The sequence below is a fragment of the Scleropages formosus genome, chromosome 11 (assembly GCF_900964775.1).
Source record: "Scleropages formosus chromosome 11, fSclFor1.1, whole genome shotgun sequence".
NCBI classification, from domain to species: domain Eukaryota; kingdom Metazoa; phylum Chordata; class Actinopteri; order Osteoglossiformes; family Osteoglossidae; genus Scleropages; species Scleropages formosus.
Window position 1 is genome coordinate 16,448,129 of NC_041816.1, and position 142,886 is coordinate 16,591,014.

The window sequence follows — 142,886 nt, forward strand, 5'->3', positions numbered from 1 at the left end:
CATGTATATGTATATGAGCACATATATGACAATGCCTAAAATGTTTTTGACTGTACATGTTCCACAAAAACAACATATCAGAAATGTCATGTTTTGTAATAAGAATGTTTCAAGCATTGTCCCACTCTGGACCCCGAGGTCAAAATATTTTTCTATTTTAAGGATCTCCTGTACTTTCTATTCCACCATTTGTTATCTTTGCAAGACAGGACACAAAGTAGTACTTCCTCTTACTGCTATCTGACAGCAGTCAAAGTGTTCAGTTTTTCGGTGTTTGGCAGGAACATTTCACAACACATACTGCTGTTTGTTGTTATGACTTCCTTCCGAGCTCACCAGTACCTTCTGCTCCTCTCATGTGGATGGTATACGAAGTCCCCTCCCTCAGTGTATGTAGCCTCTTGTAGGTTTGGGTTAGGAGACCTGATGCGTGGCATGTCTGTAGTTATTATGACGTCGAAACATCGTCCCACACTGTCTCGCATGCAACAAGAGATTTGAAACATTAGTCTGCTTCCATATGCGAAACGTGGAATGAGTGTTTTATATAAGTCACAATGTTGATGGTGTAAAAAAGGTTTGGTCATACAGTGTACTGATAACGTGTGTGGTTTTAAAATCTATATTTTGAACAAGAGCACTATCTAGTGGTAAAGCAATGTATTTAACATCAAGTCACACCCTGTATTGTTACAGGTACCATTATCTGGCATTTGTTGTAGTTTGTCAACAACTGTACATCCATCTGTTACCAACAACCGCTTGTCTCAAGTGGGTTCGCGGCAAGCCGGAGCCTTACTTGGCAACACAGGGCACAAGGCCGAAGGGGACACACCCAGGATAGGACACCAGTCCATAGCAAGGCATCCTAAGCAGGGTTCGAACCCCAGACCTGCCACACAGCAGGCATCAGCTGAACCCACCACGAACTCCTGTGAACAGCTGTGAAACGTCAAATTTCTTTTATGAAAATACACATTTGTTTTCAACTGGCTCTGCTCTTTCCAGCTTAGATAGGTCTTAGAGGCCTCATGTCCTGTCACTGTTCAACTCTGATAAGCTCAAAACTCACTTCTGTCAAGAATTTGTACATGTTCCAGATATACGCTACATTCAGAGATTCTTTGCTGGTAAAAATGTCCCTGTGGTATGCAAAATATATATTTTATCATTTAAAGATTGCTGTTTTTACTATTAATATTTATGGTTCCCCAGACTAATGGTTTTAACAATGTTAACAGTAGAGAGCACAATATACTGTAAATTGTACTGCAACACAATCTGCTTAAAGCAGTATGTCATTATTTTGGGTAAATAAACTGCTAGCCAAAACAATGTCATATACTTTACCGTATATTTATTATCATATGGACAAATTTCAAGAAAGTAAGTGGGAAGACTTCTGTAATGGTACCGATCAAATAGAATTCCAATTCAAAGGAGTCTTAATTTACCTTTTTTATTTATTCAAAATCTGCAGTTGTTATTTAATCTTTGTAATAACAAAAGATGCATGCATTTAACACTAACCATACCTTGAACAGCTGAAGAGAATACTGCAGTATGATTTCCGATCATATTACATTTAGCTGAGGCTTTTTCTCCAAAGCAATTTGCAATGTTAATCTACTTACAGTTATTTAGCCACTTATACAACCAGGTAATATTACTGGAGGCATTTATTACAAGTGCCTCAGTCAATGGTACTACATCTGGAGGTGATATTCAAGAACTCTAACCACTACACTACCAGCTCTTTCCCCCTATTATAAATGTGTATTCACACAAGATGAACTTGTAATAAAGAATATACAAAGAAATGAATCATTATTAAATATAACAGTTTGAGTATTATAATGCAAAGTGAAATAATTCTCCTTGTGTGTCATCTGAGGAATGTGAGCCCCTACTTTGAAAGTGTAGGGTCATGTTCTGGAAGGTTTTTCTTGAGTAGCTAGTATTGCAGCGTGCCTCCTAATAGGTAAAAATACCATATCGAAAATTTCAACTTTGTTTTTTTTTTTTTTAACTGGAAAGCAGGAAAAGGTAAGTAGTGGGACTGTGTCATATTTTAGCTGGACATATTCACATTTGAGGCCATCATGGACATCTTTACTGACTGGATGAACACCAACAGAATTATACAATCACGATGAATGAATAGAGGAATAAAATGGAACCACACTAATTTAAATTTTTTCACAAGTCTTTCAGAAGAGTTTTTCCTCATTGTAAAACAACCACACGTTTTGTTTATTACACTACAGCATCGTTCGAAACAGTACGTAAATGAAACATGGGGAAATAACGTTGTGTATCATGACCAAAAACGTGAATGAGAGTTGTGCCGGAATGGGAATCTGAATGAAAACAAGTGTCACGGCGTTTCCACTGAAACATCTGTCTTTGAGCGGAAACTACAGCAACTGAAAACGAAGCGAAAAAGCGCCTTTCTCCTCAGGGCTCCCCCCTCGCGCGTCGCCGCGTCGCCGCTTCGCCCGTGCCCGCGCCTCGCGCACACAGCGACAGTCGGCTGCGACACCCGGACCGCACCGAGCGGGGGCGGGTCGCGCACCGAGGGGCGGGTCTGTAGCGACTGCCATCTGGACGTCCGCTCGCTTTCGTTTCACTGCGAGGTGGAAGGAGCACCGAGTGCGGGGGAGGGTCTGGGTTACTCCTCCTTCACGCAGCTGCTGCCTGTTCCTCAGCGTCGGAAGGACGGAGTGCTGCAGGCTACCCCAGCCAGGCGGATCCACGCTACCGGCGAGCTGAGAGTAGCGCCGAACGGTTGGAATGCCAGCCGGAGCTGCAGCCTCGCTGTGAGTGAGGCGCGAAGAGAGGCACCTGGGAGGCCTCCGGCGGTTCGCGGTGAGTCCTGCTGCTGCTCCCCCCGCGCCGGTCTCGGCTCCCTCAGCGTAGGCCTAACGTGCCCCGGCCGGGCTTCTCGTGAGGGAATGGCGCTCGGCTGCGCCTGTTTTGTTTTGTTTTTTTTTTTACGTGTCGGGCTAAATTCGTGACTAATACAACGAAGGGGAGTGTTGTTTTTACACGAGTAAACTGGATGACTAACGAACCGTCTCGAAGCGGGGCGACTCTGCGAGCACAGTCAGTCACGATAGATAGATAGAAGACATGAAGAAGCAGCTGTGTCATCGCCTAAAACGCCCCCCCGGAGCCAGCCAGTTAGTCAACTAGTTAGCGGAGTTAAATTGAGTTGATCGTGTAGCTAAGCTGACTAGCTGTTTTGTGGTGTTTATTCGGGTGGCTGGCTCTCCCCGTGCAGCTGTGACACATGATTGCTAGCTAACGTTAGCTCCCCACTGTATCCATGGGGACTGACTAGCTAGTACTAGCGCACTGCTGCCTGCTGCTGTGTGTCGAATAAAATAAATTAACACAGCTCACTTTGACAGTTTTGGTTCCGACGTTTACATCGTTTGCGGCTAACTTAATTTTGTATGTGTCATTGTAAATGGAGAAAAATCGGCATTCTCTCGACGTAGGCAGGGTAGGTACCTCGCTCGGGAGTATTATTAATAACACAGTAGCTATGCAGCTCAGCTGGGGGTGGGATCCAGCCAGCTTTACACCTTCGACAAATCGAGACCCATCCATGGTGACTGACTAGAAGCCATCTGACAGCTCTCCTTTCTTCCTAATCAATGATTCTATGGGAATATACCGTCAATCAGTATTTTGTCATTTGTGTGTGACATGCACATTATGTAACTGAGTGTTGTAAATACATGATACACGCTGCAGCTCATTGGCACATACTGTACATACTATTGTATGTACCCTAACAATGTACAATACAGATTGGTGTGTGCATGCAATATTATATAAGCCATGCTTTGCACTGCTGTAGTATAACAGTATGACATAGAGATGAGTCCATTCTATAATTGTCCGTTGCATGGTTTATGACAGTACAAATTGGCCATATTCCATCTATATAACATAACAGTGCTTTGTATGGTTTGTGTTATCAGTATAACAATACAGATTGTCCGTATGCATGCTATACCTCATAAGTGTAATGCATGATTTATAAAGCATGCATTTTAATTATAACAATGCAGTATAACATCACAGATGGGTCACAGGCATTCTAGATTAATGAGCGTTGCAATGAGCGGTATGCATTATAGCAGTGTAACAATTCAGATTGTCCATGACAGTGAAATGCAGGCCTTATGACAGTCCATGCTATTTACCATGAGTGCAATTATATACTGTAACAGTGCAATGCATGGTTCTTATTATAATAGTACAACAAGGCAGATTTGCTGTATGCATGCTTATATGCAGCAGTAGTGCAATGCATGGTTTATGTTGTGGCAGGATATCGATGCAGGTTGGCCTTATGCCTGCTGTACGCTACAACAGTACAATGCATGTTTGCTGAAAGCATAACAGGTTGGTTGTATGTGTGCTGAGACAATGCATACATGCTGCAAACTTGCCCCACGCATGCTTTACTGTATATGGTAACAATGCAGACAATACAGGAGCTGGCCATGATCAGCCAGGAGCAGCCAAAATGCATCTGAAGCGCAAAGCACATGCTGTGTGTCTGCCTTTCATCCTCGCAGGTGGCCCCTGTCTCAGTGGTACTGTGAAAGAAAGGCAGAAAAGAATGTGTTCACTCTATTATAGAATATCACAGTGCTGACATAGAGTAACCTTGTTCTGGTATGCAAGGAAATATATATGTTAATGTAGTACAGTACACAGTTAAAAATCAAGATGTTAATGAACTGTTCTGTGTAATATAAATTTGTATGCTTGAAAAGTGCAGTGCTTTCATTTAGAGAATTCTGAAAAATCTCATCTTTTATGTGACAAATTGCCAAGTGAGAAATCTGCTTATCTAAAAAGGTCAACTAGGTAAGTTACTAATAATTGCTGGCATTATACCTGTTAAAGTGTAACTAATATACATGCATTTGATATTTTTATTCCAATACAGATTATTCCCATTTAACCTCGTACATGTTTGGCAAATTACAGCTCTGACTTGCTCTATTTTCCCCACTGAAGGCTCATAAAACAAATTATTTCCATTCCACCATATTTACATTCTTCAGGCAACAGGTATTGTAGTGATTAGCTCTGTTGCCCTACAGTGTGAAGGTTCCCAGTTTGAATCCCCACTCCTACTGTAATACCCTTGAGTTTGTTGCTCACCCTGCATAGCTTCAGTAACAATGCTCTGTTGTGTAGATGGGTAAATCATAATAAAACTAATTGACATAAGTCACTCTGGAAAAGGTACAGCTAAAAAATAGTGTAATTATAAAATCAAATTCATGTTGTTGCATTTTATTTAATACTGTACACTTGCTGCTATCAGTCATAAGAAAAATTATTCCCGGCGTCACATTTGAGCATCAGTCCACTCCTCACTCTTGGTGACATCTGTTTATAGGTTTAGTCTTGTCAGTCTTTCATGGAGGAGTGTGGTATGGAAAACAGATCATATTTATGTACTTGGTAAATATGGCCTCTGTGTGACTAAGTACAGCACAGATAGGTCATTTAACTCTGTTTTTTGCATAGTACATATTCTTTACTTGAAGGCAGAATTTTTTTTTTTTTTGGTTTTATGAACATCACTTTGTTACAGCAACATGTAGGCAGAGACAATATGTCAAGAAATTGCCAATATGTCTGCATATGTAGATCAAAGATTACAATGTTTCACAGGTATGATCATGTAGCACAATCTCTAGCTCCAGGAGGGTTTCCACACATTTCAGAATTCTGTTGAATTGCCATATAAATCAAAATTTAATTTTTCAAGTGGAAGAAAATTAAACACATTAGTTATTTACAAGGGGGGGCGGTGGTGCAGCAGGTTTGGCCAGGTCCTGCTCTCTGCTGGGTCTGGGGTTCGAGTTCCGCTTGGGGTGCCTTGCAGTGGACTAACACCCTGTCCTAGGTGTGCCCCCCTCCAGCCTTATGCCCTGTGTTGCCGGGTTAAGGTATGGTTCACCATGACCCCACTTGGGAAAAGCGGTTTCAGCAAATGTGTGTGTATGTGTGTTTTAGTTATTTACATATTTGCAGAGGGCATTTCAGGTATAGACCACAGCATTAAAATACATTTCCTTGCCAGGTGTGTGAGTGATTAGCCTGTGTTCTGTAACTTCAGCAAAAATTAAATTTTGGTCTGTTGTTTAACAAGAAAGTGGATATGGATAAACCTTTAACAAAAACTGTGATTTATTGAATGCTTGAGTGAACCCCCGTCCAGTAAACTTGTCATTTATCCAAGAATGTGATAAAATACAAGTGCCAGGAATGACTACACATGTAAAACACAGCTGAGATGTCTCTGGTAACATGCCATGAAGACATGCTACAGTGGGGTACATTCTGTGAATGAGCTTGAAGTTTTGCTCCTGTATGCTGAGGGAGGAACAGGCACTGAAGGGAAGGACTTCAGCACCTCTAGATGAACATTCATAATCTCTAAAAGACAAGTCAAGGTCCTGTTTGCATGTCTTCTGCAATACATTGACAGAACAGCACCAGCACTTGTTAAAATTGCGCATAATGTGAGATTGTGGCACTGCAGCTGTTCCATGCAGGGAACTGTTTTTCAGCTTCAGTTAATGCTCTTTGTGATCTATTTGCCTTTTCTAGAGCTGTAATAAAATGACTGTTGTAGGTATTTCTATAAATCTCTATTGGGTAAGCCAAAATGATTTATTAGGTGTGTGAAAGTTACCATTGTCTGATCTAAAAATAAATGATATATCCAACAACCCTTTCGAAAACCATTTCCAGAGCCCAACTTGATTGTGTTGGGGGGACATTTGAGGCGAGAACAACAGTAAACCATAATTATAGTGCATTTGGGATTCTTCAGTGTTTCTTAGTGTCTCTCCAAACTAGAAGAATGCTTAGTACAGCAACGTTTTTGGTTAAAGATGGAATCTGATGAAATGTCTGAACAAAATGCCAAGATCTTAAGTGTTAGGTAGTATGAAGCTCACTCCTTATCAACCCACAGAGAGTCAAGCTTTACCTACAACCAACTAATCATTTGTTGAATTTGTGCAGCCCAATACAGGTGTCCTGGACTTGATGTGTGCGATATGACAGCCATCCCATTAATCTTTTTATATATTATTTCAGAGTCCAAAAATTTAACAACGCCTAACCATTACCACTCCATCTGCTGTAAAATAGCCAAGTCTGGCTACACTACCACAGCACAGCCTTATTTTGTCATAGATTCAGTCAGTGTGTCATTCAGTGATTGTATTTTGTTTACAAAAATGCAGTTTTAGTTGCAGAACATTTTGTATTTACAACGCTGCTTGAAACTATGTGAATGCCCTAGGGGTGGTTATTGTTCTCGTTTAAAATATTGAAATAAACTTGTAATATCTAAATCTCAAATCATAAAATCAATAAACGATTTACACACCTGATTCTACTTACCTACTTGGTTTAACCAGTGCAACTTGTGGTTCACTTATTTTTGCACCTGCGCTTCTGCTTTTCTGCCGTGCAGACAATTTCCTCTAAACCGACATATGGACTTGGTCATTACATACCTGTCACATGAAAAAGACTGGTTCTGATTAAATGATTTTTGTGATGAAACTAAGGGATGCAAGGGGTTCACGATCTTTCAAGCCGCACTGATATTCTCTTGTGTGTGTATGTATAAATACTATGTATTTAAATTAGTGTTTTAATATGAATAATGGGTGAAATTAGAGGAAAAACTATAGCAAGGTTCTATTACACACCATAGCATTCAGACACATTGTTTAAATGTCCTTATGGTTCATATAATGCAGTATAAGGGGATTTGTGACTTACAAGCAAAGGAACCCTGTTGAGGACCGCCTGTAGTAAAATTTCAGAATCCCTACCGTTCTCTTTTGATAGGCGAGTTTCAAGAGTTTGACTATTGAAGGCAGACTTAATGTACCGTGATGCACTGGCATCCTGAGTGATCATTTGCATACCATGAAGCAGCAGTTCTCTTAACGCAGCAGTTTTTCTTTTTTTTTTTTGGGGGGGGGGGCAGTTGAAAGTCAAACACAGGGATGAGTTATCTTTCTGTCTTGTGCTTTTGTGTAAACTAAATGCAGCATTATTTTTCCATGAGATTAAGCAATAGGTTCACTAGTGGCATAGCTGGGCTGTGCTCACAGATCTTGCATCACTTCATCTCAAGGTCAGTACAGCCAAGTTAGTTACACAATTCCAATTTGCGTTCTGGAACTCTTGTCAGTTATAAATGGACATTAGGTCTTTGTTTTTTGCATTCAATAACCTTTATACTTTTTCATGCATTTTAATGACATTTGCCTAAATGTATTTGTAGTCAAGGTTGCTATATTACAATGTGCAACATGTTCAAAAGGAAGAACTTGCATTTACATCGAAATGGTCCATAGCCAGTGAATATAGAGTTTGGTTTATTTGTCTGCTATTGTGTTAAATTTAATATTTTTTTCTGAAGTAATAAAATTTCATGTTTAAATTATTACGTTTGTATTTCCTTATATATTTCGTTCTTTTAGGGTAGAAATGTTGCATTTCAGATGAATAAATTTGTGGTAATTGAAGTGTATATTTTAAAAAGTACAACATTAATTTGTTGTGTCCTGTTTCACTGTTGGTTCTGTCATCTTTGATCAAAAGGACTTTACCTTACCATTTGATATTTATTTAGCAGACAGGTGTTTTGCAAGTTTCAGGATTTTGTCCCATTGTCCTTTGGATCGGCAGTGATTAATTTCTTGGGGGCAGCTGGTAGTGTAGTGGTTGGAGCTGCTGCCTTTATACCCAAAGGTGGCAGGTTTGAATCCCACATCCAGCTATAGTACCCTTGATGAAGGTGCTTGCCCTAAAACTGGTCAAGCAAAATTACAAAGCTGTATAAAATCAGCTAAATGAATGGATGTAAACTGTTTAATTTTACTTTAATTTGTAGCAGGCTTGTGTGAAACATGTTATTTTGCTGGTAGTAGTGCATTTCAGTTCTGTGATGAAAGGCTGTAGTGTTTTAGTCCTTTTCTTCTGTCCCAGGACTGATGACACCTGACTGACAGGTCATGGCCCTGATGATTCCTCCAGTGAAGCTCAAATGGCTGGAGCACCTCAACAGCTCATGGATCACGGAGGACAGCGAGTCCATTGCTACCAGGGAGGGAGTCTCCGTGCTCTACTCCAAGTTGGTGGCCAACAAAGAAGTGGTGCTCCTACCTCAGCAGGTGCTTTGCCTCAAGGGCCCCCAGCTGCCTGTCTTTGAACGCGAGTCCCTTTCCAGCGATGAGCAGGAACATTACTTGGACGCCCTCCTCAGTAGCCAGCTGGCCCTGGCCAAGACTGTGTGCTCAGACTCGCCCTTTGCAGCAGCCCTACGCAAGCGGTTGTTAGTGCTGCAGCGCATCTTCTATGCGCTCTCCAATAAGTACCACGACAAAGGCAAGGTGAAGCAACAGCAGCACTCGCCAGAGAACAGCTCAGGCTCAGCAGACCCACACTCAGTGAGTGAACGACCACGGTCCAGCACTGATGCGCTCATCGAGATGGGTGTGCGCACGGGCCTCAGCCTCCTCTTTGCGCTCCTACGTCAAAGTTGGATGACTCCACCCCCTGGGCCTGGCCTCAACCTTTGCAACGATGTCATACATACTGCCATAGATGTCGTCAGCTCCTTGCCACCACTGTCACTAGCCAATGAGAGCAAGATCCCTCCTATGGGTCTGGACTGTCTGGCCCAAGTGACCACCTTCCTGAAAGGTGTAACCATGCCAAATTCGGGGGCGGATATCTTGGGCCGTAGGCTGGCTTCAGAGTTGCTGCTGGGACTGGCTGCTCAGAGGGGCTCACTGCGGTACCTGCTGGAGTGGATAGAAATGGCACTGGCGGCCTCCGCTCTAGTCAGCACCATGGAGAAAAGCAAAGTGTCTCTGAACCAGGAGGGGCTTATTGGATATGACTGCTTCATGAATATCTTGCTGCAGATGCGACGTTCTTTGGTAACTGTACAGATCATTCAGCCGTTTTCATTTTTTGTTTGTTGTTATGATGGACTGGTGTGTCTTAATGTATGCATAAAATATTAAACACAGCCCCTATTGGACTGTATGTGACTTAGAATAGAACATATCTTAATTGTCCTGCTGTCCCACATCAGGGGTCATCAGCAGACCGCAGTCATTGGAGGGAGCCCACACGGACATCAGATGGGCTGTGCTCTCTGTATGAAGCTGCACTGTGTCTGTTTGAAGAGGTAAAACACTGCAGAATTCATGATACAAACAATGCATGTGTTATATAGGCCTGCAATAACAGAAATACGGAAGTGGTCATTTTAATTAGACCAGATAAACTATTCCTGCTGATCAGAAGTTTTTGATCCAAACACTAAGGTGTGCAGAATGGCATCGGATTACTCCAGAACTTGTGCGAGTCCAGACAGCATCCAGACTGGAGAAGCGCCCATCGTGTCAGAAACATGCGAGGTGTATGTGTGGGGCAGTAACAGCAGCCATCAGCTGGTGGAGGGCACTCAGGAAAAAATACTGCAGCCCAAACTGGCTCCCAGCTTCGCAGATGCACAGACGGTGAGAGAGAGTGGCTTACTCTGGTCAGTGGGTCACTGCAGTATAATGCTAGTTTATATACCCATGAGATAAGTAGGAAAGGTGTCCAGGACTTTTTCCTGTTTGCTTAACATAAGGTAAAAGCTTGATAGTATTATAGTAATTTTAGCATATAAGGGTAACTCTCTTCAAAAACTAGATGTAGGATCACATTTTTAGAAAGTCATTTGTCCCCTGGAATGTGGTATCTTTAGTTACTAAAACAGGCTAATCTAACTTGAAGTTTATTTTTCACCAGGGCAGGGTGTGATCAATATTTCCTGATTTTCTGTTTTTTGTAACTGAAACAGGAAAGTGCTTAGCATAACTTTTCATAACAAATTATTGTATTGAATGTGTCTTGTTTAATGGTATTAAAAGGGGCCATGATTGATTCATCGCAGTACTGTTTAGAAGGCTCACAGCACATCTGTTGCCTGTCAGATCGAAGCTGGGCAGTACTGCACATTCGTCATCTCCTCCGATGGGTCAGTGCGAGCCTGCGGGAAAGGGAGTTACGGTCGGCTGGGACTGGGGGACTCCAACAACCAGTCCACACTGAAGAAGCTGACCTTTGAACCTCACCGCGCCATTAAGAAGGTGTCCTCCTCCAAGGGCTCGGATGGCCACACCCTGGCCTTCACCACCGAGGGTGAGGTGTTCAGTTGGGGTGATGGAGACTATGGAAAACTGGGCCATGGGAACAGCTCCACACAGAAGTACCCCAAACTCATCCAGGGCCCACTTCAGGGAAAGGTGCGTCTCTGAGGGCCACCATATGCCACTGGTCCTCATGTGCGCTATTTGAAAGTACATTAAACATTTTCAGAGAGCAAAACAATTACAGAATAAATCAGTACTATGTCATGTGTTTTTGAATAATGCAAATATAATTTTCATGTAGCATTTCTGTCTTTGTTCACAACGACACAAATTTCTCTTAAGCTGTATTGCATTTGACATGCTGCAGGGGTCTTAAGTGTTTCAGCTTTATTTGTTGTGATCGCTGAAGTAAATTTGGGAGTAATGTGTCAGACTGGATTGCCTTTAATAAAAGTGACTTACTTGCTGTGCTGAGCAGGTGGTGGTCTGTGTTTCTGCTGGATACCGACACAGCGCAGCCGTCAGCGAGGATGGAGAGCTCTACACCTGGGGGGAAGGAGATTTTGGGAGGCTAGGTATATTCTAATACTGAATTTGTGGTTATTCTCTTTTGTATCTTTCACATGCAAGTATTTTTACATCACTGTGAAGCACATCATAAGCTACCTAGACAACTTTAAAGTTACACGTGGCATAAGGGAGTCAATTTACAGGAAATTGCAGGTGACATTCTCTTTTCTGCCTGGGTGTCTTTAGGTCATGGTGACAGCAACAGCAGGAACATTCCTACCCTGGTGAAAGACATCAGCAATGTCGGTGAGGTGTCATGTGGAAGTTCCCACACAATAGCTTTGTCTAAAGATGGCCGCACAGTTTGGTCTTTTGGAGGAGGAGACAATGGTGAGGAAACCTTTGAAAGTTAGTGCTGTCACTGTTGCACTGTTTGCCCTGCACTGCTTTGCTAACTTGCCATCGTGTATTTTTTTTTTTCTTCAGGAAAGCTGGGACATGGGGATACAAATAGGGTGTACAAACCCAAAGTTGTAGAGGCGTTGCAGGGCATGTTCATACGGAAAGTTTGCGCAGGAAGCCAATCATCTCTGGCCCTCACATCCACGGGACAGGTAAGCTGAACAAAGGTGGAAACTACTATGAAACAATGCCATACAAAGGTCAGACTAGAGTGTAATGTATGTCTAATTAGTCACTAATTTCACACCCCATGTGTTTAAGAGAATTTAGTGTATGTAATGGTTTTTTATTTATGAATTGATGAGGTTTTTTTTAAAAAAAAAAAAAAAACACTCAAACGTCTCTGCTTTTATTAACGTTTTTCTTCCGGTTACTTCCGTGTCACACTGCAAACTTTGTGGTTCCTCAGAAGCTAAGCTGCAGGTTTTGGCTTGATCTTTGTTAGGAGCCAGTCTGCTTCGTCAGATCTCTGCTGCTCATTATATTGTAGGATCACGTTGCACTGTGTGAGGTGCATGAGAAGTTGCAAAGAGGTGCCTGATACTTGAGTATTACCTTTTCTGCAGGTCTATGCATGGGGCTGCGGGGCCTGTCTGGGCTGTGGCTCCTCTGAGGCCACTGCTCTCAGACCAAAGCTGATAGAGGAGCTGGCCACAACGAGAGTGGTGGACATCTCCATTGGGGACAGCCACTGTCTTGCCTTGTCTCATGGTAAAGCATCACACATAAGCAGATAAATGTGTAGGGCAGGTTTCGTGACCCTTTTTGTAATGCATTATCATACAATCATTTTTCCCCCCAATTACAATATATACAACTTTCTTTAAAGTATAGGGAATCAAATCAACTTTCTTGTAAGTGCATTACAAATGATGTGACCTATCAGTGTTGCTGTGGTGTCCCACTCACTCTTGTCTTTCTTATTCCTGTATAGACAATGAGGTGTATGCCTGGGGTAATAACTCAATGGGCCAGTGTGGGCAGGGCAATTCCACTGGCCCCATTACAAAACCTAAGAAGGTCATTGGCCTGGATGGTGTGGCAATCCAGCAAATCTCTGCTGGCACATCCCACAGCCTGGCCTGGACTGCTTTACCCAGAGACAGGTGAGTTGTGGATATAATTTTTATGACTCAAATCCTTTCTTGGATACTTTTATAGTACCCTTTATTGCAGTTGCTCTTTTGTATTTCAGAGCTATGAAAGGTTCACAATGACTGTAAGATGTAAGCAGGTGTAGCTGATTACAGTTTTAAGTCATTTTTAGTAGAGCTGGAAATCAGTGTTGCAGTCGTATATTGGAAGATCATACAGTCTTACTGTGTTTCTTCTAACCTGAAGGCAAGTTGTCGCTTGGCACCGGCCTTATTGTGTGGATTTGGAAGAAAGCACTTTCTCACATCTGCGTTCTTTTCTGGAGCGGTACTGTGACGGGATCAACAGTGAAGTGCCACCCTTACCTTTCCCTTCATCACGGTGTGTGTGTCTCTAGACCTTTGTTTAATTTTATGCAGTGGGCTGATGGATGGTGTAAACTGCTGAAAATCATATGAGTCATGAATCATATGGGTCACTTTAATGGTTTCTTCTTTGAAGACCCAAATTCCCATTTTGCTGATGCACCATACAATAATGTCCCTGTTTCATGTGCTGTTTTGTATGAATTGCAAAGGTGTATGCTGTTGATTAATGCCCTGCTTTCTTCGGTGGCATATTTCCTTCTGTAGCGAGCATCACAACTTCCTCAAATTGTGTCTCAAGCTCTTGTCCAACCACTTGGCTCTGGCACTTGCGGGTGGTGTAGCCACCAGCATTCTAGGCCGCCAAGCCCGGCCGCTGAGGAACCTTTTATTTCGCCTGATGGACTCTTCTGTGCCTGATGAAATCCAGGAGGTGTGTGTGCCAGAGCAAATGCTGCAGGAAGCATGCTACTCTTTTCCCTTACTTTAGATTGTAGTGCTTTATGCTAGTCCTTACCTTCTTTTGGCACTGGTAGGTCATCTAACAGATTCCTACCTGTTTATGCTCTTTCAGACTGTGATAGAGACTCTGTCGGTGGGAGCGACAATGCTGCTGCCCCCACTTCGGGAACGCATGGAGCTGCTGCATTCGCTTCTTCCCCAGGGGCCTGACCGATGGGAGAGCTTGTCCAAAGGACAGGTCTTGTGCTTTATACTTACCTTGCCGATACAGGTAGACAGAAGTGAAATATTGCTGTAAATACAGAGAAGAGTGAGGTTTTCAAGCCTGTCACACCTATGGGGTCAGTGAGACAGCAAGGGTAGGGAACTCAGGATTCATTTGCATGTGAAAAGAAAGTGGGGGGTGAATGGTGATGCTGTGTCATTTGTTGGAGAGGAAGCAGTAGCCAAGTGTTGGTAGCACAAGCAGTTTTGTTCCCATGTTTTTATTATCCAAGCTCCAAGTGTCTGCCAGCACCATTTTGCCAGTTGTAATTTGTTGGCTTGAAAGATGCAAAAAAGCAGGAAAAAGTCCTCTCAACAGCTCAAATCTTAGTGCAAATGCAGGTATGAAATGGTAGAATCAGGAAGAACATTGCTGCTAAAGTGGTTTGTCATCTGCCCAAAAAGTAATTATCTTGTGTGCTTGAGCCCTAAATATTGTAAGAAATTTTTGTTTTTGAATGTTTTCCTTCTAGTTGTCTCATTTTTTTAACAAACTACTGCACAGATATAAATGTAAGGAGTTTGGTCAGTTTCTTGTGTTGTGGAAAAGGACATTGCTAGTCAGCAAAAAACTGTCTCCCTCTAGTTTTTAAAAGTTAAAAGCATTAAATTTATTTTGAAGTTGCTGGGCTGTCAGCAGTTTCTTCCCCTGCCCCCTTTTTTCTTTTTAAAGCCTTAAGTCTTTTTCCATTTAGTTTACGATCCCACAACTTCCAACTGTTCAGGAGCGTATGTGAATTAGTCGTTTCCAGAGAAGGTGTTACTGTTGTCACGCTTGCAAATAGATTTAAAGCTTTCAACTCTGTGTAACAAGCTGGTTAAGGTCTTGACGCATAATGTTATGTGTTTCACAGAGGATGCAGTTGGACATTATCCTGACCAGTTTGCAAGACCACACCCACGTGGCATCGCTGCTGGGTTACAGCTCGCCCCAGGATGCCCCAGAAGCGACCTCCTCGGGCTTGACTTTCGGCCTGACTGTAGACCCCTCCTATGGCTCATCTGGTAGCCACCCTGACACGCACCTGGCAGAGATTCTAATGAAGACTCTGCTGAGGAATCTGGGCTTCTATACGGTGAGAGGACACCAGCTCTGCTCACTCCTCCACAGATATAACTCTTTCAATGAGTGTGAGCTATGGATAATCCAGTCCATGTTGACTGCTGCTGTGCTCTCTATGGCGAGCCAGCATGTGCTCTTTTCTGTGACATTTCATTGGTTAAGCACCAAATGGTTTTTGTGCCTGCAGCAAGGATAGTGTAAACCAATTTGTAAAAAAGATGCAGTGAATACTCAAGAATAACTTTCCTTTTTAAAAAAAGGAGTTCTGTTTTGGTTAAGTGACATTTAAGTTTATAATACTCACTAATGTCATTATTTAATTTTTAAACTAATATTTTGTACATCAGCTTGCATCTTTCCATAACTTATTTTGTGCAGCTAAGTGAGGAACTATACAAACTCCCATATTACAGCAATAAAGTTAAGCGCCTTTTTTTTTTCTTTTTTTCAAGCATAGGTGGTCCTTGAGTTATGACATGCAACTTAGAACCACCTGGACTTCCCTGGATGTCCCATTAACCTTATTGTTTTTCGTCTCAATGTTTGGTCAGAAGGGGGCGCGGTGGCGCAGTGGGTTGGGCCGCAGTCCTGCTCTCTGGTGGGTCTGGGGTTCGAGTCCCGCTTGGGGTGCCTTGCGGCGGACTGGCGTCCCGTCCTGGGTGTGTCCCCCTCCCCCTCCGGCCTTACGCCCTGTGTTGCCGGGTAGGCTCCGGTTCCCCGTGACCCTGTATAGGACAAGCGGTTCTGAAAGTGTGTGTGTGTGTGTGTGTGTGTGTTTGGTCAGAACATCTGATGACCACCACTCCATCTGCTCTATGATAACATTTGGCTGACTATGCTGCCACAAAGCAGCCTGTTATTTACTGTTTGAGTCTAAGTTGCTGTTTGGATGTCTAGCAGTAATTGTCTTTTGTTTTCAGAACTTCTCCTTTATGACTCCCTTTAAGTTTTTATTTAAAATGGTTAACAAACAGACAAGCGGGTGCTCTGTTGCTGAAAAGAAAAAGTTGAAGACAATAGATTTCTAATGAAAGTGAAAATAATGCAGCGTAAAAATATAATAGTCTGTTATAATTATTATGATTCTGTGACTTCTTGTTACGCATCCAGGTTCTTAACCACCTTTTATTGTCTCTGTCTGTTAGGATCAGGCATTTGGAGAACTGGAGAAGAACAGTGACAAGCTACTGCAAGGCACCTCCTCGTCAGACAGCAGCCAACCGGCCCACCTGCACCAGCTGCTGTGCTCCCTGCAGAAACAGCTTCTGGCGTACTGTCACATGAACAGTGTCTCCGAAGTGAGTCCTCAAGACCCCATGTGACTCGTACAAACGCAACTGTGTAACAGCTCATTTCGTAGAAAGACACAGACCCCTCACTGAATGAAAACACTGCCAAACCTGCATTCTTTCTGTATCTTACATCTTTATGCTCTGCTTTTTTGTTGTTCATCTATAGATTTCTTATTCTCTGGCTTTTCTGCCATCTTGTTCCTCAGAACTCCAGCAGTGTGTCACTGCTGCACAAACACCTGCAGCTGCTGCTCCCTCACGCAACAGATATCTTCTCTCGCTCAGCCACCCTGCTAAAGGAGAGCTCCTGGAATGGCAGTGTGAGGGAAAAGCTGAGGGGTATGTGACCTTCCTGGGTTTTAATTGTGATTGTAAAGTCCAACCCAACATCTAGAAGAAGCAGAATGTCTGTCTGTCTGTCTGCTTTCTGATCATTTGCTTCTGGAAGGAACATGAGATCACCCAGTGATTGATTTATCCCCCACGATTATCATTTTCTTCAGATATACAGTTCTCTAAAATCCAAAATGGAGTAGCAGCCTTTGGCCTTTAACCACTTAGTGTTTCCTTTCCATATTCTTGTGCTCTGTATTCCCTGGTGACCTGTATATGCTCAGTATTTTCAGTCTGCCTTCTTATACTCAGCATTACCTAGCAACCTATTCATGCCCACTATTGACTAGCAGTCTGTAAATGCACAGTATTTCCTAGCAACCTGTACATGCTTGATATTCCCTAATGGCTCGTATGTATACCAAGTTTTCTCTAGAGGCATGTGATCTCCCTATTCCCTATTAACCTGTTTGTTCGCAGTCATCCCTAATGACCTGTGAATGTTTGGTATTCCTTGGCAGCATGAATACTGGACTGTTTCTTACCAGCCTGGGCTTTCGGAATCCTCTGAAATTGTGCACGTCTAATTCCCTAATAGCCTGTAATCCAGTGTTTCCTAACGCCATGTAAACATTCTAATTCACCTTGGGAAAAGGTATCAACTAAATAATGGTTAATAACAATTCCCTTTCAGCAGGTATGCTCTAAGTATTCTCTAGTGACTCTACATAGTATCCGTTGTAAGTCGCTTGGGACAAAAGCGTCTGCTAAGTGAATAAATATAATGTAAAATGGTTTATTAATGGTGCTGCTGTTACAGATGTCATCTATGTGTCAGCGGCGGGCAGTATGCTGTGTCAGATCATCAACTCACTGCTGCTCCTGCCCGTGTCTGTGGCGCGTCCTCTGCTGAGCTACCTGCTGGATCTCCTGCCGCCACTGGACCGACTGAACAGGCTTCTCCCCGCCGCTGCCCTGCTGGAGGACCAGGAGCTCCAGTGGCCTCTGCATGGTGGGAGATGGACCCTTTCTCCAAATCATTATTGCTCCCTGAAAGACAGGGAACAGTGTAGCTGCAGGCTTCCTTCTTTGAGCTCCTTACTCATACAGATTTTTTTCTTATTAGTTATTTGTGCTTCTCTTTACACTGATTTTTAAAGCTCAGTATTTTTACTTAAGAAATTTAAGTTGATGAAGAGTGGAACACCAATTCTTTATAGGAGTGGAACCAGTAACCTTGGTTAAATAATTGAAAAATCGTAGTGGAGTGGTGCTGTTGAGCTGAAGGACCCATGTTCTTTCTCCAGGCACCCACGACTCGGTGGACCCTGCAGGTATGCCCCTGCCACAGCCAGCCCAATCCTGGGTATGGCTAGTGGACCTGGAGCGTACAGTGGCCTTGCTGGTGGGTCGCTGTCTGGGTGGCATGCTGCAGGGAGCCGCCACATCTCTGGAGGAGCAGGACATGGCCTACTGGCTAAAAACGCCACTCTTTAGCAATGGCCTTGAAATGGATGTCCCCCAACTGGGTATGACATGAAATCCAGATGTGCACACCCCCTCCCCCAAACTCTACATTCCCAGTGAATTAATTTGTAGGCATCAGCATTAATCACATAATATATTTCTCCTTTTGTCCAGATAACTGCATCAGCTCTCTGCTAGAAGTGGCGCTGTCTGGGAATGAGGAGCAGAAACCATTTGAATGTGCCTTGTGTCCTGACATGGCCATGCTTGTAGACTTGGCCTTGGGCTCTACCAAAGAACCAACCAATAGCTTGTGGATCAACATGCAGGATTATGCCATTAGCAAAGGTTAGAATGTGCTACATTTTCATACCCATTAATTCAACAGCTCGGTAGATTTTTTTTAATACTTGGTTAAATGGCTTTTTTTCAGACTGGGATAACACCAACCTCAGCAATGAGTCCCTCCTAGACATGGTTTCGAGATTTGTCCTGGCAGCTCTGCTGAAGCACACTGGCTTACTGAGCCAGGCTTGTGGCGAGGGAAGGTAAAGTACTGTAGTATTTGTGGAGATTCTGTAGCTTTTACATTATCATCTTCCGCTGGAATAAGATGTGGCTACAGCATTGCCTTCAAAACGTAAACGGATATTTGCAACAAAGGTAACACTGCTGCCTCACAGTGCCTGGGCTTTTTGGGTGTCAGATCGAATACGACTCAGTCAAAACGTGTTTCGGGAGGATTGGTGACTGTTTCACTTAGTGTGTGACTGTGCAGGACAGCGACGCATGCAGTGTCATTCGCAATGTGCTGGCATCCTGCTCAGTGTGAACCCAACTAGCCTTGTGCCCTGTGCTTCTGAGATGCCCTCTGGACCATTATGACCCAGACATGGGCAAGTGGGTAATGATAGTGAGAGTATGAGAGAAATTTTGCATAAATTTACAGTATAATTTTCAGATTTGTTTTAAAATGGTTTCTGGACTTCTGGTTTTGTGTGTATATATATATTTAAATGTATAGTTTTCATTCTCATTGTCCACTACTACTCTTTCCACCGTTAACTTTTTTCTGTCATTTTACCTGTTATGTATTCTTGGAGTTTTTCTCTCTCTCCTTCTTTCACAGAAACTAGTCATTTAACAGTTGTTAGCCAAAGCCTGAGCTCAGTTTTCTTACTTTTCATAGATACCAGCCCTGTAAGGCTCTGGCTGAGGTGTACCGGAGCGTGTACAAGGTCCGCAACCGATTGCTGGCATGTAAAAACATGGAGCTCATCCAGACACAGGCATCTTCTCGGGACAGGCGGGTAGGTTTGCTGAAGTAACAATGAAGCCCACCTTGGCCTTGAACATGCACAGAACACTGACCGAGGCTCCCTGGTTCTCCTCAGATCTCTGACAACCAGGACTCCCTGGAGATGGACCCGCAGGAGCATTCCTTCACACGCACCATTGATGAGGAGGCAGAGCTGGAGGAGCAGGCAGACCGGGAGCGTGAAGAGGGACATCAGGAACAGGATGATGAGGAGGATGAGCGGGAACATGAGGTCATGACAGCTGGGAGTAAGTATCTGTACTGGTCTGGGTCCCAGTATTGTGTGGAACTGACTGAGCTGAAAGAGGGGGGGAAAAGCTCATCTAACTTGAATGTGGAAATGTTTTATATTTGGATGAATGTAGTGCAGTTTTCTGTGCCTGGTTCTGGTGTGTTCATGTGTTTACAAGTTTTTTGGCAGTTCAGGTTTTAATTTGGTTAGTGCAAAGAATTACAGCTTACAAATCACATTGAATCGAACACTTCAGCATATCACTGCATTACTAATTTTGTGAAAACAAATTGTTTTCTAAAGAAAGCTGTTAGAGTAGCAACACATTCAAGCTACAGCTCAACCAAGAATAACTCAGAGCTGAGCTTGGGCAAATTTTAATATACAGATAAGGTCCTAAGGACAACTGGAAAACCCATTAAGTACTGTAATTTAAAAATTAGTTGACATTCATGTCTGAACTGAATTGTTACTATAAACCTGATTTTACTCAATGCAGTTTGACTGCTATATTGGTTGCTCGATCATTAAAACCAGTAGGATCTTGCCAAATGAGAACGACATGGCCGAAGTAAATGGTCATGTTCCGCACCAGTGAGCTCCTATGCTTATTAGGCTTGTTAAATGTAACTTAAAAATCAGGTGAGAATCCACTTTTCCTACTTGTATTCTTTAAAATTTTGCCTGCAGGTATTAATGGCATACCAGTGTTCCTGTTGAGAATGGTCTTTTTTTTTTCCTTTTTTTTTTTTTCCCTCCCCCTTCCTGTGACTTCTGTGGCCTATTTTTTTCTATTAGATTACACTTACCTGTTGAAAAAGAAAGCTGCATGTATAGCATTGTACTAACAACTAACAGGACTGTTTTGAAGTGTCTGTGTGGAAGTGTTTACTTTGTGTTGGTTCCAGTGGCAGGGCTGGTGAGAGGTCTGCAGGCTTGTCATTCTGTTTGGATCCAGGAACTGTGCGCTTCAGCTGCCTGCCAGCGGTTTGTCTAACCACTGCTCTGTATCTCTTGTGTCGCACGGTACAGAAATCTTTCAATGTTTCCTCTCAGCGCGGGAAGCGGCACGCAGCCGCGAGCGGGAGCGGGCCAGCAGCGGGGGAGGCCTGGTCTTGGCATCTGCCCCCCGGGGAGAAGAGGACCGCCCCCAGCCACAGCAGGAGCGCTGCAACAGCACAGGCCTCCCTGAAGGTCAGGACCTGTACACAGCAGCCTGCAACTCGGTGATCCACCGCTGTGCCCTGCTGGTTTTGGGAGTGAGCCCTGCACTGTGTGACCAGAAGGAGGGTCCTGTCCCAACACCCGGAGGCACCTCCCAGGAGGCGGCTGGCTTCATGACCAGGTGACTGAACCTCATTTAAACTGTGTACACCCATCACTCAAAAAGTGGTTGAGCATTTCAAGTTCATGTATTTTCACAATTCTTCAATACCCTTCTGCCAGTGTAGCTTAATGTCACTAAAGAGCCAGGCTCTCCTCCTCTGCCTTTACATAATAACTGCAGAGCCAGTTTGTGAGCGTGCGGGCTTACTTAGGAGGAGTCTCTTGATTGTGTGTCCATAGGGGTTTCTCTTTCCAGTGTTGACTGGAATTTTAGATTTCCTGGAATACCTGTTTATATGCGGGCTGGATCAGGTTTCATTGGCAAGCTGATATATTTTCAGCTCTTTCCTTTTGAAGTGGAAATTCAGTATCAGAATATGAACAGGAAAGCTTTCTGATTGCTAATAATACAAAAAAGAATCTTTTACTCATATTCAAAATAAATGTAGCAACTTTCCAGCATAGCATGCTTTATGTATGTTTTTGCAGGAGTGAGAGCTTGACTGCTGAGAGCCGGTCTGTGCAGGCTAGTCCAAGCTTCAGGCTGATAAAATCCAGAAGTGAGTCCGACCTGTCACAGCCTGAGTCTGATGAGGAAGGTTATACTCTGGTGAGTTACTCTCTCTTGTGGTGAGGTCCATGAACTACACATAGTCCAGAGGTCTGCAGTGACACCAAACATGAAATTAGTGAATGCTATGAGTCATCATTCCTCCTCCTATGTATAGAAACCTTTTTTTAATATAAATATCTTTGCAGAGTGGAAGAAGAAATGTTGACTCGGACTTGACCTTTTCTCACAAAAAGAGAGGTGAGTTTCTGTAACAGAATGGAATCATAACGCTGCAGAGGTGCAATTTGAATTAGAACGTGATTCAAGCTGAAGGTTTAAAAAACATGTGACTCGCAGAGAGAACACAGGTGTTTTTGACAGTCACCAAAGATAGTGTTAAGTGCATAAATACGTAGTCTGCTGATCTTTCATAATACTTAATATAAGGTGTTTATATGTGATTGGCCAAATTTGATTAAAAAGTATATAGGAGGTTATACAGATGATCCTCGACTTACGATGGTTCGACTTACGATGGTGAACTGGCGATAAATTTCTACTGAATGTCTTTCTTCCCCCGGGCAAGTGATATGCAGTGCGATACTCTCGTGTGATGCTGGGCAGTGCATCTCCCAGTCTGCCACACAGTCACTATACAGATACCCCCTTGTATCTATGCTGTGTTCTGTGCATCCGTAATGTTACAGAAACACCCATCTGTGTCTCCTGCTACTAGTGGGAAGAAGAGGTGGGCAATTCCTCTTGAGGAGAAACTCAAGATAATTGTCCAGCATGAAGGCAGCAAGCTTGTAATGGCCATCACATGTATGCTAGGCTATGATGTTCTGTAGGTTAGGTGTATTAAATGCATTTTTGACTTAGGATATTTTCAACTTACAATGGGTTCCGTGGAACGTAACCCCATCGTAAGTCGGGGACCACCTGTACAGTCATTTGTCAGTCAGGTTATTTTTATTGTATATTTAGTAAGCTTTACACTTGGTCCCAAATTTCTAACATTTTTGCAAATTACTTGGGCTGCCATATAAATTCAGATCGTGAGCCAAAGCATTATTCAGTGTGCTCACAGTGTTCACAAATGGTAAGCATTAAGGTTTTTGAAAGAGCGGAGAAGGTGGAAAAGAAACAAAGAGAAGGCAAACAAGCTGTAGATGATTCCATGGCTTTTACGTCTACCACCTGTGGGTGAAGTGTCTTTGAACACTAGGAGGAAGCTGGGACGCCCAGAGCGAAATCTACGCAAACACTAGGAGATGCGGCAACGGATGTATTTCATTAATTTGCTGGCAGGCTTTTATTTGTATGTTTATCCAGTGTATATTGTTTTTACAGGGGTTTTTTTACATTTACAGGGAGTAGCATAAGTTCTGCACCAGTCAAATATTTTTTTTGTGTATTTATGAAATTGTATTTCAGATCAAAATATGGATTTGAAGCTAAAATGCAGAATGTCAGCTTTTATTTCTGGGAAATGTTTTTCATACAGGTTAAACCCTGGTGGAACCATGTTATTTTTTGTGTTCAGTCTGTCCAATTTCAGTTGAGCAGAAATATTGGGACAAATAGACAATTTTAATTTGCTTTAAATGTAAAGTTAGTATTTGGTCACACATCCCTTACATGCAAAAACTGCCTCAGGTCTGTGATCCATTGCCATTACCGGACTCTTCGAGTCTTCCTTTGAGGTGCTCTACCAGGCCTTAATAGCAGTCTCTTTCCTTTGCTTCTTGTTGTTGGGTTTTTCTGACTCCAGTTTCCTCTTCAGCAAGTGAAATGCTTTCTCAGGTGAATTTAGAGCAGGAGATTAACTTGGACTGTTTCAAACTGCCTACTTTTTCCTTCCAACAAACTCCTTGTGCTATAGGTTTTGGATAATTGTCTTGTTGCATTTTGAATGTCTGCCCAATGAGTTTTGGGCTGTCTGTGTAAAAGTCATTGGAAGTGAAATACTGCATCTTAAATGTCTAAATTCAAAAAAAGTGAAATGCAACAGTATTAACTGCTTTAACAAGACAATATTTTATAGAAGTCCAACAAAAGAAATTGTTTAACAGTTCCTTCAAGTTGAATGCATGCTGAAAATCAACACACTCCAGTAGTAACACTTTCATGGACCTGGATCCTGTCCAGGGTGTACCCTACTTAGCCTTGCACCCTCTGCTTCAAGGTTAGGCTTCAGACCACCACAACCCTGACTTATACAAGCGGTTAAAGATGGTGAATGAATAATAAGAATGTGAACCTGTCAATACAGTGAGCCTAGTCATCCTTAAGTTTATTTTATTAACATATGTCCTGAAAAAACATAGTTTATCAACTCACTCATAATAATCTTAAGAAACTCACTGTCCCAAAACAGTCTCAATTTCTTCCAATATACAACTCCAGCTCTGTCTACCTCTCTCAGATTGTTTTATGTTTATTGGAAGCTTTTGTCTTGCGTGATTTGGAAGCCATTTCCAGCATGGAAGTTAAAATAAATTTAAATATTAATAAAGAGCTGCACTGGACTGGCATCCAGTCTGGGATGTACCCATCTTACCCTAGTGCCCAATCATTCTAGAGTGGGCTCTGGCCTGGTTTGACCTTAACAAGGACAAGTGGTTTAGGAGAGTAAGTGAATGTGATTAACCAAGAGTAATAATTCACCGTGAAAGAGTTGTGTTTTTAAAAAAAAAAAAAAAAAAAAAAATCACATCATATGGGTGGGGGTAGGGGAGCTGCACCAAACAGAAATACAGCTACTAAACAATGAACTTCAACAGAGCCCCAGCTAGTGACAGCAGGTATACTGTCATGATCATTAAAATACTATTGAAATTCATTTAATTAGTGGACCCTTTTCTCCAAAGCAACATACAACTCCTTTTTTTTATTTTTTAAATAAAAACACATCAACAAGTGATGTTACGCATGTAGACAAGGTGTTCTTGAAGTATAGTCACTTAGTCCAATGCCACCATTTTTGCCAGTATATAACAAGAGTAGCAGCATATAGAATTAATGAACCTTTGGTAAATATGAGCTGAAACAGTAAGTATGGTGCTTTCAAATGATTCTTAGTATAACACTGTGACTTTGACCAAAGGCATCAGGTAAATAAGGATTCTGAAGGTGCTATATCCATCGATATCTAGCTATAGATATAAATATCTATATCTGATGGTGTGTCTGTGTGTATATATATATATCTGTCTATAAATTTTTTTTTTGGAGGGGGTTCCCTGAGGTGTCCTCCTTGTGTAGTCAGTATGTAGTTGGCTCCCGTGAAATGTTTCATTCTGTCTTCTCATTCCCGTGTGGTAGTGTATTTACTCCCTTTTGGCCAGTTGAGCCCCAGAAACAAGAAGAGCTCCAAGCAAGTAAACGATGGCATGTTTAACCGCCTCCTTCCAAGAAACCATGCAATGTTCATGACTGTAATGCCGCATTCATTCCCCCAGCAAAAGTAGCTCACCCTCTGTGATAGCTGCTCCATTCCCAATGCATTGTTAAAACAGTTGGCTCTTTTTTGATATCTTGAAGCAGTGAATGCTCTCAACTTTGTAGTTTACACATGTCAGTGATCATATAGGGGTTGATTGGCATCTGGACTTGGGTGTCTTGCAGTTTATTCTGAATGATACATGCAATTTGTTTACTGGTCAAAATGGAGCAGGACTTCATGTGATTTAGTTTACTGTTTCCATTTGTTATGACTGCCAAAAAGTGCAATAACTACAGTAGTACAGAGATTTTGTACAAGAAATTAATTTTTTTTCAGTTGTTGTTTTTCCTTATCTAATCAGGAGTATTTTAATCTCTTTGCAACTGAGTTAAATTAGTGTATTTCTTAGTCTTTAAAATATAGTTTCCTACTGTATTGAAAAGAGACATTGTATGCCATATCCAAAAATTACAAGCAAACTTTGACAGAATACTGATGGCAGTAACACATTGCAGAAATATTTGGAACAGTTGTTCAGAACTTTGCATTTGGGAACTGAGCAAAATTCAGTAGTCGTTGCTAAACTGGCCATAAACCAAACCATGTGCATCTTTGCCAGTGACAGCTGTATATTTTTCCCTTTCATTTTTTTTTTTTTTGTTGCGTAGCAATGCTTTGACAGAAACGGTTTAATATGATGGACTGTGCTGCTTCTTTGGGAAGGGTACACAGTGCAAAGAGTTCCACAGGTTCTTTTCAGATGCTTGATTCCATAAGTCATGCCCTTTAGCTTCTGCTAGCTTCTCATCAGTAGACATGCCAGACTCTGTATGGTCTCTGCTTATTGTTTTTGTCCTCTTAGCAGCACCTTTTTTGTTTTGATCATGTAAATGCTATTTTTAAAGTTCTTTTCTTAATTTATTTTTATATTAAGATTTATTGAGTTTTAACTAAGGGAGCCATAGCGCATGGGCTTTTAGAGTCACCCATAGGGCGCACACAGTTTTGAAACAGTGGTGCTCTGGCTCTTCTGAAAACTGCATGGCCTTCTCCTTCCAGGATTGCTGCACAGCTCTCCTGATGCCCTAGCTGACTCCTGGGTCCGGATCAAGCACAGCAGAGACCGCCTTTATACCCCTGCCAGCTCCTATGAGGATTCAGACCTTGACCTGAGCAAGTCACTGGGAGTCCATGCCCTGATAGAGAACATTGTGAATTTTGTGAGCGGCGACATCGGCAGCACGCCTGCCTTCAAGGAGCCCGAGGAGAGCAGGTCTACTAGCCCACAGGGCACCGTTGTTGCCATGGAGCAGCAGCAGGGAAGGGCTGAGGTAATTGCTGAAGGATAATGTTGAGATGACACTTCTCAGGCCATTCTCATGTTTGGGAAAATATGACACTTCAGTAATGCGTATTTATTGCACAGTTTACTAATTTAATATTTACAAATATTTTGATATCCTTTGTTGTAACTTAGTAAAAGAGATATATAGTTACATTTGTGACACATTAAGCATGTATCAGTCCACGTTGGCATACAAGTGACAGAAATGTGAGAATGTGGAGTACTGGATGGAACTGAAGTCTTCTGTATCTGCCTACAGTTGCGTCTGGAGGCCTTGCATCAAATTGTGGTGCTTATATCCGGCATGGAGGAGAAGGGCAGCCAGCCCACTGGTGCTAGCTGTCTCAGTGCACCTTTCCACTCCTCCTCTCTACTCACCTCCGTCAGATTGCAGTTCCTGGCTGGCTGCTTTGGCCTCGGCAGCGTGGGAACTGGTGGCACCAAAGGGGAGAGCGTCCAGCTCCATCACTACCAGGTAGAGTTCAGCTGATGAAACTCCCCAAGCGTGTGCTATGTGACCATGTTGAGAATGCATCCTCACCCTCCACTAGAGATGATGGTCCCATTGCCAGTGACAGTGCTCGCAGTGCAGAGTGATGACACTTAACCAAAGAACCACCAGCAGTGTATCCATCAAATTCAATGCTTATGATTTAAAGGAGTAAATGAAGAATTTGGTTTTATAGAATCTGTGTTGTCTAGGATGGCATAAGAGCTGCAAAGAGGAACATCCAAATGGACATCCAAACAGCAGTGCACAAGATCTACCAACAGTTGTCTCTCACGTTAGAGAGAGCTCTACAGGCCAACAAACACCACATAGGTAAGTAAATTCACAGGAAACACTTTTCCCACATTGTGTATTTGTATTCATACCAGTGAAGTTAGGCCACTAGGCTGCATGTAACTTGTCTGCAAAGGTACCGATTTTCATTGATCCAGTTTAGCCTCTGGAATTTGATAATGCATCTCCCCCCCCATGTTTCTTTTGTCATATTTAATTTTGTAGAATCCCAACAGCGCCTCCTCCTGGTGACAGTGTTTGCACTGAGTGTGCGCTACCAGCCGGTGGATGTGTCCCTGGCCATCTCCAGCGGGCTCCTCAATGTGCTCTCCCAGCTGTGTGGCACAGAGACCATGCTGGGTCAGCCACTGCAGCTTCTTCAGAAGCCTGGAGTGTCTCAGCTCAGTACAGCCCTCAAAGTGGCCAGCACCCGCCTGCTGCAGATTCTGGCCATCAGTACCGGGTCAGTTCTGTTTAGTGAGACAAAGCCTGCTCATCTCTACTCGCCCTGTATACTATTAGACAAGCTTGTGCTCCTCATCTTTCCCACTACCATCTCTGACAAATCAGTTCAGCTGAAGTTCTGTACCTTTTTTTTTTTTAACAGTTTATTTGTGTTTCATAAAATTCTATAAGATGTATCAGTGCTAAGGGGGGCACGGTGGCGCAGTGGGTTGGACCGGGTCCTGCTCTCCAGTGGGTCTGGGGTTCGAGTCCCGCTTGGGGTGCCTTGCGACGGACTGGCGTCCCGTCCTGGGTGTGTCCTCTCCCCTTACAGCCTTTTGCCCTGTGTTGCCGGGTTAGGCTCCGGCTCCCTGCAACCCCCTATGGGACAAGTGGTTCAGAAAGTAAGTTTTTTTTTTTTTTTTTTTTGTGTGTGTGTATCAGTGCTAAGACTGTTGTCCGGGAACAACGCAGAGCATGCCAGTGTTGAGAGCAGTGTCAAGCACTCCTATTTACTGTGCTGTACTTGATGCAGGACGTATGCTGACAAGCTGAGCCCCAAAGTAGTGCAGTCCCTCCTGGACCTGCTCTGCAGCCAACTGAAGAACCTGCTCTCTCGGGCTGGTGTGAGCCTGCTGCCTGGGGACAAGGACCAGGAAGAGAAGAAGTCTGAGGAAAGTTCTGATTCTGAAAAGAAAGACTTTAGAGGTATAGCCTGGACTTGGTCATTCTCCTTTGGATTCCTTTTGTTTTACATTTGTTGTTGTCTATAAGATCATGGTCTTACTAAAGTAGAAATGGTTTACAAGAGCTTATGGTATATCAGTTAGAGCTGCTGCCTTTGGACTTAAAGGACATACGCTTAAATCCCACCTTCTAGTGCAGTACCCTTGAGGAAGGTACTTGTTATAAATTACTCCAGTAAAAATTACTCAGTTGAATAAATGTGTATGTAACTGTATGCGGCTTAATCCTGTGAGTTTCTTTGAAGAAAAGCGTTAGATGAATCAGCAACAGAATAATTGTAAATGTGAGAATGTGTAAGGAAGGGTTTGGTATGAGATTTCTATTGAGTGTCTGTGTATGTATATCTGTGTGAGACAGAAAGTAAAATGTTGCTGTGGTCATGTTGAGTTCTCATGTTTCACTTCCTTTGGTAGCTCTGCTCCGCAAACAGCACACAGCAGAGCTGCACCTGGGAGACTTCCTCGTGTTTCTGCGACGAGTTGTTTCTTCCAAAGCCATACAGTCCAAAATGGCTTCGCCAAAGTGGACTGAAGTGCTGCTCAACATTGCGGCACAGAAGTACTGTTCAGGTTTGACAACACTAAGAGAGTGCACTAATGCTGATGTACAGTCCAGGCCTGGTCAGAGTTTGATCTTGCTGTGTACTTGCTGTCAGGTGTCCCTCTGGTGGGCAACTTGAGGACAAGACTGCTCGCTCTTCATGTGCTGGAAGCAGTGCTTCCTGCCTGCGAGTCTAGTGTTGAGGATGACCAGATGGCACAGGTTGGCCTTTGTTTGGTTTTTTTAAAGTTTGTTGTCTTTTCTTTCCTAGTTAGTTATCCAAATGAGGTTTCACAGCAGTTTCAGAATTGCTCAGTAAACATGAACGAACAAAGTTTTTGTTTCAGGTTGTGGAGCGATTATTCTCCTTGCTCTCTGACTGCATGTGGGAAGCACCAATTGCTCAAGCAAAACATGCCCTCCAAGTAAAAGAGAAAGAACAAGAACTGAAACTGCAGGTACCAACTGATACATCTACAGCCATGGAAATGGTCTACTTGTATATCAAGTATGCAGATTGTTACTAGGGATGATTCATACTCAATGTATAGAGATCTAGCAATCACTTGGTAAAATCTGTAGTCTAGCAGCACACATCCATGCATCCATCCATTAGCATTAACTGCTCATCCAGTGCGGGGCTGCTGTGGTCTGGAGCATTTTCCACATCTGTAGAGTGCGAAGCGGATACATCCTGGATGGATTGCAGTCCATTGTAAGGCAGGCAGCTCAGTTTATCCCACTAAAACTGCTAGTTGCACAGAATCCCTCACACAAACACATTGGGTAGTTATACCTGCAGTTTACTTAATTTTTGCTGTGCGACGTGTGGCTCCTTCTTGCAGGGCGAAGTAGAGGAGGATGACGAGAACTTGCCCATCCAGGAAGTGTCTTTTGACCCAGAGAAAGCACAGTGCTGCGTAGTGGAGAATGGCCAAGGCCTGACGCATGGCAGTGGGGGCAAGGGCTACGGCCTGGCCTCCACCGGAATTTCCTCGGGTTGCTACCAATGGAAGGTACAGCAGGCCTGCCTTTGTCTTTCCTGCCACTCCCACCGTGTGTGTTCCTGCTGTTTGAGACTGAATGTCTGTCATACAGGTTTGTAAGCTGTGAAACAATATGCTTGACTTGATTGAACAGCCTTTGTAATGAAACAGAATACTGACTTGGATATGCTGAAATGGTTTAATCATGTGATTAAGACCCCAGTACCAGCACTGGGTTCCTGTGCCTTACAGGATTCAATTACTAGGCCTCTTACACAGTCAGAGCTACTGCATAGCTGGTGAAATACATGTGAAAATTTGGGTTCACCTGATGTAGTGTATGCCCATTTGCTATTGTGGAATACTGTGAAATAGCAATGTGTTGTTTAGTTACTGCAGTCTTGAAGTGCAGCCACCTGGTGGAGGAGGCATTAGAGGAGGAGTGAAGATTCCTAAACATGTGGCTACCAGCCATGGTGCACCAGTTGTGACCCTTAAAGAATGCATAACGTGTATCGTAGCAGTACAGTGCTGCAGTGTGGCAGCTTTCGTTGGCAACTCTAGATTGAACAAAATACCTTAGTATGAACCCTAGTTTGAGCACCTTAGTGTTTAACTAGAAGGAAAACTTCCATGTACACAATGTCCTGTCAGGACTGCTTAGAGAACTGTTCCTCCAGCAGGCCAGGTATACAGCAGTAGAGGTACTCTGAAGCTCCACATCGTCAGGCTTCGTGAAGGGTTCATGTGAGGAACTTGCCTCACCACCAGTTGTGCTTCCTTGCCTAGTGTCATAACTGCAGAATGTCGTGACTTCCAGTTCGTTCTGCTCTTGGCAGTTCTACATTGTGAAGGAGAACAGAGGGAATGAGGGCACCTGCGTAGGGGTGTCCCGCTGGCCTGTGCACGACTTCAACCACCGCACCACGTCCGACATGTGGTTGTACCGAGCTTACAGCGGGAACCTGTACCACAACGGTGAGCACATACTCACGCTGTCCAGCTTCACACAGGGAGACCACATCACCTGCGTGCTTGACATGGAGGCCAGGACCATCTCCTTCGGCAAGAACGGAGAGGTGAGAGAGGGACAGGTGGTGGTCAGCACTTGGTTGTCTGTGTGTGTGTGCGTGTGTGGATCAGGCTTCAGTTAACTGTTTGGTGTGGTCTGTTACACCTTCTGTACCACAAGTGTCTGTGACCGTAGTATTGTCACTGTATTAAACTACAGAAGCTCGTACAGCTACGGAACACATTGCGGATGAAAGGAAGATAACTGCTATAAGAGTGTGAATTCAATGGAGTTCAGTAGATGTCTGATTAAAGCGGGAAAAAATAATTTTGGAACTTAAAAAAAAAAAAAAAAAGGGAAAAATGTTTCCGAAAAAAACATTAATAAATCAGTCAATTTCCTCTCCTGTCCAGGAGAGGGTTGCTGTAGTACATAATTAATGTTGCATGATTCATCATTCATGACAAGTGGCATTGCACTAACCTTTCATCATATACCTTCAGAGCTGTTGGTTTAAACAAAATACTTTATTATGTTATTCAGAAGTCTGTGTCTCCTTGGTTGTGTTAATTGAAAAGTACATCTGGAAATTCATGTTGAAATCATTAGTCTCTGTCTGGGTTATAGACTTTTGTGATGCACATATTTTCTTCTTGACAATACCATTATTGTGGGAGACTTTATTTTTCTTCTAATGCATGGCCATTCACAGGAGCCCAAATTAGCTTTTGAAGACGTGGACGCCACAGAGCTGTACCCATGTGTAATGTTCTACAGCAGCAATCCAGGTGAAAAGGTAAAGGACCAGTCTTCAGAGGTAGACTTGCTGTTCGTTACTCAGACACCAAGCAATTCTTATTGTTGACTGGAACTTGAAGCTCAAGGAGGAACTGTGTATACTGCAAAGATTGTTTGCCACCTAGTGGTTGCTTTTCTGTCTAACTTGATTTGCTGCTCAGGATTTCAACATTGCTTTTTTCTTCTGCTAGAAAAAGGTCAAATTTAAACTGTATAATTTATACAAATGCTGGAGTCTTGATTGTAGACTTCATGACAGAAGGTAGTGGATCATATTTTTTGTCATGTTGCTGTGACCCAGTGTTGCTACTGTTGCAGAAAAAAGGCTTTTTACTCACAGAATGTATTCCACTTTAAGTTTTTTTTTTTTTTTTTTTTTTTTACTTATTGATAGTCTTATTCCTAATTAAAACACTGAACTGAGACATTCTTGTGTAGACTTACTGTCTTGGTGTACTTGGAGCTGTCTGGAAAAAGACACTTTGTACATTTCCTGTGCAGGTAAAGATCTGTGACATGCAGATGCGAGGTATCCCCCGAGACCTGCTTCCTGGGGACCCCATCTGCAGCCCAGTGGCCACGGTGCTCGCGGAGGCCACCACCCAATTGATCCGCATCCTGCACCGCACCGAACGCTGGACCCACCACATTAACAAAAACATGATGCAGCGACTGCATAAGATCAAGCCCTGCTTCCGTGATGCTGGCAGTGGACAGAGGCTAAAGAAGAGCCGTTCCGTGCAGAGCCGCGAAGAGCATGATGCCCGTGAGGAGCCGCGAGATGAAGACCGGGGACGCCATGCCAGGCATGGCCTTGGGGACCTCTCAGAGGCACAGCTCAGGACGCTGTGCACTGATGTGTGGCCAGTGCTGGCAGTGATTGGTGGGGCTGACACTGGCTTGCGTGTTGGGGGTCGCTGCGTCCACAAGCAGACGGGTCGCCATGCCACACTGCTAGGTGTGGTAAAGGAGGGCAGCACATCAGCCAAGGTGCAGTGGGATGAGGCAGAGGTCACCATCAGGTACAGCCCCACACAAAGAAACCTCAGCTGCTAAGTAAAGGTCACAAATGACCATCCTGATCATCCTTGTCTTTTGAGAATGTTGATTCCTCATATGATCTTGGGCACTGAAACTTTTGCACCTTAATGCTTTAACTAACATTTTCCATTTGTTTGTATGTATCCTTATGCTGCCTCATATTGTATGTGATATACTTAAAACTGTTTATGCAGCTTGACTTCAAATCTGCCTCACCAGTGGTGCAGAATGATTAAATATCACAATAGGCATCGTGTTTTATATAGTTAGATTTTGTATTTTGCCTAAGTCTTTTAAAAGGAAAATGTATGTTATTAACCAAATCTCTTTTGTTCCACTCTACATTTATTGTTACACTACTGATATTAGTTGCTTTTACATTCCTTCATCTGTATCCTTCCATGACATTATTCATCACTTTCTTTTCATGTGCTCAACTTCTCTATCAGCCATCACTATTTTTAAGTTGTATCCTTGTTATTATCTGTTTTCCCGTACCTCTCCTCCTCTCTGTCCCTCACTTTATGTTTCCTCTGTCGCTCTGGTCTTTATTAAAGCTTCCCAACTTTTTGGTCGCCTAGTGACACCCCGCTACACAATTTGGAGCCATGCGAGCCGCTGCCCTTTGACGTGTCGCGCTTCCGGGGCCTGACAGCCTCCCTGCTGCTGGACCTCACCTACCTCGCCAGCATCCACGAGGACACAGGCAAGCAGAGCACACGCCGCCATGAGAAGAGGCACCGCCATGAGTCAGAGGACAAGGCAGAGGCCGAGACAGAACGGCCCAGGGAGGCCTGCGACCTCCGTATCTCGCACAGCCTGGACGAGGTAAAGGCCCACATGGCCACCACCTCCAAGTCTGAGGGTGAAGTCGCCTCCTTGGGGCTGGAGGCCCAGCAGAGCTCTGCAGAGGGCAAACGGAAGGTGCACGAACACAGCAGCCGCAGTCATGAATTGGCACAGTCAGAGATGCATGCTGTGCAGCTCTCCTACCTCTACCTGGGAGCCATGAAGACACTGAGTGCCTTACTCAGCTGCAGCAAATATGCCGAGCTGCTGCTCATTCCTAAGGTGCTGACGGAGAGTGGCCACAATGCCGACTGCGCCAGCTCACCTGTCTTCCAGGAGGAGGTAGAGATGAGAGCCGCCCTGCAGTTCCTCATGCGCCACATGGTAAAGCGGGCTGTCATGCGCTCACCCATCAAGCGAGCACTGGGGCTCGCAGATCTGGAGAGAGCCCAGGCTGTGATCTACAAGCTGGTGGTCAGTAGCCTCCTGGAAGACCAGTTTGGCGGAAAAGTCAAGCCTGGTAAGTGTGTCCTGTGGAGTTAACATTGGACAGCATGAGTTGTAACAACACTAGGATGAACATGAAAGTATGAATCTTTTTATACAGATTTTACTTGTCCTCTATCTACATAGGCAATCCTTTTTCTATTTAATTTGCAACAGTTTTCCTTGTCTTTTGTATGAAGCTGTTTGATGCACATTCTTGTCATTAGAGGGTACTGTGCTTGACAGCCAGAGTTAGATGTGTGTACAGTGGGTCCCCAACTTGCACATGTCACTTGGTTTGTTACTCAGAGCTCTAATGTGACAGACTAGGTCATTAGGTCAATTTCATAAATCTGCTCTGTTCTAATTCTATATGTAAGTGCTAGTACAATGAGAGTCAGCATAAACGGTGGTTTTGGACTAAGTGACTACCTCGACAATCACGTGTCTGTAACTGTCTCTCTTGGCGGAGTGCACATTTGTTTGGAGAAAAGTGTTACGTAAATGTCAACAATGTTTCAGACGGGAACACAGCAGTGGACTCCTCCTGTCTCTCTCTCTCTCTCTCTGCTCTATCTCTACTATTTGTGATCACTGTCTATCAATCAGGTGAATCTTTGGCATGCAGTTTGATTTGTATGCTAGTCCTATTTATGAAAATATAAATACTGAATGTTTGTAATGGTGAAAAGTGTTTTTTTTTTTTTTTTTTCTCTTTCTCTCTCTTTTCAAAGTTAGTAAGTTTGAGACCCATTGTACTTGATGGCACACTCAAGCAGAGATGGATTTACAATCTATCATTGCCAATAGTTACTCTAAGACTCTGGTCTGACTCAGACCTTTGCAGCCTCCTTACACTTACTGTGTGTTTTCATCTGTGGTTTTCACATTAGAAGTGGACACTGAAGCAGAGGAGGCGGAGGGTGGACAGCAAGCCCAGACCCCTGTGACCACCAGCCCCTCAGCATCCAGCACCACGTCCTTCATGAGCAGCTCTCTAGAGGACACCACCACAGCCACCACGCCTGTCACTGACACAGAGACTGTGCCTGCTTCAGAGTCACCTGGTGTCATGCCCCTCAGCTTGCTCAGGTTAGCTCTTACACTGCTATGTTCCCCAGGGCAACCCCCATCCCAGGGCCAACACCTTCCAGACATCATTTCATGTAACGCTGTAATTTTCAGACACATTGTAAAAGGTCTAAAGTAACACTTATATGTTTCCTCGTTTGTCTGTGTGTTTCAGGTATTCCAGTTTACATTTAAGTTGTGTGATACAGAACTTTAATATGTGAATGTAATATGTCCAGCTAATTCATTATACAGTAAAATGTGTTAATTTATATACATTTTTTAAACAGGCAAATGTTCTCCAGTTACCCTACTACCACGCTGCTGCCAACACGTCGGGCACAAACCCCACCTGTGTCCTCTCTCCCAACATCCCCCTCTGATGAGGTGGGCCGAAGACAGAGCCTGACATCTCCAGATTCCCAGCCTACAAGGCCTACCAATCGCACAGGTATGTGTACGTAACCCACACGGGCTCTGCTGTGCCGTATTTTCACTTTTGCTACAGTGATCACCTTACGCATGTTCTGCCACTCGACCACTGCTGTGTGCTCTATTCCAAACTCTAGCAGGTATCTGTCTAACGATGAAATTAACATTCATAATGGTTAATGGAATAATCGGTAACACAAAGTGTTTATTTAAAATGTTGAAAGTTGACATTCATGCAAAATGCAATGCTGCAACTGTTCTGGCTGTGTTTAAGAAGACCTGATTTGTATACAGCTTTAAGTAAGAGAGGTTCCCTCCAGGTCCTGTCTTTATAGTTGTGTTTGCGCGCACACATTTGCATTTGTCTTTGGGCAATCTTATGACACATGTTCATGCCTCATAACTGCTCTTTGTACTCCAGCCCTGTCAGACCCCAGCAGCAGGCTGTCCACTTCTCCTCCCCCACCTGCCATTGCTGTTCCACTGCTGGAAATGGGCTTCTCATTGCGTCAGATCACCAAGGCCCTTGAGGCCACAGGTAGGATGTTAAGTGCTGTCTACCTTGCTTCTGGTGTGGAAAATGGGCACATTCACTTGCAGTGCTGAATCTGCTCACCTCGCACTCTTTCCCAGGAGCCCGAGGAGAAGCCGACGCCCAAAACATCACTGTGCTGGCCATGTGGATGATTGAACACCCAGGTGCAGAGGATGAGGAGGAGTCACGCTCCGGTGGGGGAGCAGAATCTTGTCCCGGGGCCACAGCTTCTTCTGGAGGGGGCAAGTCCTTGGAGAGGAACTATCCCCCATCTCCTGGTGACATCCCCAATGCAGATGCTGCAGAGATGGAGGAGGGCTTCAGTGAGAGGTACAGTTCTTCTTGTTTCAGCACCCCTTCAAAATATTGGTTTCTCAGACTTCAAGGACATATTTTGGCATGATTAATTTTTCCTGGGTAAGTGTGTTTTGTGTTAAAGGATTGCATGTTTCCTGCTTCAGTCCTGATTGCTTAGACCAGGAGAGTGCCTCTGCCTCCAGTGGCCCTGCCCCCAGGGGGCGGTCCAACGTCAGCAGGAAGCACCGCTTTGACCTGGCTGCACGGACTCTGCTGGCGCGGGCTGGTGAGACTTTTGTGACATTACATACTGAGAACCCAATATGTAACAACACACTTCAAATGGAAAACACTTCAGCTGAAAGAAGGAATTTGATGGTTGTCTCTAACTGACCCTAAGCTGTGTATAGTTTTGGCTGTTAAACTTCTTAGTAAACCACTACTGTAATACCATAATAGTGTATAAAGCAAAAATGTATTATCTCAATGAAAATTTCAAGTTATTTGTTATTTCAGCTTGCAGGGAATTGTGTTGATACCTGCCAGTATGTCTTTTTTAAATGTAGTCTCCTCTCTCCCATTATTGTAACTGTACAGAAGTTAAAGCAGACATTAGAAACCTGTGTTGTTTATTGATCATTTGGCTGATTGCCTAGTGTTTTGCTGAGTATGTTCTCTTTCTGTGTTATAACACATTGCAAGTGCCACAGATGTATTTTACATGTCCTGGCCAGTCCAAAAATACCCAATATCTGAAATGGAATGGAATTAGTGGTGATGACCTGAAGTTTATATTGAGTAAATGATGTTGGTTAATGAGGTAATCGGTGTTTTCTGTGTTGGATCACACTGGGTGCACATCATGTTTCAGGACATCTTTTAATTAAGATTTAAGATTAATAATATCTGACTCTGAATACTTGTTCTAGATGGTGCTAACCAGCAAGTGCTTTTCAGCATGAATTGATTTTAACTGTTAGTATGAAAACCCTCACTGCATGGTACTTACAGTTCATTGATGGCCCTGTCTTCCAACAGCAGGGCTGTATCGCTCGGTCCAGGCACACCGCAACCAGAGTAGGCGTGATGGCACCACCCTTCAGCAGGACCCCGGTACACTCTATGACTTCAACCTGGATGAAGAGTTGGAGATTGACCTAGATGAAGAGACCATGGAGGCCATGTTTGGCCAGGACCTGGCCAGCGATACAGACATTCTGGGAATGTGGATCCCGGAGGTATTGGACTGGCCAACATGGGTGTGTGTGCCTGCAGCAGGGGCTGCTTTTGCTTCCTACTCATTTTCTGCCTTGTTAAGCCATCCTTTCAGGAAATTGACGTTAGCATTGTTGCTGTGTGTCCTGACGCAGCCTGTAGAGCCAGGAAATGCTTGCCACTAACTCAAATGCTGGAGTGAAAAGCAAGGGCTTAAGGCCAGCTTATTAATAAACAGGAATGTAAGTGGTGGCATGCTTTGCTGTAAATCAGCTTTTTTTTTTTTTCTTCCCCCCCCGGGGGACCACCGAAGCTTTGGGCTTTTCAATGAACTCATGGGAGTTGAGAAGTGCTATGCATAGAGGTAATGAAGCATCCTGCTGCGTGTTGCTATCCCCTGTTACATTTCAGCACGTGTGTGAAAGTGAGGACCGTGACGAAGTGGTGTGTGAGCTGTGTGAGGCCAGCGTGGCCAACTTCAACCATCACATGAAGAAGAACCACCCAGGCTGCGGGCGCAGTGCCAACCGTCAGGGCTATCGCAGCAATGGCTCCTACGTGGACGGCTGGTTTGGTGGAGAGTGTGGCAGCGGTAGCCCCTACTACCTACTTTGTGGCAGCTGCAGGGAGAAATACTTGACTGTTAAGAGCAAGTCAAAGGTACCTGTGTTGGAGAGGTTAGTGTCACTGGGACGCCAGGTCTCCATGATGGCTTCACAGGATATGTAAAGTTTGTCTGTGTTTGGGGCTCCAGGTAGAATAGTGGTTAGAGCTGATGCCTTCCATTCGAAGGACCCATCGCCTGTTGTAGTCCCCTTGAGTAAGGCACTAAAGCAATTTTTCCAATAAAAAAAATCTAGCTGTGTAAATGAGTAAATCCTTATAAGAAGCTTAGTGGGATAAGTCATTTTGGAGAAAAACATGAGCTAAACAAGTCCTTAACGTGCAACTTAAAGCAGCTATCCCATTACCAGTATTGTACTTGAGTCCCAGCGTTTTATAGTAATTGCTTATGAAACTGCTCCATTAGAATATCAGCTGGCTGCACTGCTGCTAGGTACCCATATTTCTTATTCACTCAGTGTGTCTGTTAGCAGTTCCCTCCTTTACTTTGTTGAACTTGCTTAAAATGCCTAGCAAGCAAAATCATGAGTATTCTGGTGGTGCAGGAAATGCAAAAGAAAGCAGGTTTAGAAATGAAAGTGAAAATAATTGTGCAGCATGAAAAATATACTATACTGTACATTTATTGTTCCCTATTAGTATTTTAATGTGAATACTGTGTGAAAATTTGTGGAAAAAATATAATGAAGCATTTATGCTTCTTAATTGCTTATATATCCTTATCGTTTATATAATACAGTATAACAGGGTTTGCAGTTTATGCCATAGTCGACTTATAAAGAGGTTGTGAGAACTGAACCCCATCCTAAGTCAAGGACTACCTGTAGCTGACTCTTGCAAAGGGCAGATTCATCTGTAAAGATCCCAGTTTTTTGTTTTTCCTCTAAGAAATCTATTCCTTTTAGTTTAAATGTCATGGCTGGGTTTTTTGTTTGTTTCATTCAGGTACAAAGGACAAGCCCCAGACCTTCTTGGGAAGCAGGACAGTGTTTATGAAGGTACAGTAGTACTCCTGCCTTGCTAAATGCAGCAGCGTGGGCCAAGATGGGCGACACGGTGGCACAGCGAATAGTGCTGCTGTCTCACAGCGCCTAAGTGGTGCAAGAGAATGTGGGTTTGATCCCCGCTCAGTCTGTGTGGAGTTTGCATGTTCTCCCTGTGTCTTCATGGGTTTCCTCCGAGTTCTCCAGTTTCCTCCCACAGTCCAAAGGCATGCTGTTCAGGTTCCCCCATAGTGTGTGAATGACACAGAGAGAGAGTGTTTCACTGATGTATGGATGAGTGACCCATTGTAAGTAGTCTAGTCTATCTAGCAGTGTAAGTCACCTTGGTGAATAAGGTGTATGGGCTGGTAACACTACATAATATCCATTGTAAGTTGCTTCGGAGAAAAGCGTCTGCTAGTGAATAAATGTAAAACCTAAGGAATGACTTGGCTGTTTGGGCTTTGTGTTGCTGCAGAGGATTGGGACATGCTGGATGTGGACGAGGATGAGAAGCTCACAGGGGAGGAGGAGTTTGAACTGTTGGCTGGACCACTGGGCTTGAGTGAGCGCCGGGTGGTACCGGAACCTGTGGATTTCTTAGACAATGACCCGCTTGGGGCCTCCGTTGCCATGGTTACTGCCACCAACAGTATGGAGGAGACCCTGCTGCAGATAGGTGTGTATCTGAAACAGTCAGGACTCATAAGTGTTCATGTCCTCCAAAAAAAAAGAAACCAAATCAGTACCACAGTTATTTCTGTATTGGCCAAAAAAAGTTTAATTAAGTAGGAAATAATTTGTTTGTCTTGTACAGTAAGTTCAGTAGTAAAAATAAGTGGCTTGTCACCAGTGAGAGGTTCAGCAGTGGCTCACAAGCAGCCCATGTGTGCATCAGGCTGCCATGGCTCGGTAGAGAAGAGCTCGTCTGGCAGAGTGACACTGGGGGAGCAGGCGGCAACACTGCTGACCCCCCATGACCGTGTGATGGCCCTCAGACGAGTGACAGCTGCAGCACAGGTGCTGCTGGCCAGGACCATGGTGATGAGGGCCCTATCTCTGCTTTCTGTCAGGTTAACACCCCTTTGCATTAAACCTTTCTTACTTAAAAATTCCCGTTTCAGGAAATTTGATTTTATATATATTTTTTTCACCCCCTAGCCTACTCCTGGCTATCGTTTAATGTCTGCCCCTCACCATATTGTCCTCTCCTGTTCAGTGGGTCTAGTTGCAGTCTGGCAGCTGGTCTGGAGTCACTGGGTCTGACTGACATCAGGACCCTAGTGCGCCTCATGTGCTTGGCTGCTGCTGGGAGAGCTGGCCTCTCCACCAGCCCATCTGCTGGCCCAGGGTCTGTAGAGCGACCACGTGGTGCCACCAAGGCCAGCAAGCCCATCTCCTGTCTTGCTTACCTCAGCACCGCTGTGGGCTGCCTGGCCTCCAACAGCCCAAATGCAGCCAAGCTGCTTGTCCAGCTTTGTACACAGGTGACCAATTTTTATCGATACTCATAGAATTACAGATTTCCAAGTAATTTCTTTGTGTTAAACACAAAGTACAATGAAATAAGAATTTTTTTTCTTACCTCTGTTCCACATGGAAACATTCTGGGTCTATAGAGTAACGACAAGATATTTGAAAACACTTAATTCGTGACACATCTGGTATATATAAATAAAATTTTTTAATCATAATTTCATAAGGTAAACTTATTGGGGTGGTGTGTAGGGACTGGCTTGAATAAGATGATGGCTGAGAGTGTGGTTACAGTTTTCACAATACACTGCATCTCCGTTTCCCTCAGTTTTCATTTTCTCAGTTTATTATGCCGGATTATTTGTTGTGGGTCCAAATCGGATCTGGCTGACCATCCAAATGGCAATCTGGACTGATTAATGATTTGTTCTAAATAATCTCAAAACGGTAATGGGGGGGGATCGGGAGACTGAATTACGGGGGGAATTTAGTGTATTTTAAAGTACTACTTTATAAAAAGTGATTGTAACACACTGGGGAGAGATACATTTGAGGAGTGACCAACATTGGGCATTCATGTCTGAAGTTCCAGCTACTATGAAGAAAGTAGCTGGAATTTCAGCCATGAATGTCCAATGCAGACATGTAGACAAACTCAAATTTTACAAATGAGACAAATCAAAACAAACTCAATTCTAACTCCTATTTGTAACACAACATACCATCCTGTTGTCAAACAACTTCTCACAATTCAAATGAACACACCAAAAACTGTCCCATCCCAATTTAAACAGTTGTTGGTGTGTTCCAACTGGGTATACCTGGTGCTTATTTTCTAATGAACCAAGTCCAGGTGTGGGTCTCCATCTGGATGGGTCATGGACAAAGCCCGGCTGGGGCTTACCACAGTGACCTATAGCCTTTAAATATTACGGCACATTACTGGAGCTGACACCTTTCTTTTCCCATAGAATCTGATTTCTGCTGCGACTGGTATGAACCTCACCACAGTTGATGATCCCATTCAAAGGAAGTTTTTGCCCAGTTTCCTCCGAGGAGTTGCAGAGGAGAACAAACTGGTGAACTCCCCCAACTTCGTCGTCACCCAGGCCCTGGTAGCTCTGCTGGCAGACAAGGGCACAAAGCTCAGACCCAACTGTGACAAGGCTGACATGGAGAAAAGAGGTTGGTCTTTGAAAATGCAAAAATACATGCACTTTCCTGCTTTTTCATATTTCTCAAATTCCTGACACAATCCACGCAGCTAATTTTGCAGTTCATTCTTCCAAATTTGTGTTCAGATTCTAAAGATTAGTTTGGAATTGGTTATGAGTGAGGAACCACAGCTTTAGTGCATGCAGCCACTTTCTGTTGGAGGGAATAATCTTTTTTTTTTTTTTTTTTTTAATTTAAATAAACAGACTATGCTTATAAGATTGCTCTTATTGTATCTGTTCTGTGTGCTGTTTCTGCTGTACACTCACCGGGTCACCATGTCATTGTTTCGTCCAAGCAGGTGTTTTTGCGACTTTGTATGCTCCTGCTTCATGTCGCCCTTCCGCTGTAGGGCCGCTGGAGCTGGCCAACGCACTGGCGGCATGCTGCTTGTCTTCACGGCTCTCCTCTCAGCACCGGCAGTGGGCTGCACAGCAGCTTGTACGCACGCTCGCCGCACACGACCGCGACAACCAGAGCCGGCCACAGACCTTTGCCGACATGGCGGGGGATCTGCGCAAATGCTCCTTCGTCAAACTGGAGGCTCATCAGGGCAGGGTAGGTTCCACCCTTTTATTTACATAACACCTTGGAGGCTCATCAGAGCATAACAGGTTGTACCCTGTTATTTACACGATAAATTGGAGGCTTATCGGGGCGGGGCAGACTGCCTCCTTAATTATACGTCAGAAAGCGCGAGATAACCAATCTTTGCTTTCTCTGCAAAGAACTATCAAACTTTAGAGAGACACTAATACAAGACTAACAGAAAGAAGCATGACATCAGAATGGTATATGTGGTTATGATGGATACACAGATATTTACAACAGATAAGAGTATGTTGTTGGGTTTTTTCTGTAAAAGTGTATAACAGTATGCCTTTAATTATTGAGCAGATGTTTTTCTCAAAATCAACATGCATCTCAGAAAAATAAAAAGGGTGCATTACATCAACAGAAGAAGACTTGGATTCAGACATGTGATTCTGAAGTACAATTAATTTGTCACATTCCACCATATGAACCAGTATACATCCCATGAGTAGCTGCATAAAGGTTTATCCATTATTATACAGTTCTAAACAGAGAATTATTAAATATGAATAATGTTTAATATTAGTATCAAATAATATAGATAAGGATGCAATACTCAAGTCCAAAACATTTTCTGGGGAGCCGGGTATAAAACAAAAGACTGACAGTCAAAGCAATGAATAATATATGTGGCTTTCACAATTTGTTTCGCAATCCTTTTGATCCCACCCCCCTCCCCCCCAAAATTTCAAAATGTTATACTTTGGTTATTTGACCACTTACTCCCCCCCCTGAGTATTCTGATGTTTATTAAAGTTCAGCAGCAACAGTAAATATATTGCCAAAACCGTTTCAGAGGGAAATTTTTGGTGTCTTATTTATTATCGATACACACAGACTGAAACCGCTTGTCCCAAGTGGGGTCACGGCAAACCGAAGCCTAACCCGGCAACACAAGGCGTAGAGCTGGAGGGGAAGGGGACATACCCAGGACGGGATGCTAGTCCATCACAAAGCCCCCCAAGCGGGACTTGAACTCCAGACCTGCTGGAGAGCAGAACCCGGTCAAACTCGCTGCACCAACACGCCCCCTAATTATCATCAACAAGGATGGCCAATTCCCACTTCCACAGTACAGCTACATTCTTAAGAAGTCCTGTGATTGTGTAAATCCCCACCTTTTGCTGTAAATCTATTCTTTGTTTTCTGCGCCGAAAGAGCAGTTACTATTTTCTATGTGTTGTATGTCAAAGTACTGAGATGAAGATCAAGACACAGATTTCCCAGCCCTTTAAAAATTTTCTATTATCCTTGACTCAAGTTTGTTTAATATTTCCGCTTTATTGCTGGGTGCTTCAGTATTATCATAAAAGCTTCACTTGCATTGCTGAGCTTGGATCAGCAGGATATGTTGTATTTTGTTTGAAGTGGGAAGATTGCGAACCTCCCATGCTGCTATTTTAATGTATCTACAGTTTTAGCGAAAGACAGTGCTGAGTCTCAACTCCAAGGGGAAGGAGCTGTTCCGACAGCCAGCACATTTTCACAGCTTCGGTCCTCGTAATGTCCCTGACAGTTCCTCTCTGTCCATCTGTCTGAGACTGCCATGATTAGAATTCAGCAATAATGGATCCCACTTTCCCAAAGCATCATTCCCATAGCATCAGCTGCACAATGTGTCTTTTCTCCCTCTCCCCCATCCATCTGTTACATCCCAAATTTTTACACATTGCCTGCTGGCAGGTCCCACTAGGTTTCAGCACATGCAAAGTTATTAGACTGTCCTTCAAACAAGAGAGCACATTTACATTACTCTGAGAATCTGTTCACTTAGTAACTTTCCATGCAGTGTGAAAGCATTTTCCACAGGGTATGAATAACTCCCCCCACCAGCTCTTCTGTATTGGTCCTTACTTGGCAAGTTCATTCAAACCTGAGCCTGCTTCCTGTACAGCTGATGTGACTTGGTGATTGAGCTCTGTGACTTTTTTTTTTTTTGTTTTTCAGGTTATAACTCTGGGCTGGTGTGGTAAGAAAGGTTTGCTGGCCACCAGTGGTAATGATGGCACTGTACGAGTCTGGAATGTAACGAAAAACCAGTACACCCTTCAACAAACCTGTGTCTTCAATAAAGCGTGAGCTGCTGCTTCTTTCCTCAGTCATGTGGCCTTACGTAACTCTTCCACTATTCACTGGAGTATGTTAAAGAGCACATTAATCAATTTGGTTTTTAAACTTTAATTTTCTAAACTGACCACAATGTTATGTTAATATGTAATGTTATTTTTTAAATGCTTGGCAGCAGTAGGATTTGAATGTTAACGTGTAATCGCCTGTAACAGGTATAGTTTTATTGACATATCAGGAAAAAACCTTGCGACATATCTTTTGACATTCCTAGGATAAATAAAAGTTATCACTTTGTTAAATTAATAGTCTTTATTTTGTGATATTCAAAATCATGCTTGTAGTGATGCATATGTGTTTGTGTGCCAGTGATTTTCTATTTTTTTTATTATTTTTTTTTTTCTTCCCCTCCCAGGGACAGCTTGCCAGAGGAGGGTCTGAGTAGCCTGGGCTCTCCAGGGGACCCAAGCTTGTCCCCTGTCACGTGGAGTGTCACAGGGAAGTACCTGGCCGCTGCTATGGAGAAGATGGTCAACATCTGGCAAGTCAATGGTGAGATATAGAGTATATTCTTTACTAGCATTTTACCAGCTGTTTGAAGACATGGTGCGCATGTTCATCTGGTTTACTCCTTAATGTTTTAATTGGTTAATCTATGATGATTTAATGGTGCTCATCTCCATGCCGCTGGCAGGGGAACAGAGGCCGGTTAGTGGAGAGTCATAGAAAGTCTATAGAAAGTCATACCCTGACCAGAACAAACCTGTCCCTCTGAGGTCTGCCAGGACTTTGCTTTAAGATCATCAGATGTCATTGTAAAGTATTATTGCTGCATTCTGATTCATAGATCTCAGTCTACACTCAAGACCAGAGACTTCTCTTCACTTTTTAGATTCCCCCGTAAGTCATACAGCTGGTTACTTAATGGTCACCAACAAGTGTTCTTTGTTTATCCTCTTCCAAATCAAACAAAGTATAGTTTCAGCACTGTTTTAAAATTTCTAGCAAAGTATTTATCAAAACTCAGCTTTTTTTCCTGAACAGTTCATGATATTTGTCAGTGCAATTTGTCAACAACAATGCAGCACTACCTGCAATATTGTTCATATTCACACAGCCAGTGGTGTGCCCTGCAGTACTGGAAGTGACTGCCTGCTGACAAACTCATCACAATTTGACAATTAATTTGACATTTTTATTTTCAGTTGTTTGCTGTGTGTGTATTTTCTTAACATGGTCAAGACTGAATGATAAAGTTTGTATCAAATCAACTTTTAAGATGCAAAAACATATCTGCAGAACCTTAAAATAGTGACTGATCACATTAAGGAAACATGAGGTAATTTGTATATTTTTAAGTAGCACTGGGGTGCATTTGAATTTAAAGTGAAGATCTGTATGCCTGTCGTCTGGCCTGGGGCTTGTGAGCCAGGGACAGTTTTGTGAGACCGTCATTAAGATTTCACAAGCCTGAGGTCTGTAAGGCCTTGTTTGCCAGATTCCGCTTTGTGTCTTGAGCCTTGCAGCCAAGACTAATAGTCTACTGAGGTTTTTTGTCTTCAATGACAGCTTCAAGTCAGTTAATTAGGTCATAAGGGAATGTAGTCAAATGTAATCCTAATTTAAATGATCGTGTTTGCCTGAAGTATGGATTTAAAAATTTTGGTACTGAACAGAATGTACTCAGCTGAAACTTGGCACTGCTTTTTAGTTTTCTAGGCCCATCTGTCCCATTTTTGAGCCATTCTGAATTTTTGACTGAAGCAAATCTCTATGTGGCATAAACATGTGATCTGTATGCAGGAGTAGTGGTGTCTCCACCATTGTTCTGGTACAAACATACATTGATGTCTGCATTGGGTGTTGCCAGGAGGAAAGGGCCTGCTGGATATCCAGCCCCACTGGGTGTCGGCAATGACCTGGCCTGAGAAAGAGTCCAGCTGGTCTGGAGAACCTCTGGAGGTCCTGCTGGTGGGCCGCATGGATGGCTCTCTTGGCCTTATTGAGGTGGTGGATGCCTCAACCATGCAACGGGTGGAACTGGAGCATTGCTATAGGAAAGATGGTAAGTGCCTTTGCTGCAGCTGGCATCAGTAAGAGAGCCTGTGTTTGTATGTGTATGCATGAGTGAGTGACTGTATAACCTTGTGTGATGCAGACTCCCTTTGCTTCTTTTACAGTGGCTGTCATGCACATTGCTTGGTATAGTGAGGACAAGCCTTTTGCTGTTGGCTATGCTGATGGGAAACTTCTGATTGGATCCAAAGAGCCTCTGGAGAAAGGAGCCGTTGTGGTTATTGATGCACATAAAGTAAGCAGGATTTAGTTTTACTTTTCACAACAGGGTTTAGTTTCTTAGTTTCTCCCCTAATTACTGGTGTCTTTTGACTTTCCTAATGACTGTTTGACACCAGTTTTGACATGTCTCTCTACAGGAGTCCATCACGTGTATGAGGTGGGACCCCAGCGGTCAGATACTGCTGACTTGTGCCAGGGAGGAGACTGTGAAGATGTGGGTGTGTTCTGTGCCAGGAGGGACCTGGTTGTGTCTGCAAGCTCTGATGCATCCCGCGGTGGTCAATAGCATTGCCTGGTGTCCATTGCCAGGACAGAGCCCCAGGGCCCTTAACATGCTGGCCACGTAGGTGTCTTCCTGTCACGCGGAGAGAATGTGAAAGGCGGAGAGAATGTGAAAGGCAGAGCTCATGTAAAACATCAGCACCTCAGCATCACAGATTAGAGAGATGGTTGCCAACCGCTTGATAATTTTGCACTCTGTACTACCTTTTTTGAAAAATCATGTTTTTAAAATCTTCTTGACCATTCTAGTGGTGGAGCTACATGTTTTTATTATGAGAATATTTGAATTACTGTCCCATTCCCAGGTTTCTATAAATACATGTACATTCTTTTAGAAATACACAGCTAAAATTGGGAAACTGACATTAAAACCTGGTGTGTATGCTTTTTCCAGATGCTGCCAAAATGGCTTGGTGTGTGTGTGGACTCTTCCTGTGGACAGTATCCCTGAGCCAAGCTCCAGTGGCTCTGATGGGTTCTGGGACATGGACCCAAAATCAAAGCTGAAGGTATGGGAGGTGTGTGAAGCCTGTCTGTCTGTTTCTTCAGTATGTCGCATTGCTCCTTTTGAGTGTCGCTTTACTCAGTGTTCTGTGTTCTTGCAGCACTGTTGCAGAAGATTGGATGGTGCTACATGCGTCTTTCAGCTCAAGGGGCACATCACATCAGTTCGGACTGTGGCGTTCAGTCCTGATGGGCTGGCTTTGGTTTCGGGGGGCACTGGGGGCCTCCTGAACATCTGGTCCTTGCGGGTGAGTCCAGAAGGACAAAACTTCTGTTTAATTTGCTGCTGAAGATTCCCTTAAATAAATGTGGGCATCCTGCTCCTTCCAGGATGGCTCTGTGCTGCAGACTGTGGTGGCTGGCTCTGGTGCCATTCAAAACATTATTTGGATACCAGATGTGGGGGTGGCTGTGTGCTCCAACAGATCAAAGGTAGGACCCTCTGAGGTTAGAGCTGCTGCCTTTGGCCTCAAAGGATGCAGATTCGAATGTCATCTCCGGCTATAGTACCCTTCAGCAAGATGCTTACCCTAAATTGCTCCAGTAAAGTTACCCAGCTGTATAAATGGGTAAATAAGTATAGATAGATTAACAATGTAAGTCACTTTGGAGAAAAGCATCAGTTAAATGAATAAATTGAAATGTGCCTACGTAAAATCCTCTTTTCATTGTTTTTGTGTAGCATAGTCATAGAATTGATTCCCTTGTATTTTCCTGTAGGATGTGCTTGTTGTGAACTGTACATCAGAGTTCATGTCCACAAACCATATCCTAGCGACATGCAGAACAGCCCTTAAGAAGCAGGGGGTTGTGGGACTGAACATGGCACCCTGCATGAGAGCTTTCCTGGAGAGACTCCCAGTAATGCTGCAAGAACAGTATGCTTATGAGAAGGTAGGAGAGAGTTTCCTACTCTCAAACTTTATTACTTGTAAACTTTATAAATACTTAACCATGTCACCCAATTTCAGTTAAATTAATTTTTATTGTTTATCAGTCATGATTGTCTCAAAGCACTTCTTCACCATACATTTCTCAGAGGGGATGAAAAACTATTTCTTGACCCCTTTTTAAACAGTTAATTTCAGAGAAAGTTCTGGAACTTTCTAAATTCATTTTATTAAAGAAAAGCTCAGTACATTGTTCATTTGGTTTACATATAGAAAAATGGAATATGTTGAAGATGCAAATGAGAATGTGGAGGAACCATTCATATATTTGTACAGATGTATCAGTACTTCATCAGTAACTCCCTCCGCAAATATGTAGTGGCCTAGAGTCTCTTTCGCTGTAAAAGTTAACATTTGCCCTGTATCATTGTAATGAATTCCTGAAGATTTGGCCATCATTTTAGAAATTCATTGGAAGTTCATTGTGCTATGTGACTGCATCATCTTAAGCTTGTAATTTTTTGCCCTTGTATTGTACGTACTTGTATCTGAATGGATTTGTGTTTTCGTAATATGCTGATTCTATTTTTGTGACCCAGATCTGTTGTGTTGTGTGTTAAAATTTGTTTTAAAAAGAGCAAGCACTGATAATGGGCACCGATCTGAACCACATGTCTGTCTTTGTGATAGTCTTAAATGCTAATCTCTCCTTTTCCCTGCAGCCTGAGGTGGTCTGTGGTGAGCAGCTTGTCCATACTCCCTACATGCAATGCCTAGCATCCTTGGCGGTGGGCCTCCAGCTGGACCAGCTCCTATGCAAACCCCCACTTCCACCCCATCTGTCCCACTGCCCAGTAGACCAAGGCACCTGGAATCCCAGTGAGTGGGCCTGGCTTGACTGCTTCTCCACCACAGTCAAAGCTGCAGAGGCCCTAGCCCGTGGCACTGTCTTCCCAGAGTCCTTTGCAGTGCCAGACCTGGAGCCAGTACCAAGGGAAGAGCTTGCATTGCTCATGGTGAGGAACTGGAGAAGGCCTAGTGTGGTGATGGAACAGGTCTGCTATATTTATAGAGGGGAGCCAGGGAGGGCTTGCGGTAATTGATTATCTTATGGTTTGGGAAAGAGGATGACTGGATCTCAAGAAGCTGTAAGTACTGCTTACAGTGAGCAATGTAGGGAGAGTTTGACTTAATTGGTGGTGTTTCCATTGCTGATGAACTGCTATTGTTGTAGAAACTCATGGGAGGTAAATATTTTTTTACAGGACAATAGTAAATGGATGTCAGGAATGGATGAGCAGATTATGTCTTGGGCCATCTCCAGACCTGAGGTAGGACTGTAAATTAGAGTGCTGACAAACATGGTTAAGACTGGAGATCGGTAACTGTGTTCATAAATCCAAAGTCAATTTGATCACTAAGTATAATCGGTAAAAGCTTAATACAACTGTCCCTCGATTTATTTTCTGGTTAGATTCTGTAAAATCCTAAAATAAAGAAAATGAAGAAATGTAAAGCTTTTTCTGTACAACTTTTATGATTTTATTAATTCAGACAGCATTAAAATTAAAACTAATTTAAAATAACTAAAAATAGTCTGTCACTCCCTCCAACCCTTTGAATCGTCATAACGATTCATCCCATAAGGATGTTCGATGTTCATCCTCATCTGGCCACTTTCAGCATTTTTCTTGCTAGCTACACAGTCAAAACACTACTAATACAGGAGTTCCTTTTTTATTTTATTTTATTTTATTTTATTTAAACAAATTGTCATGTACCAATCTCAGATACCAGGACAAGCAGTTAATGAAAATGGCTGGAACAAATGTCACATTTGAATAACTTTTGGCTACATTAAATTTAAAATTTCACACATTTCAAAACCGCTTGTCCCATACGGGGTCGCGGGGAACCGGAGCCAACCCGGCAACACAGGGCGTAAGGCCGGAGGGGGAGGGGACACACCAAGGACGGGACGCCAGTCCGTCGCAAGGCACCCCAAGCAGGATTCGAACCCCAGGCCCACCAGAGAGCAGGACTGTGGTCCAACCCACTGCGCCACCACACCCCCGCTAAATTTAAAATGAATTCTGAATTATTGTTAATAAAAATATGTTGTCTCTGCATTGGTTACGTTGATCCCTTAAATGGGCAACATAGTGTTGTGTAAACTAGAATCAAAGTTGAATCGGGATGACACCACACTCCTGTTTGAATGCATTTCACTCCCAACTAATCGCTAACCAAGGGTTCTGTTGTCTTATAGAAAACAGATAAGTGGAGGAAATTCAAATAAATAATCTGGAAGAGTTCAAATCATTGAAAACTTATAACATTTCTAACAAATGACTTGAAGTAGTTTATGATAGTTTTATTACATCAGGGCTTTTACTGTTGGTTTTTTGTGGCAGGATTGGCACCTGGGAGGGAAGTGCGATGTGTACCTGTGGGGTGCAGGTCGCCATGGGCAGCTTGCTGAGGCTGGGAGGAACATCCTGGTGCCAACCATAGCTGCGTCCTTCTCACAGGCCCAGCAGGTAACACTAGCTTTTTTTCCTTCTATGTGGAAGTTGTTAATGGGTGATTGGTTTAGGAATTGTTTGACCCTGAAACACCTTAAAAGAAGCCACTTAAAAATTATCTGTGTAAATTACATCAGCATTGCAACTGAGAGAGAACTAGGCCACAGAGATATTGATGAACCTGAGTAGCATTTCCCTGGTTTGCTTCCTTTGGCACCAGACCTGTAGGTCATTAATTATGCATGTCAGCTGCTCAATTTATCTAGATGATCATTTGGCCATATTTTAGCATGATGATCACTTTCTGGAAATTAGCTTCTTGAGGTCCTTTTCATTATTCATATCAGCCATGGCTGTGTGCTAGAGCTGTGTGCTCCTATTCTTAGAAAGATACTTTATATATGTGTCAGTGCAGGTCACACCATGTGGTATTTGTCACTATGTGAGGCCTGCTGTCTCTCCTGCTGCAGGTGGTCTGTGGGCAGAACTGCACCTTTGTGATCCAGGCCAACGGCACAGTGCTGGCCTGTGGAGAGGGCAGCTATGGCCGCCTGGGCCAGGGTAACTCTGACGACCTGCACGTGCTCACGGTCATCTCTGCCTTGCAAGGTAAGAGCTTGGCCAGTATGGGAAGATACGAGTCAGTCCTTCCTAGTATCTCTGCAGGCCAGTGTGTTATCTGCACAAGATAGCGTTGCTCAACTTCTGCAGACATGTAACAATGTCCATCTTTCAAGTACAGCATTTTGTTTACTCTATGTGATAAATTGCTAGGCTACTAGTTACTGATGATCTTTTATACATATAAAATGGCCTTCGAAGTTTGAGCACTATGAATCAGGATTACTGGAGCACTCTGGTGCGGCAGTGATCAAGCTTTACTGTTGTTTCCACTCTGTTCTAACCCAGTATTTGAGTTGAATGGCTTGTGATGATTTTGAGAAACTAGTTTGCTGGAAATAAAAAGCACAAGTCAGATGTGGTCATTTTGAGGAAAGTATAATTATTTCAACAAGATTATAATTGGCTCTGTCTCTGTTTCAGAATTTGTTTCAAACTAAATCGGTTTATTTCATCCTTTAATCAATCGTGAAACAGTAGGAATTTATTACAAAAGTGTAACAAGACGAGTTTGAACAATTTGACACTGAAGTGGTGCAGTAAGCTGAACTGACAGCTATAAAATTTGAAAGGTTATTTTCTGCTCATAATAAATAATACGTAAGTAGCTGACATTGTCTACCAATCAATCCATAAACAAAATAGTGTAGCTGAGGACCAGAATCACAACCGTTTTGTGCACATAGTGAATAACATTATTTTCTTGGTAATAAACCGTGTAAGTGTAAAATGTTATTGACCATTAAACTTAGAGCAACATTTCTGCTTTCTGAAATTTTATATATTTGCACTGAATTAGCTGACTAAATTTTAGGTTTCTGAAAGGCGTTTGCAAATTGTCATGAAAAAATTGTCTTCCCTCTTTCACATAATGTATTGGCATTTGTCTGGCATTGCTCTCCGCATATGCACACCTGTCTGCATCAGGCTTTGTGGTGACTCAGCTAGTGACCTCGTGTGGCTCAGACGGTCACTCCATGGCACTGACAGAGAGTGGCGAGGTGTTCAGCTGGGGCGACGGGGACTACGGCAAGCTGGGCCATGGGAACAGTGACCGCCAGCGCCGTCCGCGGCAAATAGAGGCCCTGCAGGGGGAGGAGGTGGTTCAGGTAAAGAGCAGAGTGTCTATTATTCTTTGTCTGTTCATCGCTTTGCTTCCTGCGGAACTGTAGGATTTGATAGAAAACTTACAAATGACTTTGTATTTTTAGATGTCATGTGGATTCAAGCATTCCGCAGTGGTTACCGCAGATGGGAAACTTTTCTCTTTCGGCAATGGAGACTATGGGCGTCTGGGCTTGGGGAATACGTCCAACAAGAAATATCCAGAGAGGGTTATGGCACTTGAGGGTTACCAAGTTGGACAGGTATGGCAGAACCACAGGATCATACACTCTCAACTTGCCCACATTTTTCTTATTTATCTAATTCAGCTGCTAAGTTGAAGAAGCGGTTGTACTGTTTTCACCACAATAGAAATGAATTGTCTCAGCGAATCAAAATTTGCAATTCCTTTGAGTTTCTATGTCATTATAACTTTGTGAGATAATTACTGTATCAGGGGTAAATATTTGTTGGCTAGAACTCTTAAATGTTTCCATATATGAATTTTCAGGTGGCCTGTGGTCTGAATCACACCCTAGCTGTTTCTGCTGATGGGATGATGGTGTGGGCCTTTGGGGATGGAGACTATGGGAAACTTGGATTGGGAAATTCAACAGCAAAGTCATCCCCGCAGGTATATTATGCATGGCTCATGGTGGGTAGCTGCTGTAAAATGATAGGGGATACACATCTTTAATTGTTGCATGTTTTGTGGGTTATAGAAAGTGGATGTCCTCTGTGGTATTGGGATTAAAAAGGTCTGCTGTGGCACCCAGTTCTCCGTTGCTCTGACAAAGGATGGAAACGTTTACACATTTGGACAAGGTATGACACCTAAGTGTAGTGACAAAGCTTCTTACTGCACATGTCTGTTTTTGATCTGTGCATATTTATTATCCCTTCATAATGGTCAGCAATCTCAATGGCTATTTTCAGACCGCTTGATTGGCCTACCTGAAGGAAGGGCACGAAATCACAACAGACCCCAGCAGGTTCCTGCCCTCTCGGGGGTCTTCATCGAAGACATTGCAGTTGGGGCAGAGCACACGCTAGCTCTGTCCTCCACTGGGGATGTTTATTCCTGGGGTAGCAACTCTGAGGGTCAGGTGAGGTGCCACTGTGGTACTGTATACCTTTCCAGCTGTCACGTCATCCAGCTGTCCAACTGTTAATTCCATATCTCACACAGTCTACATCTGATTTCTTTTTTTACTTAATCTGGCTGCTCTTCAACCTCTGTCACTTCATCTGCCTCTTGTTTGATTTTTCCATCTGCCTTTTTCCTCTGCCTCTTCATCTGTTTCCATTTGTTACTTTACCTACCTCTTACTTCCTCTGCCCCTTCTTCTTCCTCTGTCACTTCATCTGTCTCTCCTTTGTTTTTTTTTCTACGTTGTTCTACTGTACCATCAACCTCTTCTATTGCCTCGCTTGGGAACATCTACATCTTGCTTTCCATTTACACATCACCACATACCAGAGTTTGTAATGGTCCAGCTGTATAATGGTCAACCTTATCCAACACCAAATTGCTACAAAACCAACAGAATGACTGGAATAAATTGAGCATTTTAAGTCACAATGAATTCCACTTTGGAAGCTTTGTATGGGACCAAAAGTAGTGCTGAGAACACAAAAGAGGGATGTAATGAGACTGGAGGACTTGGAGAGAGTTGTGATGTAAAAGGTTTAATTGTCCTGATCACCCAGTGTCTCAGTGAAGAGAAAAGGAGAGATTTTTGTTCTACAGAAGAAAAAGTCCACAGGTCCCTCAATTAACAGCAGTGCCAGGTCTCTTATAACAAATGATGTCATTATCTCTCTAATGTGTCGATGAATTACTTGCTGAAAGTCAGTGGTAATGAGTTATTGTCTAAGTAAGCTGCCTAATATTCCAAATTATTTCTGATGTTGAAAAAGTCAGGTAAAGGTTAGTAAATTTTTTTCCAGGTAAGCCACAAGTGTTTCATAATCATATGGTTTTAATGTTATTGCAGGGTTATTAACTGTTGTAAATGTGTTTTAATCAGCGCCATTCCAAAGATAAAGCACAAAAGGCACTTAATTGCACTACTGTCTTCTTTTTTTATATAGCTGCATTTGGTCTTGAATTTTTTTTTTTTTTTATTTATTAATGTAGAGCAGCTATGTTTACAAATGAGAGCTATTTGTTTTTGTACTCCAGGATTTTGGTATATAAAAAAACCAGAATGCTGGAAATCTTAACATAATGTTCAGCAGTAAGTGAAGGGGTGGTATTTCCAGCTTGACCTGTGTTTTCTTCATGTGTGCTCAGTGGTAATGAAGTTACTTTTTGTGTTTCACAGCTAGGACTGGGTCATACCAACCATGTGCGTGAGCCCACTCTGGTGACTTCACTGCAGGGAAAGAACATCCACCAGATCTCCGCTGGCCGCTGTCACAGTGCAGCCTGGACTGCCCCGTCTGTCCCACCAAGAGCCCCTGGTATCTTTCACCTTCACAAACACTTATGTTTCATAGGGCTGGGAGTGCAGCCAGAATTATTGTATACACTTTCTTTCACAGGCACTCCCACACAGGGCAGCAGCTCAGAAACTGAGATCCTGGTCAATAGTTCAAAATGATCAGCTGGGAACCTAAATCGAAGCTTTCTATTGGCAAATGTTTCTGATTACTGGATAAACCATTTTTTTCCTTACATTGTTATAAACTTAAAAGCTGGTTTTATCAGCATCCATCTTGAAGTATTAAAGAGCAATCCCCTTGTAACAATAAACTGGATTTCTGATTATTTGTTTGGCAGATGTTTCTAACAACACAGTACAGTGGTGGCAGTTAGACTGAGTCTCATTGAACTGTTTGAATGTTGTGAGGAAGGAGAATGGGTGCATGAGTAACACTAGTGGGGTGCACCGTTTCCATGCCCCCCAGGCTCCTCTGTGCCCCTACAGCTGGGTCTGCCCGTGGCTGTGCCCCCCCAGTACAGCGCCCTGAAAGAGGTCAGCATGGAAGTGGTCCGTGCCAGGCTCCGCCTGCTCTATCATTTTTCAGACCTCATGTACTCATCGTGGCGGCTCCTCAACCTCAGCCCCAACAACCAGGTGAGACTAGAACTTCCAGTGAGTGATCTTCATCTCTCATTCCTCAAAGCAGACATCGAATTCTAAGGGAGAGGTATGACAAAAAATAGTTAAGATGTTAATTTGGTAAAAAATCAAAAAATGGAGTATAGGTGTGTTTTGTGTCAATTGAAAGGTAAACTGCCTATCACAACATGTGCCTTCTGTGGCCTCTGTGTAGAGGCACTCTGAAAGACATCGTCCAAATTGAATTGTTGCATTGCAGAGCTGCACATCACATTACAATGTGGGCACCTGGGGAATCGTCCAAGGGCAACTGAGACCCTTGCTGGCTCCCCGAGTCTACACCCTACCCATGGTCCGCTCTATCGGCAAAACTATGGTGCAGGGCAAGAACTACGGCCCGCAGATCACCGTCAAGCGGATATCCACTAGGTCAGTGTTGCATGCCCCCTCTGTTCTTGTTTCCTCTGTGTGCTAAGATGCTCATTTCTGATGTTTTCTTCCCATTCTGTCCTCCAGGGGACGGAAGTGTAAGCCCATCTTTGTGCAGATTGCCCGCCAGGTTGTGAAGCTCAATGCCTCAGACCTGCGGTTGCCCTCTCGTGCCTGGAAGGTGAAGCTGGTGGGAGAGGGGGCAGATGACGCTGGTGGAGTGTTTGATGACACCATCACAGAGATGTGCCAGGTGTGGTGAATTTCAATGGATATACAGAGCACCTATTGTTGTACAATGTTGTACCTGTTGTTTTCAACCAGAATTTCTCCTATAAAATATTCAGTGTTATTAAAAGGATATTCTTAATTGTGTGTATTTGTGTGTGGTTTTTTTGAATGAAATTGCCAGCTAAGCAAAAATAACCTGCCAGTTTCTGTGATTGTGATTGATTTTTGTATGTTGTTGTTGCCATACATATATGTGTAAGTAAGTTCTGTATTTTAAATTAAATGTTCAAGTCACCCTTTGGATGTTTTAGTGATTGAATTACCTGGCATGTATTTTATCATTCTGATACATGTAATTAATGTACAATGGCATAAAAAGGCCAGTTTGCTCTGTGGCGGGTCTGGGGTCCTGCTTGGGGTGCCTTGCGGCAGACTGACGTCCCGTCCAGGGTGTGTCCCCCCCCCCCACCCCTTTAGCCTTGTGCCCTGTGTTGCCAGGTTAGGCTCCGGTTTGCTGCGACCCTGTTCAGCACAAGCAGTTTCAGGCTGTGTGTGTGTGAGAGGGAGAATGCAGTGTGTTTTTACTGTTTTGTCTCTTGAACGCAGGAGCTTGAGACAGGAGTTGTGGACCTGCTTATTCCCTCCCCTAATGCCACAGCCGAAGTTGGCTACAACCGAGACAGGTGAGTGGTTTCCTAACACAGCCTCCACACAGGGTTGCACAAAGTCCAGCGGTTTACAATGTGAAATTGCCACATTGTCTAATGAGCAAACAAATATTATCAGGTACACCTAGACCTAGATATCACTGAGATGATTTAGGATAAAATAGCACGTGAACAACATGGATGCTGTCCAATTTGTTTAACCATTGTGATTTACTTTGAACAGTAAAGCACATTATGTACAGCAGTCTTATTGTCTATTAACAGAGAGCAGCGTGCAAAGTAGCACTTTTTATCTCGACATCCTGCCAAAACTATTAAAAACACCCCTGGTATTGTTCTTCTTATTCATGTACTCCACCACATAACTCCTTGTCCTAGTTTTGTTGTGTGTACATTTCTTCTTGTCACTGGAGATACACACCTGCTTGGAAGACTCCACTATGTAGGCTGGTTATCCAGTAACTTGGGAGCATCCTCTGGTGATTTGCAGGTTTCTTTTCAACCCCTCTGCCTGCCTTGACGAGCATCTCCTGCAGTTCAAGTTTCTGGGCATCCTAATGGGAGTTGCCATTCGCACTAAGAAACCCCTGGACCTTCACCTGGCCCCCATGGTGTGGAAGCAGCTTTGCTGCATCCCTTTGCTTCTGGAGGACTTGGAGGAGGTGGACCTACTCTACGTTCAGACCCTCAACAGCATTCTTCACATTGAAGACAGTGGGATTACTGAGGAAAATTTCCATGAGGTACTGAGGTTTTGGGAAGTTTTTGCTATTCCCTAATAGATGCTGACCATGGCCTGTTACATTACAACAGTAGCCGCTGGCCTTTGGAGATGAATTTACTGGAAAGGAGTGCATTTGTTGGCATAGTCATTGCACAAACATCCTTGCACAACTGTGCACCATAAAGGCTGAAATGTGAACCCTGTTGATGCAGCACATCCTGTCAGGGCTTGGAAACCTTCCCAGGCCAATGAGCTAGCTGCCCTGGGCCACATGTTGAGAATAAGGCAGCAACAGGTTGGGTTTGTTTCTTCTCTCAAGAGGAAGGACTGGTTCCATCTGGTTTTCACCATTTTGTCACCTTTCTGTTCTGCTGTCTGAATTCTTTGTTTTTTCTAGTGCCTGCTGTCACTAATCTGGCCTTCAGATGTATTGTAGCAATATGGTATTTCAACCTCTTAACCAGCGGGTTTTTATTAATGCTTAGGTGATTTGCTTAGTATCTATTTCTCTTGATCACATGACCTCTTCTTGCAAGAGATTTGGGAAACATGGTGCATTTCAAGTACCAAAATAGTCCATTGTTCTGTTGTGGTAGAGACAACTTCCCTTTTACCAGGAACATGACTAGCACAGGGTGGGAGACTGCTTGTACTTCCGTGACATACTTCTGCAGCCCTTGTTTCCATATGAATGGATTATCTCTCATGTTGTCGCAAGGGGCCGTCTGTTTGATTGCTGACCTGAATTCCTGCCTCGCAGATGATTCCTCTCGACTCCTTCGTGGGCCAGAGTGCCGATGGGAAGATGGTGCCCATAATCCCGGGAGGAAACAGCATCCCCCTCACTTTCGCCAACAGGAAGGAGTACGTGGACCGTGCCATTGAGTATAGGCTCCATGAGATGGATCGCCAGGTAAGGTGTTCTAGCATATTCCAGTGTTTTTCTAGTGATTGCCGCTTGGCTTCTCTATTGACCAAATCCCGCTGTTCAATGAACTTCCAGTCGATGGACATATTTGTCCAACTGGCCTTGTATGCTCCTACTACCTTCGCAGGCCGTTCGTGATTTCTTATGGCTGATATTTGAGGCCAAACACTCAGCATGTGCTTTGTCTGTTCCAATTCAGTTCAAAAAGCAATGATGCCATATGTTTGCATGAGGCAGAACTGTCAATGCCGCCGACTCCTTGCATCTCCCCCCAGGTGGCCGCAGTGCGAGAGGGCATGTCCTGGATCGTGCCTGTGCCCTTGTTGTCCTTCCTCACAGCTAAGCAGCTGGAGCAAATGGTTTGCGGGATGCCCGAGATCTCGGTGGATGTGCTGAAGAAGGTGGTCCGATACCGTGAGGTGGATGAGCAGCACCAGCTGATCCAGTGGTTCTGGCAGACCCTGGAGGAGTTCTCCAACGAGGAGCGCGTGCTCTTCATGCGTTTCGTGTCGGGTCGGTCCCGCCTGCCTGCCAATACCGCTGACATCTCGCAGAGGTTCCAGATCATGAAAGTTGACAGGGTAAGAAGGGGGTCCCATGCATGAAGCATTTTTCACTCAAAGTGTGATTGAGTGTGGATTCTCCAGGTTCTGTTGGAAAATGCAGGATTTCTTGAATGTTCCAGAGCCACGGTTAGGAGTCATTATCAATCACACTTTTCTTCATATAATGTATTGTCTGCATCACACTTTCTCCCTTCTGTTATCTGCAGCCATACGACAGCCTGCCCACCTCTCAGACCTGCTTCTTTCAGCTGCGCCTTCCTCCTTACTCCAGCCAGTCCCTTATGGCCGAGCGACTGCGCTACGCTATCAACAACTGTCGCTCCATCGACATGGACAACTACATGCTCTCCCGCAATGTGGACAACACAGAGGGCTCAGACACAGACTACTGATGACAACACATGATCAAAATCGATGCCCTGCTAAACCTTGATCCTGGTGGGGTAGATGTTAAAATCCAGACCACTCTCTGGTTTATCAATAAAGTAGGAAATCTAGAGCAAAAAAATTTACAAAAACGGCCACTTTTTAAGTATTCAATGTACTTGCAAATGTAATCACTTTGAGTGTTTTTATTTTACCTTGTGGTGTATTAGAAGTTTAAACAATCACCATGAGCAGTGCATTTTTTTTTTTTTCTTCATCCTATTTTTAGGGTTATTTTTAAAGTTTGCATGAAGGTCTGGTTCATTTGGAAATGTGCTTAGAACATCAAGTACAATGAAAAATAAAATGAAAAACAATTGTACATTGTGTATAATGTTTCATTGGGGGGAGTTTTACATAAATATTCATATTTATTTTGTTTTAATTTTGAATTGCCAATGCTGTTTCCTACTGCAAAAACAAAAACCCTCAATAAATGCTTCAGTTCTACTTTGCTTCTCTTGTGTCTGAAGACCTTTACACAAAACAACATGAAAGGGAAGGAAGGTGTTGAAAGCCTTCAATGACAGAAACACTTGTTTACACCAAACAGTATAACCACATTTATTTCCAAAGTATAAAATAAAAGGCCACTTCATAGGGTAAATTAACATTATTCAAAATATACACAAAGATAATATCCCCTCTGCCTATCTTAAGATATTTTCCAGCTCAGCTGACGGAAACTTGGACTTGACCACAGAATGCAGTTGGCTAGGGTTTAATAATTTACTCCATAGAGGAAATGGCAGGAGTTTGAATTCCTTGATAGTCGCTCAGAGGGTTATGTGTTTTATGTGATGATCGGGGATCTAACCAGCTTACAGGCACAGTTGATAGGCACTGTCTGCCTTCCACCAAGGGAGAAAAATAAATACAAAAGAAATCTGTAGTTCACATTCATTTTGATGACACCAGTCAAGATTCAAGAATCACCGCAGTGGGATCATCTAGTTCAAACGAGCAGAAGGACTCTGACAACCTCCACGAGACAAGTAGTTTGGCTCACCACGGGCTTCTCTGAGACGCTCGCATTTTTGTGTTTATCCTTAACCTGGTATCAGCCTGAGGTAGAAGCGTTGCATCAACTTAAAACAAAAAAAAAAATCATGAAGTAACAGTCACATCATTCAAACTCTTAAGAGATTTTCAGAAATGCATTCGACACATTTACACATCTAGAAGGATATCCTTGACGTTCATGTCTGAATAATTTAAGTGTTCCCCAAGAAACTGCGTTCCATTCCCTTATCTATATTATTACATATATCAGAACTCATGTCAATGGTACCCAAAATGGTGGTAAATCTCATAACTCCAAAGGAGACATTTTACCACACAACTCAGGGTAAAAGACTCATATCCACTCAAACACAAAAGGTCCAAAGTAGGAGCAAATCAAAGCAACTGCTAAAGGAAGTAATGTAGACATGATAATAGGCATACATGTTCATCCTTTTCTGAATTTAACCAAATAATTTCTATGACTCTCTAACGCACAGATGACAGTACGCCGTTTCCTAACTGCCAAAAAGGCTTTCCAGAACCGCTCGACTCCAGCCTTCGACGGGCAGTGCAATGCTGTTGCCGCATCCACCCTCCCAATACAATCAATCAGTCCCTCTGTATTACGACTGGCTGCCGTCACTGGCGCCCCCCGAGGATCTACACGTGATGATGCTCTCGGTGGACTTCAGCAGCCTCTCCAAACAGGGGGCGTTGATCTTGCCGAGGGGCGGGCGGGCGGCCGGAGCGGCGGGCTTGGCATCAGTGCTGGACGAGACGGCGCTGTCTTGCGTCGCATCCTTGTCGCACGGCGCCAGTCGTCCCAGCGTGAGCTCCACCGTGGGCGAGCATATGGGGGACGTGTGCAGCCACTTGGTGTGCGTGGCCGAGTAGGCGCCCGGCAGCACCGTCTCAGCGGTGCTGGGAGGGAAAGCACCGGGAGGCACTGGGTTCGCCACCGCAACCGGTTCAGTTGCGGCACTGGGCTGGAGACCAGAACGGCAGCAGTTCAGACCTCGTTCCTTTACAACCCTTCAGTAGAAACCATTACAAGTCTGCGTAGGTCCAAGAAAGGGTCAACAGCATCCATGCAGTGGTAGAACTAGTTCCCAACTCCACCTCAGCGAGCTTACAGTTAGAGAGTTGGAGTATCCTGCTCTTCCACTCACAGCCTAATTCCTGCTAACGTTTATGTGAACTTACCTTTAGTTTCTTTGAAGGCGTCATCCCGTCCTGCTCCACAACCCCCTCCTCTCTGGGCCTTATGTCCGGGAACCAGTTCTTCAGCATCTCCTCCACTTTCAGAACGATGCTGACGTATCTCTCTCTGCGATGACACGAAAACAGACAAATGAGGGCGCTGTCGCAACTTCACATCAGTCGCACTTTCAAAATCCTAACCGCGCGCTTGTGCCGAGTCGCCGGAAGACGCTCTGAAATTGAACTTGCATACTTTGACCAGCGCAAAGCATCACCGAGGCTGCGGACTGTTGCGTTCGGACGAAGTTTCGCTCCCTCTGAACATACGAGCGGGAGCAGCCGGTTCGACACGGCGCAGCCAGGCAGCCTTCCAAAGGCCCATTAGGGTGGGATCTCATCTCCAACTTATCTGTAATGCCTATTAATTCCAATTACTCCAAGACAGATGGTTAATTGGAATTAGTCCGCATCACACGAAAAGCAGCCACCTGCTGTGCCCCCAGCATGCGTCCGCTTTCTCTGATAGATTATGCACATTAACTGGCTACGAAGTTAATTTTATCCTTTCCATTAAGTGTGTGGATTTGGGTTTCTGAGACCGGCCCCGCCCCCACACACCCTGCTGTCGGGCCCAAAGGGAGGAGTCGCCCCCGCACGGCAGGCAGCTGGTGGGCGAGGAGGACCCGCGGCAGCTGCGTTCTCTCGGGAGAGCTAAATTAAGACCGGTCCGACGGTGGGACACGGACAAACTCGCCTCCGACGTGCCGGGGCCTTTCGATTTCTCCCGGCTTCGTCACTTGACTCGAACCCTTGGCTCTGCTTTAGGTGATCCGCACAGCCAAGGTTTCCTTCTTTTTGTGGAGTTTGCTGGGGAGCGCAACGGCCCTGCTAAAGGGTGATGTCACACCCTATTATTCCGCGAGGCCTGAGGAGAACTAATCAATAGGAAGCGAGGATGTTCTCGGGGGGGGAAGCTCGATCCATTTTTAAACAGCCAGGCCGGGCGCTGTCCACTCCGCCGCGGCGTCCGTATTAAATATTTCACAGCGCGTCAGCGGTGCAGCCTTTTGCCGGGCTCCACGCTGGCAGCCGTGTATTTGTGTCACATCTGCGGCACCTAGATTGCACGCCCCCGCCCCCGCCACCACGCAAAACGGGCCCCTGGAGCCCCGCTCTGTGCAGCCACAGGGTTTCAGACACGCGAGCCGGTGGAAACTTCAACGAGGAGGTCTGGAGGAGGGTTGCCATTTGGATAAACATGCTTCGGCTCAAATGGATGCAGGCCGCTCTTGGGCAAGCGGCCCACATGGGTCGGTCCAGGTGCTGCAGTGCACCCGGAGGCAAAGCAGGTGAACCGTTCCTCCAGCGGACCCTCAATGCTGTGACATGGGACGAAGTCGCCCGGCTCACGCTCCTACCGCACGGACAGGAGAAACAAAGACTCATCTTGATGGGAGAAGAAAGGATATTTACCCTGTGCACCGGTTCTGAAGAACGCCCATTATTCTTTGGATCCTGTCCATAGCGACACTCTCCTGGAAAGTGCTGAGACCTACGACAACAAGGGAGCATTTGATTACGAATACGCCGCGCTGGCAACTGAGGCAAGAAGAGCCCTCGTACCGCAGTCACGGCGCGGCTCCGGTCGCCGGGCACAGGCGTTTACCCCCGACGCCTCACTTACACCCCGACGAAAGCAAGCGAGCGTGCGATCGGCCTCCCTGCCATATCGTGAGTAACTGGGACACGGATCGCCCAGGAGGCGCGGTGGCGACACCAGCCTGAGCCATTTCCCACCAAGCTCACGCATGCGAGTGAGAATTTCCAGCGCTGGTTTCCTTCAGGTGTAAATCGGCCCTCGCGAAAATATGTTTGGGCCTGTGAACCGGCAAGCCCACGCGGTTCCGGCTGAACTGTGGAAAATAAGCAGGTATGTGTGGGGGCGTGTGCGAAAAACAAGGTCGGCCGCCTGCGTGTTACAGCAGGGCCGCGCGCGGAGGTTCTCGAACCAGGCACCGATCGCACGCGGGACGCCTCTCGGACCGGCCGCTCCACGTGTCCACGCTCCCGTCCAGAGTCCAGTTCAGCCCCCTTTTCCTTCATTCTGTAATCAGCAGCGGAATTCGGAAGAGCTATATTTATCAAGTGCATTAACGCTTAACTCGCCTTCTCCTACGAAACAATCGTGTCACTGCATCTTATCACTATGCAGATCTGCAGAAATACTTTTCCAGGTTTGTACTACAGAATTCTGAGTTATACTACAACCTATACACTGCTTATCGAGCTTCAAAATCACACCGCTCACATCTATACAGCGGTGAAATATCATTCTAATTAAATTCTATCGCCGCTCAAATTCTCCCGTATGAATCTTATTCTGATTCTTAACTCTGCTTAATGGAGAAAAATATTATTCAATGCCCTATTGACACCCATGACCTCAGACTCATACTTTTTTTTTTTTTTTTATTGAGACTAATAACGCGAAGATGAAAATCACATTAAGATGTTAATCACTTTTAAAAGCACTACTGCCTTGCGATGGACTGGCGTCCCGTCCTGGGTGTGTCCCCTCCCCCTCCGAGTTGCCGGGTTAGGCTCCGGTTCCCCGCGACCCCGTATGGGACGAGTGGTTCTGAAAGTGTGTGTGTGTGTGTGTATTTACTGAACGCTATCTGAAGGAAGGTACATCTTCACCTCTCTAAAAGGGAGCTTCCTGCTGAGAAAGGCACCACAGGGACAGAAGACACTCCTGGTGCCTTCATAGTGCTGCACCCTCATCCAAAGCTCTGCGCGTGATTTTCCCCACTCGGTACCACGGTACGTTCCTGGTCCAGCGTCTTATCTCGACGGCCCTTTCCCCAGATCGCCGGCGAACGAGATGCGGCCCGAGCGCTCGCTATCGATCCGCGCCGCAGCGCCGGTCCGCCGCGAGAAGCCGCGAAGGAGCCGAAGGTGAGTCACTTACGCTCTCTGTACCTCCCGGACCGCAGGCCGTTCAAGATCGAAGACAGCGGGGGAATGTAGCACTGCAGCTGGGAGCACTGCAAACCACAGAAGGGTCATTATTAGTCAGGGTGCGACATCACGTTTCCTAACGAGGCAGGGTCGCCGATCACGTGCAGCGTTCGCGCGGGAACGCGAGGAACGCAGACGACCCCGCGCGCTCGGCCGCTTATCCTCGGCTTCGGCAGCCTCCCGGTGAAACGCGGCATTATGACCACGCAAAGCGTTGCAAAACGGGCGCCGGCTCTGCTCCGAACACACAGTCGATTCGGCGGGTTGAGCAGAGGTTAGAGTGCGCTGTCAAACATTGCCTTCGCCCCTCCTTCTTGCCAAAGAAAGCTTAAAGCTCATTTTAGGAGAGAATTAAGACATTTAATCCCGTTAAACAGCTCTCCGGAGTGACTCGCGTTTCTTTTAGGACAGCTGGCGGCTCGAGTCGCTGCCTTCGGATCCAAAAAGTCGCAGGTTCGATGCCCGCCTCCGACTGCGGTACCCTTGAGCGCGGTACTTAACCCTGAAATTGCTCCAGTGGAATCACCCAGCTGTATAAATGGGCAAATAATTGTAACCTCAACACTGGAAGTTGCTTTGGAGAAAAGCGTCAGCTAAATGAACAAACGTTATACGTTTTAACGATCGGAGCGGCCCTCACCTTGCGAGCAAACAGCTCGTCCCTGTCGTCCGTCCACTCCTGCGTGCTGCGGAGCAGCGTCGTCGTGCCGCGCTGCCGCTTGCGGGCCTGTCCGCACTTCTCTCCCGCGACGGCGGGCGAGAGGGAGGGCCACGCGGGCGCCGACCGCTCTCGCGGCCCCGAGGAGAGAATGCCGTCGCCCTCTCTGGCGGAGGGCTCGGTGCTACTGGAAGGGGCGCCGTCGCCCTCCTCCTTCAGCTCCCTGCCGCCGCGGCCTTCGCGAGGCCGGCGGCGCGGCGAGGGAAACGTCCTTCCTGGGGCCGCTCGCTCGCGGCCCAGATCCGACAAACTGCCTCCGTCCTCGCGGCCCGTGGACAGCCAGTCGAGGGAACCGTCGCAATCTGAAGCGGACATCCTCACGTGCAGGTCCTACACACCAGCGAGCATCACTCACCTGTAAGGAGAGAAAAGGCCTGTTGATGCTCAACTCGGTCGCTCCGCACAGCCGAGTACAAACGCATCGAATTCTGCCGTAACTCATAATTCAGACGTCCGGCTACGTTTAAAACGAGCTCTCTCCTCAAAGGAAACGCGGCTTTCTTTCTTCATCTCTCGCCACTGGCGCCTTTCCTTCGTGGGTTTATCCTCATCTAAACGTTGACGAACAAATGCCAAGCGTGAACCTGACCACCTTAGACCTTTAAAAACGTCAAGGATTTTGTTTTTCTCCCCAGTCTGAGTAATACAAAGTACATCATGCAGCCCCTACGCACATTTAACAGCAGTTTACCTGGACAGGAATGTTACAAAGCAACAGGCCACATCTGTCCAAATATTATAATAATATTTATCTGCCAGGAGGTCTTATCCAGAGTGAATTAAAGGTATTATAAACGGTACGTTATGAGGCATCCCAGGTGCTCCATGATCGACTGTGCCTGTGGGGAACTGCGATGCCAACAGCTCCGGACCAACAGCCAGAACCTGACAGCAGAGACAACAGCGAGACATTTACACCCTGCGCGGCACATTAACTCGCGCCCCGTCATCTCGCGAAGTACGAAGCCGTAGAGCAGCGTGGAAACTGAGCTGAACCCCGTCGCCCTTTAAGGTGTTGGAACATCTGCCTTCTTCTTCCCATCCATCCAACCGGGTTAAATCAGGATCAGTTCTCTTTCATTTTAACACAAAGTTACGAGCTTTGACTATTTAAAATGACACGGGGGGGGGGGGGGGGGGACGTAAAAAGGGAAAAGTGCGGACGGAGCTGAGCGGGCCTGGACACAACACGCGGCAACGTTCACGGGGCTCGTTCGGATCGCTATGGCAATGCGAGTTACTCCAGATCCCTCCCACACACACGCACATTTCTACCTGCAGGATAACCATCTATAAAAAGTGTACCGTCTCCCAAACTGCAGCCGTTCTCCCTCGCAGCTCTACGGACACAAGAAGAAGAAGAACGCTCGCCGAATAAAAAGAGCCATCACACACACACACACACACACACACACACACCATCTGGCAGGAGAGCCTGGTGTGTTTCAAAGCTGGAACCTGGATTTCACTGGCTGGAGTGGGACTACTCCCTTGTTCTTTGTCTCAGCGCACAGGCAGCCTCTGTTACTATGGGGAAGGGTGAAGGGCTTTCTTCCCCCCCCCCCCCCCCCCCCCCCAACAACATGGAAAGAGGAGCGCCGCAGAGACCCACACTTGTTGGTAAATAGACAACTGAAATATCTCCGTCACGGGGCCAAAAGCGCTCGCAAAGTGAGGGGGAAATAAACGCTTCGAGAACCACCTTTTTTCGCTGCATTTCCGTCTCCGGCACAATTGAGCTCTCGTGTCCCCAGGTCAAACGTCTGCCTTTTATACAAGCCTATCTACTGAGATTTACCCCTCCTTTTTTTTTTTTTTTTTTCCCCTCTCTCTCCCCTCTTTATATGCGAACAAAAGGAGACGCACCTTTGGAGGGTTAGGACATTTGCACTGGGCAAAATATCTTTGAGAAGAAAATGTGCGGCAACAGCTGATGTCCCACAGAGAGGGGATAATAATACGTACGCGGCTTCGGCACATGTGGACAAAAGGAGATTTGAGAGCTGCTGGGAAATTCAATACAAGCGCCGGGAGCCCCAGCGAATAACAGAAGTGCTTACGAAAACTGGTACCCTCGCATTCTTTTAGAGCTATGGCGGTGTGTACGTTTCCACCACGAATGCACTGTGTTCCCCATTTCGTGCAATGACTACTATATATATATATAATACGTTCGACCTCAAACGCTTCTTTCCTCTTCCTCGCAACAACAGTGCGTTCGGAACCAAAAAGTGATCGCAAGTACTCGGGCTTGTTAATTTCGTATTGTGCTGCCTGTCCGTTTCAAAAAAAGAAAAAGAAAAAGAAAAAAAAAAGCATTACAAACAACATTTTACAGAGCTGCAGCTGCCATATGACTTTTGTCTTTACTGACTTTGCGGCGGAGCAACCGAAACAACATGGTATTATGTGTGGTGAAAACATACAAGACATACAGGCACCTTTTGCATTATGTGCACGAAGATGTTACGTAACAGCCAAAAGAAATAAAAAAAAAATTTAAAAAAAAAAAAAAAAGAACCATGTTGATCATCATGCAGTCCTGATGTTTACCAAAAGCAGTGGATCTTGGCAGGCGTGTGTCCCTGTTATGTAATGGCAGAGCAACAGCAGTGTAACCTGCACCATGGTTTTACTGTAAACACCAGGGGTCAGAAACTAAACTTTACAAGTTGATACCTCCCATTGCCCCTGAATTCTGGAAGGCTCTCCCATGATCTGCGCTCTTCCCCCAGGAGAACTAAGACCACGATGCACTGTGTGCACACAGATTTACCGCGGTCTTCCTGCACAACAAGGTAAAAGCAGCAGCAGTGCTTTTTTTACGGCAACTGCTCCCTTAATGGCCACAAAGGGCCTCGATCAAATGCACAGTGTCAGCAATGCAGGCAATCGATGTGGTCAGAAAGCACAGACTCCACATTTTACTATGGAGCACCTTAGTAACGCTGAAGTTTCCCCCATCATTTAGAACAAATTATAGTCTTAACGACGCCCCCATGTGATTAACTAAAGAGAAATTAAAAAAAAAAAAAAAAAAAAAACACCATTTTGTTCAGGCTAATACATTCCCTAATAAATAAATATAAACGTGAAAATATAAATGTATGTGGCTTAGGGAGTTGTAGATTCCCCTGGTATCCTAATTCATGTCAAGCTTCAAAATCCTATACGGTTCTTTCAAACTAAGGGCGGGGCTCCTTTACCGTGATCTTTTCCACACTAATTTTTTTTTTTACTCTCGGATTATTATGCGTAAAAAAACTGTTCCAAGTGTGCGCTTCGCTTCCCGCGCCTCTCCGCGACGGACCGCCGCGGCACTTCAGCGAAACAAGGGGTCACCACATGCCATGGGCTGGATGGATCCCACAGCGCGTCCCTTATTATAAATATTATTTATTCTCATATTTTTCAAAGTACGGATCGACAGATAGGCGGCGGAGCCCTTCGATCATTCACTGCCACCTCTCTGCGGTCCCGTACACGGGACGAGGACGAGGACGAAGACGAAGACGAGGACTACTAGGGCCCCCGTAGACCGTGACGCCGCAACAAGGACTCGGAGCGCTCGCTCTTACCAGAAAGGGGCGGACGGCGCTCCTTTGTTCCGGGACCCCGCGTGGAGTGGAGTGCGAGCCGAACGGATCGGATGCGCTGCTGCAGTCCTACGCGCTCATCTACGCGGTCCTGAAGTCCGGCACAGTGGTGTATATGCAGTCCTCCAGCACCGCAGTCCTACACAATGAGGTGATGCAGCGCTGTACTCCTACGGTCCTACACACTGGTGATGTACGTAGTCCCACTCAGTGATGTAGTCCCGTAGTCGCACACCAGAAGCGCAGCCCCGTGTAACTTCTCCCCAGGCAACGTGTCCTAGGAGGCGGGCTCTTCCGCTGCGCCGCTTCCCATTGGCGCTCTCACAGGCGCGTCCGTCCAATGGGCTTTTCGCCGGAGTGCGCCTCCACCCCATAGGAAACGCATCTTACGTATTTAAATTAAATGGTAATTATAGAAGCACGTGGATTATAGGATTCGACTATTGTCCGCCAGATAACTTTGTGTAAACGTGGTGTAGCGCTCTCTGGTTTGCTGTGTTTGTTAGCCACCATACTGGACGCTAATTTGTGCGGCGTTTTCCAACGGTATGCGAAAAAGGACCTGGTTTGTGAGTCATACGTGGTGCGACATGACGCCAATACTGTTTGCACGACCCGAAATGACTCATGCAAAATGCGCACCACAAGGGCCCCGATGCCGAACAGTGTAATCATGTTACCAAAACATGTGCGGAGGACATGGTAGATTTCGTGACGGACTGATCCGTACATGGCACCGTTTCCCAATTGCAAGATCATGGGGAAAAGTTTAGGGCTCGATCGCTGTTTCGTCTCACGTAGATTTGGGAGAAACAAACGGGCGAAGCCGGTGTGACAACCATCCATGTGCCCGGTCCGAGAGGAGACCGCGCAGGTGTCCGTCACGTGTGACGCAGTTCAGTGTGCGTGTGGCTCCAGTCCGCTCGCTCCTACCTGATGCGATCATCCTCACCTGCTGATCACAAATATGCAAAACGGGTCAGCCAGCTTATTTCCAGGCTCTGGAAATCTCACCGCTAGACACACTCATACAGACTGTTTGAGTCTGTGTCCCTGAGGATGAGCGAATGCCCCGTAGTACCGTACGCGGTACCTGCTGAAAGTCCCCGTCAGATCGCAGCACGTGAGATGGGGGAGCCAGCAAAATTATTTGTGCGTGACGAACATCGTTGTATTGGCCGAGACTGCAGTGTAGTGTTTAGGGCTGTTGTCTTGGAATCTGGAGGGTATTCATTCGAATCCCGCTCTTAGTTGATCAAGGTGCTAACCCTGAACTGACAGAGTAAGAATACCCTGCTGCCTAGGCTGGTTAGTCAGCTGGTTATCTAACAAGTCGCAGTGGAAGAGGGAGTCGGCTAATATTACAGGGTTTGTGACTGATAACAAGTGCTGCTTGCACGCCCAGCGTCCGCTCGAGCGCTGCGCAATCCAGCGCGTGCTCACGTACTGGCAATATTGAATATATTGCGGCTCCATAATTTAGGGCGCGTGACGCGCTCGCTCAGGCGTCATTCGAATTTTTTTGCGCGGCGTTAACGCCGTGCACCGAGAACGGTTTGTTCTCCTCTGGAATGAGTTGCTTTCGCAGTCCCGGTGCTGACAGATGACCGGAGGGAGACCCGCGCGCCTACGTGCTCCGCGGCACAGTGCGGGTGTCCGACACGTCGCGCTTAACGTGGGCCGATATATATATGCAGTCGCCGGTGTCCTGCTGTGTAAATGGGCCGTTCGCTCGCTCTCTCGCTCTGCGGAGCTGCGCGTCTCAGCTGCTCTCAGCTGCTCTCAGCTGCTCCGGATAATAAAAGTGTCCGATAAAGAAAGGGTAACAACAACTTTTTGACCGTCCTTCTTAGTTACGGTGCGCGGTTCCTGACCTGCGCTGGTGAAAATGGAACTACCTCCGTTGTAACTTAGTATTTCCAAGTGCAGTAACCCTCTGCAAACAAAGGCTTTTTATAATAAGGACTCGTTTTAGGCTCTGATAAATTAAAATTTATTAATTTAGCAGATGCTTCTCCAAAGCGACGAATATCTCATAGAATATGTACATTACATTAGAAGAAAGAGTGACATTGTTGCAGACATGTCATGTGGTCTTAGTGCAGTTAGTTTATTAATTTCTACCTTATGAATGTTCACCACACGAGTAGCTGCATAAAACTTTATCAGAATATCCAGGATTCCTAATCACCTTAGTAATAATTAAAATCTATATATAAACATTTATGTTTCATTACATGAGTTGCTGCATAAAGGTTTGTCCAACAGGCATGATTTCAAAGTTATATATATGTTTCAGATATACAAATTTCTCATTACATTTCAAGGGATAAAAAGTTTGTTCTGAACCAGCAAACCCAGATATGATTCAAGATACACACACACATCATCTGAAACCGCTTGCCTCATACAGGGTCGCAGGGAGCCGGAGCCCTACCCGACAACACACGGGCATAAGGCCGGAGGGGGAGGGGACACACCCAGGACGGGACGCCAGTCTGTCGCAAGGCACCCCAAGCGGGACTCGAACCCCAGACCCACCGGAGAGCAGGACCCGGTCTAACCCACTGCACCACCACGCCCCCCGATTCAAGATAGTTACTGTAATTTTTCAGTTCTGTCTGCATCCTTCTGGTAGGAAGTGTGTGGCTTGTCATCACTTGCCTCGATGTTTACACGATATCCATAGATCAAGAGGTGAAATGCAAAACTGGCTCATACTACACAGCAAATATACAGTAATTGTACCTGGAACCAGGCCTTTTATTATAAAAGCATAAACATACACAATCAGTTGTTACCTTAAAATAGAATAAAACATCAATTAAGCATTCTTTCTTACTTCTTGTCCTTTTAATTTGCAGGCACTTTGTATTCACATTAAAAGGCATGTAGATTGATGTTTTGGATTGATAATCACAAAATGGAGATTAATTTAATTTGCAAGATAAAAAGTAGGTGAAAATTACAAAGACTTTGCCTGATGAAATAAAACGCTAACTCTGATCATGTTCTCGCTTAGAAAATATGGTACCAGCTCTCTCTTTATTATTTACATTTTTGACTATAGGCATGTACTGCATAATGTGGCTATATAATACACGTGACTGTAACAAATAGCGCTGTTCCATATCAGAACCAGTTTTTTTCCGTTTCTGTTCTGGCTGCGCGGTGTGTATTGTGAAACCTCGTGTTACATCCGTTCCTTTTGTACGGCTTCGTTTGGTACGGAGCAGGTTGAACTCTGTCATATATTGACTGTGATTATGTGTCACATTTGGCTGAACCACCACCCAGCACTAATACGTTTGCATAGCTTCTCATTGGTCTCGGAGTATAAAAGGCGAAGAATGGGTGTGGGGTTTTGTGTTTCTTTTTTCTCTCCTGATACCCGATCGGTGATGAATATCTCGATATTTTGCGAGCGACGTGCATTACAAAATGAATGGTGACGGCACATGTGAGAGCAGAGGCAGCTGGTAATCCTCACTGGCTCTCGTTGGCTTCTTCTGGAGGCCTGGAGTGAGGCCAGCTGAGGACTGGAGCAGATGAGTCATAGCCCCTTCGCAGAAAAACGTGATCGCATGTGGGAGACTCCCACCTACGTCCTCTTCCCTCCATGGTTTTCTGAATTCTGGATCATATTGTAATAATGCAGCCGCAGAGAGCCCCCCCCCCCCCCGCCCCCCGGCCCTGCTCACCCGCCTCTCTCCCTCTCTCTCTTTCCCTGTCATTTCTGGGAACACAGTGTGTGTGATTCTGATGGGGGGGTGTTGTAACAGTGCAGAGGAGGGTTGCTTGGCTGAAGATGCCACTCAGACAGCCTAACAACCGGGTGTGAACCTGTCTGCCTTTTAAATATGGAACAGCTTCTTGTATACTTTTCATATTCAGCTCCTATAAAAATTACGCCTTTCCCGCCTCGACTCGTTTCCCAACTTGTTTTAATTTCAATAACCCTCATCGATGTGGAAGCAGATCCAGTAGTTGGTGCCGAGTGTTGTGCTACTGTTACGCTAGACGGGCTTTACCGTTTGGTTTGTTTTTGACCGCTGTGGGATCAGCACAGTCTGGAGGAAAAAAAATGTGATGGAGGGTAACGAAGCGCCTCTGAGAGCAGGTGTAGTCCCGTGGCCGAAAATGACCTATGAAACAGAATTACCTGAGCACCTCGACCGCGCAGCCCAACCACAGGGCTTTCCCCCAGTGTGCGTGCCAGTCACTTTTTACCTGTGCGGATAGATATTTGTCCTTCCTTTGTTTTAGATGAAGCGAAACACATAAAGCACGTCTAGGGCAACTCTAATACCGCTGGCAACAAGTACTAAAATACAGTTGTTCATATAGTATGTTAGGTGTTTAAATAACTTTAGAGCTTAGTCCAGATCAACAGCTGATCGCTGGAGTGTTGAGAGATAGAAGCCGGAACAGCATCTCTTATTCAGGTCTCCTGAATGACCCCTTCGTCCTGATGTTTGCTTAGAAGAGGTTTTGTTTTCATCAGTTTTATTTGCAGCCGAGAGGAGAAAGATTAGAGTTAAGGTGTGTAGCTGTAGCGGGTGCGGTGGTGCAGCGGGTTTGACCGGGTCCTGTTCTCTGGCGGGTCTGGGGTTCGAGTCCCACTTGGGGTGCCTTGTGATGGACTGGCGTCCCGTCCTGGGTGCGTCCCCTCCAGCTTGGCACCCCGTGTTGCTGGGTTAGGCTCTGGTTTGCCCCAACCCCACTTGGGACGAGCGGTTTCAGTCAGTGTGTGCAGTTGTATAGAGGTAGAACATTCATGTTCGTTTGGTCTGTTTGAAGGACAAGGATGTACATCTGGCTCGGGCTACTTCAGGTCCCTGCGGCTGGTGCCTCCATTGCCCAGCACAATATGGCAAGCCTTTGTCATAGTGGGAATGACAAATAAAAATCTGGCTGGAGCATTCCCCGAGAGCTAAGATGATTCAGCACACGGGCCATTCTTTCTCAGTCTCATTCATAAAAGAGGGGTAAGAAGTGTGCTGTGCCATTCTACATTCTCCCTGGGGTGCTGACAGCTCAGTAATGTGAATGAAACACTTGCGTTTCTAACATCCGAGTGTCTCGTCGCAAAGATACGGGTTGTAAATATTTAGGCCAGGCATGGGCTTTAAGCTTAGAGGCCAGAGAGACGTGTTAATGCCCGTGAGCGGTGACGATGCTTGCATATGGCTTTGGCAACGAGGCCAGCGCTCTGTGCGTTTGGTTTCTGGCAAACGGTGCCGGTTTGCTCAGCTATATTATTAGAGCCTCTTTAGTGAGTCCCAGCTAAAGTGTTTGAAAGAATAGTGGCTTGTGTGATCTCATCAAAAGGCCCACTTCACTCACTCACAGATGATCGGTCCCTGAGGGCACCGCGCTTTCTCACTGCGCACTACTGCTGCTTTGTGACGGTCGCATTTCGCAAAGTGCGGCCCTAACACGGAGCGGTTTCAAAGCAGCCGGCGAAGCGCCCGCTTTCATTAAAGCGCATGACGAGCGGCGGGCGAAAGCGGCGTTGTTGTCCGTTAAAATTTCTGGCAGCTTCCGAATGAACTTTTGCGCCGCGCTTCGATCATCCTCCGGGATCGCATCGACGCCGCTCGAGTTCTAGCTCACCGCTGCCGTGTTTGTCCCGGCATCCATTTCCTTCTTGATTTCTCCACCCCTAGACACCGAATTGGCTCGCCTAATGTCGGCTTTACAGGGCTCATTTCCTCTGCTGGAAAGGAAAAAAAACAAGACGGCATGTGTCGGAATCGGCGGGCCAATAGCCGAGCGCCTGCCCTCGGCTGCCAAGGCTGTGCCAGTCACCCTTTGCTCGCTGTGGTACGAGAGGTCACAAAGTCTCAGCGAGGCGAGGGGGGGGGGGGCTTGAGCTTTGCCAAAAACACGACGGTGTGGCTTTAAATGGCTGCTCCTTTTCTCCCTTGCTCGTTCTTTTTTCTGTTCTCGGTAAAAGGCGCCGGTCGGTCACGTGCCGCGCGCCGAGGAGAAGGGCCGCCCGGCTCGCTTTTTTTTTTTTTCGCGGAGCCCCGCTCACATGGAGGCCGAGCTTTAGCTCCGGCAGCAAATCACAATCAAATCTTTAATAGCCGTGTGTAAGCTCCTAAATGGCTGCCAGCGCAATTCAGCCAGCGCTGGTGTATCTGTCTATCCGCAGGGCTGAATGTAACATGTGACTGGGGTGTATTTTAACACGGTTATGTAACTCCAGACTGCTCCATATACAGATGAGCAAGGCTCCACATGATACCGAAGTCCGCATCGGATATTATCTAAATGAAATGTTGCACAGTTCCTGCGCTGAACTTTCCCTCGACCGCCATCGTTTTATGCTGTTCGGGTTATTTTATCTTATTTTATTCAGTTTATTTCCTAACTGAGGATCAGCTTTGCTTTCTTGCTTGCTTTGACGGGCTCTTCGTTACCTTTTTCTTAGAAAGCATCTTTATGTTGTATTTTAACAATGCCACTTTCCCAAACAAAACCCACAATGGTCTGACCGGCATGTACATGTGACGTACAGCTGGTTATCTTCGGTTTTATAAGGCGTTCGTAAAATACCTTAAATATGCATTCTTCACAGGTCAAAACAAAGCAGATCATCTGTAAATATTTCTAGCGCAAAGTATTTGGTACGTCGCCGTAAAATGTTATTTTATTACGCAACTTTTATTGCCCAGCGCTTGCAGAGATTTCTAATATTAAATCTGGGAATAAATTGTGTAGCAGGCTGGTCTGCTACAGAGCGTCACGTATTCAGGTGCGACGCATCGAAACCAAACAACGCCACTGTTTGAAAAAGAATGAAAGAGATGGGCATTTAATGTCAGAGTCCCTGTCCTGTACAGTCCATAAGATCAGAAGGTGTTTATGAGGTTAATGCTTGTCCTCCTAATCGGCACTTGGTTCAGTCTAAGGAGCACATTCTCCTCCCTGTACAAACGTGGGGTTTACATAACATTTATTTATTGGTAGCCGCCAGCTATGGTCACACACTTGCATAACTTTGGGAGGCCCAGATTAGGGATATAATGCCTTTGTTTGGAAGACCTCCCAATCTTCAGAAGTTAAAAAGTACCTGGCTTATGTCCAGCGTGGTTTCTGTGGGATAGCCTTGACAGCGGACTCCAGCCTGGCTCCACAGCCTGTCTCCATACACCACTTCCTTTGACAAGAAACGTTCTTAAAGTGGTCCAGACCTGGTCTTTTTAAGCCAGTTTCATGAGTCAGTCATTTTTGTCGAGGCAAATAACGTGCTTTGAATGTTAATGTGGAAAGCTGTTTTTGTGCCATGCAAATTAAACTTCTGCAGAAATGTCTAATGTTGATCTTAATTGAAATTTCTATCTGCTTTTCTTATTAGGTCTGAAAGCTACAGTGATGGAAGGACACGTAGGATCAGTACTCACCGGCCGTTGTGCTGGCTGACTGATTGTTAGCTGAGTGTGCTTAATTAAGGAAGCAATTTTTTTAAATGTTCCCAAAAAACCACAAAAGTGTTATTATGCTTAGAAATACAATGCACACATACACATTGTCTGAAACCGCTTGTCCCATGTGGGGGGGCGGGGTCGCAGGGAGCCGGAGCCTAACCCGGCAACACAGGAGGGGGAGGGGACGCACCCAGGACGGGGCGCCAGTCCATCGCAAGGCACCCCAAGCGGGACTCGAACCCCAGACCCCACCGGAGAGCAGGACCCGGTCAAACCCACTGCAGCACCGCGCCCCCGTTAAATACGATGTAATTGATCAATTCATTTGCTGATACATTGTGAAAACGCTTGACTGCATCAGGCAAAGGAGAGGCTGCTGTGGAAAGATACCCATCCTGCTGATCACCTAGGAGATGGTTGACCATGCTTGATGATCATTGTGTTAGGCCCGCAATCCTACAGTAAGACAATAATTCACCTGAATTGTGAAGAAGCTCTAAGATGCAGCAGAAGACCGAGGACTCATCTCAGAGCTGCATGATGATGGGCTGTGAGGTGTGCTGGGCTTGCCATGCAGTCTCTGCGGTCAGGCTGCTGTGTGCAGAGCAGTGTATAGTTACTGAGAACCACACACTGACACTCAGCCTGTCTCACTCACTGTCATGAGTCACGTGTACAAGCATACACCAGAGATGGGCAACGGTTTTTTTTCTTCACTATTTCTGTGCCCATAAACTACAGAAATAGCCACACTTATGTTTTTTAAATAATATCGTCACTAAATACATTTCAGCACTGTACTGGCATTCAAAGGCAAATATATATATATATATATATATGTACACGGTGCCTGAATTTGACAGGACACAGAACATTTTTACGTAAAAAATTTACATCAATGACAGATTTCACAATTTTCACATTGGCCACCGAGGTGCCCATTGACTTGACAAGACACCTTCAGGGAAATTTTGTTGATTAGTTCGCATGCTTCATTTTTGCAGGCAAATTTATGTATTAAGAACTGAATAATTATGTGTTAAGTAATTATGTAGACAAGTCAGATCTCACACTGCAATTAATTTACTGCCTTGCTGAAGGCAAAATACTTAAAGCCATTGTTAGGGCAAGTTGTGGATTTCTAGAACGTTGCACAAGTTCCCTGTGATCTTCCCTTTTTTTTTAATTAGGATACAGAGTCGGAGTCAATCCCGTGGAGGTCGCAGGCTGCATGCAGGGTTCCTTGATACATGCCACTGACATTTGATGTTTCAGCTACCTGCTTCACATGCCCAGCCTGCCCTGAGCCGGGGACCTTGGTGTCGACGGTGCCAGGCTGGCTGAGGGCAAACACAGTCCGAACGACCTCTCACTAGCTCCACTGGAACAGTCCTCTTTCCCTGCTGGGTCGCGCACAGCCAACAGTGACAACGCAGCACAGGGCATCACCTGAATACGCCGACACTTAGCAGAAACGTTGACGAAGCTGATGGAACTGGGCCTGGCATCAGCAGGAGACTTGCTTAGCATCGGTGTTCGAAGATGGGCACGTCCTGGGGCCTCAAGACACTGAGATGCGCAAGTTCTGAACTGACTGGCAGAGCGAAGCTGAGGGTCCATCGGGCGGCGGGAAGGCATCTCGAGTTCAGCGAGTCCACGTCTGTCTTTGTGTAGGAGCAGCTCCGCTCCCACACACACGATACCCCTCATGCATGACTTCCACACCAACACCCACTCCGGGGAGTTTGCTCAGGCAACAGGAGCCACCACGAAAAGGTCAAACCGCTGTCTTGTTGGATATTTGCTTATTTACTATGATTTGCTTCTTTACTGTGATTTTTTTTCTCCCCCGGTCAGTAGTTGCTAGGTACATTTACCTCTGCGTTTGTTGGCTTTGTATCATATTTTAGTGATGATACAAACTGGCTTCTAACTTTCATGTTCAAGTATATTTTACCGCGATAACTCATTTTGCAAAATGGAAATGTATAATCACCAGTCATAGTGCGGTGCATATTTTACGGTTTTTTGCCCTTTAGATTTTTTTGTTTGCTTAATCACTTAATGAACATGTATTTTCTTTAAATTTGCACACATTATTTTGAAATGCTCTTTGAAACTTCAGCAATCAATGTTTCACTAGAGAAACAAATGTCTGGAACTTACCTTTCAGAGATAAGGACACAATACTCTCAAGTCAGTGCTTTTTTGTACTGCACTGAAGACAGTACCACATTTTTCAGTATATTCACACCAGCCTTAAAATATTCTTACCACAGCAGAAGCAACATAACTTTAAAATACACATGGATTTAGTTCACAACACATTGAAAAATTTGCAAACCGCGAGGCGGGTCAGGGTGCTTGACAGAGTGTTTTCTAGGCAGTTATCCAGTTCACTGGAAGGGTTATGCACACAGGGAAAGATTTTGCTTGCAGATGGTGAGGGGACTTCTCAACAATGGGGTTATTTATGAAGAAAGGCAAGAGCTGAGCTAAATTATAGGATCACTTACAGTAAGTGACTAGGCTGATCTTTGAATGAAAGTAGCTATAGTAGAAGGACCTGCCATGGGTGGCCTTCGCAGAGCCAAACGTTTCGGGGTGGATGTGGAGCGGTTCTGTCAGTTCTGCATGGCCGTGACACTCCTGAGGACCACAGCAGAGTAATTTTACACCGATTCAGTTCTTTTTGAGCACCGCAACTCCAAGGCACAGGCATTTCCTGCAAACACAATGGTCAAAATTGCTAGTACTGTGTGTGCAAGGATTGACTGTTCATAATTTTTCTTTAAAGTCACAGTGTCTTGCTCATATTCGTTTTATTTGAATCCCTATTCATGAATTTGTCTAGGTTTGTCGCCATTACCTAACGAATGTCCCCCTTTCATTCTTGTGAACAGCCATTGGCACTAATTACACCTACGATGAGCCAGAAAAAGCTCAGGGTTAGAATGCTTTATGTAAGGCTTTGAAAGGCCTTCCCACGTGCGCTTTCTGCCACAAGCTTGTGTATTTCACACTCTTCCCACACAGTCTTGAGCATGACAAGTGCTCCAGTGCCGCTCATCTGAATCACGTCAGCAGAATCCAGCTTTCAGTCCCTCTTAATTCAGCAGTTGGCTTTGGTTTTGCTCAGCAAACCACACCTCGCCGTTGGTTTTAAAAAAGAAATATTTTGAAAAGCACATCGATCGAGAGGCCTGGAGAGGCTCTCCTATAGTTTACAGGAAGCCGGGGGAGCAGCTATGCTGACAACCCAACAAGTGAGAGGTCACCATTCCGGCTTTCTCCCTCCATCTGGACAAACAATGGTCTTTACCTGTGACAAATGTCATGCCATGGAACACTGGTCTTGCTATGCAAGAAAAAGTTATTATTTCAGGACGACTGGCTGTATTTTCTCTTTCCTTTCCTTGTCTCCTGAGCTTCAATTATGCTTTTAGTTCCATAGCACACAGACTGAATCCAGGCACTTGGAAAGGCTGGCAATGGCTGATATTTTGACAAAAGAATACAAAGACGGCTTTAAAAACAGGCAAGTAAGTTCACAGGGGCTTTACACCTTTATACCTTCTTGTTTTAAAGTTCAGATGAAATACTGTCTGTGGCATCCGCTTGCTGTGGGCAATGATTATACTGCAATATACAGGTCATATGTACTTGTGTCATTGGATAACGATGTTATACATAATGAAATTGTGAAACTAAAATCATAGCCTCATCAATGAGTTTAAAAATTCGTTAAAATCTTGACAATCTTATGTGAGAACAGCATTTTTTCTAAAAAACATATTGTAACACATTTGTCAGGGTACTCAGTAGTAAATTATCAGTAGTACACATAATGTTGTAGTTGCTGGGCTTTGGTACAAATGTTTAGTGATATGAGGCATTTCTTTCAAGAGGATATTTCTTCAAGAAACTGTCATTAAACAATTAGTACCGTTAGCTGAATACACTCACGCACGCACAATGTCTACAACCGCTTGTCCCGAGCCTAACCCGGCAACACGGGGCGCAGGGCTGGAGGGGGAAGGGACGCGCCCCGGACGGGACGCCAGTCCATCGCAAGGCACCTCCAAGAAGGATTCAAACCCCAGACCCACCACAGAGCAGGACCCGGCCAAACCCGCTGCGCCACCGCGCCCCCCCCCATTAGCTGAATACTGATCCACAAATTAAATTTATGGATGAAAAGTATTATTATTTTTTCAAATTTCTATTCATTTATTCCATTTGTTTGATTTTTTAAAATTTAACAACACATAATTATCTTAATTTATTCACATAATTAAGTTATGTCAACTAGATATGAGAAGAACCTTTCCTCCCAGGTAACATAAAGTGGCATCTGAATGGACCCGCCTGATATCTCATTCACCCCTCCTGGTGTCTAAACTCAGCAGTGAGTGAAAACACTGAAGGTGCTACTGGGATTCCTCACTGCGTCTGACAAGACTTTTTTTAATGTAAAGGTGGGAGGGCTCGTGTTTGGAGCTTCAGCATCGTACCGTGGGATTGCCTTTACAGTGCAGCTCAGCAGTGACTCAGCGGCCTGCGTTGTCTGGCACTCTCTGTTCCTTGGTTGTTTGTTTGGCTGACGTGTTGCGGCAGACAGACCGGTCTGCCGAGACTAAACAACCGGCCCCTCTCCTTGAACCAGCAGTACCCCCACCCTGGGGGAGGTGCGCAGCTCCAATTCTCCTGCTTTCAGACCCCTGGTGTTCGGAGGCGTACTGCCTTACGCTGAGCACCTTCACAAAATAAACAAGACAGAAGAGCAAGTCTAATTTTTACACTGCAGCCAATTGTGAAGATATTTAACAAATAAACATTGTAATACACCAGCCTCCAGGGCAGGAAATGTCAGGTTATGTCCACACAGCAGCAGACTGATTGAGGATATGGGCTAAATGGAATCAGGAAACATGCAATATGAGCACCTCTCATTTTCTCAAACTTCTATTCTTGACTGATCATGAACTAGAGGCTGAATGAAAGCATCAGTGGAAATTTCCTTCAAATGGTTTCAAAAATACAAGCATCATGGTAGCATTTAAGGTGTTTTCAGTTCTTGTAGACACTTCAGAGGAAGACCGGTACCTGCAAAAGTGAACGTGTCACCTGTGATTAGACCACTGCGTACACAGAACGAGACTGGCAACTGGTGACAACAGAAGTGGCAAATGGTTAATCCATGATTTTTAACAGACCGTCCGTCTCCTGATCTCTCGCTTATGTCCATGTTGGCACACGATGAAAGCAGCAGAATGCTCGTACCACACTTGAAGTGAGGCGAAATTCCTGCTGCTCCAGAATATTTTCCAAACAAGGTTTTAGTTCAGACATTAAAATAGAAGCAAAAACTCCCTTGACAACCACTGATAGTGTGCTAGGACAGCTGGCAGTGTAGTGGTAAGAGCTGCTGCCCTTTGACCGAAAGGTCACAGGTTACAATCCCAGCTGAGATACCCTTGATACGCTGGAAAAGGTTTTATGTAGTTGTGAATCCGAGAGCCATAGGGGTATCAAAGATACTTCTGAAAGCATAAAATGTTCATTTTGTGTAAGACACCATTCAGTGGAAAAAATGATCCTTTACACAGATTAGCGGGTGGGTGCCTCATAGCACCTGGAGTGTGTGGGTTTGATCCCCAATCGGTCCTTGTATAGTTTTCATTTTCTCCCTGTGTTGCCATGGGTTTCTTTCCACAGCTAAAAGATGTGTTTCAAGAGCACTGGTGGCTTTAAATTGACAGTTGCATGTGAACAAGTCTGTGTTTGGCTATCTTTTGATGAACTGGCACTGTGTCCAAGGTGCAAGGTGTCCAGGGATCTGGACCACTGTGAGCCAACATTGCACAAGCTGTTATAGATAATGAATGAAAGCATGACTATCAAGGGTGTGTAAATATTCAGGGTCAAAAGATTAAATTAAGTAGGCATAGGTGAGGATTTGAATCTTCATTTGTACCAGTACTGCAACAATAATGACTACTTTTTGGCATCTGGAATAAGTAATGGTCACCATAACTAAAAAAAAAAAAAAAATGAGTGATATCAGACACAGCTTAGATTGTATTTCAGGTTTCTTGGTGATCAGCACTGTCCACACCTTTCTGTGCTTTATCAGAGAGCCCTCAGAGCGGAGAGTCTGTCTTGCCCTACACAGCACACACCACAAGACAATGAACTGTTCCCCCATCGTCTTCACATATACAGCAAGAGGAGCGCAAGGCAAACACATTGATTTACAGGTAGTCAGCATCACACTCATGGTTGAATTTGATGTGAGATTCATTTCATTTTTAAACCTACTTTTATAGCCAAGTATAATGTATTAAGGTGGTACATTGCTGTCCAATAGCTCTTGAACTGTGGGTCCAAACTCAGTTCAGTCTGCGTAGAGTTTACATGTTCTGCCTCATGTGTGGCTGTCGTCTCGGTGCTCCACATTTCTCCAGCAATCCAAAGACATATGTTTCAGGTTAATTGCTGACTAAAAATTGCCTTTAGTGTGTGTATATGCGCGCGTGTGTGTGTGTATGTCGTTATCCTGCCGTGGACTGGTGTCTCAGACAGGTTGTACTCCACGTCACACCCTATGCTTCTGGGATAGCCTGCAGACTGCTGTGACCCTTCATTGGACAACTGATTATTGATAATGCATGAATTATAATGCATTACAATATTTGCAACCAAACATACACACAAAAAAATTTGAGATCCAGTCCAAAATTGTCCTTGCAATTATGTAAGCTACACAAATAGAATAATACAGAAGTAAATTACGCAATGAAATGTAAAATTGCAGAGCTAAAAAAATGTAAGCTTGAGCAGAAAGACAAGAGAAATAATGACTTTTCTGAGTAGAGAAAAGGGTGAAACTAGTATAACCTTGTAATCGGTCATATGATGCACATATGCAAGTGTCTGTGAGGAAACAAAAGAGCATTTGCCGTCTCTTTCTCTATAATCTCTTTCTGCCCTGTAACCCATCTGAAAATTACGTAAAGTCTGCTGACAGAAAGTGTCAAGACTGAGAGGCAGACAGTCTGCACTTGACACCACCGAATTACAAAACTGTTTAAATCCAAAATCACGTATGCCATTACACTCAAATCATTTGTTATTCATGGAAAACCGTACCCACTCAGTCTTCACCTTTGATGCTCGCTAATGATGTGAATATAGACGAACTGTGAAAACAGCTTTGTTCACAGCCAAGTGTAATCCTTTGAGTAGACCCTGGTCCAGAGATAAATATACTTTAGTCTGGCAAAGAAAGAAGGAAGAGTTTAGAATTACTTATCATCAGCACATGTGGCATTCTTTTAAATAGTTCAAAGTTTACAGCAACCCGGATGCATATGAACAGATTCTTAGAATTTTAACAGCAGGTGGAATAATGGTTAGAGCTGTACTTGAAGGAGCCAGGTTTGAATCTTCACCTATTGTGCTACACCTGAGCAAGATCCATAGCCAGGGTAATTCCTATAGAAATGATCTAAATGCGCTAAATTAAAGAAAAGGAAATTTACATTTTATCGTATACCAGTCCAATCACCATCAACAGGAATAATTATCTTTACCAAAGATCTTGCAAGCATCCCAAAAATGCAGAAACTCTTTGTAGTACAAAGCTGCTACATGGTCTGTTGATGTCTGCTGATGGAACCCGTGATATGGTTCCTCCTCATCACTTTTCACCAAGAAGTCCCTAAACTCAGTTTCTCTCTCATGTCCCTGTTCAATTCCAGGGACGAGACACACACACACACACACACACACACACACACACACACACAAACACACAGGGCCCAAGCTGTGTGTGAAGAATCCTTTGTCTGGGTGACAATAGCACCCATTTCATTCCTCTTTCCTCCTTTTATGATGCTTCGAATAATTTACAACATGGGTGAAACAGAGACACATTTCTGGTCTGAGAAATTCTGAATATGTGGCCTGACTTGACGTGTATCATTAAACGAGAATGTCTGTTTTTCACTAAGCTGTATTATAAGACCGCGAACAGGGTGCCTGAGGCACGAGAAGGTCAGGTCCCAGCGTTAGAGTTTAAACGAAAACCCGAAACGTTGCTCTTGTTGTTGGCACATCGTCAGTCCACAGATGCCCAGTGATGCCAATAGCTGGCTGACTCTAGATGGATTGGGAAAAGTTCATGCAGAACATCGCTGGGAACTGTTCCAGCGAGCCATGGGTGGGGGAAGGAAGACTCATCCTAACCTGTTCTCTATTGTGATAACTCATCTGATTCAAGTCCCATAAAGAGAAAAAAACATCCGCCAGCTAACTCCAGATTTAGTGTGCACATGCAGCGAAAGGTTTGACGCCTACTTTTGCCCCAGGCTGAAAAGAAGAACATGTGAAGCGACTGAAGTGTGGCATCAGACGCGCAGGTGTATGCAGCTACGCCAGTGCTACTCCACTGCAGTGGTGGTGGACGCACGGATTTACCTCAGGAATTACTCATAATGCTCTGCCTGGGCCTACTGGACAGCAGCCATTGCTCCTGGTAACTACTTTCTCAAGGAAGCAGTACAAATCCCTATGATCCACCGAGGAAATGAGGTAAAAAGTATGCATTTGGCGTATTACTGGCCAACAGGAATATGTGAAATTATTCTTTGTACAGAAAAATTAAAGTATTTAAGATTATTCAAGACTATCAAGTACCACAAGTGGTTTCTTTCCTGTGAGATATTTTAAATATTTGCAAAGAGGAGTTCCATGTATACTGACTAGCGAAAAAATCTATCTCAATCAAATCTCAGTGCAAACACTTCTTTATTTTTTAATCTTGAAATTAATACATTTCAATTAAAATACAATCATTTCCAAAGGAGCGCATACAAATTAAATCTGTTTCTAGAAACAGTGAAACAAAAAGGCGATCACAGATTTTTTTTTTTTTTTCTCGGCAGCAGCTGTTTTATGCGGTTAATTTTAAAGAACGTATTAACATGCACTACAGCTTCGACCGTTTCTATGACCCGCGCGCCGGGAATGTGCGTTGCGTCACGGGGACGAGCTCGGCACGAGTCGCGAAACGCACGCGCGCGGATACGGAAGCGTCACGTGGCCGCGTGTGGACAGCGTCTCTAACCCAATTCCACATTCCCCGTACGCCATTACATAAAGCGTTGCTGTTCGCGGGCTTGGCGAAGCGCCACCGCATCCCCAGGGAACACCGGGCGGCTCACGCTAATATTACGTCACCGCTTGTCGCGAAGTTTGCCGGACATTAATAGTATCCCTCCGCCCCCGGTACGGCGAGCGCACGTTGCACGGAAAATGAGAGACGGAAGCGGCTGGGGAGCTGCAGCAGACGAGAAAGCGGTGTCTGGGGCTCAGGCCGCGGTGGTTCCTGCAGCACATGTTCGATAGGAGTGCAGTAAACTGCAGTCTGAAGCGAGACGTGTGTTTTTAACACGATTTTTGGCCAAGTGTGCGTGCGCACGGTCAGCAGGGTGGAAATGCTGCAGCACAGGGCCAGGAGCGGACGAAGAGCCAAGCAGCGGGATTTGAAATACAAGTCAAGTGCATAATCAGTGCAGTAACTGAGGGGGGGGGGATAAATTATTATTATACATTTTAAATAAGTGCTTTTATTTCAATTTTAAAAAAATACGAAAATACCATTTTTGACACCTAAATGCTACAGCCTTTTCAATTTGTATGCTTAATTGCTGCGTAAGGAAACCTGTCCAAGAAAGCCGCTTTCAGGTTTCACTGCATCTGCTTCTACCCGTTCGAGCCACCAGTGTTGTTATACACAAGGAATGAATACATTTACAGCATTAAACCACACTGTGGCTAAAGCCGCTCGTCCGAGGCGGGGGTCCGCGGCAAGCCAGAGCCCGGCCCGGTAACACGGGACACGGGGCTGGAGGGGGAGGGGACACACCCAGGACGGGACGCCAGTCCATCGCAAGGCAACCCAAGCGGGACTCGAACCCAAGACCCACCAGAGAGCAGGACCCAGCCAAACCCGCTGTGCTCCCGTCCCCCAGCATTAAACCATTTGAAGTTATATACTTATTTGTATAGGTTGGTATTTTTATACTGGAGCAATTCAGGGTACGTGCGTTGCTCAAGGGGTTCTACAGCCAGAGTCGGGTTCAAATCTGGATCCTTTCCATGCACACCCACACACATTACATTGAATAATTAATGAAACCATTAAATAGACACAATATACATATATATTCAGTATATGTATATGTGTGTCTATTTAATTTCCCAGGTGGTATAGATAGTCATCTTGATACTTTCATGAATGGAAATGACTGTGACTGGGCTAGTTGTCACAATGTCCGTAAACCACGAAAACCCTTTGCGGGAGGTGGCGGTTTTTTGTTTCCGGAAGACCTGTGCACTTTTTAAAATGACCCATTCTCTTTGCTGCGGTACATTACATACAGAAATACAAGTTAGTTACCATCATTTACCCATTTGTACAACTATCTTTTTTGTTGAAGTGAACTAGACAACCAGCTAAAAGGTACTACAGGAGGAGCTGGGATTCAAACCCGGGTCCTTCCATGGAAAGCATCCGTTGTAAGCAGTGTGCGACCTAGTGGCCCTGCTGTCACCTGGAACACCCACGGCGCGTGTTTACACAGCGTGGTGTTTTCCCGCGGCGCTGCGGACCACGTATCGCTCGTTTCACCGCTTCCGAGAAGGGTGTTTAAAGCGCACACCAAAGGTTTGGTGTGTTTTCCTCAGCTTCTGGTGGTGGTGAGGGGGGAGAGTGTGCCACCCTGAACACATGAGGTGCTCGCTGTGGGGGTGAGGCATGAGTTCTGGGGTGTGTGACTTACACTCACCGACCGAGGGCTGAACAGTGTTGTGCACGACCCACCCTAGAGCGCCGCTTCCAGCCCCCTGCTGAGCTTGTCGCTCGTGATGGAAAGAAGCCAAGTACATGTACTGTAGGTTATTTCACACATTCATATTACAATGCAGAAAATATTACCTTATTTTGCCTGTTTCATAAAGCATGGTTTTTTTAGATAAATGAACTAAATGTGCCAATTTTTCATTCCAATTATTAAACACTCGAAGTGCACAGTATGTTGGCTGACATACATGGTTCAGTAAAAATTAAATAGCTGTCACCTGGTATAGCCTCTCGAGGTTGGACAGAGGGCACCAGTCTGTAAGGTCCACAGAGCTAATGGTGATAGTTTTGGGATGTCATCTATTTGTGCTGATCCGGATTACGTAAAGCGTTACATAATTTAACACTTTGCCACATGTGAGACAAACACATTCCGATCGCTTGTGAGCGTAGGAGGTGCTGTCCCAGGAGACTCTGTACATGGCAGAGGTGCAGAACACGTGCCCCACCAATGACTGCCTAGACCCTGGGGGGTCCAGACATGAGCCTGGGGTCAGAGAGAGGTCTGAATAAAGATGGGTGCCCAGACATTTTAGATTGAATTATTTTGCAAAGAAATGGATGAGCCAGTCATTCCTTCTGTTATGACTAACATTCTACGATTAGAATGACTGAAAACATGTTTAAATTCTGACATACAGCCTTTACGCCGAGCGCAGTTGTGCTGAGCTTATGTTTTTTCAATAGATACATCTTGTAGCGACTTGCTTGCTGAAAGCACAAAGTCATAAAATATTGGAAAATATTATGTACACCTCCACAGTTAGACAATTCTTTAACTATTGCAATGTTTTGCAGGCATTGCACCTGTGACTAAAGATCAATTCAAATACTGAGTAGATCCCTGAGATACTTATCCAGATATGTTCTGTAAATATGTTGCTTGCAAAATATTGAAAACTGCAAGCTTTGCAGGTAATTTTTGTAAAGGTGTCTGCTTAAGGGGTAATAATAATAATAATAATAATAATAATAATATCATGATTGAGGTCAAGTGTTTAATGCCACGAAAAAGCTATGGTAGACATCAAACATCTTACTGTGCAGGTAGATGCTTAAGGAAACTCATGTTATTTCTTAGTTATCCTAAAACTGAAAGCGCAGCAATTTAAGAAGAGTCAGCTGAGTCAGAGCTCATAGAGGAACATAAACAATAAGGACTGAAGTCATTACGTGAAAAAACTGCATGAGAAGCAAAGCATTTAAAAAGCACTGCAGGTCAATGGTCAGGTCAAAGTCAAGGAATGTGAGGAGGTACAGACACACATCACAGTTCCACACACAGGGCTTCAACCCCACAACCAACATGAGCCCTTTCATTACCTCCTTCAACGCCAGAAGGCGTCCATTCCAGACCTATCCATTCCAGTTCGATTCCACAGATGGAACTAAACTGGAATGGACACCAAGCAATGTGCCCAGTGCCATTAGAACGGCGTTTTTATTGAATTTGGCATGAAAGGATCTGAATAGCAACTGGGATCGTTACACTAAAAACAAAAATGCTTTAATTGTCGGTTTCTCCAACAAGATAATGGGTGTTGGGCAAGAATCATAGACCGACACATTTTCTGTTTCACTTTAAAGCAGAAAGGATTTGTTTTCTTGTTTTGGAGGTTAACTCCAAAAGAGCAATGGCCAGAGCTTTCTGGGAGCATACCGCGGTAAGGGGAGATAGGAGAAAGCAGTGGCAGTCACAGTTAAATGGATAACACTTATGCCACAGTATAAAATTCGACGATCGTCCAAAAACATCAAGATTGTTCCATCTCCAGAAGCATCACATCCGAGTTCTGCTGTTCTCATGGCAGGTCCATGTGGTCCTACTCTACGTGTTCTGCAAAGGATGACGCTGTACTGCTGCCTCTGCCTACCTGTTGATGTTGTGGACCGAGCTGTGCTGCTTCGCTCTTCTGCCCAAACGGAAAGCTGACATTTCCTATTACCGGTGCCTCTTGCTGACTCCACGGTGGCCTGTCTTTCCTCAACCCTTCTGCTCCTCGCTCCAGCTGCACCCTCCTCCAACCCCGCTGTTCAACGCCTGACTTGCTTTGCAAGCCACATTATTGGCCTGTTTGTTTCTGCATGGGGGAAAAAAAAAAGTTTTGAGACCTTTGTTTCTCTTTAACTTGGGGCACGATCTGTGCCTTTCACATAATGGAGTCTCTGGAGGCCAAATGTGGAAACTCCTGGCACTATTAAACATCCTCTTTAACTGGTCTCATACTGAAGGCCAGTAAACCCTGGCCACCGGGTTTTGTACATCAACAGCCATTACCGACATTCACAGAAAAAAAGGGTTCTACCTCACTATATTCCGCAAAACATTTAATCTCCTTTCAAAATAAGGGAGCAGAGCTCAGTGATTATGAACCAGATTTTTACATTTTTGTTCAGATCCAAAGTTTCAGATGTTTTTTCTTTTATTTTGAAGCAACAAGATTATATGTAAAAATGAAAGCTAACTTCACGCTTGTAAAACATTAATTGAGCAGCTATTATTAAAAGATTACAGAAATGCAAGTCTCCAACATAAAGAACACCTGGCTTTATTAAAACCAAGAACTGATACAATTCAAAACAGAATTCACGCACATCACGGTCTTGCTTATTTAAAATACAACTTGTTAAGGTTTTGCATTATACACAGGGGGGTGTGGTGGTGCAGCGGGCTTGGCCGGGTCCCGCTTTCTGATGGGGCTGGGGTTTGAGTCCCACTTGGGGTGCCTTGTGATGGACTGGCATCCTATCCTGGGTGTGTCCCCTTCCCCCCTCCAGCCCTGAGCTGCTGGGTTAGGCTCCGGCTCACCGTGACCCTGCCTGAGACAAGGGGCTTCAACCAGGCTTCAGCTAAGCAGGGTACATCCTGGATGGGAAAACTGTCTATCATAATGTGTCCAGCTTACTATGAAAACACATTTAATCACTTCCGGTTTTCAGGTGTGTGTAGTGAACACACTAAAATCTATATTCAGAAATACAGGTGGGGAAAGCGTGAATGGAAACTGCACACTGCTTCATCTTCAGCCAAAGGAATTCACAACAACAGACCATGGTGACTGGTTTGGAATAAGTTTTAGTTATGTAGAAAAATTTGGGCATAATCTTTGGATCCATTTGGATGTACACTAGATCAAATTGTTACATACAATAATACAGTATCTGACGTTACTCCTTATTACACATCCGCATGAGTAATATTAAATGTTTTTTTTATATTATGTAAATTCTTTTGTGGAGAGCAGGCCAAATTTAAACACATATATCAAGGATCCTTACAAAGTTTTTTCAGAAAAAGGCATTCATATCAGAAGGAATGCAGGGAACGTCCTTTCTTTCACATACCTGCTCGCTATCAGTTGGCTGACTGGGACCTGCCTTTCAAAGTGGTTGTGTGCCTATTGTAAGCACTCTATGATTACAAGTGAACTATGAAACATTTTGGTTGGACTTAACCAGTTTTTGAAAGACTGTAGGTTTTTTTTCTCCACTAGCACAGTGAAGCTTTTGTATGGCCAGATACCTGTGGTTTAACCCCAAACAACTCATTCTGATCTGACAGGTCAGTGGCAGCGTGCTGTGTGCTGGTTTGGATTCAAACTCAGGGTTGATGATTCAGCTTTGCTTTAAGTACCCCCAAAGAAAATACTTAAACTGCTCCAGTGAAAGTTTTAACCTCTTTAACACTATATTGAAGATGCTTCAAACTAACTACACATGTTAGTAAACTGCAAAATGCTGTTTCCATTACAGGTGGTGGAGTTCAGGTTTCCATTTCATTAGAGATTCTGCCATGTTCTCCACACACTGCGAGAGGATTGCCCGCGTCGATCCTGTGCGCACCCACGAGCAGCACTCGGAACCGTGGCGCTAAAGCAAATGCAATGGAAAGTTCTGACCCTCGGTGACACCGGGCTGTGTTTGACCATATCCCATCTGTTCAATGAAGAGGAAAAGACTCCACGTGACATTAATTCTAGGGGAGACTGTCCAAACAAAGAACTAAATGACACACTTCAGTTGTCACAAATGTAATAATATATTTCGTAACCTTCCATTAGATATTTGTGCTACAGCCCTTGGTTGCTGTGACCAAAATTGTGTTGGAGCTGTTGTAGGACTTCTTGTTCACCTACATGTTATACAACTGCAGTGTTGAAAATACATATATACATCATACACAGTATGTGAAAAAAACAGAAAAGTAGGGCAAAAGCATAATTACACTTCAAAGCTGTTTATTACTACATATGAAAACACACTGATGTGGCTGTGCTTAAATTTTCAAGTCATTCTGTCAAAGTTTTAGAGATTGTTCCATTTTGGTTCATTACCAGTAATTGCACAGGTACTTAGAATATCTGAATATTTCACCGAAAACAACTTGACTCATTAACACACAGATCTTCTGCAAATTAGAGGCATGGCTTAGTTCTTAATCCACCGCTTAGTTGTTATGGTCCGTGTCTAATTTTGAGACATGTAAAATAAGAGAAAAGGTTGAAAAGACTTAAGCAAGACTTGGCAAAAACACAAAGAACTATGAAGCAAGAGTTGCTCCAGACAAATAATCTCAAAAGGCCATTTGACCACTCAAGTAACTGGCTGCGGTTACATAAAAATCTTCTGTAAGGTCAACAAAGATTTTGTTGGAACCACCAGATTCTCTCAACAATCTTTATTACGCATTTAACAAAATGAAGATGTTTCACCACTGTGCAGGGCTATGCTTTGGACAGTGAGCTATAATTGTTGCCAGAACACAACCCTAATTTGTTGTTTTCGCAGCACTTTTCAGTCATGTAAATGTTTCTTACAGTACGTGCTACTGTATATGGATATGCATCCATACCTAATTTTACACACTTCAGTATACAAACATGTATTACTCGCTTCTTCTGTAATATATTATCAGGTGGTACATTATCGTATAACAAATCCAGATTCAGTAAAAACAACCCCATTTAAATGAAATTTCATATTTAACTGCTTCACTATTTTTCAAAGGAGGACCTTCCTTATTTAAACCGTAGGTGCAAGTTGCTTTGATTTTAATCCAGTATTTTTGAATTTCAAAAAGAAACATGTCTACATGATCTGCTGTTTTTGTCTTATGAGGACTGGGGAGTACTGCAGCTGTGCCATCCACAGGCTTTCCCAGAGTATGGTTGTCCATCTCAAAAAAAAAGAAAAATTAACTTGATATTATATAAATCACAGAGAAATTTGATGTAAGACATATGCACACTGATAGAGGGAAGGGGTAATCCAAAATATGTCTGCAGGTCATGATCCAAGAGTCACAGATCATGTAAAATCTCATTACATTAAGATTAAAAAACATGTAATATGGGTCTTAGACTACCCAGTCCCTTGGTTTAATTCAAGATAAGGGACAAGTACTTATGATGGCACAGTTACCTCTAATGTAAACAAGTCTCAGAGGAATTGAACACAAAGCTATAAAAAGCAAATACTCTTAAGTTTCTAACAATCTTTCATAAAAAGCAGATAGTAGGTTTCTTGGAGGTTCTCCGTTTTAAACTGTTAAAAAACGATTCACGTACAAACTAAAAAATAATAATAATAAAATCACAAGAGCGACCTGATAAAAGTGCAGGAGAAATGGAGGTAAGTCATCTGGGTCAAGTGTGGGTGCTGATGAACTGGACTGGCGCAGTGCCGCAAGAAGGCTTTAGTGGCCATCAAAGCTTGGCGTCAGCGCTTGCTGGGGCCTGCCGCTCCACATAGAACAGGATGTAGGCCTTGGCCTTGGCCACAGCGTCCTCATCCGCTAACGTTACTGTGCTGTCGTTGAAATGAAACCAGCGATCCTCGTGGCTGGCGTAAGCCGTGTAGTGGCCGGATCCCACCCTACAGGGACAACATCATCAATGTGTTCATTAAAGCTGTCGGTACAAGACATACTCCTTTTTTCTGGGAGCAGTTCTTTTATGGTTTCACTTCATGCCATACTTTTTGAGAGGGGAACAGAAGAACGACCGCAGCTGCACCGTACCATGTTCTTATGATACAATACTACCACCTAATGGTCAAAGTAGCAGGGACAGACAAATACTGTGGGGTTACTGATTATGCATCTTAAAATGCGTATGAGGTGTGAACGCAACTCAGTAAAATATACACTTATGCATAACACCTTGCATGCAACCTGCATTTTGAAATAATGTGTACTGATGGAACTCAAACACATTAAAAACCACTGAGTGTTTTCCTGTTCCACTGAGACACGTTGTTCCAGGGCATATTTAGGTCACTGATGGTTCAGGAGGACCAGTGTAGCGCAGTACTCTTGTTGCCATGGAAAGCATCGAGAGGTGTTTGTGCAAAGGCTATCGTCCTCTTACCCGGACCCATGGTGTACCACCACAGCAGCAAGGTCATACAAGCAGCTCTCTGGCCCCATGTTTTCGGGCTAGAAAGGCAACGGACAGAGCAGAGAGACACAGTCACCCTCGAAGCCGCGTGCTTGACCACAACAACAAAAGCACAGAGAGAATAAGGCAGCACCTTACCCACCTCAAGTAAGTAGCACTTCATGTCTAGGCCTCGGAGGGGGAACTCCACATAGGTGTCCACTTTGTTCCTCAGGTAAGCTGTCCAGTGAAATCGCTTTAGGTGCAAGCAGAGCACCTGTCACAGGACCAGAAAACCAGAGCATTCTTAGAACTGTATTACTGAATGAACGTACAGATATTCTGTATCAATAAGCACTTGTCCAGTGCAGGGTCACAGTGGTCTGGACACTATCCCAGGAACATAGAGCACAAGCGGGGAACAACCCTGGATGAGACACCAGTCCATTCCACGGTCATCACCCCCTCATTCACTCACATAAACACACTAAGGGCAATTCAGAGACACATGTTTGGACTATGGGAGGAAACACAAGGAGATCATGCAAACCACATAACCCAGGAGCTGTGAATTACCAGCTCTACCTACTGCCTGACTATACTGCCAGATGGTACGGAAACAGTACAGCTACAGATGACAAAATCTACCTATAAAAACAATAAACTGAACTAGTACACACATTTTTGTTACTAATCGTAGAAAATAAACCCACCGCTGATAAATTACATATTTAAAATTACTAATAACCATTTTACCAAAATGACTCTTACCTTTGGCAATTTCTGGATCCAGAACTTTTTTGTGGATTTCTGTCTCTTCTTACACTTGTGGCACATGTAGAGCTCTGTGTCGTCCAGTTCCTCAAGGTCTGTGAAGCTGCGAAGGCAGTCTGGAATACACACGGAAAAAGGTAAGCTCATATGGATGCATTCAGTCTCACAGCTGCCCTTTAACTGTGCAACACCAGCATGTACACAGATGAGCAAACATAACACGATCGACAGAGCACAGTGCACATGGGTGCTGCCTTCACAAGACCACTTACCTTGTAAGGTGCAAATTGGCCCATTTTCCATGTTCTTTGTTCGCTTATTTCTGAACTGGCTGGGAATGTCTAGTGAGAGGTCTGAAGGTAGAGAAAAATCATTTTGAAGCGAACAGGACAGCGCAACCCAGACAGTAAGTTCCGAAAGAAACGAGAGGCAAAAGAAGCTCACCGAGGAATGGATCAAACTTTTTGGATTCTGTCCCACATATCAAGCAGTTCACCTCATTCTGCAGCACGCCACCAAACACTGATGTGACAATCGTGGAGGTCCCGTTTCTGTTGACAGAATACATCAAGATGTTATGGCAGTGCTGCCTGAAAATAAATGCACAAAGCTGTTTAGTGAAAACTGTAGTAACAAGGGAAAGGAACATTTTAAAGGTGAATATGAAACATCTATTAGGCACTAGTATTACGCCAATGTCAAGCTAGACGTACATTCAGATCAACAGCAAAGCACTTTACATGGTCTCTATATCAGCCCAATCTCACATGGAGAGACGGGTCATTTACATTCGGAACAGGATTACCCTGCCACTCTAACTCCAAACAATCAACTGAGCATGAGTCAGCAACGGGCTACCTTTTCAATACCCTGTCAAATCCCCTTATGCTGTGCTTCCGCTACCAAGCAGCTTTAACTGATGTGCAACAAATGATGCCTCGTGTGATCAGGTTTAGGCCTGGCCTTCACTAGAGTCTGCCTTTGTAAATAGCAGTCTGTAGCTTACGTAAAGAGCTCTAGCCATAGCGGAGCTTTGATTACAGCTTATCTGGGCTCCTCTATACTTTCTGTGGATAAGTCTTGCCATTTCACTGCAGCACAGCCCAGCAGGAAGAACACACAGGGATTTTTTTCTGCCCACTGCTCACAGCACAACACAGTTATTTTTCTGCCTGTTAATAATCTGAATGTGACTACAGAGCAGGGAAGGTGTAGAATACAGGAGTCTCCTACATGCAGCATTTGTCCCCTGGGGAGGACTGGAGTCCCCCTTCAGAAAGAGTAGACATTATCACTCTGCTGTGGTTGCCCTGCAGCTCCAGATGAAGATGGTCCAGCAAGTAGCGCATGAATTCATGGGCATCCTGCTGCTGGTAACCCCTTGGAAGAGGAAGGAAAGAGGTGAGAAAAGTCAAAGATTAAAACACCATTTTTCAGTGCTCAAGTCAGTCACCTTTATAACTACGATTATTGTCTATATGGAAATAAAGCTCATTAGAGAAAACATTAAAAAACGATTTACCAGTCTTAACTAAGTGAGTGCTACACAGGCCAATTTCAAACAACAAAGTAAACAGTTTTAGTAGACAAAAAATATTAGCTACATTATCAACAACTGTTTTACTGCTAACATATAGGAACAGCTGTAATGTGTTGTTACCTGAAATTTGGCATGATTTTCCAGACAACATAAAAGAGAGAATCTGGGCTGAAGGCGGTCTGACTACCCTGCCAGAGAGAGCACAGCGTTTTCCGGAACTCCTCCACCAGTGAACTGTGGGGCAGAGCGGGGGCAGGAACACAGGAAGCTCAGTGCCATGTTAGTGAGTGAGAGAGAGTACATGTGTTTGTGTGTAAGCAGTTCAGCAGACCACACACTGAACCACATTCATCCCCCATTGATTTATGCAATCCTCCAAACGCCAGCATAAAACATAACCTCCTAAACAGAGTCATTTCATTTTCACATTTACAAACATGCACATTCTAATACTAAACCCATTAACTTCACACACTGTGTTTATACTGTCCGCTACTGTGATCTTTCTGTATTAATATAAATTGCTCTTTTTCCGTGTAGTTAAGGGTCACTAACTGTGAGATTCGTCTCGCTCATTACAATGTGTTTGCGGAACAAAACAGTGACTGGTTTATGAAAATGAAAAGTGGTGCTCTGAGCAACTGATCAACATTACAAGGTATCAGTTTTACACTCAAAACTGGATAGAGATTCTAAGACTATGAAAAGAAAAAAATGTCATGACTACTTTATTATGAATAGATAGGTATATGAATAGATAATTCAGACAGCAAACAGCATTTTAAAGATCCAAACAGGTGATTTAAACCAACAGAGACAAAGACATCATTTCGCATTCTTACAATTCTGTTAATTGTCAAGCAGTGGATAAACTGGGAAATTTTCAGATTCAAATAACTGGAAGGAGGAACTTAAATTTGCCACAGTAAAAAATTAAAAAAGGCCTGACGGTCCATTTGGTTGCCATTTGTTGTCTGTTCAGTAAGTTTGTAAACAGGGTACTGTCTCTGCTTTTCCCTCCAGTGACTTACCTGTGATTACACTACAATTTGTATTAAATTTCAGTGGAATAAAATTAAACATCTAAGTTCAAACAAAACTGGATATTTTTGCTGTTCGATTTTGATACTCTGATCTCAAGGTAAACACATTTTCTAGAAACGACTGGGGCTGTACGCCTTCCATGTTGGCTGCAAAAGAAGTTAAGAGGACCTTACACACTAGTGTCTCCCTGACTTCGTGTGTGGTACATTCTTCTCCCTGCTGTTTTGCCGCTGCGCAACTCCACTGCAGGAAGCTCCTTGAAATAGCAGCAGAACTGTTGAATATTACTAGGAAGAGAGAGAAAAACCACACAATATGAATATTTACTAAGTTCATGAAAACTGACCATTTCATTATTTCACTTTTCCCTTGTTTCTGTTCCTTTCAAGAGAAACAAAGTTATAAGATGTATGAAATATACTGCATGTTCTTATTCTTGAATGAACAAACAAAGAAGGAAGACTTGCTACAAGTGGAGAATAAATTAGTCTTTTCTCTCTCCCTTCTGGTTTCCTGGTTTCCAGGCTGCATCCTAGACACAATTACTAAAAAATGACTGGCTGGAGACAGTGGAGGGTGCATGCCCAGAGGGATGGAGGTAAAGAACAAAGAGCAGGACGTGACGAGCGAGTCCTGCAACAACACAGCAATCATTGCCGTTGCTTCCTACCTGAGGGACTGGAGGATGGCGTTCATGAAGCACGTATTGCCTAAGTTACGGAGGCCGGTAGCACAGTGAGCCGTGACCACTCCCTTCAAGGACACACACAAAGGAGGGGTTAATGACAAATTAGGCCTTACATAACACCTTCCTAGCAGCTAGCTTTGCTAACATTACTCCAAAAACAACAGATGAAACCATTTACTTTAGCTTTGCCTTGCCCCTTGCTGAGTGTGGCCACTCAGTAACCTTGTTTGGGTGTTTAAAGATGACAGAACAAGGTCACGCTGAAGAATGTCTCCCCACACCTCTGACTCAGTGTGAGAAGCATGAAGGCTTTTGCCTGTGTCTAACTCCTAGGTCATTATTTGTGAGCTTCAGCTACAGTTTAGAGTGTGTGCACAAAAGTGAACAAGAGGAAGAGGGAAAAACTATGAAGAACCACACCATTCAGTGGCCTTAGAACATAAAGAACTTACACTGTCTTTTACAAGCTTGCTACTGTTGGATGAACTTTCCAGAAGTTTCCTTTTCCTGTGTCGATCTAAAGCTAGTGCAGAGCTAAAAAACGGAAACAAATAATTAGCTTGACAATAATGTCATACTTCACAAATAAAGACACCCCTCTGCTTACGTAAATTTGACGTACGCAAATCCGGATTTACGTTTAAAGAAAAAAATTCCCGGCATACACATTATTTATGGAGTGCTTATGCAAAACGTGAAATACGTTAAGCGCAAATCAGTGTAGCCAGACAAGGCAGGAAGCGGCATCTTCTCAGTTCCCGTGTGTTTTGAGCCTCTCCTCTCATTAGTGTAGTGATTTTTTTTTTTCGCATTTACCCCTTTTCATTATTCACAATGCCTGATAGTCAATGTGCACTTGAAAATGAGAACTGTCTTGCAAGCATACAGCAATCAATTTGAAGATGAAATTAAAATAATAAGGAAATATGAAGGTGGACAAAGAGTCTATAGCACAGGAACCAGATTTAGCTATATTGACTGTAAATACAATAGTGAAGGATGCTGCACATATAAAGAAGCACACAATGATGTTGAATGGTTGGGGAGGAGGGAGAATCTGACATGTAATTTTTGACTTATGTAAGGGGTTGAAGAACAGTTTATTCTGATAAGAATCCACTCTTGTAACCATTATTTCAATGATTAGATTTTATCTGATGCTACTTTATAATTTTATCCACTTTAAGCAGCAGGATATTTTACTGAAGAAATCCAGGCCGATTACCTTAATAAAAGCCCTGCCTGGGATTAAAACCCACAACCTCCAGTTTACAAATGCAGCTCTTTAGCCTCCAAACTATCTCCTATCCATTTACGGCACCTTATCAGTGAACAGTGTTCTTTTGAGTACACTAACACACATTTATACAAACACACATAACTAGTATATTTATACAAAAACAAAATAACAAATTTAAAATCCAAAATAACTCTAAGCCCTGTGAAACACAGCAAAAGGTTCTAACAAAATAAGAATAATTGGTTTTGTGAGATCTGATTCATCACTGTCCTCTGCAACTGAGCAAACAAATTTTTTCCCCCACGTGATGTTGAATGTGAACATAACCTGAATAATCTAAGTCAAATATATGAATGCGTACGGACACAGAAAAGTGTGTCCATGGTTTCTTCCCCCCCCTCAGTGTGTCCAACAGGCTTCAATAAGTGCTTTAGATAATTAGTGTGTTTAAAATGTTCCACTGTAGAAACAAAAGTGAAAACAGCTCTCTGCATCAACAAGCAACAAAGCGACCCACTGATGCTACCTGTTACTTCCACAGGAAACTGAAATGAAAACATAGACAACAGCTCCTCTCAACAAAGAACACAGAATTCCATGAGGGGATTTTAATTTTTAACTTCACAGTCTGAATGCTGTCAGTAGAAAGGTTTCATTCTGACCACCTGAAAAATATGAGTGAAAGAAGCACTTTCCTGAATGGAAAAAGATACTCACTTTTCCAGGCTCTGAAGATGTTCTCTCACTTTCTGCACTAGACCCATCTTTGTGTCATTTACAACAAAGTCGTCACAGCGGTAGCTGAAAGAACAAGGATTACTCTTAATCACTAATGCACCTTTCTATTAATACTCTGGAGTAATCTTCACTAATCCATGTACTACCTCAACACATGACTTTCCAAGCTGCTTTGATATGCCTTATGGATTACAGATCAACTAGTGCCATGACATAAAATTATACTTTTATAGATTTTTTTTTTTTTTTTTTTTTTTAAAAACAAAACATTAATGCATAACAATGACTAAAATAATGTGCCAATTGTGTGTGGACAGCAGTTCCCATAAAGTTCAAAGAGTGCTCACAGCATGCCTAGTACAAAGCAAAAGAAATCGAGATGGATAAAATGAGAACGACAGACCCGAGGCCCTTTTTTGGGGATGAGGACTAAAGACAAATGGCTGAGTCCCAAGAAACAAGAAGTGCTAACCAAGTACTGAGAACTGATGACTGGTGTGCAACACTGATGACTGTGAACTGAGGGCTAACCATTCAGTACTGAGCATAGGACACAGAGGACTGAAGACAAACGTGTGGACCAGCACTCACCAGTATGTGCTGTAACTGCTGCAGTCCATGCACACCGAGTGCTGCGGTTTCTCCTTCTCCTGCTTCTCACACTTCTTCTGATGGCAGCCGGAGTTCTGCGTGTCCTCAAAATGCTTCTTTGCATGTCCGTTTACATACCTTTCAAACACAAAAAAACTGATTACATTTTTTCAAAGTATTAATGTCTAAGAAACCGCAGCTGGTCAAAAACCTGGAAGTTTGCCATTTCACAATGTGAAAATTAGAAAAAAATTGTCTGAGCATACTGAAATTCAACAGAACAAAATTTTTGCACAACCACACACGAACCTGACCTTGTCTGTAACATCAGTAATGCTCTACAATTAACATCTACACTGTAGTTACAGTAAGAGGCAACAATTGTTAATTTTCAGTATAGCTAAATTATATAAATACTGTTTTCCAAACTTGTCATATTTCCCCGTAATAATTTTATGTTTGATTATAAAATGCATTGACAAACATCAGAGATAACACATGAAAGCAACTCATTCTTTACTTCCATGTTACCACTATGAAAAATAGCTTTGAACTGACAGCAGAAGTGCACACGATGCTGACTAGTACGTACCGTCCACAATGCACATTCAAACAGGTGAGACACACCCAAGGACTTTTGTTTGATCGGCAAACTGGAAAGAAAGCATAGACTTTATCAATATATTTTTGCACAGTTACAATAAATATAGACTGCAACACCAAAACGGAGAGTACCACAGACAGTACACATGTAAAAGAACAGAGCCCAGTCCAACACTGGTTTGCGATTAACCATGGAGGGTGTCTGAGTGATTGATATAGCGGGCATGGAGCAGCTTGTGGAAGCTACAAAATGTTTCCTTTTCGTTCTTGTTTGAGGAGCCCATTTGGGTGCCAGGATGAACACATTGAGCTTCTTACCAGAAGACATGTCCACCCAGGCACAGGTAAACATTAGTGAAAAATGCAGCACGAATGTGATATAAAAATAGATCTACTTACATTTACATTTATTCATTAAGCAGACGCTTTACTACAATGCAACATACACCTTAGGGTAAAGGTAGATTTCATAACAGAAAGAGCTTTACATATAGACCTACTTAGTGAAGCACAGTTTGGCTGAAACAACCATTTTTGCTGGCATCCAAAACTTGATTTCTTTTAATAAAGCACAAAACTTGAGTTCTTTTCTCTACACAATTCCCTTGTGATCTCTTAATACTGTACTGGCGGTAGATGCTTTCTGCTAATTACCCACAGTCACCTTCTCTCATTGAGTTTAGCTAACATCTGAACTGCTTGTTGCTAAGGAACACTTCATTCTAATGAATGCTGCTTTCTGCATTGCTGCATAAATGTGAAATGTCATTCAAGGGAAATGTGCATTGAGTGGGAGCAAATGAACACTATGTGTACTATGATTATTCTGTACATTTGAGAAATGTACTGTATACGAAAAGAAAATCTCAAAATACTGTCACCATAATGTTGTAACACCACTGTCAATATAGAGCGCTGAACAGTTACTAAATATTGATCTACAATCGTAATCAATACAACTCAGATTAATATGATAGGTGCAACTATTTAAATGGTATTTCCCATTGTTTAGTAACAATGATTCACAATTGGGGGGCACAGTGGTGCAACGGGTTTGGCCGGGGCCTGCTTTCTGATGGGTCTGGGGTTTAGGTCCTGCTTGGGGTGCCTTGCGACAGACTAGCTTCCCGTCCTGCGTGTCCCTTCCCCCTCCAGTCTTGCGCCCTGTGTTGCCGGGTTAGACTCCAGTTTGCCACGACCCCACTTGGGATGAGCGGTCTCGGACAACACGTGCGTGATTCAGAATCAAAGGGCTCAGTTCAAAACTCTCATACGAAAGGAGAGGTGCGGCATTTAAATTAGAGCAGTACTACCAATACTACCCCTCACATTATTAAGGCTCTGATATGACAATGTTTTTTGCTCTAAAATTGATTTTAATCATTTACATACACTCACAAAATGGACAGCATGTTTATTTAGATGCCAGCTGGTCAGCCTAAAAATATGCTAATTGAATGGAGCACCGAAGCTCTGGTTTGGCACATCTTAGCTGGGATTTGCTGAACGTCGGTTAACCACTGCAGATCTTTCTGCATGTATGCGCCACAGAAAAGCAGACATATTAAGGAACAGAGAACTGCTTTCCTATTGCACAGGCCTACATTCCTTAGTAAAGTTTTTAAGTATATGCACATTTTATTATAACTTGGAAATATCACAGGCTTAACATAGAGGAACTATTTTCAAAACAAACAAAAATTCCAGAGTTTCATGTCACACATTTTATTCAAAGATGCACTGTATAATACAGTATGTATGTATAGTGGGTTATTCTTTCTGAATTATGTTGAACATTTTATGCAGCTCTTATAGAGATAAAGGCACAAAATATTTTATTAATAAAGTGAAAATACAGATTAAGGCAAATAATGCTAAGTGTATCATTTTATAAATGTTAAAGGCACTTTAAAGACCACAAATGATCATGATTTTATAGTATGATCATACTGTGTTTCACTGACAATACAAGTGAAAGTGTGTTAAAAAAAGTAAGTTTGCTACAAGTTATTCCAACTTTTGAAAGAAAATACATTTTATGAATTGGAAGAAGATTCTATCCTCTCAAATATGTATAAACTAGCAGAATAAATGGAAGTAACTGAAGGAAGTCACTTGAGCTCATCTTGACTACCACTAATGCAGTCTAAGTCCATGGCCTAGATTGCCCTGAGATTAAAATCCATTTTAAAATCCACAAAAACAACTTGCCCACAGATGCATACTAAATGTTTAAAAAAAAAAAAAAAAAAAAAAAAAAAACTACAAAAGAGTGCAAGTTATCACACTTCTGCGTCCAAACCTCCCTTCCTGTTTATGTAATGCACTCACTGTTTTGTTCTGAGGTGTACGTTGCTTTGGAGAAAAGTGCCCGCTAGATGAATAAATGTAAAATGTAACAAACGGAAGATGATGAGGAAATATGCAGGGAAATTTAAATAGCAAATTCACAGTGCACCATTTCACCGCTTTACCCAAATTTACAAGCTACTTATCCTGCAATGTAAAAAAAAACTGCCTTACGAATATTATTTATTCATTTATGTGGCATTTTTCTCCATAGCAATTTGCATTTCAGCTAGGTACACTTCATACGTGCAGTTCAGGGTAGGGACATTGCTCAAGAGTATCAGCAGCAGGTGGGATTTGAACCTGGGCCCTTCAATCGCACGGCAACGCTAACAACCACTAAACTACTTTGTGCTCAAATGAGAAGTAAAAATAACCTAGAAGCCATACTCCTTCACAGTACATGGGAATACATGAAGAGTGTGAACACACACACAGCACAACAGTCTTTCACTGGCTCCAGGTCTCCAGCACCAACGTGACTGTGGACAGGCCTCATCTAGCTAAAATTAGGCTTTGTTAGGCTGTTATGGCAACCAATGCTAAGCATTGACTTTTGATGGTGTTTATAATCAGGTGAAAATTTAAGGTATTTGGGTCAAAAGGGGCTGTATAAAAATTACTTTCATAATGTGATTCCCCACACGTAGACAAATGGTATATTAGGCCATTATTTATGAGCGGTTTTCTGAAATGCACCACATGTGTACATTTGGAGGTAGGTGGAAATTTTGCACAGCTTAACTTGCCCAGAGAAACCAGAATCCTGTAAGATCAAAGAATCAGAGAGGCTTCTGTCTTACAGCCCTGCTTTAAATACAATTGTTCTTATTGGCTGTTTATTTAAATGAAAGTATTCATCTCAGTTAATTACTGAGAAATGTTTATGAATCTGAAAACTATCACATGCTGCTACTCTACACATTCAGCCACTGTTTTAACTAATAAGCTACCATTTAATTTAATAAAATCATGGGTGAAAATTAATTTACCTAATGTGTCTCTAGCCTTCTTCTAGTTTTTAATTGTCTGAAAATGTCACTACAAAAATAACTTACCACTCAGGTGATCCTTACAGGATCACTTAAATGTTTTAAGTAAGTAAAATAAAAGGGCAGCATGTATTGTAGTGGTTAAAACTGCTGCCTTTGGGGTCAGAGGTTATGGGTTTGAATCCCACCTCCTGTTGTAGTACACTTGAATGGGGTACTTAACCTAAATTGCTCCAGTGAAATTACCCAGCTGAATAAATGGGTAAGAAAAATTGTACGTAACTTAAGTTTGTACGTTATTTTGGAGAAAATCCTCAGCTAAATGATAAAGTGTAGATGCAATGCCACAGTGGTTTTGCCAAGCAAAAATCTGCTTTATTTGGAAAGAAAGCGACTGTTGATTGATCAGTGATCGAGAGCTGCTTCATCACAGCCGCACCAGTGCTGTAAGGCAAACAACAGGCCTGCAAAACTGACGAAATACACTGCTGCTGTGATGAACAAATACATACAGCCTCTTCTGGCTACAGGGGTCTGGGTTAGTGAAGCAGCAAAAATACATATGGAAGCTTAAGGCAGGCAGGATAGCGGTTAAGGTCATGGGCTTATAACCAGGAGGCTGTAGGTTTGAGTCCCACTCTGCACTTTTTTTAAGTTATTCACCTTTATTTAGCAGGCTCCTTGGTCCCAGGTGTTTTCCAGTAATAAAGAACCAACTTCACAGTAACTTTCCCTATTTATACATTGGGCCTTTCTTACCACACCAGTTCAGGTTGCATACCTTCACCAGGGGGGGACGACAAAGTGGGAACTTAGTAGTAGTAATGAGGAAGCTGGTAACTTCGAACCCAAAGGTTGCAGGTTCAACGCACACCTCCAGCTACAGAGCCTTGAGCAAGGCATTTTCCTTAAACTGCGCCAATAAAATTACCCAGCTGTATAACTGGGTAAGTAACTATCTTAACATTGTACGTCGCTGAGGAAAGACAAGTGAAGTGTCCTAGTAACTGTAAACTTAATAAGAGTGCAGTGAGTTGTACACGCCGCCGGCTGCTGCTGCGTTCCTGTGAGCGCAGAACTGACTCGTATTTGCTCCAGTAAATACAGAGAGGACATTTCGGACAGAAAAAGCACCTGCTGAATATCCATTTATTAATTAAATATGTACGTGCAGGCCGCACTGTGTTTGTTCCGCGCGACTGCTCACACTACGGAAATGAGTGAGAGTGAGTGAGAGAGAGAGAGAGAGAGAGAGAGAGAGAGAGAGACCCTACGCGGGCACGAGCCCGCTCCTCGCCGGCCTCGGAAACACTCACCGCCGCAGCACCAGGAGGAAGGAGAGCCGCTCTGGAAGCGAGACGAGTCCAGAGCAACACACACACTAGAGCTCAGGTGCGGACACTCCATGGCCGCGCTGCGGGGACGGACAGAGAGAGGGACACACGGTGACGGTCGGTGAGGCTGAGTGTGTGTGAGTGTGTGTGTGTGTAAGTAACGTTGCATGATAATCATGTGTGTCTGTTTAAATTACGCCGTGCCGCGGCAGCGCGAGACCGCTGGGTCGTCGTTGCTCATCTTACTGTGTCCGTTTATTTGCTTGCTTTGTTTTTCAGCTGCGCTTCACCGCGGCTCCTTCAGGCGACGCAGCACAGCTCCGCCTCATGGCGCCTCTCGAGAGCTTCGCGGCGGCATCTCGCGACCATCACAGCGCAGCGCGAGCCACAGATCCGGCCCGATAAACACGTCTGTGGAGAAGTGGAAAAAGACGTGACGCAAGTTCCTCTTCTCGCGTGCCGCTGTGTGTGCGCGTGTGTTTCCTAAGAGGCGAGCGAACTACCGCCATCCACTGTACCGGAGTGGAGACACACGCGCACACACACACACACAAACAAGGAAACTTATCACGAAGAGGTTATCCAGACATAAAAACCGCTTCTGTGAAAAAGAAAGTCGAGAGAGAAGTGCAGAGTAACTTGAAAAAAAAAAAAAAAATCAATGTTACTGCTGTCACAGTGGTTTCACGGTGATTTAACTCCTGAAAAGAGAGAAAACTCACAGCTGACAGTATAAATACACACAGTACTGAGCTATCAGGTGTCTGTCCACACAGCCTTCAGGTAACTCAAAAGAATTCACAATTCAGGAACAACAAGGAATCCATGAAGATATTTTCACACCACAAAATGGACATTCGGATTTCATTGCCAGCAATAAAAATACACACTTCATCATCCACTTTTCCTCAGAATTTTCTCCAGCTTTTCGTCAACAGCGATTTAACGCCAGGAATTCATAACGCCCTCTCCTTGCAGTGATATCAGCTCATTTTGAATCGTATTTATTTGTAACACGTGAGCCTCATACATCATTCATAAAACTACACCTTACGTTCCATAAAATCTGAAATCCCATTTATGTGAGATCATGCTCATACTGCACTTGCATATGGGAAAAACTGTAATCTTTTTCAGCCAGGCGGCGAGATGCACTACTCCACCACCAGGTGGCAGTCTTTAGAAACGTGCAAAGTGACGCTTCTACATCTATTAAATAAAGATTTTAACTGTCGGAAATGATGAGTGGGGAAATGTTTACCTGTCGAGTTGGACAGTGTGTGGATCCAGACACCTTTGGCGGGCTGGTAATCCATTCTGACCCGTAAAAAAAAAAAAAAAAAAAACTCAGCGCTTGGCTTCCCACTAATATCAAGTAAACAGTTTGTGGCCCTGTCAGTTTTGTGAAATGAAAGGCTTTCAAGAAGGTACAACTGCTGACTGGGAAGCCTTTCATTAACTATGACTGCGGACACTTAATGTCTCACGCGGGCTATGTAAGGTTGGGTGGGGGAGGAACACGTTTTCCTCAGAGGGACTCCGGTGGCCAAGGGTTCCAGAGGAAAGTGAAACAGCAGGGCAGCTTGAGGGAAGGATGGCTTGCGGGAGGGACGCGGGTGAACGTCCTTTGTTCGCCTCGAAGGAACGCTGGGGTTTAGAGTGTCACAGCCAGACTGCGCCTTACATTCCTCTGTGAGTTCAGTGATAAACAGGATATAGGGCATGGACTGCCCAGAACTCGCACCCAGGACTGCACATTCACATACACACACATTTCTGAACCGCATGTCCCATTCGGGGTTGTGGGGAGCCAGAGCCTAACCTGGCAGGGGACACACCCAGGACGGGACGCCAGTCCGTCGCAAGGCACCCCAAGTGGGACTCAAACCCCTGACCCAGCGGAGAGCAGGACCCGGCCAAACCCGTTGCACAACCGCAGCTCCCAACATTCACATATTTTATAATTTACACACACACACAGAGTCTGAAATCGCTTGTCCTGAGCGGGGTCGCTGCAAATCGGAGCCTAACCCGGCAACACAGGGCACAATCCTGGAGAGGGAGGGAACGCACCCTGGACAGGATGCCATTCCATCGCAAGCACCCCAAGCAGGACTCGAACCTCAGACTTGCCAGAGGGCAGGACCCGGCCAAGCTCACCGTGCCACCCTCTTATGATTTACCATTAAAAAAAAATCTTGCTCATGAGGGAGATGTAAGTTGACTTTGAGTTCTCAGCGGGATACTTTCTTTGAGTTGGTACGTTTTAGGGTTATACTTTGACAAGCTGTGTTGGACGTGGTGCCTGGCCGGACCGTAGGCCTATGTTTAATGCCGAAAAACAGTCATTTTGCTGTTCTTTCTCATCTCTACTAATCCTGTATTGAAAACTTAAAGGAAGATTAGAAGGGAACTTTTTATGTATACAGAGCTTTAACCGCTGTGCTATGGTATGTCGTATGTACCAATGCATAAAAACTTGGATGTCTTATATCAAGAGGTGTTCAAAATTCTTCTAGTTTTGGTAGTTCCTTCAAGGTAACTCCACATTAACCATATTTTAAAACATCCAGGAACATGTAATCTAGAACCACTTGAGACCAAAATGTGATATAAGTATACTCGTGAAAGATGCCCTCCTCACTCACTTTTAAAGGCTTGTAATTGAAACGCCATGTCACGAGGAGTATGGCAGAGGTCGGTTCCACACATAAAACATCATATGACTCACTGCAGTAATGGCCACATCAAACAAGTTCAGCTGCTTTTGGCTAAAACCACTAGGTCACCATTACAGACACATAAAATATATTCCTCCATGTTCTTTTTTTCCTTTCCTTATATATGTTAAACAAGCTGAGATGAGAAAACATTTATCGCTCTCATAAAATTCCCATACTTTGAAACATGACTCGTCATCCTACCAATTTTTTTTTTAGATTTACCAGTGTAAACAAGTGTTCCACCACATTATCCCCTAATACTAATTGTAATAATGCAGGCATAATTAGTTATTAACGTTATACCTGTTAACCCCTAAGTGTTTATAAAATGTGTAAGAATTTATCAAATGGACTTCACAGAATGATCCCAGCTCACATTTTTAGACTGCTTCCCGTTACAATTGATTCAAGGCATAGTTTTCCTCCGTGGTCTTGTCTCAAAGTGGTTCTGGGGAATAGATATTGGGGGTAGGTACCATAAATGTGTGCTTGTTTACTCGGCACTGCCCTGCTCTCTGTTATACCCTGTCTAGCAGCTGTAATCCGCAAGACAGGCAAAATCCTCCTTGGGAGTAGGGAAAGCTCTGCCACCAGCAAAACAGACACACTAAGGTGAGTCCATTACCTCATTTCTTCTCTCCATTACATTGCGTTGGCTGTGTGATACAATCTTTGTTAGTCAAACTTAGAATGTTTTCTAACTGTGACTTTGGATGATGCTGACACTGCAGACTTCCAGGAGGCTGACACTGTCAATGAATTATCAGAACGCAATAAATGGAAGGGCTGATTTACAATATATTTATATTTACTCTTTGATTAGCGTTTATTCACAGTTTGTATGTATATACAATATGTTTCTTTGCGTTTTCCTAACTTCGTGAAGACATATCTGAAGGAAAAGTAAACCCAGAAAAAAGATAACGTGGCAACCTTTAAGAAGGAATTTTGTAAAAAATCTAAGAAGTGACAACTTTTTTTTTTTTTTTTACATTTGTTCTAATGTTTTGTGAGTTTTGCTTGGGACACACACACATTGTCTGAAACCATTTGTCCCAAGTGGGGGTCACAATGAACTGGAGCCTAACCCGGCAACACACAGGGCGTAAGGCTGGAGGGGGAGAGGCCACACCCAGGATAGGATGCCAGTCTGTCACAAGGCACCCAAAGTGGGACTTGAACCCCAAACCCACCGGAGAGCAGGACCCAGTGAAATCCTGTGAGGGAGTGTAAAGTGCCCACAGTGGGTTAACTCTATAGCTGCTGTGAGTGAGTCATAAAACAGTCAATAAGCTTACATATTCTCAATGGATTAGTTTGTGGCTTTTCATACATCACTGGCACTAAATTTTCCATCTCAGTTATGGGAGAACAGTTAAAAAAAAGTAACCTCTTTTCAGCAAATTGCCACGACCTCTATTCATCACAGAGTACTTTGACATTCCAAAGCACTGGTTCAATCCCATGAGCCAAGAATACGGTGTCTTTGTGACTTACTATTCACGCACCCACCTGAATATTCACGGCACTCTTGTCACATTCATTACACCTGAAAAAAAAGTCTTTAATTTGAGAGCATATAATTAATTTATACTGATTATAGGAAGGGGGGTGTGGTGGCGCAGTGGCGCAGTGGGTTGGACCATAGTCCTGCTCTTCGGTGGGTCTGGAGTTCGAGTCCCGCTTGGGGTGCCTTGCGACGGACTGGCGTCCTGTCCTGGGTGTGTCCCCTCTGGCCTTACGCCCTGTGTTGCTGGGCTAGGCTCTGGTTCCCTGCGACCCCGTATGGGACAAGCGGTTCTGAAAATGTGTGTGTGATTGTAGGAAATTTTGTTCAAGTGATGCTCTCTAAGGTACTGACAACAAAAAGAAGACAGCTGTTGCAATAATGCGGCAGTATGCCTTGTAGTAGTTAGGACCGTTACCTTGTAACGTGAAAGGCCGGGGCTCAGAGCGCACTCCTACTGCGCTGACCTCGAGCACAGTTATTCACGCTCGCTGCAGCTTGTTGCCATACACGCTTAAGGTTGTAAGTCACCTTGGACGAAGGTACCAGCTAAGTAAAGGTTAACAATACAAAGACGGTCATCGCGTCAGTAATACGAAGGTTGCCAGTCCGACCGGGCGATGATGTTAAAGCAAATGGGCTGTTGTGGTGCCGAGTACTGACTGCATGTTTCAGGAGTCGGCGGGAGTGTGAAGTTTTGATCCTTTTGCTTTACGTAGGGGGCACAAAAGTGACACGTGGAAGGGATGATTAACTTAAGCGCAGGTTAGTTCTTGACTTCTCAGACTCAAGGTATGTGGGCTCTTCTGCAGGTCGGGAGGGGGGGATCAGGTGGGACAGGTGGTGCGGAGCTCTCACGGTGTGTTACTAAAAGCGGCTGAGACGTGGACTAGGCTGGATTGCCAGCGCCTTGACGTCAGGGCCCTGGAGAGAAAACAAAACAAGGGCCATATAAACGGGCTGCGGCTGCGTCGCGATGAAGGCTGGAAACGGCGCGATCGGAGGCGGTGAGAGATGCGGGACCCGCGGCGCTCCGCGACGCCCCCTGGCGGCCAGCTCGGCCAGCTCACCCTGCTCAGCCTGCTCACCGCCGCACTGTGCCACGGTAAGAGGAAGGGCCGGCACTCGTGTCCCTGCGTGGACGTGACGGTTGATCCTTCCCGAGTTTTATCCTCTTCAGAAAAACCGAACAGGTGTGCAAATGAAAAGTTTCGCCGGCGACAGCAGCTTAAAGTACAGTAACCTGTGACCTGACTAACACGAGATCGCTCGACGTTTGCAGTGAGTTACCTATGATCAACATCATGAACAGACTAAGACTTGGTGAAACAATTCTTTCTAGGGCTGTGCTTTACGTGGAAAAGTACTCCGGCGACATTAACATAGTGTCATCGGCGTGTTTCGGCGCGCTCGGCTTGGAGAACCGCTCCTGAACACGTGTCCGTTTTTATTTATTATGCGTAGAATTTAGTGACGCTGTTCGTTGCTGACTGTGTCGGTGTACTTGGTCAGTGTGGCAATAAAAGGTGATTGTGTGGAGGCACCTTTTTATACCCGAAAATCATGTGTTTTCGTAACTCTTTCGACAGGTTTTATATTCATTGTGCAGTTCAGTTCTGGAGCTGGGTTCTTCTCTTGTATATTAAATTTAAAAGTAACGAAGCACATATACTATATATAGATCCCTAGGGTTCTTCACACGCTGCCGCTCCTCGGTGTTACATGGGCTTCCTTTACACCTCTTTTACACCTGCCAGCACATAACTAGGGATCAAGCTTTTAACGAGTTTCTCTGTGTGCTTGCTATTGCAGTAAAGTTGACTTACATGATTTATATAGTTAGCTGATGCTTTTCTCCAAAGTGACTTACAAGAGTACTAGGAGGTGGTACTCAAACCTGCAACCTTTGGGTTCAAAAGCAGTAGCTCTTACCACTACGCTACCAGCTGCCCTTACTTGTAGAGTCTAAGGTTGTTGTAACAGTTACAGTTGTCTTTAGGAAGCCAACAATCCCAAGTAAAAGTGTAATTAAATTGTAACATAAAACATGCAGTGATTTGTTTTATTTTCCTGTCCTGTCTGTGTTCCAGGTGCTCAGTGGACATATACAGGTGAGTGGCCCACTCTCTTGTCCTGGTACTTGATGTGAGAATAACTGTTGCACTGTGCCTGATATCAGCATTTTACCAGGCTTTATTGCCTTACTGTGATTTGGATGTATAGCTGGGGATTAAAAGATCATATGTAATTGGTCAGAAATTGCCACAAATAATAAAAGTCTACGACCACCACTTCGGCACTGTTTGGTTGACAAGTATTGACTCATAATACCCCTCAAGTGACATTTAAGATGGAAGAATATTTCCTTTGTGCAACTTCAGTTTGAAACTCTCAGTGAATGAGATCGTCAAGCCTTCAACAGTGAAAAAAAACCGAACAATGCTTCATCCACTGCTGTACACTCCACCAGCTCCCCCCCAAAAAGATCTGATATTACCATATATGTCATAAATGGATGCGCAGAACTTAAAAAGACCGTTCACACTGTGAAATGTGACTGCAACCTAAACACTGCTGATTTCATAGATGCCTAGGCATGGCAGGTCCTAATAATGTCATCGTCATTTAAAAAAAAAAAAATTGTTGATCACAATACTTTCCACTATACCTGTATGGTCCCCTGTGAAACACTGCAGGCTAGTTTTTTAGGCCTTTATGAGGTATGAGTATTGAGGCAGGAGGATGTTTTTCTAGCCACCTGTGGTGACTTTAGAAAGTAAACACACACACATTTTCAGAACCGCTTGTCCCATACAGGGTCACGGGGAACCAGAGCCTACCCAGTAACAGAGGGCGTAAGGCCGGAGGGGGAGGGGACACACCCAGGACAGGACGCCAGTCCATCGCAAGGCACCCCCAGCGGGACTCGAACCGCAGACCCACTGAAGAGCAGGACCCGGTCCAACCCACCGCGCCCCCCTCTAGAAAGTAAACACTATGTTGTAAATGATGCAGTCAGTTTGTCAACATCTGATTAAAATAATTTTTATCACTGTAGGACCTTATCTAAGACAGGTCATCTGGAGTTTAATTATTTGACCATCTCCTACTCCCATACCTGTACTCTTCCAGTTGCCAGGTGCACTGCCACAGGGGATGCCAGTTCTGAACTGCACCATAGAAGCAGATCTTTTTTCATTGTGGGCCACTGACTTTGGGTCTCCTCTGTATTAGCTGATGTGCGCAGCCATTGCCACATTGGTCTTCTGGGCTGTGGAAGAAGTACACAGCCACACATCCATTATGGGTTCCAGAGTAGCAGCCTGGGTGGCACCTAAGAGATGTGGTCCATGAGTGTGGAGAGCTGGTTGCTGCTGATTTACCGTCATCTGCAGCTCATCCAAGCCGCCACCACTCAAATGTGTTGGCACAGACATGGAAAACCAACTTCATGGCTAAAGACAATTGTGAGGCTTATGTTTGCCATAGACACTCACTTCGTATACATTCTTTAAAACATTTGTTTTGCAAATTTAAGTCAGTTGGCTGGTATCTGTGTGTTTGGAAAATGTTATCATATTGTCCTATTATGACCGTCAAAATTTTGATTCTATCAGCTTAATTTTTGGCCTGCAGCATGGCAGCAATCAACCAAGAAAGTGTCTCTTCAGGAAGTGATAAAACACATGATCAGTATTGGGAAAATATCAACATTTTCTGTACCCACATAATGCATCAGGGATATTGCTGTGATACGTGATATAAATCAATATCAGAAAAAACTTCTGTTCTCAAAGGGATTGCATACTGAGTTTTTTTCTTTATTCTTACTCTTTTCACCATTAATATATGCCTGTATTTCAAATGAGAAAAATTAACTGAAACCACTTATCAAAGACACATTTTAGCATTTGAGGCTGGTGATGTTTTGTCCAGAGTTGGGAAAGCTGGTAAATCAATAAAAAAGCAAGACTAAAAGTAATGCAGAACAATATATGGTTGTGAGTGCTGGAGTGGTCTTTTTTTAGGTAAATCGAGTAAGCACAAGCCTTTAATTTAAGCTCGGGTGGCAGTTACTCGTTGCTTTCATAACTACAGCCTATACTTCACACCCTATACCTCAGTGCCGTGCAAGTCTGAGCTTATACACAGCTCTATGCACAGGCTGCAGGCCGAGACATGCTTTTGCTTTGGAGATCTCACTGCGGGAAAACATTGACAACTTGCCTCTGAGTGGAGGTAAAGCCCTCCAGAGACCAGCGAGGAACTCTGGTGGTCTTTCAAGTCTACCCATGACGCCTAATTGTACGGCACGTCTGTCTTATAACGGGGCTAAATGTCTCGGGTTGTATCTGCTAAGTGGTTCAGGATAAGTGGTATGAGAAGTTTCTCACTCAAGTTTCGTTTTAACACTATTCTTTTCAAATATTTTGCCAAATAACGACCTTGGAACCTTAAAAAGTTGCTCAGATTCAAGACAGAAGATGAGGCAAAGTGACATGAACTGTAGAACTTGTTTGCTTTAAGGACCGGATGGAGTTCACTACTGGCACAAGCAGTACCCCTACTGTGGTGGTGTGTTCCAGTCCCCAATTGACCTTCAGACACAACTGCTGAAGTATGATCCAACCATGGCACCCATTGGCGTTTGGAACTACAATCTTTCTGGCCAGGAACAGCTAACCCTGGGAAACAATGGGCATGCAGGTGAGCACCACATGGTTCAGTAAAAACATAAACCTTCATGTTTTGTGACTGTACCGGCTTTAGTTTTTTTCATAGCCAAATACAAGCACTTTGGAGGTCAAAGTTTGCTGTACTCTATAGAATTAATTTATTTTTAATATTTGCCATTTGTTGCCTTGTTCCATGCTACTTGTACCAGCAAGCTATTAGTGTGTATATATTAAAAAGTAGCCAACTGTTTTCTGTTTTCACTTCTCAGACTGCTACAAAAATGAGATTGGTTCTGTGTGTTTATTGTAAAGTTCACTTTACACCTTCATTCATTTTGCTGACTTTTCTCCAAAGCAACTTGTAACATTAGACTATATACAACTATTTACTCAGTGATACAGCAAGGTAGTTTTATTGGAGCAATTTAAGGTAAGTACCTTGCTCAAGGGTCCTTCAGCAATAGGTGAGATTCAAACCAGAAACCCTCAGATCTAAAGGCAACAGCTCTAACCACTACACTATCAGCTACCCAAGTAGCGTGTTAAATGTAGTGCAAACAGAAACAAGCTCAGACTGGCTGAATGAGCAGGCAGCACTTTTTTTTACATGGGGGTGCGGTGGCGCGGTGGATTGGACCGCAGTCCTGCTGTCCAGTGGGTCTGGGGTTCGAGTCCTGCTTGGGGTACCTTGTGACGGACTGGCGTCCTGTCCTGGGTGTGTCCCTTACGCCCTGTGTTGCCGAGTAGGCTCCGTGACCCCATATGGGACAAGCGGCTCTGAAGGGAGGGGTGTGTGTGTGTGTGTGTGTGTGTGTGTGTGTGTGTGTGTGTGTGTGTGTGTGTGTGTGTGTGTGTGTGTGTTTTACTACACCTTGTAGGATATACATGCAGGGGTTTAGTCAATATAGGCTATTTTATTAACAGTTTCTCAGCTTCCTAAACAGAATGCTGAATAAAGATTTTAAGTTTCCTCCAGCTTTTGAAAACTGCAAACCATAATTGCAAATCAGTGCTATTAAAATATGCTTATTCTTATCCTGGGAAGTGAAGACAGTTTTTAGTGGAAATCCATTTTTGCTGTAAATGTATGAGATTGGCCTGTGTCTGAAGCTAATTCCGAATCTGCAGGTCATCCATGAAATGAACATTTCCACTAAGATGTCCTTTTTACTGTGGTAATACAGTATGTAGTACAAACATCTCTGTTTAGTGCCACAGTGGTTCTCTATTATTCGCTTACAAAGCATGTGAGTGAAGAGAATGCTTACACTTGAATAGCAGAAGAGGTTCCTTGTTTGACAGTATAATGCCTGTGGGTATTGTGACTTATCTAAGATTGCAGGGTGGTGAGGATGTCTGAAGGCAACAGTTAACGCAGGCAGTATTTAACGTGCAGAAAGAGTTCCGTGTCAGTAGTTCCACCTTGTTCTGGCAATCAGATGTAAGGACAGTTATACAGATAGAGTTAAATGTCCTGGATGACATGTATTTGTATCCTTTTTTAAATAATCCAGCCAAGATAATACCTTGAATCTAATGTTATGTAGGTGTTGTGTACAGGTAGATGTAAGCATGGAGGTTAATGTGTTCCACCCATACTACCTCGATTTCGCTCTTATGTATATGAAAGCAGTGCCTTCTCATGCCAGCTGTTCTGGTTGGATCGTGAACTCAAGTGTGTGTGTGTGTGTGTCCCTCTCTTCACAGTGAAGCTGTCTCTGCCCGCCAGGATGTACATCTCCGGCCTGCCGCACCGGTACTCTGCGGCCCAGCTCCACTTCCACTGGGGCTCCCCCACCCTGGCCGCTGGCTCTGAGCACACTGTCAATGGCAAGCGGTTTGCTGCAGAGGTACTCTAGCAAAGAAATGAACATCCTAGTCTGAACCCTCGCACCCAGTCCTGTAAACATACCCTTAGAGAAACCTATGCAACTGCCTAAATATATTTTTAAAAATTTGTTCAGGATGACAGATTTTTATCCCCCCCATCAATTATCTATAACTGCTTGTCCGTTGCAGGATTACCACAGTCTATAGCCTATCACAGAAGCATGGGGTGTGAAGCTGGGTTCACTCTGGGTGGGACACCAATCCATTGTAGGACAATCACACACCCATCCACTCACACATACACACACTACTGGCAATTTAGAGTCACCACTTCAGCTATGTCTTTGGATCGTGGAAGAAAAGCCAAACAAACGCTGGAGGACTGGAGCTCAAGTCTGAACCCATGGCCCGGGAGTTGGGGCACGAGCTCTCCTCAGTGTGACACTCAGAATTTTGCGTAAAACACCAAACAAACAACTTTGAATAAATAAAATAAGGCTATGCTCGCAGAGCGTACGTTTGGGAAACAAAAAATGCATTGTTGCTAAAACAGCAGTTGCGTGATTTGCATATCCAATTGTATAAACAGAAATGGAAAGTTGTAATTTGTCTGAGACTCAGCATTTGTCTGAGCTCCATATTCCTCGGAGAACTTGAAGGATTAACTACACTATAATATGATGGGAGTTGGGCTTGTAACCACCTCTCTGGAAACGCCTCGGTGTTTAGAGCATGGAGAGACTGTCACGTCTCGCCGGTCTCTGCCAGCCTAGTAAACATATGCCCATGTTAATCATCCCATCATATTGTATAGTGTTTGTTTGCGGTAGAACATTTTGATTTTTGTCTGTAGCGTTTGGAAGGCATTGACACTGTCCATGTTCCTCAGATGTGCAAAACAAGCTGGTCAGTGCATAATATGACACATTGCTGATTTGGGATTTCTGACCATAGTGTGGATCAGGTAAATACCCCCATGGTTATATGAACATTGCTTAGAAAAGAAATGAAAAGCAAAGTGTTAATCTTGTCTGGAAAAGGGATATTACATGTATGAGGATATCTGGTCACCATGCAGTGCCATCTTAAAAAGGAATAACCGATGATGACATAGGGAGAATACTGCATGCCTGAAAACCTACCAACCCAACTCATGTATCTCCAACCTGGGGCTACCCTCCATCTCTCGTATTTCCCCCTTCAGGGATCTTCTACCATTTATCATCTTAAACATCATTTTGGCCAAGGGGGGCATGTGGTGTAAAGTGGCAGTAGTATGGTTTGGAATAAAACCACGTGGCATACCATTTCATCTGTCCTGCTCTCTAGATGGGTTCCCTTTCTGTAAGAGAGCTGCGATCAAACGCCCGTGGCTTGGTTGGACTTTCTCGGTAGACAAGCTGACAATGTTTCTTCTCCCCTCTAGCATCTACACTCCTAAACGACGCATTTTCCATTTCGTGGTCGTTCCTTGGGAGCAGACCGTCACAGGGCAATTGAGCTTAAATGACCGCCTCCCAAAAATAGTGGAATTGTCCTTCCCAACAACAGGCCCACACCATGGCTATATATACACACTTCTCCACTGCATAACTGTCTGGATCAAAAGTGCTCAGTGTCAGGGAAAAGACACACACCAACAAGGGCCACTTTCCAGATGCACCAGCTTTTGGAGAACTAATACTCCTGGCACTGCTGGAGAGTATACTGTTTGGATATTGCCACTTGTATTCTCTCTGTACACTCACCTTAGGGAGGAGTTGTGCCAAGATCATTTAACTGGCTCTATCATCGAGAGTTGTTGACAGGTTTTTTTCCCCCCGTTTATACAAATAACTATTTTACTAGAGCAACTTAGGCCGAGGAATTCTGTCACGAGTAACACTATGATCCCTCCCGAGACTTGAAGAGCAGCCTTCCTGTCCGTTGTTAGCCGCAGTGCTACCTGCCACCCGACTAACATGCGCTCACCGCAGTTTTGTAGGACGGATAAGACCAAGCACAGTACGGAATTCATCTTTGATGTGGGCAAAAAGAACGGAATATCAAGCTTAATAACAACTCTTGTATTTAATTATGGGTGGATGACTTATTTTTACTGTCTTCTCTAGATGCACATTGTGCATTTCAACTCGGACAAATACGCAAACATCTCCGTGGCAGCAGACAAGTCGGACGGGTTGGCGGTGCTAGCAGTTCTAATTGAGGTGAGGATGTCTATACGGAGTCGCCACGTCTCACGGCATGGCACGTTGGCCTCACACTCTGCCTCTCTCTCTCTCTCTCTCTCTCTCTCTTTTCCATTTGCCTTCGTTCTGCCAGGTTGGCGAGTTCAATCCAGCCTTCGACCACTTCTTGAAATTCATCAATGGTGTCAAATACAAGGGTAAGGTATACTACTCTTGTGATTTACTTGTTTAACGGTGTCCACACTTAATAAATGGTTGTTCTATGAGTCAGTGATTTCCTTTATTATGATTACCAACTTTATATGTTTCTACTGTATATTTTCAGTTGTGACAGTTTTACAACATTTACATTTATTTATCAGACACTTTTCTTCAAAGTGACTTACAATGGATACTATGGAGTGTTACCAGCCCACACACCTTATTTACCAAGGTGACTTACACTGGGTCACTCATCCATACATCAATGGAACACACACACACACACACACACACACACACACACACACACACACACACTATGGGTGAACCTAAACAGCTTGTCTTTCGACTGGGTGAGGAAACCAGAGCACCCAGAGGAACCCCACACAGACATGGGGAAACATGCAAACTCCACACAGACTGAGCAGGGATGGAACCCACATCCTCTTGCACCACCCAGGCATTGTGAGGCAGCAGCATTACTCGCTGTGCCATTGTGCCACCATGCTGCCTCTTTTTTGTCCTCATACTTACTTGCAGCTTTAGACTCATGTCCAATTATTTTTTGGGCAGATCAGAGAGTGCAGATTCCAGCTTTTAATGTTCGCAGTCTTCTGCCTGCCCGACTGGATGAGTACTACCGTTATGATGGCTCTCTGACCACACCTCCTTGCTATCCCAGTGTGTTGTGGACAGTATTCAGGAGCCCAGTCACCATGTCCCACAGACAGGTACTGTACACCAACTACACTACTTTGCCCCCAAACATATGATCTCATCTAAAAGCATTTGGTACGGTGGATATTTTTGCCTTGGAACACTGGAAGCTTGTATATCTGTAAAATTCACTAATAACACATTATTGATGGTTGGAAGTTGCAGTTCGAGCCTTATAAGTTACTGTTTATAGTATTTAGTCATTTGATATTATCCATTTTTTTATATCCTGAGGACTTACACAAAGTATTTCCTGCTGAGACTTTGCAGATCATGTCTGTCTCCTAGCATTGTTGTTCTCTTACCAGTTCTCGATGCTGTCGACTGCTCTGTACTCCTCGAGCGCACAAGAGTCTGCCTCCATGCCTCTCAATGGAAATTACAGGACTCTGCAGAAACCAGACCAAAGGACCATACTGGTATCTTTCCTGGATGGTGAGTTGGGATTCCAGAATGGAAGATTGCCAGTCCCAGCTTCATTTCTCAAGTATTGCTGGTTATTGATCATCTTTGCCAGTATTAAAATTTACTGTATCATACTCATGACACACACACACACACACACACACACACACACACACACACACACAGTCTGAAACCACCTGTCCCCTACGGGGTCACGGGAGCCTAACCTGGCAACACAGGGCGCAAGGCTGGAGGGGGAGGGGACACACTCAGGACGGGATGCCAGTCCATCACAAGGCACCCCAAGCGGGGCTTGAGCCCCAGACCCGCTGGAGAGCAGGACTCGGTCGAACCCCCTGCGCCACCTCGCCCCCCTTCATGATATACAGTACATGAGTGATCTATATATATATCATCGTAGAAATGTAAGGATGGAAAGCACTAAACACTGCTTGAGTTTATTTTGACAAGTAACTAAAAATGATCAAAACACAGCCAAATTAATCTCTGACACAAACAGGTCATATGTGAAATTATGGAAATAGCTACACAATGTTGTGCTGCTAGCTCTTGTCCCATGGGGTGCAGGCAGAAAAGAATGGATACAAAGAAAGATGGGCTCAAGGGTCCAAGGCAATTCCTCAGCACTATTAGACCAGCACAATGTTCCACAAGGAGGTCATCCAATGAATAGATGTGTCATGGAGGCAGAAACAAACTTTTCACAGAAATAAGGAAGTTTACCAAGATGCCTGTGGAAGATGAGAAATCTCTTAATGTAGTGCACTGGCTACGAGCATCCTGTGGATGCTATTGTCATTGTGGTTGATAGCCCTTGGAGCAGGGCAGAAATACATCATGCACTGCATGCGATTACTCTGTTTCAGTCTGTCTCAGAGTGTTAACTTTGTTTTCTAAAGATATGTGGACCCATGCCATTCCATGAAATTGTGCAGAATATATTACTGCTTGAGCCTAAAATCCCTTCTCCAAAATTTACCCTGATGAATCACTAGGTGTGACCAGTACCTTGCACATATTGCAACAACACAGGGATCCAAACCTATTAGACTTCATCTGTTTATTATTGATTGATGCACAGGACCAATACTGAACCAAAGCCATCATTTTCTAATTATTCATAATAGTTGTTTCATTCTAATAATGTAATACTCACTTTCTTATTAGCAGGATAAAACGTATTTACATAGCTATAGTCTCTTATCCACCTGTCAGGACGCTGCAAACAAATGCACACCGCTGTTTCTCTCCATAACCTTAACCCACACTAAAGGATGCAGTTCCCCTTTTGTAGCCATACTGGTTTGCATGTCTAGCAGCTATAAATTAAGTTTGCATTTCGTTTGGCCCTTGTACCCAGGTGTTCTCATTTTTGTTTTACTCTCCCCCCCGCCAATCTACCTTTCTGCAGGTCTTAAATATGCTGTTAGTATAAGCAGTTCAGAGAAGCTCCCACACAGTTACCATACAAGGTAGCCTGTGAGATTATAGCAGCACACAAAAATATTGTGTTAAGTCTCCTGTGAACTTTGTGCTGGCTATTATCTTCATGGCAAAACTTTTTTTGGATATGAAATAGTTTTTGTGGGGCAGTAAAACTCGATACACAGACTACGTGGGAATAAAAACCTGCAAGAAATTATAATTTGGCAATAAAACTTCTTACATGGTGAACTTGCGTGGGAATAGAGAGCTGCAAGAAATTATAACTGGAACCTGCATAAAATGGCAATTAAATTGAAAGTAAACCAAAAATAGTGCATTATTAACATCATGCTTAGAAAAAAAAAAAAAAACGAGACACCTAATTAAAGACCCGGTTTCCTTTGCGTGCTGGATGGATCAACTAGTCACTAGAACAGCCCTCTGCACTTGTGGCTTCGTGGTGTTTTTCAGATGTGTCATTGGTTTTGTGTCTGGTGCAGGAAGAGGAACGCACGGGTCGGTTACAGAGCCGCCTCCTTTCATAAGGAGACGGCTCATTCAGCAGTTGCTGTCTGGGGACCTTGGAGATCTGGCTGATGAAGGGATATCCCAGCTGCTGCCCAAATTCGGCCGCAAACTTGGAGTCAGCAAGAAGCTGGCCAACCGCAAGAACCAAAACAGCTTGAATGAGAACTTTCCCATGCAGAACACTTTTGTCCCCATCCTCTCAAAGCATTCCCAAACCACAAGCAATGTGAACCAGTATGGATTTTATGAGGAAAGCTTGTGCTATGTCTCTATAGAGGAGGAAGTCATTCGCCAGCTCAAGAGATCTCATTCGGGGAACCAGTTAGTGGATGCCCTCAAGGACACAGTCTTCCCAGAGCTGAATCTGAGGAGCTACCTGGACTGCAGATCTGACCTGGCTTTGCCCACCATCAGGCATCTTCTCCACAGACGTCCAGCAGAAGACACAGAGGAATTGGAAAACTCACTGATGAAGGCTGCCCAGGGCCCAAGGAAGAGCCCCTCCAAACAACAGATGGACCTGGCCCTTGGAAAACAAGCTGCAGTCCAGAGAAAGCCCAGCAAAGCACGAGTGCACCGTTTGCCCAAGGGAGTGGAATGGGAAGACTAGAGTCCGGCTTGGACCACACCACACGTGTCCTCAGATACGACAAGTCCGTTCATTCCTCTGTGACGCAGGCAGAATGAGTGACAGCGCGACACACTGAATAGGCTTCTAGGTTTATTGCATATTTCCTCAAAACTGTAGACTGCTTCATATTCAGAAATATTTTATGTCTCTCAGCTGAAAGAAATACATCATTGATTAAATAAGACTTGTATTAAATTGTTGCAAGAGTTGCAAAAGCACATGATCATGAATATGTGCATGACTGAGGTTTCCTTCAGTAAAAAGAGACCAAAAATGGAGGAACATGAAATTCACAGAAAATTGGTAGTGAATATTAGTGTTGTTAAGCATTGGATGCAAACTGTGGCCAACTGTGATTCTGGAAAGCATGACAATACAATAGCATTTTTTAAACTCTATTCAAGTAAATTGGATTACTGTTACATGGACAGCTTGAAATGTTAGACTACCAGGGTAGACTTACCAGAGTAAATGTGTTACCTTGAGGAATACTTTGCCATGTTCTACGTTACCCTCTGTTCTTCTTTACCGAGGAGTTAAAATGACTCTAAACCTTGGAAAAATAAGGCAGCCGTAAGAACTCTAAATCTACTTCTGTGATCAAAACAACATGTTCTCACGTGAACCACTGGAACCAAAGAAACAAGTCCTACCACCTGCAAGAAATATGATTTGTCTTTAACACACTGCAATCAGAAATTTAAAACAAAAACAATCCCCAAAATCAATACCTGTAGCAAAAACCAGTTTCATCCAAGTGTTATGGGGCATCATCAGTTACCTTTCCCTGTAATTTATCTCCATTAACTCACTTGGTATTTTACCTTTGAGCCAATTATAAAGTTCTAATGCTTATTACTAATTACTCAGTTTTAATCAGATCCTATTTTTTCTTCATAGCCTGAACTCTATAATAAGAGCACAGTATGTCCATGCCACCTAAACTAAATGTATTCACAGGGTTAAACTTTAAAACTTACTCCCCTGCCCTTAATAACTTAGGTTCATTATGATAAGGTAAAAGTTCACAGCAGGTGCTGTGCCTTGTTAATTCTGGTTAATTTGAATGAATACACTTTTTGCTGCAATTCTAACAATGGAATGTTAAACAATTTTAGTGAACTTAAAATTAATTTTTACGTTCAGTTTAGAGATTTGTATCAGCAGTATACCTTTACTAAAAGAAAAGGCATAGAACAAACATGCTGAGAATTCAGAAAATTAAATTAAAATTATATTAAATTAAAATGCCTGAATTCCCACATACCTTATCTGAAGCCAGTAATTATATTGATGATATCTAATTTAGTGCACATAATTACTTTTTGATTGGCATTTGATGTAGCTGGAGAATAGTGGATTTGCAATAATAAAAATATTCTACTTTAAAGGTTAAAAGTGACCCAGTGGAAGGACATTTTTTGGGTGTTACAGCTTTTTTGTTTCATTGTTAGGGTTTAACTTTTAAAAACTTTGAGTCCGTGTTACATTATTTTTTTACTCATGTCTTTTTTGTCTCTTTTTTCTTTCTTTGGCCAAGGGATACGTCTTGCGATGGTTGTGGGTATGTCATCTACAGTTTTAGGAGTTCTTTTCTATGTGTAACATTAGGGCTTCATGAGTGCATCTAATTCAACAATTTTTGTCATTAATATATGTACACTTTAATTGCTGTAAATAAATAAAAAGGGCAGAGTAAATTCTAAGATTGTATTAAAGCAACTCACTTGTCATAACACACTGTTGCCTTAACAAATTAAAGATTGCAAGTGGGCTGTCTTTAACCTCAAATCACTGTCGTTCAATGCATAAATAGCGTATTGGTCTCCGTTCCCAGCCATTCTTCTACAACTGTGTATTTTCCTTCATGCTTGTTTTTATTTTCTAAAAATTGCAGTTTACTAAAATCCTAAAAGAATTTGTAAAGAATACATTGTGTGAACATATGAAAGGACAGGCCAAATGTGCTTTGTTTCATTATTTCAGTTTATGCATATTTTAATTTAATCAAGGTCAGACATTAACCCTGTTGTACGTCCATGTGTGGTCAACTAACAATCCAGATGTGTTCTGTCCAGCTGGGACATTGGTCGTCTGTAACTGTGCTTTCCTGCTTGTTTAACCAATGGAGCAATATGCTGAATAAATGAAGCAGAGCAGTCCCTGGGCCTCAAATAGATTTATCTAAGCGTGCAATTAAACTATTTCAAAAGCAATCAGTCTTTTTGATCTGTGAGCCAAATATGCATAAATCAGTTTGCAGAAATGGATATAACAAGGTTAATTATTAAATTATACATATGGATATTGCTTAAATTATAGTATTGAAATTGTTGAAAGCTGTAAAAAGATGGCATGGTGCATTAATTAAACTGGCTATATAAAGAAATGCTCCAGGTGGTTCGAGAAGAAGCAGTTTAGATTGGTGCTGTGGGTTTCCTATGTCCCTTGCAGCTGTCCTGACTGCTGTTGTTGGTGGCTCCGTGCTGGGACTTTCAGTCCTTTTCTTGCTCACGTGGACAATGCTGAGAAAGGAAAGGTAAGCCTTCATGAAGAGCTGCCCTGGTTTGGTCACACACAAAATGACTGTTCAAAGAACTCGGTGTTAAAGAGGATCCCAGGATTACAGGGACCCTGGGATTATAAAATTTTGGACTATGGGGAATCTACTTGAGTTCATTTTTTGAAAAAAGATGTTTTAAAATATGTTTAGAATGCTCAGACCAACAGTTCACAGCTGCTTCATGCCCCAGTTCTTGGCAATGCTGTTTTTTGTTAAACCTAAAGAAGCAGTGGGGCTCATAAAAGGCCCTTGGGTAGTTGACAGTTTAGAATTAATAGTCTATCTCCTAGTCCCTCAAAACACTGTCAATTATCTTTATTTGCTACAGAACTCCTGGTCACACAGTTAATCTGTTACTGTGGAACTTTAGGAAGATTTGCACCTAAAAATGGGGAAAACGTTGTCCTGGGATGCTGACCAGAAGCATACTTTTGAGTCACTTGTTGCATATTGCTTTGGAGAGAATTGTCCGCTTAATGACTGAATCAATATATTGTCTTTACACGGAGTAGCAATCCTCTTTATTGTTCTAAGATTCTCTTTCAGGAAGCTGTATTCTACTGCTTAAAAACAGTAAAATATCAGATCATTTGGCAAAGGCAATAATTTTCCAGTTAGGTGCTGAACCTGTAAGCATCTGAAACCTTTACGAAGGGCATAAAAAGAGAGAAGTGTTAAAAGCACTGGAATAACTGTGTGCTTTTCGTCTTCAGGGCTGACAGAAACCAACAAAAGGACAACATTGTAAACAAGCCAAGACAGTGAGCGGCTGTTTTACAAACATTTTAGTTGTGGTCCCACTTACAAATATAATTTAAAGGAATGAAAATGCTCTGATTCCTTTGTAACATAAATCAACCTGTGTTCTTTTTTTTTATAATTTACACATAGACAGTGTTATGTCTGCGCAGCTTGTTTTAGGAGTGCAGTCACTTTTATTCTGGCAGATGCTGTGGCTCAGCTTTTTTGGTATGACGGTAACAAGTACGCTCGCTCACTTTTGATAACCTCTACCTGATGAAGCATATCACAGAAGCACAGGGCAGTATGCTAGTCAGGGTACATCCTGTGCAGGGTAGCCACACTTACACACACATTCTTTCATGCACTCGTACACCATGGACAGTTGAGAACCACCAAATAACCTGAAGCACATCTTTGGACTGTGGGATGAAACCAGAGCACTCCGAGAAACCATTAGGAGAGTGTATGAACACCATACAGATAAACACTGCACAGCTTGAAGTTTTGCTCCTGTATGCTGAGGGAGGTACAGGCACTGAAGGGAAGGACTTCAGCACCTCTAGATGAACATTCATAATCTCTAAAAGACAAGTCAAGGTCCTGTTTGCATGTCTTCTGCAATACATTGACAGAACAGCACCAGCACTTGTTAAAATTGCGCATAATGTGAGATCGTGGCACTGCAGCTGTTCCATGCAGGGAACTGTTTTTCAGCTTCAGTTAATGCTCTTTGTGATCTATTTGCCTTTTCTAGAGCTGTAATAAAATGACTGTTGTAGGTATTTCTATAAATCTCTATTGGGTAAGCCAAAATGATTTATTAGGTGTGTGAAAGTTACCATTGTCTGATCTAAAAATAAATGATATATCCAACAATCCTTTCGAAAACCATTTCCAGAGCCCAACTTGATTGTGTTGGGGGGACATTTGGAGTGAAACCAACAAGAAACCATAATTATAGTGCATTCACGATCCCGAGGTATCTCTTAATATCTTTCCAAACAAGTAGGGTGTTGAATATGACAAAATGTTTGGATAAAGATGGAATCTTGTGAAACCTCAGAACGAAATGTTTCATATTTTAAGGGAAGCATGAAACAAATGCTGAACAGCCATCTGTAACTGCATATCGAAGGAAGCAGAGTTCACAGTGAAGGGCAGCATAATGATGAGAGAACCAGGGGCAAGATGTGGTGCTGGACATGTGCTCTCTCAGCAGGGAGGCCTCAAAGGCCTTTACTGTGCTGCCTTTCTATCCGTTCAGTTTTTCAAAGACGCCACAGAGTTTGGGACAAAGGATCATAGAATTTTATGCAAGCGGAGAGGAACAGCCAGTTGGCTAGAATAGTGCATAAAATGTCCCTTTGTTGTCCACCCTGGCTGTGGATTGACCTTTGACATCTGTAGAGAGAGGGTAACCCCTCAATCTCAGTAGCCTGCCTTCCTCCAGCTCTGCAAATATGCAAACCATCTCATAGGAATTCAGAAACTTTTCCTTGTAAAACCAAGTGGTGCAAACTGATAGACCTCAGTCATCAATTTGACAGTCACTTTAAAATGACATTCTGTAATATTTCCATCTCAGTAATGTCGGTGTCTCGTCCAAGGGTTACCCCCAGCCTGTGCTCGAAGCTTCTGCAATACGCTCCAGTTCACCGCTACCCTGCTCAGGACAAGCGGTTATTGAAATTGGATGGATAGTATAGTTGTGCAGTTATAGTAATTTCCTGCTGATGCATCTATAGACAGAGGGGGGTGTGGTGGCGCAGTGGGTTGGACCACAGTCCTGCTCTTCGGTGGGTCTGGGGTTTGAGTCCCGCTTGGGGTGCCTTGCGACGGACTGGCGTCCCGTCCTGGGTGTGTCCCCTCCCCCTCCGGCCTTACGCCCTGTGTTTCCGGGTAGGCTCCGGATCCCCGTGACCCTGTATGGGACAAGCGGTTCTGAAAATGTGTGTGTGTGTGTGTGTGTGTGTGTGTGTGTGTGTGTGTGTGTGTGTGTGTGTGTGTGCATCTATAGACAAAATTATTAATTTTTTTTCCCTACACACTGTTTTTCAAAAACTTCTTCCTGATGTAGACATTTGATATATTCCACACAGGGTATGAGATTGCTGGCCAGGATGGACAAGACACATGTTCCACCTACACTCATTATTACACTACGATCTAGAAATTAAATTTCACTGCAGATTTTCTTGCATGTATGATAATACATTAATGTCAAATATAGTGAAAAATCTGGCTGCACTAAAAAATTTCTCCCTGGTTACAGCCGGGCAGGACAGGACTCGAACTGTACATTCATGTGAAACTTCTTTCTCTCATTACCTTATAATGGGAGCTCCCTTCACTTTGACTGGCTGGTTCATTCCTGACATCCCTTAACTCCTGTTGACTCAGTTTGAAAATGCTCACAATCACCGTATTTTGCGTTGCAGTCAAATTATTGACACCGACACCCAGCTATTATTGTCAATCTCACCATGTGGAAGGTACATATAAAGTGTCCAGATTCTCTTTTTAATGCTCATTCATGCACAGACATGAAGCGTAATAATTATGAAATCTGATGAGAAGACTGGGCTCAAAGAAAGTTATGTACTAATATATTTTATCACATTTATACTATGTATAATTTACATATAGTATGCATATTTTCAGTTCTTTCTGAAGTGTAAATACTAAATGATCAGTTTCACTTGTAATTTTGAGTTATATGAGTCAGAATAAGATTGTGGCAAGAATTTGTGTGGTATGCTCCATATAATGCAAGGCACTTCATTTATGTATTCATTCTGCAAACATTACATCTACATTTATTCATTTAGCAGATGCATGAACAGAGAAACCTAACTTTGCATTTCTATATTTATACTTGATGAAAACAAATTGTGCTGAACATACGGTAGTTTGCCACAAAGGCCATTTATGTGAAATTTACTATACAGTAAGTTACACAACACTGGTGTTCATCTCAAGGTGAAAAGGTCTCATGAACATGGTGAGTGGAAGTCACAATGGAACAATGGGTAGCACTAGGGTGCTTCACAGCTCTTGGACTCTCAGTTGAGATTTTGGCTCCAACCTGTTCTTCCAGTTGTGTATTTTCCCTCGCAGTCCAAAGACACGTGTTCCATGAAAATTGCTAAGTAGAACTGCCCTTACTGTGTCCTTGTGAAACCATGTATGCGATTGCCTTGTGATGTACTGGTGTCCTCTCCAGTGCACTACACTTCCCAAGTGCGGATCTGACCACTGTTCTGGACAGTGATCTGAGAATGTGGTGAAAATAGAAAGGACATATAGCATCTCAGTGGGACAAAACCCCATCTCTAACATGTTACATTTTTACTTAATCAGTACAGTAACATACATGGTTAAATTAGGAGTCCCTATATTAAGTACTGTATTCCATAGCAGCTATGAAAGTATCGCATTGTCTTATCCTCCCAGCCCCCACCACCAAACTAACAGTTTCCAGGCTCATTAAGAGATGTGCCTTTGTCTTTATCGCGATCAGATTTAAAAAAAAAAAAAAAAAACACTAACGCACATACTGCATACAATCAAGCTCTTTTATTGGACTCCTGTTTTCATAATGCACCCAGTGCCACACATTTTACTGTAATACAAACTAGTCCTAGTGGGGGGAATTAAATGACAGCTTCTATAAAGAACAGGGTGTACAGAAAATTAACTGAATAGGGAGTTTGGTTTTGATACTCAAGAGCTGTCAAAATTAAAACCATCAAAGCACTGTAAAATTAGGCCTAGTTTGTATAATAGTGTAAAGACAAAATCCACATTTTGTAAATACAATATATACAGATCTGGAGCTAACATTTAGTTAGAAAATACAACTCCAGAAAGTAAGCACATATTCAAATACCTTGTTAAGGTTTTCCACAGCTTCCCAATGCAAAAAGTATCCTGAACATTAAAAATGTTAATGACTGCTTCAGGAGGTCCTGGAAGATGCATACAATCAGAGGCAGAGTTAGACATACTAGCCTGAGGAAAGATATTGCTGAATTTGTTGCATTGCCTGTGACTGTAGAAAAATGGGGAAAAAGTCCAGTGGCTTTGACACGAGTGACAGATGTCCTGATTTAGTGGTGTGGCCTCTCATCGGTCGTGCTCTCTTCCTTCTGAGCCAGAGCGGCGTTAATCAAGAAACACCATCATGATGTATCACATCAAGAAAGTTCCAGCACCACAGCATATATTCAGATCCCTATAACAAAGCCTTCTTCAGTAGTGTTTCCAGTATAAACCAGACCTGGGTGCTGGATATTGGATACTAGGTATTCATTAGAACAATTTGGATGCTGAAATTTGTAGTTAGCATAACCTGTTTTTCTCAGCTACAAGCCCCATGGAAAAAACTGTTACAAACAACTTTTAAAATTTACAGCAAATAGCATTTTAGCCCAACAAACTTAAAAAAAAAAAAAAATGAAGACAGGTTAGTTTTAAAGGTTTGTAAAAAGTGCCTTATAATTCAGACTGAGATGAATCGAAATGCTACGTTAACTGCAGAGTTGCACCTAAAATTGTTAAACATTTCAGGTAAGAAGTCAGCAATGCATTTTTGAGGCTGATTTACATGAAGGTATTTTGTTACCTACTTCAATGTCTCAATTTTACTGCCAGCAAGTGCAAAACATTTTGGAATGACAACTGCAGTACTGTCCATGTTGTCAGAAATGAGGTAATGAGACTACATTGCTGTAGTGAGATCTAGCAACCCTACTCCAACAAGTTTACTGTAGTTACCTATATAAATTACTAAAGCTAAAAAGCAATTGGCTTCTAGCTGATCATAAAAAGGACCTGACAATGCCTTAATGCAATTGTACTGTAACAAAAATGTATATAATCATATGAATTAAAACTACAATCTTCATTAATGTGCATAAATATCACCATGGGATATCTCACTGTAAATCCTTAAACTGGGAACAGAGTATTTTAGAGTAATTTTTTATATAAAGTCAAACACAATGAAGAAATTTTTGTTGATATGCAAACAGCCTTTGTTTTCACCCCATAATCAATTTCTTAGTAGAGTGAGGTTTTTAGGGGTGCAGAGGAATAAAACCTCTGAACCTGTGACTGTGTATAGCTACAAAGCAAATGTTGAGCACAAAGGAATAAAGGAAGGCACAGTAACACAGTCTGAGTACCATTCCCACAGAAATACTGATGTAAAACTACAAAGTGCCCCACCACAACAAACATCCCAGGGAAATTTTAGTAACATAAAAGGGCTAAAATGACATTACACAGACCTAGACAACTCTAGCAAAAACAGCTCAACACATGTTTCCTGTGCACTGTAGCATGTGAGGGGTCTCCGTGCCATCGGGATGAAGTCATCCCGACTCTTGAACACTCAGGTGCTCCATTTACTACTGGCAGGCTTGCCTCAGACAGCACAATATCACTGGGAGTTCAGAGGGATGAGAAACAGGGTCGGTAATGGAACCTGCTGCGATCCACGTTTGCCATGACAACACTGTAAGCGGAACAAAAACTTCCAGTGATCACCTACCCAGCAAACTACAAACAATTAGAAGCAAAAAAGTTAAGAAGAGAGGGCTTTAATGGGACCGGCACTTCCTTATCTTTCAAGGTAAAAGTGTTCTTGTTTACTTGCTCTCTTTTCTGGTGGATGTCCTGGCATGATTCCTTCATGCTATCTGGGCCGGTGGTTGGCAAGCAGAAAGTCCTTGTCCTTGCAGGTGAGGCAGAGTTTGAGGTTTCGCAGCGAGCCCCCAGCACAGAAGAAAGCCCACACGCCCATGAGCATCATTATCACATACGCGGGAATAAGGCTGCCTTCGTACACAGGGTTCAGGAATGTCTGAAAGACAAACAGCCTTTTAGTCCATCTCTCCTCAGCAAACATTACACAGATAAGGACACAACTGAATGCTTCTCATTATATTTATGAGATATTAATTAGCAATCTTAGTAGTAATAGACAATGAGGTGTGGAACGGTTGGCGGTTTTCTCATACTTAACGTGAACTTACCAGACACGACACAAGCAGGTGGCTGGCTACTACCACGGCCAACGACCACCACTTCTCTTTCTCGCAGGCCTCAAAGAACACCACTCCCCAGAACATGTGGAGCAGGATAATGGCCATTGTCATGAAGGCTGTGGATACATCATCAGCTCAGTGCCCTAGTCTTCCTGGTCACCATAACTACTTATATTACTTTTACCATAGTATACATTTTATTAATGCAATTAGGTCTGATAATTGTAAAAACCCACAAACCCCTAAACTTGTCAAGATACACACTGTTGCAAAACAGACCCCAACGAACAACTTCATGTCCATAAAAATTCAGAACAGCCAATGTTTTTTTGATATATATAAAAAAACATATAAATAGCAACATAAAACGAGAGATATAGTAACAAATGACCTTACATTTGCACTAAAACACATTGCAGTTCACCAGTGCCATGAGGATTACCTGAAGAAATGAAATAGTGCTGAGAGTCACCATGGATTCCTACAGTGCCAGGACCAAGGGAATCTGCCAAGATGTTGACCACAGAAAAAGCCCCACTCATGAAGCCAAATCCCAGGCCGGACACTGAGAAACACAATGAAAGCACACTTCAAATTACACTCCCATAGTAGTTTACAAAGGCTGTGAGTCTAATACTACACTTGCACGAAATTCAAATAAAAAGCCAAAACACATTTCATAAACCTGTGTATATATTTGGCTGGAATAATCTTTGATAACCTGCACCATTTCCACTTTTCTCTATTTTTTCCAGCTTTTACATTAAATTTGAACAGATCTTTTCTTTTGTAGTAGTACATGAAGAGAGCCGGGTGGGGGTCCTGACACCAGAATTGTTTTTATGTCATTTCATTGGCGTGGAAGATATTGAAATTAATTATAAGTCTGGAAAAATGAATGGCGCCCTAACATTAAAGTACCTAATTAATGGTGTAATTAGTTAGCTGTTGGTATACAAACAGGCCTGATTTGGCCAGTCCTAATGAATATAATACTCAGCTACTTAAACCCTTACACCGAGGCACACCATGGCACACTAAAGGAAATTTCTGACAACGTTCAAAGAAAAGCTACTGATGCTTATCAGGCTGGAAAGAGTTACATGGCCACTTCTAAGGCTGTGAATCATGATCAGAATCAGAACAAATATAGAAAGTTTGGACCAGTTGTGAATCTACCTAGGAGTGTCTGTTTTACCAAAATCTCTCTATGAGCAGGGTGTAAAACCATTACTGAGCTCAAAATAAATTATGGAACAACAACTAGGGAATTGTAGGCCTCTCTTGTTTCAGCTCAAATCAGAGCTAATGACTTCACACACAAAAAAAAAAAAAAAAAAAAAAAAAAAAAAAAAGACTGCAAAAATGGGATCCACAGGAGAGTGGCAAGTCAGAAACCACGGGTCAGAAAAAGAACGTGAAAGTCTGGTATAAAGCACCAGAATGTCTCTCAAGACTTCTGGAAGAAAAAAGCCTTATTATATCTGGGAAAACCCAAATTTGGCATTTTACAGGCAGAACCTTTCACCACAGATAAACAAGGTGGTGGCAGGGTGATGGTGTGGGAATGTGCCACAGGACTTAGGTGACTTGCCATCATAGAAGGAATTAGTTTTTCCATGATTACGACTGCTCATTTAATAATTTTCCACACCAAGGAAATGACTTCTAAACAATATGTCACTTTTTCCTCTTTCAGACTCCATTCATACACTACAAGAACTGAAAAAGGTATCAGATCACATTGGACCATTTTTTCCACAACTCCACATGTGATAAGTAGCTGGGAAGTCAGAAAAGTTTGGAAACGGTGAAACAGCAGAAACTGTCCTTGGTGCACATTAACAAATCGGATACATTTTTCATACATCTTGAAATAGTTTTAGGTACATCAATTTGACCAATTTTCCCTGTAAATATCTTTTAAAATTTAAATAGCATTTAAAAATATAACCCTCTGACTGCATGCTATATATCCACGTTCTATTCCCCTTACCATAGGCAAGCTGGCGTATAGATATGGGCATTGTGTCCTCTTGACTTAATGCCAGCAAGCCTTCATTTGCTTTCCTAAAACAAGAAGACATTTGTAAAGCAAACATTGTGAAACATTCTGTGAATACAGCAAGCGTGTTCATTTTCAAGTGCATCTGTGTGGGAATACAGTAAGGATATCAGAAATATCAGCATCCAACAGTAAGCACTGAAAAGGATTATACAATCTTCAGCTGGATAAGAAAAACTTAACTGATCTTAATTTGAAATTAAAATTTAAATATTAGCAAATTACTAGCACACGGTGTGCTCATACTAGTGTGAAATGAAGAGAAGAAAATATTTCGGATATAACAGTTAAAAGCACGGGTGCAGACACACAAGGGGTAACAGTTGAATTCAAGTGTCCCTCTAATTAATAGCATGACTCCAGCTGAGCTCAGTTTATAGAAGAGAAACGCCGTCAAGGCGGTCGTTAAAATTAAACTGTCCGGTAGCACTTCTACTTGTCAATTCCATTGGTGTGGAGTGACACAGAGTCACACCACCAAGGCCTTACTTGAGCAGTTTGTAGTAGCCAAAGCGGAAGACTTCCTGCAGGAGCACAGACAGCACCACCCCAAAGATGAGCAAGCCCTTCTGCTGGGAGGCGCTCTCCTTGTCACTGATCTGAACAGCTATGAACCACACCAGCGAGGACAGAAGCAGTGAAACCAGCCAGAAGAAGGCGCTGCAGAAAAAAAGAAAGGACCACAAATCACAAGGCTGGAAATCACAGCCAGCTAACTGAGCAATTAAGTGTGTGGCAGTTTTCATGACATGATCATTATTAACAACATTTGTCAGACTCTTGAGGAAAATTCACAATTGGAGATTACAATTAGTTACCCATTTACAGAGCAGGGTATTGTTACTGCATCAGTTCAAGGGGACTTATACAGGAGTTCTGATGTCAACTGGCAACCCTGAGATAGGCGACAGCACTAAATACTACACTACTGCTGCCGCAGGATACAGAGTAATTTTGTAAATCACACACGATCGGATCAGCAGCAATCAATCAATGCCATCGCCCCCCCTACTGCATCAAATTAAGTAGAAAACGTGGAGCAGGCAAAAGGCACTGAATCATGTTCCGCGATGGCAGAGTATGTATGAGCTAGATACCGGCGCACCATCTGGCAACCTCAGCACGCAGACTGAGACAGTCAGTGTACCACACACTCACTATACTAGTAACTGTACACGGCGCACTACTACTACTCACGTCACTGTACTGTCTCGCGGCACCGCTCGCGTTCGGGCAGCAAAACTCCCCTCAAACGTTTTTGGAGAAACTATATTATATATCTCACTGCACACTTGTTTTGTGCGATTAAAAACACGGGGATTTCCAGTATTTTTTTTGGGAACAGAAAACGAACTTCACTCGGATCGGAACGCAAAGAAAGACAACTAAGCCTTAGCTCTCTGAGTTTACGGGCCACTTCCGAACTGTCTGAAGCCTAAGGCTGTGTGTGGCTGACCGGCCCACTCACCCGGCGATGAGGAAGATGACCCGCAGCGGGTCTCGGGCGATGGTGAAGACGAAGAGGGCGACGGCCGGCCCGAAGGCGATGAACGTGCAGCCGAAGAACACCGACGTTGTCATGATGATGATTTCGGACCGGAATTATTCGAACACAACAACTCACTTAAAAGCGCCCTCTCAGCGTTCGGCAAACTCGGACCTCCGAGCGGGCGCGTTTTCATGTGGCTCAGAAGCGTCGTCCTCAGTGTAAAAAAACGAACGGTGCCATTGTTGTACGTGTCACTGTCTGCGCGAATTAACTCGCCTCGAAAGCTCCGGGTGATGCTCTTCCTATTCTGGAGAAAATGGCACATGACTCAGAGCAACGCCGAGCTGAGCACGCAGAGCAGAGCGCCCCCTGCAGGCCGGAGGGCTACGAGGCAGCGGAGGCAGCGATGGCAGCGATGGCCTCAGGTGGCCTGCAGCTGCTTTTCTTTCGGCTGCAGCAGGTGCGACGCAGACGGTCCCCGCTGCGCGACGCAGGCCGGACCAACGAGGCGTCTTTTGTAGAAAACCTTGTAGATGTGGACCGAGCACCGCTCGCTTTACCTGAGCTGATGCTAAACATCGTTATCGATCAGTCTGCAAAACACCACACTTAATTTTTAGATGTTTTAAAAAAATTGTCGGTGATTTTATAAGAGCAGCGCACATAAGTTGTATGCGATGGTAGCGCATTGGATCGAATGCGATAGTAGAGGCGACGGTGAGCTCATTGCTATAGAAAACACGTGGCACTGTAGTTTAAAATATACATTTTCTTCAAAAAACGTTATTCTAACTATAAAATGCAATAATTTTAAATAGAAATGTAAAACCACTCTTGCTGTTTTTTTTTTTTTTTTTTTTTTTTTTTTTTTTTTTTTTGTAACTTCAGATTTTGAGTTAAAATGCCTCCCTTGTCGCAGTGGGTTGGACCGGGTCCTGCTCTCCAGTGGGTCTGGGGTTCGAGTCCCGCTTGGGGTGCCTTGCGGCGGACTGGCGTCCCGTCCTGGGTGTGTCCCCTCCCCCTCCGGCCTTACGCCCTGAGTTGCCGGGTAGGCTCCAGTTCCCCGCGACCCCATATGGGACAAGCGGTTCAGAAAATGTGTGTGTGTGTGTGCGTGCGCCTCCCTTGTTTGCCTAGGGATGCATCAGAGTTTCAAGTGTCTTACAGCAACACACACACCTTGTCTGAAACCTCTTGTCCCATATAGGGTCATGGGGAGCCAGAGCCTAACCCAGTACCACAGGACACAAGGCTGGAGAGGGAGGGGATACACCCAGGACAGGACACCCATCCATCACAAGGCACCCCAACCAGGACTTGAACCCCTGACCCACCAGAGAGCAGGACCCCATCAAACCCACTGCGTCACCGTGCCCCCTGTGCTTCCAGCAGCACGCACAAATGAGCGGTGATGCATGGTGTATGTGAAGGAATGCATCCTGGGATAAAATACTTTTAAATTTAATTAAAATTTTGAATTAAACTGATAGTTTACTACATGATTTTGGAAGAAGTCCTCCAAGGCTTTCAGCTGTTATAAAGATGAAAAGCTTCTGCAATATTAACATCCTTAAAATACTGTATAATTGACAAAGATACCACCCTTGAATTGCAGAAACCACATAAAATTGCATAAAACATGATTATCTGTTGCTGTTGAATCAGTTGCCACAGCTGTAACCACAGCTGACTGGAAGAATAAAACCCTTTTCAGATATAGACCAGAAATGTCATTTGAGAAGGACAGTAATTTACTTATTATGCCATTAGTTATTAGTAGAATTTATATTTTTTGTAAGTATGAGAGAATATGTATCCTCTAGATACATTAATGCTGAAAAATTAACAGCATTCTCAACCACAAGTAAAAGAAGATAAATACCCAAACCCAACAATTTTAGTTTGCAGCTCAAACACCACACCCAGTCCATTTAAAAATATAATAATTTTGAACATCAAACCTTAAACATCACTATCAATTAACAAAACATCTGAGCCTCTTTTTACAGTAGGAATTACAGTATTTATGCTGTAGCGACCACATTTTATTTTGCCGTAAGGATGATGAGTAAGCTGTAAATTTAAAAGAGATGGCATTGGCTTAAAGCCAAACACAAGAGTTTAATTACTGCTTAAACCTGATGAAGTGAACACCAAGAGGATGTCTCTGCACCGTGATGCCATTTTTCTGCATAATTCGTAAAATACTTTTCCTCTTCCAAGCCACTTCTAAGTTTACTTTCTGTACCAAGAACTCATTTGGGAAGTAAACAATTTTTTTCACTTGAGTTGTTTTATTTTACAGTGCTGCTGTAATGTAAGGATGCAAGTGTTGGAGGAGATGCCATTATGTTACCTATAGATGTATGAGACACCTTGCTTGCTTCAGATGTAAACTTACTAACTGTGGCTGGTAACTACTATCCATTTTTTTAAATTTTTTTGTTTCTCGATTATCTTCAGTTTTACAATACCAGCAAAAGATTATATCAATATCATTGTTACACTGGCACACATTTCTTGTTTTTCGTTCTCCTTGCTTTTTCAACATTGAACATTTTGTAACAATTTTACAAAAAAAAAAAAAAATGCATCTACGTGAATCGAGCCTGTGATTTTAATTTTCATCTACCTGACGGCTTTCTCTGATAAAATCACCAACGAGACATAATGCCAAGTCAGCCACATAATGTGGTTGACAGCTTAATGCTCTGGATCTGAAAGGTTTTCCACTTCAGCAGTAACCTCTCTCTGCATGAGTGCTGTAGTTGATTGGGAAGAAAAACCCTTGTCAGATGTGGACCAGAAATTTAATCTATTATACAAGAACAGTTTGATAGTTCCATTATTTCATTTTAAAATGATTTTAATGTGTTTCAATGTGTGTTATGATTTGTATTCTTGGAATATTTTACTGCCGAAAAACTAAGAGCTTTCCCTACCACATTTTTAAAATAAAAGAAGATGAATACCCACTCGCTCCTCTAGACAAGAAACTGGCAGATTTAACTACTTGTGGCATGCCTGGGCTGCTGGAGAAAGGGGAGGAGAGAGGGAGGGACCCGTCACACCTGGGGCTGCTAACCAGCCCTATTTTACCCCATTTCCCCAACACTGAGGTGGGACACAGAGCCTGAAAAGCCCATAGCTGAGACGGACCTGAAGGAGAAGCAACGCACGAATGCACAACCCTGCACGCTGCCTGAGAGTACCTTTCCCTGTACCAGGTCCCTCCCCTTCACCTCTTTTCCCTGGCTGGGACACATGTGAATAAAAGTTTTACAACCACTTACTGGACACCTCCCACCTCATGTGCCAAACTAATGCTCTCTGTTTCTTTGGAACTGGATAACTCACAAGCTGGTGTGGAATTAACAGTTTTTTCTTTTGCTCATGAATAATATAATGATGGTATCTGAAGCCCTTCTGCAGCTTAAGTTAAAAAAAAGACACACATGTTTTTATTTAGTAAAATCAGATAATTAGCAATCAGAACCCACTGATTGTGTCTTTTGTACAGTGGTACTAAATGACATAATACAGAGTGTCCTGTTGGATGCCTTGATATGTATGGAAATGTGTTAATCTGGTTGCCCTAAATTGTGGTGTTATGGCAGCATTACATTACCATGGAACTGACATGACATATAGGGAATGGACAAAATAATGGAAACAACTCACAAAAAGGGTTTTAAATAATTAAATTATATTTAGAAGACAGCCACACAGTGATATTAAGCGGAATACTAATACCATGTCAAAGTGGTCTGACAATCCAAGCTTCTTTATGCGAGTTCCTAAAGCAATGTAACACAAGTAGTACAGTAGGTGTACTGACCATAAAAAAACTGTTAATTTATTTAACATGTTCAGGTGAAAAGCATGACAGCATGTGGCCAACAACAATAAAAATGGCAAAGAATCAGGAAGACAGTAGTGTCACTAGTTGAGGTTCATTCAGAATAGTAGACACTTAATGGTATATTTCCTAAAACCAACACTGTGGCACTTGCTGCATAGACACACAACACACAAAAACACACATCTGCACTCAACATATACATACAAGGTGTACCAAGCACATGTGCAAGGTAGCACGTCCTGGTTACAGCTAAGAAACACTGAGTTACCATCACTCCCCTGTTTAAACTCCTCCTGCCAACAGTGAGACGACTTCTAGATGACTTCTCAACCTGGAGCACGAAGAGAAGAACAGGGCACTCCAGCTCTAGAGTTTGAATCTTTGCCTACGGTTCTGATCCACTTTTCTCTGGAAACTCTCCCAACCTAAATTAAAGACACCCTGAAACAGGAAATCTGAGTCCTCGTCCTCTTGTCCCATGGATCAGTAGAGCCGTCACAGCAATGCTGAAACTCGGGACAAGAGTGTTTTGACTGTCATGGACAACATCACACCCTTTGAAATTAGCACTGAATTTAATAAACAATAGCGGGATTTAGTCACAGTAAAAACTGTGTTGTGAGATTCACCAAAGTGCTATTTCTCATGTGACTACCATTCATAAAGTATATGACTGTAAGAGTAATGTGCAGCATTGCATAATCCTGGACCATGAGCTCAGATAATGGGCTCATAACCTGTCAAAAAAACTGGTTGGATGAGTTCTTTTTTACTTTTTCCCTACATCCAGAAATGTATATGTCTGTGGAAAGATAAAGCCCAACTTCGGTCTATATCAAGAGTTAACATGGTGGAGGACCTGTAGTGGTCAACTTGTGTAGGTCATGGGGTCCAATGATTGCACTGAATGGTCTTAGAGTAGAGAAGGAATATGATGCCATTTTAGACAACCAAGTAATGTGTTTTCCCATTATTTTCCCTCATTCTAAGATGGTAATGTTGCTGGAACTGGTTCAGTTTGGGTTTCATGAAAACCAAAATTCAGTAAAGAACATTGCTATGGCCTCCTCCCTTTAGAGGAGGTTTAACAGTTACTTTATGGGAGTCTTTACTGAATATTCTACAGTTTGGAATTTCAAAAATCACAATTCTTTCCTTCTTGAAAAATGCTCCAACATGATTCCAAGAATCAATGAAGCTCTATGGTAGGCTGTATGGAATTTATTTTGTTATTATATTAAGTTATTTACTGTACCTTCTGTGCCTATTAGTATTTAGATATTTATGTATTCATATTTATGTACTTCAACTCTTACTGTATTTTTTGTCTTTGCACATTTTCATAGGATGCACTTATTTCTTCAGAAAAGGATTCTTATATTTTAAGGCCCTGAAAAGACTGTTGGAAAAATTATTATGTCCTAAAATTTGACTAGAAATGTTGTTTTTGTTGATAGTTATCAGGCATAAACCTCACCTTAAAACACGTTTTTCACATGAGGCACTGAACTATTACTGTAATAACCAGGATTGTGTCATTTGTTAGAGGAAGTCAAGTAGCAGATGGCAGTGTGCATGAAAAATGCATGCTTCCATTATCACACTACATTAGCATAATCCAAATGAGTAATCATTTTTTACAGCTCTTTTTTGTGAGCGAAATGCTGAGCAGCCAACAGAGTAAAACGCTATAATGAACAAATTCAGTGTTAATTTGTGCTCATGCATGTAATCTCTGTTGCTTTGTTAGGTCTTTGGGTTTCAGGTCCAAAAAAGGCAGGTGTAGGCAGGTGTAGCAGATATAGGACAAACTGGAAACCTAGAAGGCCAAATTCTCGCCCTGTTATTAACATATAAATGTCAGATTTGCTCCAGCCTGCATCTCTAGCAGCACTGTTTCACTAATATGGAAAGATTTAAAAGCACACTTCCATTGCGCCTGTTGCTCATTCCTTAACTTGCGGCACAATTAATACATTACATTAATTTCTATCATATTCCAGAAGTCTCCCCAGACCTACAGTATCACTGCACTGGCCTCCAGGACCACTTGAAGTTACATTTATTCTGTTACTTGTACTTAAATACATTTTTCATGAGCTTCTCAAAGCAGCTTTTAACAACTATACTTGAGTATTGGTATATTTATACAGAATGAAAGGTATTTTTTTCAAGTTAGATTTTTTCACTCTTTTGTCATTGCTTTTAAATTATTCAGGTCATGTTTCTTTTGCGTTACATTTACTGCAAACAACAGTAGCACCTCCCCACTATCTCCTCTGTTCTTCTTTGGCTCTCACTGAGTGGGTAGTCATGTCTGGCCTTTTTAAGACCTTTCTGTAAAGAAATGTAAAACGTAAAGAAACAACCATTTATGCATGTTTAAAAGAGTTTGTGTACTGGAGTAATTCGGGATTTCAAAGGTAGTACAGCAGAAGAGGGATTCGAACCAGACTGGTGTCCTAGCCATAGTGTTCTCCACTTCATGTCCAGCGCCTCCAGAACTGACTCTATAACACAGTAACACTGCATAAAACAGCCAGTTGATGAAATCTGAATAAATAAAGTCTTATAGTGAATTTGTAATTCATTATAGATTTCTCTGAGGTTTTTACAGAATATAGCTCATGAATAAATTAAGGGATGTGTATGTTAGAAAGCTTTTATTGATTCTGACACAGTGTTTTGATCTGTGAAGAAATCACTCGATACAAGGAATATTCCAGTCGCAGTTGTGTTCATAAATTTAAAACCCAGTGTACCATGAACAGATTTTCGTAAATTGTATGATGCTGGCCAGATTTTGTCCGTATTATTTTTGGTTATAATTGTTATTGGTGCACCACTCTTAGCTTCTACTGAAACCAGCAGTGTGATCCGGTGTGGATTGTCCAATCTAAAGGGTGCACACCCACCCCGACCCTAAA

The 142,886-nt window shown here is 43.6% G+C and overlaps 5 protein-coding genes across 13 annotated transcripts; 2 read left to right on the forward strand and 3 right to left on the reverse strand.

Moving 5' to 3' along the window:
- The first annotated feature begins 2,608 nt into the window (after positions 1–2,608).
- herc1 (HECT and RLD domain containing E3 ubiquitin protein ligase family member 1) lies at positions 2,609–60,610 on the forward strand. Of its 7 annotated transcripts, none has more exons than XM_018763518.2 (78): positions 2,609–2,868; positions 9,061–10,016; positions 10,175–10,270; positions 10,410–10,604; positions 11,067–11,378; positions 11,704–11,800; positions 11,982–12,125; positions 12,222–12,349; positions 12,764–12,908; positions 13,132–13,303; positions 13,539–13,673; positions 13,925–14,090; positions 14,232–14,357; positions 15,238–15,459; positions 16,592–16,744; positions 16,945–17,077; positions 17,892–18,083; positions 18,379–18,600; positions 18,713–18,886; positions 18,972–19,086; positions 19,728–19,848; positions 19,933–20,104; positions 21,121–21,433; positions 21,904–22,024; positions 22,174–22,225; positions 26,475–26,746; positions 27,020–27,235; positions 27,463–27,583; positions 27,770–28,007; positions 28,524–28,696; positions 29,149–29,304; positions 29,391–29,497; positions 29,623–29,733; positions 30,121–30,291; positions 31,101–31,340; positions 31,986–32,069; positions 32,573–33,093; positions 33,670–34,421; positions 35,281–35,479; positions 35,749–35,909; positions 36,312–36,428; positions 36,524–36,755; positions 36,887–37,008; positions 37,761–37,981; positions 38,349–38,614; positions 39,507–39,559; positions 40,023–40,223; positions 40,443–40,617; positions 40,764–41,031; positions 41,992–42,205; positions 42,537–42,793; positions 44,777–44,904; positions 45,312–45,448; positions 46,767–46,961; positions 47,077–47,207; positions 47,332–47,537; positions 47,871–47,994; positions 48,082–48,228; positions 48,311–48,412; positions 48,701–48,874; positions 49,593–49,886; positions 50,136–50,201; positions 51,285–51,410; positions 51,866–52,004; positions 52,944–53,125; positions 53,228–53,383; positions 53,632–53,754; positions 53,843–53,945; positions 54,057–54,226; positions 55,448–55,586; positions 56,034–56,203; positions 56,448–56,617; positions 56,705–56,870; positions 57,455–57,531; positions 58,007–58,259; positions 59,001–59,153; positions 59,444–59,749; positions 59,941–60,610. In XM_018763518.2, the coding sequence occupies exons 2-78, from the start codon at positions 9,087–9,089 to the stop codon at positions 60,124–60,126; spliced, it is 14,607 nt and encodes a 4,868-aa protein (XP_018619034.1). In that variant the 5' UTR covers positions 2,609–2,868; positions 9,061–9,086; the 3' UTR covers positions 60,127–60,610. The 7 variants fall into 7 exon arrangements, with proteins under 7 accessions (XP_018619034.1, XP_018619036.1, XP_018619037.1 ...); XM_018763520.2 differs by having other exon boundaries at positions 47,871–47,985; XM_018763521.2 differs by having other exon boundaries at positions 37,761–37,960.
- Positions 60,611–60,710: 100 nt separating this feature from the next.
- On the reverse strand, positions 60,711–70,049 carry ciartb (circadian associated repressor of transcription b). Its single transcript, XM_018763288.2, has 6 exons — positions 69,683–70,049; positions 66,027–66,459; positions 65,337–65,412; positions 63,839–63,917; positions 62,369–62,492; positions 60,711–62,151 (listed from the first exon to the last, which is right to left on the reverse strand). The coding sequence occupies exons 2-6, from the start codon at positions 66,417–66,419 to the stop codon at positions 61,789–61,791; spliced, it is 1,035 nt and encodes a 344-aa protein (XP_018618804.2). The 5' UTR covers positions 66,420–66,459; positions 69,683–70,049; the 3' UTR covers positions 60,711–61,788.
- A 21,776-nt stretch (positions 70,050–91,825) lies between these two features.
- Positions 91,826–106,661, reverse strand: usp3 (ubiquitin specific peptidase 3). Its single transcript, XM_018763939.2, has 16 exons — positions 106,580–106,661; positions 106,316–106,413; positions 101,648–101,708; positions 101,056–101,193; positions 100,444–100,527; positions 98,939–99,020; positions 98,469–98,551; positions 97,972–98,085; positions 96,875–96,988; positions 96,448–96,594; positions 95,659–95,765; positions 95,487–95,567; positions 95,212–95,330; positions 94,604–94,717; positions 94,432–94,499; positions 91,826–93,937 (listed from the first exon to the last, which is right to left on the reverse strand). Exons 2-16 carry the CDS (start codon positions 106,404–106,406, stop codon positions 93,769–93,771), a joined length of 1,572 nt encoding a protein of 523 aa, XP_018619455.1. The 5' UTR covers positions 106,407–106,413; positions 106,580–106,661; the 3' UTR covers positions 91,826–93,768.
- A 4,878-nt stretch (positions 106,662–111,539) lies between these two features.
- On the forward strand, positions 111,540–124,062 carry ca12 (carbonic anhydrase XII). The gene is made up of 10 exons (XM_029256365.1): positions 111,540–111,668; positions 111,729–111,756; positions 112,654–112,674; positions 115,091–115,270; positions 116,947–117,089; positions 119,181–119,276; positions 119,392–119,455; positions 120,033–120,190; positions 120,485–120,611; positions 122,528–124,062. The coding sequence occupies exons 1-10, from the start codon at positions 111,540–111,542 to the stop codon at positions 123,163–123,165; spliced, it is 1,584 nt and encodes a 527-aa protein (XP_029112198.1). The 3' UTR covers positions 123,166–124,062.
- A 5,997-nt stretch (positions 124,063–130,059) lies between these two features.
- aph1b (APH1B gamma secretase subunit) lies at positions 130,060–136,421 on the reverse strand. 3 transcript variants are annotated; one of them, XM_018763201.2, is made up of 7 exons: positions 136,077–136,421; positions 135,098–135,268; positions 134,540–134,613; positions 132,986–133,108; positions 132,532–132,659; positions 132,149–132,359; positions 130,060–131,939 (listed from the first exon to the last, which is right to left on the reverse strand). In XM_018763201.2, exons 1-6 carry the CDS (start codon positions 136,187–136,189, stop codon positions 132,192–132,194), a joined length of 777 nt encoding a protein of 258 aa, XP_018618717.1. In that variant the 5' UTR covers positions 136,190–136,421; the 3' UTR covers positions 130,060–131,939; positions 132,149–132,191. The 3 variants fall into 3 exon arrangements, with proteins under 3 accessions (XP_018618717.1, XP_018618716.1, XP_018618715.1); XM_018763200.2 differs by having other exon boundaries at positions 130,060–132,011; XM_018763199.2 differs by having other exon boundaries at positions 130,060–132,359.
- Positions 136,422–142,886: the final 6,465 nt, after the last annotated feature.

Bases quoted from the DNA above. Each gene is read 5' to 3' on its own strand.
- ciartb (XM_018763288.2), bottom strand. From the start codon at position 66,419: ATGTCCGCTTCAGATTGCGACGGTTCCCTCGACTGGCTGTCCACGGGC. The intron at 65,413-66,026 runs GTGAGGGCCGCT...TGTGGTTTGCAG, and splicing joins ACGAGCTGTTTGCTCGCAAG to TGCTCCCAGCTGCAGTGCTA. The intron at 63,918-65,336 runs GTAAGTGACTCA...TTGTTGTCGTAG, and splicing joins GTCCGGGAGGTACAGAGAGC to GTCTCAGCACTTTCCAGGAG.
- usp3 (XM_018763939.2), bottom strand. From the start codon at position 106,406: ATGGAGTGTCCGCACCTGAGCTCTAGTGTGTGTGTTGCTCTGGACTCG. The intron at 99,021-100,443 runs GTGAGTATCTTT...TCCGTTTTTTAG, and splicing joins CATCTTCAGAGCCTGGAAAA to CTCTGCACTAGCTTTAGATC. The intron at 98,552-98,938 runs GTAAGTTCTTTA...GTGTCCTTGAAG, and splicing joins GCAAGCTTGTAAAAGACAGT to GGAGTGGTCACGGCTCACTG.
- herc1 (XM_018763518.2), top strand. From the start codon at position 9,087: ATGGCCCTGATGATTCCTCCAGTGAAGCTCAAATGGCTGGAGCACCTC. The intron at 17,078-17,891 runs GTATGTGACCTT...CTGCTGTTACAG, and splicing joins TGTGAGGGAAAAGCTGAGGG to ATGTCATCTATGTGTCAGCG. The intron at 47,995-48,081 runs GTGTGTGAAGCC...GTGTTCTTGCAG, and splicing joins CAAAGCTGAAGGTATGGGAG to CACTGTTGCAGAAGATTGGA.
- ca12 (XM_029256365.1), top strand. From the start codon at position 111,540: ATGAAGGCTGGAAACGGCGCGATCGGAGGCGGTGAGAGATGCGGGACC. The intron at 120,191-120,484 runs GTACTGTACACC...TTCTCTTACCAG, and splicing joins TCACCATGTCCCACAGACAG to TTCTCGATGCTGTCGACTGC. The intron at 120,612-122,527 runs GTGAGTTGGGAT...TGTCTGGTGCAG, and splicing joins ACTGGTATCTTTCCTGGATG to GAAGAGGAACGCACGGGTCG.
- aph1b (XM_018763201.2), bottom strand. From the start codon at position 136,189: ATGACAACGTCGGTGTTCTTCGGCTGCACGTTCATCGCCTTCGGGCCG. The intron at 132,660-132,985 runs GTAATCCTCATG...ATGTATCCACAG, and splicing joins GCACTATTTCATTTCTTCAG to CCTTCATGACAATGGCCATT. The intron at 132,360-132,531 runs GTAAGTTCACGT...TTTGTCTTTCAG, and splicing joins ACCTGCTTGTGTCGTGTCTG to ACATTCCTGAACCCTGTGTA.